The sequence below is a fragment of the Pan paniscus genome, chromosome 15 (genome assembly GCF_029289425.2).
Source record: "Pan paniscus chromosome 15, NHGRI_mPanPan1-v2.0_pri, whole genome shotgun sequence".
NCBI classification, from domain to species: Eukaryota; Metazoa; Chordata; class Mammalia; order Primates; family Hominidae; genus Pan; species Pan paniscus.
Window position 1 is genome coordinate 92,898,149 of NC_073264.2, and position 104,801 is coordinate 93,002,949.

The 104,801-nt window shown below is 38.1% G+C and overlaps 1 protein-coding gene across 4 annotated transcripts; it reads right to left on the bottom strand.

The window, feature by feature from the left end:
• Positions 1-29,593: 29,593 nt before the first annotated feature.
• Positions 29,594-96,985, bottom strand: TC2N (tandem C2 domains, nuclear). Of its 4 annotated transcripts, XR_008620957.1 has the most exons (13): positions 96,696-96,813; positions 67,887-68,009; positions 66,363-66,596; positions 56,334-56,501; positions 54,363-54,454; positions 53,072-53,147; positions 52,382-52,482; positions 51,868-51,984; positions 43,211-43,402; positions 38,306-38,420; positions 35,955-36,154; positions 31,589-34,005; positions 29,594-31,502 (listed from the first exon to the last, which is right to left on the bottom strand). XR_008620957.1 is itself a non-coding variant. In XM_003832771.4 (12 exons), the coding sequence occupies exons 2-12, from the start codon at positions 67,951-67,953 to the stop codon at positions 33,895-33,897; spliced, it is 1,473 nt and encodes a 490-aa protein (XP_003832819.1). In that variant the 5' UTR covers positions 67,954-68,009; positions 96,696-96,985; the 3' UTR covers positions 29,594-33,894. The 4 variants fall into 4 exon arrangements, 3 of the variants coding, with proteins under 3 accessions (XP_003832819.1, XP_054953927.1, XP_054953928.1); XM_003832771.4 differs by having other exon boundaries at positions 29,594-34,005; positions 96,696-96,985; XM_055097952.1 differs by lacking the exon at positions 96,696-96,813 and adding an exon at positions 96,591-96,679 and having other exon boundaries at positions 29,594-34,005.
• Between the last annotated feature and the right edge of the window lie 7,816 nt (positions 96,986-104,801).

Sequence of the window (104,801 nt, forward strand, 5' to 3'; positions counted from 1 at the left end):
ATAATTAAATCACCAAAAGCAATTGCAACAAAAGCCAAAATTGACAAATGGGGTCTAATTAAACTAAAGAGCTTCTGCACAGCAAAAGAACTAGCATCACAGCAAACAGGCAATCTATGAAATGGGAGAAAATGTTTGCAATATACCCATCTGACAAAGGTCTAATATCCAAAATTTACAAGAAACTTAAACGAATTTACAAGGAAAAAACTCCATCAAAAAGTGGGCAAAGGATATGAACAGCCACTTTTCAAAAGAAGACATTTATGCAGTCAACAAACATGAAAAAAAGCTCAACATCACCGACCATTAGAGAAATGCAAATCAAACCCACAATGAGATACCATCTCAGGCCAGTCAGAATGGTGATCATTAAAAAGTCAAGAAACAACAGATGCTGGCAAGACCGTGGAGAAATAGGAGCGCTTTTACACTGTTGGTGGGGATGTAAATTAGTTCAACCACTGTGGAGGACAGTGTAGTGATTCCTCAAGGATCTAGAACTAGCAATACCATTTGACCCAGTAATCCCATTACTGGGCATATACCCAAAGGAATATAAATCATTCAATTATAAAGATACACGCATGCATATGTTCCCTGCAGCACTATTTGCAATAGCAAAGACTTGGAATTAACCCAAATGCACATCAATGATAGACTGGATTTTAAAAATATGGTACATATACACCATGAAATACTGTGCAGCTATAAAAAGGAACAAGATCATGTCCTTTGCAGGGACATGGATGGAGCTGGAAGCCATTATCCTCAGCAAACTAACACAGGAACAGAAAACCAAACACTGCATGTTCTCACTTATAAGTGGGAGCTGAACAACGAGAACACATGGACATGGAATGGGGGACAACATACACTGGGGCTGGTTGGGGGGCTGGGGAAAGGGAGAGCATCAGGATAAATAGCTAATGCATGCTGGGCTTAATACCTAGGTGATGGCTGATAGGTGCAGCAAACAACCATGGCAGACATTTACCTATGTAACAAATCTGCACGTCCTGCACATGTATCCCAGAACTTAAAATTAAATTAAATTAAATTTTAAAAAATCATTCAAAAATTACATTGGTAAGATATTAACATTTGTATAAGAAAGGGGAAAAAAGAATTCTATGTCACTGCTTAATTTTAAATTTTAAAAATAATCTTCATTCATTCAAAAATATTTATTAAATGTGCGCATACCTCATTAGGGTCTTGGAATAAAATACCGACGTGTCCTTGCATTCATAGAATTTATAGTCTAGTGAGGGAAAATGACAAAAATAAGTAAAAATTTGAGTAAATAAATAAGAGATCATGAATAGTATTGTGCAATAACCAAGAATAATGGTGTTAAGAGGTATGTGCTACTGGGGGAATGCATTTGAGCATTGAGAGGTATGCATGATTGAGGGAATGGCTCTTTGAGATGACACCTAGACTAAAAGATGAGAAGGAGACCTTCTGGTGAAGAGTTGTGTACTTAAGGGGTGGCACTAGAGGGAGTGGTTGTGGAGGGCAGAGAGAATAGCACATGAACTTCTAATGACTTTTCCTCATCACGTGATTCAATATTTCAAGGTAGGATAAGGATGTGTGTAATGAGAGTACATAAAGTATAAAAATGATCTTGTTGGGATAGGGAAGGCTTCCTAGAATTCTTAAAGTTTGTGCCTTCATTTCTATGAAAATCTTTAAAAACAGAAACATTTTCTGCACCATTTGGATTATTCCATATAACTAAGAACTACCATATAATTCTATTGCCCAAGTATGTGTTCATAATTTTTGTGTTTAACTTTATTGTTCCAAGCTTGAATAGAAAGAACAATTCACAGTATTCCTTTCTCTTCCCAACTCTCAATTTTGACTTTTGTTACACTGACCAAAAGCATGGGAAATAGCCCATCATCTGAATGTCCTTTTCTGGTTTCTCCTCATATCTTTAAGCTCTTTGTTTTAGAGAACCCCGGGGCTGAGACCTTGGTATTCCTCTCTATCTAGACTCATTCCCTAAGCAAGTCTGTCCAGGCTCTTGGCTTTGATTATCATGTGTATACAAATGGCTCCAAAATTTATATTTCCAGCACAAATCTGGTCTCTGAACTAAATCCTATATATCCAGTTGCCCTCTTGAATCTTTGGATGTCTCACACTTAAAGTTCAATATGATCAAAATGGAAGTTTTCATCCTGTCCTCCTACCACAATAAACCTTCTCCTTCTCCACAGTTCCTTCATCTCATCACCTACCCAGTAGCAAAAGTAAAAAAACTTGGGAGTCATTCTTGATTCTTTCCTTTCTCTCATCCCTCCATCCTGTGCTTCCAAAATTTATATCACCTCTCTTCCTTTCTTTCCACTTATGATGCCACCACCCTAGCCAAAGCAATCAGCATCGGTGTTAGTCCATTGTTGCATCACCATAAACAAATACTTGAGGCTGAGTAACTTATAAAGAAAAGAGGTTTAATTGGCTTGCCATTTTGCAGACTGTACAAGCATGGTGCTCGCATCTGCTCAGTTTCTGATGAGGTCTCAGGGCACTTTTACTCATGGCAGAAGGTGACACAGAAGCAGACATGTCACATGGTGAGAGGAGGCAAGAGAGAGGTGGGAGGTGCCATACCTTTAAACGACCAGATCTCACATGAACTACCAGAGCAAGAACTCACTAATCACCAAGAGGATGGCGCTAAGCCACTCATACAGGATCCACTCCAATGATCCAAACACCTCCCACCAGACCCTGCCTCCAACAGGGGAATTACATTTCAACATGAGATTTGGAGGGGACAAACATCCAAACCATATTACCATCTATCAAACTACTACACTGCTTTCTTGATTTCTCTGCTCCCATTCTAAACATTGTCCATATGGGAATGACAATTATCTTTTAAAGACCTAAATCAGAGCGAGTATTTTGAAGTTTGCTTCAATGGCTTCCCAATGCAGTTAGGATAAAATAAGAACTCATCACGGCCAGCGAGGCCATTTATTATGATCTGGCTCCATACTGTATTTTGAAGTTCTCCAACTTCATCTCATGCTGCTTTCATTCTCCCTTCCCTCTATCTCTATGCTTCCGCCACCCAAACTAGTCTTCTTTCAATTCCTTAAACATATCAAGTTCTCTACCTGAGGGATTTTCCATATTCTTCCTCTGCCTAGAAGGCTCTTGTTCTAGATCTTCACGTGATTTGCTTTCTCAGAGCTCAGGTCTCAGCTCAAATGTCACTTTCTCAAACAAGCTTTTTTGATCACTTGAATAATCCGAAGTACCTGGCACATCCTTTAAATCTGCTTTTTTTCTTTGTAGCACTTATGTAGGTTTAAAGACAAACTCCACATTACATAGCATGGGTTAAAGATATACTTTATTGGGGAAAGAGAAAACTTACAAGTAAAATGCCACGGTTAGTGAGAGAACAAAAGATATGGGTATCTCATTCTCCTCCTACAAGAACCAGTACTATGGGGATTTGCTTCTAGTTAGAGAGACAATGGCCTCTCTGCTATTCTCCCTGTTTATACAGCCTTAACATTGGAGGAATACACTTGGTGCCAGGCAGTCTGACTTTGACAGCCCAGCAGGCTGCTTACTGGAGTTGTTTAAGAATGCCAGCTTTCCTGCAAAGTTGAAATCACCTCTGCTGGGAAGACAAAGCCACCAGTCTCATAAGATTTGAGCACAGCCCCTCCCATGACATAGAAGAGAACTCCCCCATTCTCACAGTCCAGGAAACCTAGAGTGAGAATTCAAGGCTATTTTCAGACAATCCTGCTTCTTGAACTGTAACTAATTTCTTGTCTTTCTCCCTTACTAGACTGGAAGTTCTATTAATACAGCAACCATCTCTCTTTTGTCTCCTATTGTATTCCTATTACCAAGCAAAGCGCTGGGCACATATTAGGCACTCAGTAAACACTTTTTGAATGAATGAATGGTAAATTGGGCGCAGCAGGTACAACAAAAATAGATTCAAGATTAGAAAAACACAGCCAAAACACATTGATTTTCTGTCATTAGAGTGAAACAAAAATCAGTAAGTCTAGTCTAGCAGGAATGGTTCCAACTTATGAAATTCTTTCTTGATTCAGGTTTCTGATCAAACTAATTCCACAGAGCTTAAAATTAGCCTCAGTGGAGAGGTATTTATGGTGTATAATGGCAACAGTAGGATGAGTCAGATACTGCTCTAGTGGCACTGACTATAACATGTGGCACACTGGGTTGACTCAGTCCACCAAAAGCCCTTCAAAGAAAACTGTGCCTTTATATCAAATATGCTCACATGGCTGAAAAGGAGAAATTTAATAAGTCAATATACAGGTAGCACATGATATCAGCACTCCAACCATAGCTACTGGAATTCATTAACCTTTTCACGCACATGGCTCCTGGTGTGCTTTCACCCCCACAGCCAATGCCAGTGTCAGTTAGAGGGCTGCTCTTAAGCTGCCAAAGACCATTTTGCCTGAGTAAATTTCCTGGAAATTTACATCTCCCCAGGGACACTTAAACCAGTGGTTCTGAATGAGGACGTGACTTTGAGCTCCAGGAGTCAAAGTGTCTAGAGATACTTTTGGTTGTCATAACCGGGCCGGGAAAGGTGGCTGGGAGGCTACTGGCATCTAACACATAGAAGCCAGAGATTGTAGCCAGACAGCCTACAATGTGCAGGACAGACTCCCAAGACAAAAACAAAAACAAAAACAAAAACAAAAACAAAAACAAAAACAAAACAAAGAATTACCCCCAAAATGTCAATAGTATCAAGGCTAAGAAACTCCACCTCAAACAATGACTGATGGGCAGGGAAGTATGCACACTGTAGTTTTTTTCTCTTGTACCTGATCGGAACAGTTCTGAGATATGATCTACACTGTCTCCAGGGCTCTCCAGGGGGACTGAGCTAAAATTACTTGCTTGGAAGTTTGCCTGACATTGTACCATTGTTTTGTTTCCTTCTCTTCCCTGGCCACTTCCCCACTCCTCTACCAATTTTTCCTGAGAACACCTCCTAATAAGCCGCTTTTACACAAATTCCCATTTCAGGATTGCTTCTGGGAGAAACAAGCCAAAACAATATGTACAAGTGGATATTAAGGAGAACTACAGATTTTATGTGCATAATGTGGAGTAGGTTACTAAATGGTTAGCTATACTGTAACAGAACTCATAGCTGGACAAGCCCATAAGTAGGGTATCAGAGCATCTTAAACCAAGAAAGCATGGTGTGTTAGGAAAAAAACTAACAGTGAAGTTAGGAAACCCAGGTTCCAGTCTCACCTCTTAAGTGAGATCTCAAGTAAATCACAGCCAAGTGGAAAAGAGAAAATAAAAACTGGACAGTTATCTAACATTCTATGCTGTCTTAGAGCAGTGGTTCTCAAACAGGGGCAATTTTGACCCCTATGGAACATGTGACAATGTTTGGAGACATTTTTGGCAATCATAACCGGGAGCAGGGTGCTACTGGCATCTAGTGAGTAGAGCCCAGGCATGCTGCCAAACATCTATCTCATAATGCACAGGCAAGTCCCCCCTGCTCCCCACCAGCAAAGGATTATCCAGCCCAGAATGTCAATAGTGCTAAGGATGAGAACTGCCTTACGGAGAAAATTAGATTAGATATTAACCTAAGAAATTTCTGAGGCTTAAAGTTATTAAAAATAGGTAATGTATTATTGAAGGAGACTACAACATAGTCTCTATATCCTTAGAAACAGCATATGGATGCTTTTCTGCATAAGATTGGGAGGGGTTATTCTAAACAGATCTTGAAATGTTATGTGGGAGAACTAAGCACCTATCCAAGTAGCTAGAGACAGAGGAGAGAGCAGGGGCCTGAATCTTAGCAGGTTTGCCATAGTGCTGAAGACTTGACTCTCACCCATGTACTGGGATTTAAACATATTAAGAGCATATCTCCAGATCCATCCATCTCCCCTGCAATCACTGAAGACAACCTCCCTCACATGTTTAATAACTTTTGTATACAACTTTGGGGACCAATTTTTCTCCACTAACATTTTCCTGGAGGGAAAAAGATAGTTTCTCCAAATTATATACAGGTAAAGATAAAACTATTTTATAGTTAGCTTATCTGAGTTAATAAAAACACTTAAATGTATAACATATTTGCTTATGAATCCGGGTTTATTCATGTGACAGGTGGTAAGATGATGCCATACTTAACTTTGACTTCACATTCCTGTTGGTCAAAGCCTCTCACACCCTTTTTAAACAAAGCTGGCAGTAAAATCCAACATATTGCGTAACTAACCAACGTTACATATTGCTCAGAAAACTCTACACTCCCAACAGGAAATTCCAGGAATGAAAGGATTTCTGTTTCATTATCAGAAAGGTGCCTTGTACTAGTAACCACAATAGGTAGGGTAAATTAAAAGATTTATTCCTGGATTGTTAATTTCTCTGAAAGTGACTTAAGAACAAACTTAAAACTTTTGAGGTAGGTCTGACATAATGAATTCTCTTTCATCTGTGATAATACTTTTAAATGTGTATCAGAAACTCTTCAAAGGTGCTTAGAACTTTGAAAGGCTAGCTGCTGTCACTTGAAAGTTAGGGTGACAGCTGAGACAGAGCCCAATGTTTTCATTTGGGTAACTTGCCTGTCATGGATAGACCTAGCAGAGGCCTGTTTTCTGCACTTCACTGAAGTCTTATTCATCAGGAGTCAGGCAATAAGAGGCACATTTTCCTCTCCGTGGTCTTTGGTAGACTCACTCATTAGAGGAGGACGTAGATATCATCTATTACAACTTTCACCATAAGGCACTTTGACAACCTGCTGTCAACTGCCAAATCAATACATGTTTAACAGAAATGCAGAGTTTTAGCTTTTTAGATCCAAGGTCTCAAAGCTGAGTGTTTGCTCTTGATGATACAATTGTCAGTGTTATAGTCAGTAGCAAAGCATACATTTTAAGTTGATTTGTACTGTTCAAAGTTACTAAATGCAAAATTTAAAAAACTAAATAACAGTGATTTTTTGTTACTCCCATTATCATGTTTTAATCTTGCAGGGACATTGTATATCATCAAAGACATGAAATTAACATTAATTAAGATTCTACTCCAAATTTTCCAATATGTTTAAGTAAAATGCATTTAACTATTGAAGTGGTTGGGGGTGGTGGGCAACTGAAGGTACCAATTTAAATGAAGGCAACTTTACTGTCATTTGTGGTATTTAAAAAATAGTAAACCTAAAAATGAGGTCTACTTTTATTCTTTACAGATTTGACATGTCAATCTTTATTTAAGACAACAAAAGTTTGTACACCCTCATATTAAGATATATTTCCTTTCTAGTCATATTAAAATAATCTCATTTTGTTACTCAAAAAGAATACATAGGGAAGAGAATGAACATAATTCAAGTAGATAGATTTCTAATTGGTTAAAACAGGGTTAAACAAATGATGTTCAAAATATACTTATTAAAGGGAACAGCACCTAGAAATAGGCAGTAGGGCAATGTTCACTTTAAGAATTTTATCAATAACTAGGGCAAAGAACAAAATCATTATCAAATTTTGAATTACACAAAAGCAATGGCCTATTACCTTGTTAACATTTGATATTTCTATATATCTTCTTCTCTAGTTGAAATGGGTAATGACTTGTATTACAAGGATGTTACACATTCTAAAATGATTTAAGCCACAAGATTATCTTTAATACATTACTTCTAGATATAATATGTACTTGATGTCTGTTGCATCAAAGACTACTAAACTAGGCATCAAGAAACATGAATCCTTGACTCAGCTCTGTCATTAATTACCTTGTAAATCTATGTAAGTCATTTATTTTGGACCCGGTTTTTTATTATAAAATGTTCATTTTAGCTCTGAGGTTCTGTGGTTCTAAGTTAAATCATATGGGTTAAGTAACTAATAACATTTTAAAATAGCAATTGTTATGTGAAAATCCATGTTAGGTTAAATGCCATCAACTACTGAAAAACAGGATTGCAAGAGGAAGAAGAAAACTGGCCTAACAATAGCTCATTTAGAGAAAAAGACCTAGTGATAAACCGTAAAGTTCAAAGAGTGGTAAGTCCAGAGGTAAAATGAATGAAATCTTGAGTCACATTATTAGAAATATAGCAACCAGACTACAGAAGAGAATAATCTTGTTGCAAGTGCTATGAGCTGGTCACGTCATATCTGGAATACTCAGTATAACTGCAAACCAGAAACACAGTATTTTTTTTTTCTTTTTGAGATAAAGTCTCGCTCTGTCACCCATGCTGGAGTGCCATGGTATAATCACAGCTCACTGCAGCCTTGAACTCCTGGGCTCAAGGGATCCTCCTACCTCAGCCTTCTGAGTATCTGAGACTACAAGCACATGCCACCATGCCTAGCTACAGTTTTTTTTTTGTTTGTTTGTTTTTTTGGTAGAGACAGGATCTCCTTATGTTGCCCAGGCTAGACTTGAACTCCTGGGCTCAAGGGATCCTCCTGCCTTGGCCTCCAAAAGTGCTGGGATTATAGGTGTAAACCAGTGTGCCTAGCCTACAGTTTTTTAATTTTATAAAATGTTATTTCTAATTTTTCTCCAAAAGTAAAAGTGGCATTCCAATGGCAATATTAATTCAGGTATCCAGAACTCTTAACCTAAATTTGGGTGAGATGAGGAAAAGTGTATTGTTAATTTTATGTGTCAACTTGGAAGGTGTTTCTGGATGGGATTAACATTGACACTGATGTCCTCTGAGTAAAGAAGATTGCCCTCCATGATGTATGTGCACTTTATCCAATCAATAGAAGACCTGAGTAGAATGAAAAGACCACCTTCTCCAAGCCAGAGGAAATTCTCCAGCAGACTTCTGTGAGACTGGAACTGCACCATCAGCTCTCTTGGGTCTTGAGCCTGCCAGACCACACTGCAGATTCTTGGACTTCCCAGTTGCCATAATCACATATGCCAATTCCTTATAATAAATGTGTGTGTGTGTGTGTGTGTGTGCATGCACATGTGTGTGTTTGTGTATTCACATATTAATAGCTTTTATTTTTTGGTTTTGATCCCACCAAGACCAAAGCTAATGATTTCAGGTATTGAGGTTTGTATCTGAGTCTGTCTCTTCTTCTGTATCCCAAGAAAAGGAGAAATAAGCATTCCCAAAGAACATGGATTTACATATCATCGAATTCTCTTTTTCTCAGGACAGACTATTTCAAAAGACTGGTGGCAGGTAATTAATCTCTTTTGATTAATGTTAACTATTTCTACTTGAGTCAGATTCAGTTGGGAAGATTGCCAAGCATTAATGGTCATTCAGTTGCACAAAAATCAGCTGAGAGCTTTCTCCTACCACTTTCTCATAGACATGCATGTAAGGCTGTATATCAATGTATGTTGAATAATGAAAAACTAAAAATTTTAAATGACTGGCACAACTTGGTATGGTCATAAGGCTGATAATAGGTTTCAAATGAATCATAGTACTATAAAACAAAAAAAATACAAAGAAACAGTCTTCTCTGGATTCCATATATAATAGACACTCAATATACATTAGTTCATTGAAAACTACATCTAGCTTAGATTAATTTTAAAGCATGTATCTATTAAGACAACCATTTCTGTTTTTTTCCCCAACATAGCAGAATAGTGGCTTTGCCAGCTTGCCTCATGCATTTGGAAAAGGCAAAATAATGTGTAGAGATTCATACTGTGAAATTTTATCCAAGAAAGAACACGGGAGTTCAACATAAAAGTGAAAGAAACTCTGGATACTCTGAAAAATAAGGCAAGCAGCAGCCTGCGGGGTGGATCTGGTGGGAAACTGTGAGTGAATCCCCAGTGTGTGAGACGGGGAGAAACTGTCTCTGTGATACACATTCCCACTGGACAGCCAGGCAATCCAGGCCATGGAGGAGCTTCTTGACTTTACCAAGCCCTGATCTGACTCAGGGAGCAGTCAGGAGACCGTGAGAAGGAACGGCACTGGGAAGTACCCCACACACACTCCCAAACATGGGTGCTGATAGGAGAAAGCCATTTTTGATGCTAACTCATAGTGGGTTGTGTAAGAACCTGCCAACAAGCATGGGTTGCAGTCACTGATTTGGAGAGTCTCTGGATGGGAATTTGCAATCTAGTTTTGAGTAGGAGAGGTGAGTGGCATGGGCTCCAGCCACAGGTGTGGGAGTTAGACGCCTGATATGGATTGGATCTGTGTCCCCACCCAAATCTCATGTTGAATTGTAATCTCTAATGTTGGAGGTGGGGCCTGGTGGGAGGTGATTGGATCATGGAGGTGTTTCTCATGAATAGTTTAGCACCATCCCTTTGGTCCTATTCTTGTGATAGTGAGTGAGTTCTCATGAGATCTGGTTGTTTAAAAGTGTGTAGCACCTCCCCACTGGATCTCTCTTGCTCCAGACACGCCTACTTCTGTTTTGCCTTCTGCCATAATTGTAAGCTTTCTGAGGGCTCCTGGAAGCTGGGCAGATGCCAGCATCATGCTTCCTGTATAGCCTGCAGAACCATGAGCCAATTAAACCTTTTTTCTTTATAAATTACAAGTCTCAGGTATTTCTTTATAGCAATGTGAGAACAGACTAATACAATACCCTCCCTTTGTGGTACTGAACTGGGAGGGTTTTAGTCTGATAGCCACAGTTTTGACCTGGGCAGGAAGCTTTACAGCTTGAGGCAGTTTCATGGTCTGAAGACAAACTTCTTGTGACTTGCTGCCGGTGTTGGACTGCAGGAGAGAGCCTCACTGGGTCAGGAGCACAAGAACAAAGTGGGTCCCACTACCACATCCCACCCCTCCTGTTTCAGAGGCAGATCATGGGACCGGGACTACTGAGAGTTCCATGGCCCTACCCATCATCTGAAATGCCCAAGAACTTCTCCCGATTAACAAAGGTCAAGCATAAACTCTATTGCCACCATCACAGCTGGTTCTCACTTTTAGGTGCTACCTCCTGTCCTAAAGGTTGATCTACACAGTCCCTTACAACATCTGCTGACTCAAGAGCACAGAGCTCAAGAAGGAGACAAGCTTTGCATTTCCTCTGTTACCATCATTGCCCATGCCACCCAGGCTACTCAGGAGGCCTTGAGCCCACTCACCCACCCAGTACATCACTACTACACTTGGCATTTGAGAAAGCTACCACACAGGTTACTTATAACCAAGGAAATCATACAAAATCTATGCCACTGAATGTACCCAGAAACAAAGCCAAATGACCCTACTTAACAAACACCATAGTCGCATCCTCAAGAAAAAAAAGTCCCACCCTAATGAAGGTAAAATTAAAAATAAGAAGCAGCAACTGGGCTGAGCACAGTGGCTCATGCCTGTAATCCCAGCACTTTGGGAGACTGAAGTGGGAAGACTGCTTGAGGTCAGGAGTTTGAGACCAGCCTGGCCAACATGGTGAAACCCCAACTCTACTAAAAATATTAAAAAATTAGTCAGGCATGGTGGCACACACCTGTAATCTCAGCTACTCAGTAGGCTGAGGCACAAGAATCATTTGAAGCTGGGAGGTGGAGGTTGCAGTGAGCCAAGATTGTGCCACTGCACTCCAGCCTGGGCAACAGAGCAAGACTCTGTCTCAAACAAACAAACAAAAATTCTGGAAATGAAAAATTCATTGAAAGAATTACAAAATACAGTTGAAATATTCAATAATAGACTAGACCAAACAGAAGAAAGAATCTTAGAATGCAATGACTGGGCTTTTTTTCTCACTGAATTAATCCAGTGAGAAGAAAATAGAGAAAAAAGAATTTAAAAGAATAAGCAAAGCCTTAAAGAAGTATGGGACTACATAAAACAAGCAAACTGATAAATCACAGGCATTCCCAAGGGAGAAGAAAAAGCAAAAAGTTTAGAAACACTATTTGACTCACACCTGTAATCCCAGAACTTTGGGAGGCTGAGGTGGGCGGCTGGCGGATCACGAGGTCAGGAGATGGAGACCATCCTGGTTAACATGGTGAAACCCCGTCTCTACTAAAAAAGTACAAAAAATTAGCCGGGCGTGGTGGTGGGCACCTATAGTCCCAGCTACTCAGGAGGCTGAGGCAGGAGAATGGCGTGAACCCAGGAGGCGGAGCTTGCAGTGAGCCGAGATCGCACCACTGTACTCCAGCCCAGGCGACAGAGCGAGACTCCGTCTCAAAAAAAAAAAAAAAAGTATTCGAGAAAATAATTGAGGAAAACTTCTCTAGTCTACCAAGAGATTTAGACATTCAGATATAAGAGGCCCAGTGAACTCTAGGAAAACATGTTGCCTCATGACAACATATAGTCATCAGATCATCTAAAGTTAACATGAAGGAAAAAAATCCTAAATTCTGCAAGAGAAAAGCAGCTAGTCGCCTGATACAGTTTGGATGTTTTCTCACTCCAAATCTCATGTTGAAATATAATTCTCATTGTTGGAGGTGGAGCCTAGTGGGAGGTGTTTGGCTCACGGGGGCAGATTCCCCATGAATAGCTTTGTGCTCTCCCTGAGATAATTAGTGGTGATGGATTCATATGAGATCCGGTTGTTTAAAAGAGTGTAGCACCTCCCCCATCTCTTTCTTGCTCCTGCTCTTGCCATGTGACACAATAGTTCTCATTCACCTTCCTCCATGATTGTAAGTTTCCTGAGGCCTCACCAGAAGCCAAGCAGATTCTGGTAACATGCTTATACAGACTGCTGAACCATGAGCTAAATACTTTATAAAATACTCAGCCTTGGGTATTTATTTATAGCAATGCAAAAATGGCCTAACACATCACCTATTAAGGAAACTCCATCATACTAACAGCAGACTTCTCAGCAGAAACTTCAGAAGCCAGAAGAGATTGGGATTCTATTTTCAAAGTGCTTAAAGAAAAAACTGCCAACCACTAATCTTGTATCCTGCTGGAATAAGCTTTATAAATGAAGGCGAAATGAAGTCTTTCCCAGAGAAGCAAATACCCAGGGAATTTGTTACCACTAGACCAGTCCTACCATAAATGTTAAAGGAGTTTTAAACATGGAAGTGAAAGATCAATATTTGCCATCATAAAAACATATGAAAGTATTGTCAATGAAAAGAGTTAAACTCTGTAAAATATTTGAAGAAACTTATTCTGAGCCAAATATGAGTGACCATGGCCCATGACACAGCCCTCAGGAGGTCCTGAGAACATGTGCCCAAGGTGGTTAGGATGCAGCTTGGTTTTATATATTTTAGGGAGACATGAGAATTCAATAAAAAAAATTTAAGAAATACATTGGTTTGGTCCAGAAATGCAGGACAACTTGAAGTGGGGGCTTCCTGCTTATAGGTAGATTTAAAAACTTTCTGATTGACAATTGGTTGGGTTTGTCTAAAGACCTGGGATCAATAGAAAGGAACGTCTGGGTTAAGATAAAGGATTGTGGAGACCCAAGTTCTTATTTGCAGAGGAAGTCTTCAGGTACTAGGCTTCAGAGATCATAGGTTGTAAAATGTTTCTTATCAGACTTAAAGTCTGTGTTGATGTTAATGCCAGAGAGGTATAATGAGGCATAACGAACCCTCATTTCCCATCATGGCCTGAAACAGTCTCTCAGGTTAAATATTAAAAGAGCCTTGGTTGAGGAGGAAGTCCATTCAGATGGTGGAGGGGGGGCTTAGTATTTTATTTTTGGTTTACAGTATAAAACTCATAGGTCTTATAAAACAATCACACAGAGAGGACAGGGGAAGAAATCAAATGACAAAACAACAAATGACCAAATCACAAAGACAGATGGACAGAAAAAAAAACCAAAGAATCTACAAAGAAACTAGATAACAATTAATAACATACTAGAAACAAAACCTCACATATCAATATTAACCTTGAACGTAAATGTATTAAACACTACACTTAAAATATATAGATTCATGGAATGGATTAAAAAAAACATGAACAAACTATATGCTGCTTACAAGAAACTCACCTTACTGATAAAGACACTTACAGTAAGGAGGTAAAGTGGTAGAAAAAGATATTCCATGCAAATGGAAACCAAAAGTGAGCAGGAATAGCTATACTTATATCAGATAAAACAGACTTTAAATCAACAACAGTAAAAAAAAAACTACCAAAAAAAGTTATTATACAATGCTAAAGGGATCAATTCAACGAGAGGATATAACAATCCTAAATATATATGCACCCAATGCTATAGCACCCAGATTCATAAAAACAAATATTACTAGACCTAAAGAGGGTAATAGACAGCAATACAATAATAGTAGGGAATGTCAACACCTAACTCAGCACTAGAGAGATCATCAAGACAGAAAATTAACAAACACTGGACTTTAATTGGACTTTAGACCAAATGAACTTGACAGACATTTACAGAAGATTCTACCCAAAAACAGCAGAATGTATATTGTTCTCATCAGCACATGGAGCATTCTCCAAGACAGATCAAAGAAGAACTGGTACTGAACCTCCTCAAAATGTTCCCCAAAATTGAGGAATCCTTCCTGACTCATTCTGCAAAGCCTGTATCACCCTGATATCAAAGCCAGACAAGGACATAATAACAACAACAACAAAAAAAACTATAGATTAATATCCCTGATGAACACAGATGCAAAAACCCTCAACAAAATACTAGCAAACTGAATCTAACAGCACATCAAAAAGATAATATACCACAATCAAGTAGGTTTTATTCCAGGGATGCAAGGAGAGTTCAACAAACGCAAGTCAATAAATGTGATTCACCACATCAACAGAATTAAAACAAAAACCATACGATCATCTCAATAGATGCAGAAAAAGCATTTGATGAAATTCAGCATCCCTTCATGATAAAAGTCCTAAAAAAAAGAGGTATAAAAGATCATTATACAAAATAATAAAAAACATATATGACAAACCCACAGCCAACATCATACAGAATGAGGAAAAGTTAAAGGTATTCCCCCTAAAAACTGGTACAAGACAAGGATACCCACTTTCACCACTCCTATTCAACATACTACTGGAATTCCTAGCCAGAGCACTCAGGCAAGAGGAAGAAATAAAAGGTATCCAAATTGGAAACAAGAAAGTTAAATTATCTGTTTGCTGACAATATGAGCTTATACCTAGAAAAGCCCTAAAGATGCCTCTAAAAGGCTTCTAGATTTGATAGATGGATTCGGTAAAGTTTCAGAATACAAAACCAATGTATAAAAATCAGTAGCATTTCTATATATCAAGAATGATTAAGTTGAGAACCAAATCAAGAACTCAATCCCATTTACACTAGATCAAAACATATATCTAGGAATATATTATTTAATGAAGGAGGTGAAGATCTCTATAAGAAACACTATAAAACACTAATTTTTAAAAAGTATTAATAGATGACATAAACAAATGGAAAAATATTTCAGGCTCATGGAATAGAAGAAACAATATCATTAAAATGATCATACTGCTCAAAGAAATCTACAGATTCAATGCAATTCCTATCAAAATATCAATATCATTTTTCACAGAATTAGAAAAACCAGTCCTAAAATCCATATGGAACCAAAAAAGAGTCCAAATTACCAAAGCAATCCTAAGCAAAAAGAACAAAGCTAGAGGCATCACATTATCAACTTCAAATTAGAAGAAAACCTGTTAGGGAAAACTCTTCTGGACATTGACCTAGGCAAAGAATTCATGACTAAGACCTCAAAAACAATTGCAAAAAAAAAAAAAAAAAAAACACAAAAAATAGAAAAATGGGACTTCAATAAACTAAAAAGTTTCTCCACAGCAACAGAAATAATCAATGGAGTAATTACTTGAAAAATCAGATAAAATATCTGCAAACTATGCATCTGACAAAGAATTACTATCCAGAATCTACAAGGAACTCAAATAAGTCAACAACAAAAATACAAATAACCCCATTTAATAGTGGGCAAAGGATGTGAAAAGACATTTTTCCAAATAAGACACGGAAATGGCCAGCAAGCATATGAAAAAATGATTAACATAATCATAGGAGAAATGGCAAATTAAAAGCACCATGACATATCATCTCACACCAGTTTAAAAGGCTACTTTTTAAAAGTCAAAAAAAGGCCCGGTGCAGGTGGCTCACGCCTGTAATCCCAGTACTTTGGGAGGCTGCAGCAGGCAGATCACCAGGTCAGGAGTTCAAGACCAACCTGGCCAACATATTGAAATCCTGTCTCTACTAAAGATACAAAAATTAGCCAGGTGTAGGGGTGTACGCCTGTAATCCCAGCTACTTGGGAGGCTGAGGCAGAAGAATAACGTGAACCCGGGACGCGGTGATCACACCATTGCACTCCAACCCCAGGTGACAGTGCAAGACTCCATCTCAAAAAAAAAAAAAATTGATGTTAATGAGAATGTGGAAAAAAAGGGAATGCTTATATACTATCAATAGGAATATAAATTAGTATAACCTCTATGAAAAATATGCAGATTCCTCAAAGAACTAAAAATAGAACTACTATTCAATCTAGCAATCTCATTATTGTTTAATTTATCCAAAGGAAGTCATATTAAAAAGTCATATAAAAAAGATACCTGCACTCATAACTTTATGGCAGCACTATTCACAATAGCAAAGATACAGACTCAACGTAAGTGGTGTCCATCAGCAGATGATTTGATAAAGGAAATATGGCATATATATACCACATCTATATACATATATATAATTATACATATAATTATATAAATGTGCTGAAATGTGTCCATATATACACATATTAATATACTTACATATATAATTACATAAAGACACATATATCTATTTATATATATAATTATATATATAAAAAGACACAAGGAAATTGTTATAGTAAAATACCTGTTTCTTTCTTTCCTTCTTTTTTTTGAATTTTTATTGGTAGGGATGGAGCTTCACTATGTGGCCCAGGCTGGTCTCAAACTCCTGGCCTCAAGTGATCCTCCCACCTCAGTTCTCTTAAAGTGTTAGGATTACAGGTGTGAACCACCACATCTGTCAAAATACCTGTTCTGTCTTTATATGCTCCTCACATTCTCTAGGAAGTTTTCCATTTTTATTACAGGGTCACTGGAAAGTGTTATAAATGCACTTTTGATACTATCTGGCATCAGATAAAGTGACAATTTATATATACATATGTACATATTATAAATATGTTATATATTATATTGTATATTATATATTATAAATACATAATCTATATAAAAATGTATATGTACACATATAAATTGTTGTTATAAAATACCTGTGGACAGCCGGGCATGGTGGCTAACACCTGTAATCCCAGCACTTTGGGAGGCTGAGGTGGGCAGATAACTTGAGGCCAGTGTTTGAGACAAGCCTGGCCAACATGGTAAAACCCTGTCTCTACTAAAAATTCTAAAATTATCTTGGCATGGTGGAACATGCCTGTAGTCTCAGCTACTTGGGAGGCTGAGGCAGGAGAATTGCTTGAACCTAGGAGGTGGAGGTTGCAGTGAGCCGAGATTGTACCGCTGCACTCCAGCCTGGGTAACAGAGTGAAACTCTGTCTCAAAATAAAATAAAATACCTGGGGTATATTACACACACACACACACACACACACACACATATATATACACATATACACACACCACATATGTATATATACATATATATACATATATATAAATATAATATACATAATGGAAAAACTACTCAGCCACAAAAAGTATTATCATATCTTTTTCAGCAACATGGGTGGAACTAGAGGCCATCATCTTATGAGAAATAACTTAGAAATAGAAAGTCAAATATCACATATTCTCACTTATAAGTGGGAGCTAAATAATGTGTACACATGGACATAGAGTGTGGAATAATAAACATTTGAAACTCAGAAGGGTAGGAAGGTAAGAAGAGGTGAAAGATGAGAAATTAACAAATACAATACTCATTATTTGAGTTATGATTACACTCAAAGCCCAGACTTCACAACTGCATATTATATCCATGTAACAAAACTGCATTTGTACCCCTTACATTTATACAAAAAATATAAACTATTTCTCATGTGCTTATTATTTTCTTTGGGTATGGACATTAAATTAACCTCTTCAAATGGACATGATTTTACTTATGACCAATTGGCTTCATAATGGTACCTGATGTTTCACTCTTACTTTTCTCTATTCCTAAAAACTTGAACTTTGTCTATATTTGTTTTCTCATTATTACTGCCATGACAAAGTTATTTGGAATCTTAACAGATAAAGCCTTTTCCATGAGTGTAAATTTTCAGATGTTTTTTATAGGTATACTTTGGTAAACTCCCCTCCAAAAAAACATTCTGGAAGGTTTCTATAATTGTGACTATATCCTAGATATAGTAAGAAGAAAAGATAAACTCAGATTAAGTAAATTCTTGAGTAGCTTTAGCTCTAAGAACTTGTAACTTTCTCTAGCAAATACTACTGTAATATGCTAAATTGATGGCAACCATTCTGCCACTGTGGTTAAAAATGCAAATAAGTTACTTTTACATGACTTGTTAGCACCACCAACCCCCTACAAAAAGGGGAAAGACATGACTGAATGAAAGAATCTTAAATTTTAGATTACATTGTGAACATTATGAATCTCATAATGAAGAAACCCTACTTCTGAAACTTGTAAAACATATTGTGACCTTACAGAGAATCAGCAAGTCTTTAAAATATAATACTGTTATAAGATTGTATTTCTTTCAAATAACAGTACACCACACTTGACATGAAAAATCTACTTCTTACCATTTTCTTCCTAAGGCAAAAAAAAAAAAGAGAAAACGTTGTCACTTTTGGATAAATACAGTGATGTCAGATATAATAGTATCAAAAGTATATTTATAACACTTTCCAGTGACCCTGCAATAAAAATGGAAAACTTGCTAAAGAATTTGAGGATCATATAAAGACAAAAACAGGTATTTTAACAGATGTAATCCTTGTAATCCCAAAACTTTAAGAGGCTGAGGTGGGAGGATCACCTGAGGCCCGGAGTTTGAGACCAGCCTGGGCCACATAACAAGGCTCCATCTCTACCAAAAAAAAAAAAAAAAAAGTAAAGAAAGAAACAGTTATTTTATGACAACAATTTCCTCCTGTCTTTAGAAAACACATCACCGGTTAGAATCTCTCAGTTCCAGGCATCCAAATTCCAAACTGACATACTCTTGGGATGCAGATTCACATAACTATGATGAGGACCTGAAACAGTCTTTGACAAGCCAGAGAGGAATTCTACGCTAATAATTTTCTCTTACTTTCCTTGTGGTCCGAAGCTTACCAATCAACTACAATATAAACCCTGTTTAGCTTCCTTACCCTTTGAATGATAATGCCATATTTGCCATGCAGCTAATACAGTAATAAAGGAACCCCCACACCCCAAAAACAGTTTCTCAAAAGTGAAGAAATGTGTTAAGGAAGGAATAATCGAGTATGTTAAATACTTCAAATGCTATTGATAGACGAGATTTTGCAAACCTAGAGGCTTCAGACATACATTTATTTATTACCAAAGAGTGGAGAAAGTTCCTAAAACTGCACTTCAGATGACCCGGGTATAATGTCTGGGAGACATCGTAAAATGGGATTTTAACTTAGCAAGCTGAAATCTCATCAATTAAATGATAACTTGTCTGGCCAAAGATTCTGTAAACAGGTGGGGATGGTCAGAATGAAATATAGCAAATGGGATGGTCAAAGAAACGGTATAAACAGTGTAAGTCCTGTGCTCTCCAGGAGAAAGACACTAAATCTGGGCATTTGACAGTAAGGATCTTCAGCAGACTCCCGCTTGAGGCAGGATGTTACACTGGCCGCACCGTGGCCTGGATTATACCTCTGTCTACAATCCACTTCCCTTTGCTTTGATTGCAAGCTCCCCAAACAATTACCTGGCTTCTAAAATTCAACTTAATGCATGCCCTGACACAATACAGAGATGCTGTAAAGGCAGACATAAATATTTATATCATTGGAAGGGACTATCTTCCATTTATAAATTAGTAAACTGGTATACAGTTTGCACATCAGACTTTGGAAAGTTTTATTAGCTGAACTAATTCCCCTAATTTATTAGCATCCTGATGAAATTAAAATTCAAGCCTGGTAAAACTGAGGGCCTAGACTTAAGGAATGTGAAGCCATCCTGAGCTGTTTTGGTCTTCCCAAGTTATTCTCACCTCCCTTCTCAAACAACAACCAAATTTACGTAAATTTTTATGTCTGCCTTTACAGCATCTCTGTATTGTGTCAGGGCATGCATTAAGTTGAATTTTAGAAGCCAGGTAATTGTTTGGGGAGCTTGCAATCAAAGCAAAGGGAAGTGGATTGTAGACAGAGGTATAATCCAGGCCACGGTGCGGCCAGTGTAACATCCTGCCTCAAGCGGGAGTCTGCTGAAGATCCTTACTGTCAAATGCCCAGATTTAGTGTCTTTCTCCTGGAGAGCACAGGACTTACACTGTTTATACCGTTTCTTTGACCATCCCATTTGCTATATTTCATTCTGACCATCCCCACCTGTTTACAGAATCTTTGGCCAGACAAGTTATCATTTAATTGATGAGATTTCAGCTTGCTAAGTTAAAAACCAAAAGATTAATATCTTCCAACATCCTGATTTAAAAAAATGAAATAAGTATATCTTGTTCATTTTCCTTACTCCTAGGGCACAGAAATTATCTAGGCAATAAGATTAATATGGAAAAAGTGATTAAGAAATTCAAAAGAACAGATTACATTTTCATGTGTGAACTGCCTCAAGATAAAACTACATAGACTAGGTATGTGTTTGCATTTCACTATGTTCTACCTCCTTCAATAATTGGGGGCTTTTTTTAAGATTCACAAGTTAGGTGCAAATTATTGCTAGTGTGACTCACTATTAGTGATGGAAATGTGTCATACCCTTCAGATATGCTGGGAAAGAAAAAAGGTCAAGAACTATTTTCTTTCATATACCCAGGTAAACCATAAGGGAAAAAATTTTTTTAACCTTATCAGCTTTCAAGAAGGAAGCAGGGATAGAAACTCCTTGAGAATTCATCATTTATTACCACATAGCTGAGACAGAATGTGAGACACAATGAGCAGATCCGGCTCTGTACAACCATATATAACCTAAGCCAAAGACTCCATGGCATTATCCCAAACACTTTACTGTTCTGTTGTGTCTACAACTTAGTTTATTCTGGACTAGGAAAGGGAAAACTTCCTTATTTGTCAAGCTTAGATTTTTTCTGGACTGGGAAAAGAAATACACTTGACTGTGATCAAATCTGTTACAATATTTCCACCACTCTTCCTACCCCGTTGATCATTTATTTCCCTCATTTTCAGGAAAACATGTCATTTTTCTAATTCTACAAGATAAATGGCATGTGTATTGTGAGCTTGGGTATATGCACATACACACACATTATCATAAGCCAAATCCTACCACTTACAGTAATTTTCTCGACCCTCGATGTGGCCATTCCCCTGTAAAAGCCCAGTATCTTGGGGCTGGGCATGGTGGCTCACGCCTGTAACCCCAGCATTTTGGGAGGCCGAGATGGGCAGATCACAAGGTCAGGAGATTGAGACCATCCTGGCTAACACGGTGAAACCCTGTCTCTACTAAAAATACAAAAAAATTAGCCAGGCATGGTGGCAGGCGCCTGTAGTCCCAGCTACTCTGGAGGCTAAGGCAGGAGAATGGTGTGAACCCGGGAGGCGGAGGTTGCAGTAAGCCAAGGTCGTGCCACTGCACTACAGCCCGGGCAACAGAGAGAGACTCCATCTCAAAAAAAAAAAAAAAAAAAGAGCCAGGCATGGTGGCACGTGCCTGTAGTCCAGCTACTTGGATGGCTGAGGTAGAAGGATTGCTTGAACTCAGGAGGTTAAGGCTGCACGTGAGCTATGATCACACCACTGCACTCCAGACTGAGTGACAGAGTGAGACCCTGTCTCAAGAGAAAAAAAGTAGCTCAAGGAAAATAATATCTTTAAATATTCCTCTTTAGGTGAGGCAAAGGACATGAACAGACACTATTCAAAAGAAGACATACATTTGGCCAACAAGCCTATGAAAAAATGCTGAACATCACTAATCATTAGAGAAATACAAATCAAAACCACAATGATATACCATTTCACACCAGTCAGAATGGCTAGTATTAAAAAGTTAAAAAACAACAGATGCTGGCAAGGTTGTAGAGAAAAAGGAATGCTTATATACTTCTGGTGGCAATGTAAATTAGTTCAGCCGCTGTGGAAAGCAGTTTGGTTATTTCTCAAAGAACTTAAAACAGAACTACCATTCAACTCAGCAATCCCATTATTGGGTCTATACCCAAAGGAATATAAATTGTTCTACCATAAAGACATGTGCACACTTAATGTTCATCACAGCACTATTCACAATAGCAAAGGCATGGGATCAACCTAGATTCCCATCAACGGCAGACTGGATAAAGAACATGTGGTACATACACACCACGGAATACAATACAGCCATAGCAAAGAACAAGATCATGTCTTTTGCAGCAACATAGATGGAGCTGGAGGCCATTATCCTAGGCAAACTAATGCAGGAACAGAAAATCAAATACCATATGTTCTCACTTATAAGTAGGAGCTAAACATCGAGCACACACGGCCACAAAGAAGAGAACAACAGAAACCAGAGCCTACTTGAGGGTGGAGGGTGGGAGCAGGGCAAGGATCAAAAAACTACCTATCAGGTACCATGCTTATTACCTGGGTGAGGAAATAATCTGTACATCAAACACCTGCAACAAATAATTTACTATATTAAAAAACTGCACATGTACCCCTGAAACTAAAAGTTTTTAAAAAAATAGATGTATCTTTTTTTGGGGAAAAAAACCTGGATAATAATGCATTAGTACATTATTAACATGAGCATTTGAAGACAGAGAGAGATTCAGTGACGAAGATTGGCATATAGAACAGTCATATAGAAGGAAAGACCAGGAACAGACTTTCTGATTTTCTATTTGTTCATTCATTGCATGAAACCCATCAAATTTTAGTTGAAAATATTCAGTATATTCTGATGTATTCACTAAAATACAAGCTCTATGAGGGCGGTGTTTTTTGGTCTATTTTGCTTAGTGTTGTATTCCTAGCACCTGAAATGAGCGGCACAAAGTAGCTGCCCAATAAATATTTGTTGAAAATAAATATTGCTATGTTCTAGTTAGCTGAGCATTTACAGTAGAGAACTCTTAGGGTCTTTTCCAGGCAGGAGAACCAGTGATTTTTATTACCATAGACCAAACTAGTTTTCAGATTTTCAATCAGGAAAGCAAAACATAGAGCAGGAGTTTTGGCAAATAGCAGGGATTGGAGAGAGAGGGAAGAAGGAGGGCAGGAGGAAAGGATGCAGGAAAGGAGAAGAGGAAGGGGCAATATAAGAATTTTGTATATATTCCTCTGAAGGAAATCTGAATTACAACAAGACAACTTACGTAAAACGAAAATGCATATAGTATTAGGAAGCATATAGGGTCACTATACAACTGCACCCTTACCTTCTTACTTTTCCATCCTTAACTATTCTCCATAAACTTCCCTTACTCTTAAAGGCCTCTATCTGGTTGTCCATCTGTCCTTCCCAGGGTTCTTTTTCATTATGACTTAAGAAAACGTTACTCAGCAATCCTTTTCACCTTCTTTATCTGCAGACCTATTATCTGTCCTTCCTAGATAAGGAGAGGTAGAAGAAACTGTCCCTAGTACTGAGATGTACATGGGATGAGGCCTGCTTCTCTTACAGCCTCTTCCCTGAATCCATTTCCTAAATTGTATCAGGAAGGGTCTCCAAAATTCTCATTCTCTCCCTCCAGGAGTAGAACTATCATCTAACCAATTTTCTACGCTCATCTTCTTTCCTACAGAAGTCTTATAAATCCTGTTTAGGCCAGTAGACAACAACTACAGTACTTGTTTATGTAGGGTCACTTAAACATGTTAGTTACATCTTATAAGAAAATTTCAAAGCTGGACACAATCTAAGTATTGTTCCTACTTTATATAGAAATCAAATTTAACTCATTCCCTGCAAAAAATAAATGTTTTAAATAAATAAATATAATTTTTGTTCTTAGTAATGATATACATTAAGCTGCTAACATGTAATGATAAGGCAAAATCGGATAAAGATCTCAGCAATCTACTAAATTTAGCATTATGTGTTATAAACACTTTAAAATTTCAGAAGTTTTTTGTAAGCTTGATAGTATGAGTTAGATATGAAGCTTTTATATTTCTCTTTTCTCTGATTAAGAAATGTACTAATGAATTTTAAAGTAAATATGGTAATAATGTATTATACAGCATTATCTCTTTCAATAAGAAGATATTGGCCTTAACTACCACTTTACTGAGCCATAAAACCTAACTCTATGTGTTCATTCATTTTTTTGTTGGTTCACTGTTAAATCCCTAACACTCAAAACATTGCCTATTGGTTAAATGTGTAAATGAACAAACATTGACTATGTACCTCTTATAGGCCAGATACTGTACTAGGTTCAGGAATGCAGCAATAAACAAGACCCTGCTTTCATGGAAATTACAGTCTAGGAGAGACAACTATGTAAGTTAACTATTTAACCATAATTCTGATAAAAGCTATAAAGAAAAAGTATAAAGTATATGAAAATAAGACCTAATATTGCTTGAAAAATCAAAAGAGACTTTTCTGAGGAACAGATATTTAAGCTGGCACCTTCAAAAAAAGAATAGGATTTAGTAAAGGGAAGAGTAAAGAGAGAAACTATTCCACATAGGTGAAACAGGATGTGTGAAGATCCAGAGGAAGCTAGGTGTGTATTGTCTGTCTTCCAAGAACTGAAAACAGATCAGTGAGATTAAAGAGGAGAATTGTTAAAAATAAGGCTGGAGTGGAAGGCAGAGCTCAGATTATACAGGGATATTGTAAATTTTTAAAACTTCCTATTTTCTTGATGCCTCAACATTCCCACAAACAGGCTATGAACACTACGTCTGGGCAATCAGGTGTACCAGTGTGAGAAGGCTGGTTCCTGCCACAAGTTCCCCTTTTTGTTATTCTGACTGTGATCTAGTGACATTCAAACACTCCAATGAAACACTCTCATGCTTTTTGCTTATATACTGTACCCTGACCACCAACAAAGGCCCTTGTCCATAGGTCCTTCCCCCGACCCTCTCTCTCTCTCCTCCCCACCTGCTTGGGTGAGCTCACTCCCTGGGAGTTCCTCCCACATGCCCCCTGCATGGCATGCCATACCTCCCTCTTCTAGGACCTGCCAATATAATAAATCTCCTTCATTTTCATATGCCTCTCCATGGTGTTATTATTACATGTCCACATCTGACCGATCATCAAAAAAACAAACAAACAAACAAAACCCAACCCATTTTAAGTAACATAATTATTCCTTACAACACAACAGGAGAAAGGGGATCAGGATATGTCACCTCAAAGTATGCCACTTTGGCATAAAGATTTTGAGCTGAAAGCAACTGAGAGTCAACAGATGTAAGAAGAGTTCTTTGCCATCCACTTAACTGCCTAAAAGCAGGGCATAAATTATGCTTTGTGAAGGTGTTCTCCATACTCTGTGGACCAGGAAGAGGAGTGACTTATCACCGGAGATGGAGAGTCAACACTGAGATGAGTTTGCACAAACAGACCTAACTAAAATAACGCTTATCCTCCATTAGTTCCCCCATGTATTTCCTAGTCACTTCCCCACAATTTATCTCTTAAAGTTCAAACCTCCTTTCCTTTATTAAAAGGGTATATAAACTCCTAATCTAATTACCTCTTTGAGTTTCACTTTTCTGTGAATACTTACGCATGTAAACATTAATAAAAATGGTGTCTTTTCTCCTGTTAATGTCATTTGTTAGTTTGATTCACAGACCCCCACTCATTGAATATAAGAGGGTAGAGGAAAAGTGGGTCATCCCCTGCAAGGGCCTTGTAGGCTGTGTTAAGGATTTTGGACTTCATACTAAGAGCACCAAGAACCAAGGTGTGACAATCAGATTATAAGGAAAGTATAATACTACAGGTGGGATATGATTTTGCCTTTGATTAGAGAAGTTGAAGTGGAGATGGAGAAGTGGGTGCATTCAAGATCTATTTAGGATATATATATTTCTGAACAGGGTGACTTGAGTATGGGAGATAAGAGAAGAGTTCCAAGGTGTGATATTGATATAACATAGATTTGGTCTTTGTCGTTGACTCCTGGCACAGAGCTCCTAAAACCCTTAGAAGGCAGCTATGCTCACCACTGTGCCATCAACACACCTAAGACCCTTGGAATTTCCTAAGCAATAAGTGTGATGAGGCATCTTTTCTTATATTTGGTTTTTGTCCCTGGCTCCTGAAATAGCTCCAGAGCGATGAAGGTGAAAGTAGCATCTTGTGTCATTCCTAACAAGCCCCTTTCAAACACACCCCAGTTTATGTTAATGAGGTGACTTTTGGAAAGCCGTCAAGAATGAGGGTCTTGTTGCCAGGAAAACAAAAATATAGTTAAGAGGGTTGGAATTTTCAGGTCCATCTCCCAAGCCCCCTCAACCTCTGGGGAGGAGAGAGTGGGTACAGACTGAGTTCAACCACCAATGGCTAATGACTTAATCAACCATGCCTATGTAATGACATCTTCATAAAAATCCTAACTGAAGTCCAGAGGGCTTATTGTTGGTAAGCACATCGAAGAGCCTGCAAGGTGGCACTCCCCGAGTGGGCAGGGAACTTCCACATCCCTCCCCACTGGCTTGCCCTGTGCATCTCTTCCATTTGGCTGTTCCTGATTTGAATCCTTTATAAAAAACTGACATATGTACATAAACTGTCTCCCTGAGTTCTGTGAACAATTTTAGCAAATTATCAAACCTGAGGTGTCATGAGAAGCTCCAATTTGTAGTCAAGTAAGACCAAAGTTGTGGGCAGCCTGGAGACCTGCCACTTATGATTGGCATAGGAAGTGGGGGGCAGTCTGTGGAACTGGGCCCTTAATTTGTGGGGTCTGTGCTAACTCTGGGTAGTGTTGGAATTAAGGTAAATTATACAACACCCAGTTGGTGTCCACAGGGAATTAAAGAATTGCTTGGTGGGAAAAGCCCACACATTTGGTGTCAGAAGTATTTTAAGAATAAAGAAACAGCTTTTCTTGTTTTAATTTTCCCCCCCAGCACAACCAGAATACAGAAAGAGAAATAGTTTTTCCATTTACATGTGTTAGTAACTGGTAGAAAATGATTCCAACAAATTTCTAAATAATTATTAGAATTATTAGTTAAGTGTAATTAACTCAATGAATAGGTTTCTGGGATGACCAACTAGGTGGATGACAGTGCCTTTTACTCAGATGGGGAAAAGTGAAGATCACCCTTGTGGTAGGAATGGGAAATCAAAAGTTTGATTTAGAACACGTTTAAGAAAAGATGTCCACATTAGCTATATGACAATGGAACTCATAGCAAGATTTGGGTAGAGATGTAAATTAGACAGTAGATAGCATTTCAAGCCATGGAAATAGATGACGTTGCCCAGGAAAACAGTGTGGAATGACAAGAAAAGATGGCCTAGGACTGATTCCTAAAGAACTTCTACTTTTTAAAGTCAGGTGCATGAAGATGAGCCAAACAGAGAAGAACAGACTAGGAAGGTTGTTAAAAAAATAAGCAGAGCATAATGACATGAAAGCCAAAGGAAGAGATGGTTTCAAGGAGAGAGGCAGAGAGAGACAGAGAGAGAAAGAGAGAGAGAGAAAGCTATTGTTAAGAAAGTTGATGAGAATAAAGGAAAAAAAAATAGCTGAAAAGCATTTATTAAGACTTTAACATGAACTTTGGTGGAGTGGTGAGGATGGAAGATTGAAGAGAATGGACTAAGGACAGAGCGGTTAGAAATTATCTATAAAGAGGAGAACAAATAAGGCAGAATCTAGAACAGGAGAGGAAGTCTAGGAATATTTTTTTAAGAAAGAAACCACAGAGAAAGGTGACCTAACGGATGCTATGCTGAGAAACCAACCTTCCTATTCATTGAGTTAGTTACACTTAAATTCTAATAATTACTCAAGAATTTGTTGGGATTGTAGACTACCAATTACTAACACTTGTTGAGCAAGCAGACATGAAGGCTATGCTTGGGAACAGTCGGGTGGAAGAAGGAAAGTGAGGAAAGAAACTCCTGTGAGAATGAAAAAGAGCTTCTGGTGCTGAGAATCTTCACTGGCTATGCGTAGACTCACCCGTAGCAGTCCAACCCAGGGAAACCTTTGAGGACCTCGGAAGACACACCTCTATGGGGAGCATGCTGCATTGGCTCCTGCTTTATGTAACGTTTCTTAGTCCATTCAGGCTGATATAACAAAATACCATAAACTAGGTAGCTTACAATGAACATTTATTCCTCACAGTTCTGGAGGTTGGGAAGTCTAATATCAAGATGCCGGCAGATTTGGTTTTGGGTAAAGGCTTGCTTCCTCATAGAAAGTCATCTGTTCACTGTAACCTTAGCTGGTAGAAGGGGCAAGGGATTTCTTTGGGTCTTTTTTATAAAGGCACTAATCCCTTAACAGCCTAATTACCAATGCCTTAACGACCTAATCTTTTCCCAAAGGTCCCACCTCCTAATACTACCATCTTTGGGGTTAGCATTTCAACATATGAATTTTGGGGGAACATAAACATTCAGTCCATCAGTGTTTACACGGGTTCCTTCATCAATACAAAAACCTAACCCCCAAAACTGTATCCGTAGGGTTCTTTGCATCAAACACATCACCAACCAATTTTGATACAGCCACACACCAGAGGTTTCAAAGATGAAACAAAGAATCCAGTAGAGTGAGTGGGAATGGTTCAAAAATAGGAGAAAATGGGCATAATAAATGGAACGAAATCCCAGAGAATGCAGAGAGGACTGGGTTCAGAAGTCATGAGGAAGGACTGGCTTTCCAACATAATGGGGGAAAGGATGTATATGGGTAAAAACAAGTTTGTGGATATGGTGGTAGGAAGTTGGAGGAAAACCTGACATTATTTTCTTTGCGAATCATGACATAAGATCTTCTACTAAGAGCAAAGAAAGCAGCAGGCAGGCTAAAGGTTAGAAAAGAGTGAAAGAATGTATAAACTGTTTTTCACAGCGAGTCAGCTGACAACACAAATGAAGTAGGATGGCTAGGGAGGCAGAGTCAGTGATCATGAACAGCAGTGCTTGGTTTTGTGTGTTTCAGGTCAGGGACCTACCAAACCTTTCCTAATTCCTTCCGCTGCATTAAATTCTTTCTTTATTTGAGCCTCTAAAGCATTTTGTTCATACCTTAAAACCTGCTTTCTACTAGAATCTTGCTTTATATTGTTTCATTTACCTACCTAAATATAAAATCTCAGTGTAAACAATGGCTTATTCATTCTTGTATCCCTGAAAGCACTAAGCATGGTTCTTTATGTGAAGTACTAGATTTTTTTTGCATTTAGTTATTAAATATATCATATAAAATGGCTCATTTAAAAATGTGGTTTCGAGATTGACTTCATACATTATATAATCAAGAAAGATGAAAGACTCAGAAATTAAAAGACAATTTTAAACCACAGTTAACCAAATTTATTTCTGCTAAAATAAGTATCCTATCCTGAAGGGCAGACATTTTTATCATCCTACTGCCTCAGAAACTAAAGGCAGCGCAGTGGCTTGCACCTGTAATCCAAGCACTTTGGGAGGTCGAGGCAGGTGGATCACCTGAGGTCAGGAGTTCAAGGCCAACCTGGCAAACATGGCAAAATCCTGTCTCTACTTAAAAAAAAAATACAAAAAAATTAGCCGGGCATGGTGGTGGGTGCCTGTAATCCCAGCTACTCAGGAGGCTGAGGCATGAGAATCACTTTAACCTGGGAGAGGGAGGTTGCAGTGAGACAACATCGTGCCACCGCACTCCAGCCTGGGCGACAGAGTGAGACTCCATCTCACAAAAAAAAAAAAAGGATGACCCAGAAACAAATCCCACAGCATAGAATATGAAGATCAATATTGAATAAACATCATCACCATTTAAAAGTCATATTCTCATTTGGTGATTTAGTTTAACATAGAATCAGATAGCTTTCTATTGTTTCAGAAGACATACAAAACTTTTTTTTTTTTTTTTTTTTTTTTGAGACAAGAGTCTTGCTCTGTCACCCAGGCTGGAGTGCAGTGGCGCGATCTCGACTCACTGCAAGCTCCTCCTCCTGGGTTCATACCATTCTCCTGCATCAGCCTCCCGAGTAGCTGGGACTACAGGCGCCCACCACCACGCCTGGCTAATTTTTTGTATTTTTAGTAGAGAACGGGGTTTCACTGTGTTAGCCAGGATGGTCTCCATCTCCTGACCTTGTGATCCGCCCGCCTCGGCCTCCCAAAGTGCTGGGATTACAGGCATGAGCCACCGTACCCCAGCCCAGAACTTTCTTTCTAGACATCTACTGCCATTATCAGAGTCCTACAGTTTAATATAATTATTTATTGTAATCATTGTTTATAGAAATCATATTTTTTATAGATTAAAAAACTTAAAAATAAAAAAGTACTAAGTTAAAAAAAACTCCACTAGGAGATTACTAAAACTGTAGGCCACATTCATCTTCCTACAATTCTTCACCCACAAAATAAAATCCAATTTAGGAGGCTCCATTAACTCTTTTAATATATTTCTAAATCTTAAATCTATATTTCAAAATGAACATGGTACTTCATATGGGCCCACTTTTCATAATTCTTTCAACTCAATGTTTTAGCCAAAACTGCAAACATTTGAAATTTAATTTTGAATAAAAATTATAGCTTATGCACCAAGACAACATTAGAAAGTGTCTTCAGACATTTTATCAGGTATTTTCCTCATTACACCCAACCAAACACAGAAAGAAATATGTATTTTTGAAATGTCAATTACTGCTATGCTATCAAAAGCTGACATTTATTACAAATTTCTGAAATCCTTCATAAGCAAGTATTTGATTAAACAAAAATGGAAAATGTTACTAGGAGATATAGTTTACACCTGGCTGTTGAGTACATTAGTATCAGAGAAATTCATGTAACTATATTTAAACAGAACTTCAGTTTAGGTTCTTTTCAGACCACAATTATATAACTTGTTCAAAATCCCACTAGTTTCTTCTTAACAGTCTTGGTAAGAGATGAAACTGATATACTTCAGAGGCCATTTCCCTAGGAGTACTGCTTTTAAAAATCATGCAAAACAAAAGCCAAATAGTGATGTTATATTTTAACCCAGGCTGCAGCTATTTGTGTTGATCTGAAAGCTTACAAGTAAATCCACTGTTAGGAATGAGCACTGTGCAAGCTATCAGCTATCAGCATGAACCCTTCCATGGTTTCCTTTGATCACGTGACATCATTATGATTTCCTTCTCCTTGCGTAAGTGGGTAAAGGTCAAGAAATGCCTAGGCAAATATGAAGAGAAGTTATTTTGGCATAGAATCTCATTTTTTACTCCCAGCTCCTAACGTTTTTCTCACAATATGCATACCTATTAACAGGAGATTGGATTTTTATTTATAGGTCCACATAAAGCTTCAAGGAAATAACCAGCATTAGTACCTCCTCACCTGAAAAAGGCTTAAGTAAACACTAATTAAAACATTTAGGATCTTAGTTGTATCAATACTTCTGTACCTGAAAGCTCTTTTAAATGTAAGGGTTTTCTTTTTATTGTTTTATTTACCTAGGATTCTAAGAAACCGAGAAGTCATAGCTTTCCCTTAAATTATACATCATACATACATTGTAAGAATATAGAAAATTAAATAAATCAAATAATTAAATATTAAGTTAAATGCATGACTACATATATTAAATTTGGAAATTCAAAGCATTAATAGAACAGAGAAACCAGCTAAAACAAATTGTAGCTTTTAAAATAAACAATAAAGCCCGTTATTTATTATCTAAAAGCCAGTAAATACATTTACTTCTTTGGTACCCATTAAAATAGTTGCATTTGCAGAGGATGTTTAGGGCAGCGAAACTATACTATATTATAATGATGCATACATATCATCATATATTTGTCAAAACCTATAGAATGTATAACACCAAGAGGGAACTCTAATGTAAACCATGAACTTTGGATGATAATGATGCTTCAGAGTAGGTTCATTGATTGTAACAAATGTACCATTGTGGTGCAGGATACTGATAGCCTGGGAGGCTGTTGAGGGCTCTGTCAGGGGAGAAAGGAAATCTCTATCTTCCTCTCAATTTTTCTGTTAACCTACAACTGCTCTAAAAAAAAAAGTCTATTTTTAAAAACAATTTTTAAAAGTTGTATTTGTCTCAGATTTAAAATATTATCACACAGGTGATTTATCTTAAAAATCCATGTGAGTACTGACCTATATGTCATTTTTTGCAAATCTAAAACAAAAATATTTCAAAATGTTCAGTGGCAGAGAGTACTGGTACCACAAAATCAGAGCAGTAGAAGCAAAGGGGATATAAGATGTGGACATTTTGTAGCTTGAGGAGATGGCACCTAGGGAAAAGAGAATTAAGTGTTTATTTGGGAAAATGTTAATGATATACACAGAACATAGGAGCTGGAATAAAGAAGGCATGCTTAGGTTATAGCAAGGTATACTCCTGGCCTAAAATATCACCATCTTCCTCTGCATGCATGGGACAAAGTAAGAATGGGGGCAGAAAAAAAGGGAAGACTGAGAACACAGAGCACTTAGTCTACTTATTAGCAAAAATAAAGTGAGATTTTCTAAAATCAGGTATAATGTCATCTATCTCTCCAAAAAACTGTTCTTTTTGGCCACAGTTCTTATGGTCAATTAAGCTGAAATTATTTCCAAATACTGAGTTCTAATAAGTACTGGAAAGAAAACTGCAATAGAAAATATTTGTTACACAGTATAATCAGGTATGGTTATGAAAAAAATGAGAAAATACTCAAACACGGTAAATTATAGAATAATCTAAAATTTAAAAACTAAAAACGAAGTGATTATCATAAAATACTGAATTTTCTATTTAAGCTCATTTAATTCTGTGAATTAGGATGGACCATATGGATGATACTCTTATTTTAACTCCAAATAAAACAAATAGTAAAATATTTGAGGGAAGAAAACAGCAAAGTATGTATATTCTGGGTTTCCAATTAAACTTCAACCTTCTGGTGTTTTCAATTATTCCTGCCAAAATGTAGTTTTCTATTTCTGAAGTTTTTTGGAGATAAGTAGCTTACAAAGGGATAATGTGATGTCTTATGGGTAAAAAAATTATAAAACACAGGGCACAAACTTTCTCCAAATATAGAAAATAGTTGAAATGGTTCAATTCATTTTTACCGGGAGAAAATACATAGCAAGAGGTAAACAGTGGAGCCAAGACCTAATCAATAATGCCTAGCACTGAAATAATGGTAAAGTCTTCTAAATGCCAATAGTACTAACAGAGACTTGATATACCAGGTTTTGAATATCTAAGTAAAGCTTAAAATACAAAAGCAAAAACATAATATAGAAAGAACTATCTATGGTTGATATTCTCACAGACTTTATAATTTATTTAGTCATCCTAATAATACTTTGATTTTACTGTCTGTGTCTCTTGTTGCAGTTTTAAAACATTTCCTTTACTTTGGATATCTGATAAAATTCATTACATTTTCTTATCAAATTTTCTATCAGATACATTATATACCGTAATTATAGCCCCCATAAATTGACAAATTTGTTGATTTGCCTCTTCTCATTGGTAGCAAATTGAAATCATAAGTCTTCTAAAAGAATGTCAAGTTCTTCACCAAATTAATGTGTGAAGTCTTCAAGATGGATTTAATTTGTGCCACCTGATAACAACCTTTTCTGGATTTATTACTGTCTCTTTCCACTGGTTCACTGCTTCAATGTTATTACTGTCTTCACTTATCCAAATCTGTAAAGGAAAGTATGTACAATCATTTAACTTGACACAATAATAATAACTACATTCAGACAGTTAGTTACTCTTACTGATGGAAGAAATTTGGAAGTTTGCTTTACATATTTTAAATTAAACATCTTTCTTTTTTCCAAAAGTCAGATTGATTTCTCTATTTGACATTTAAATGCTAAAACATTTAACCTGCTTAGTCATTCTGAAGACTAGTTTATAAGGTTCAGTTCAAAAATTCAAGGTGAAATATTACAAAATCATTTCCCCTAGAACAGTTATTAGTATCCTTTCCTATTCAACAAATCTAGGAGCTCAACTTAAAACTGATCCCAACCACTCAAAAACATTTTTGTAAGGATAATTAAACTGAGGCTAATCATGGTTCAAATTAGATTGGTAAGGAATGTGCATTTTATATCACCTTTTACAAGAAATAAAGTGTAATCTTAATTAAAATCTAATAGTCATTCTTGATCAATAGTAATTTCATAGTACCCATCACTTATGTAACTTAAATACTACATGTGAATGTATACATAGTATTATGCAAATTGTACAAAAGACATCACAATAATTATATTATTATGAAGACAAGGAATAAAAAAACTTGAATTTTCATCTCACCTCTAGCACTAACAAATGCTTTTACCTTGAAGTTAACTTCTCTGAGATTCAGTTTCTAAGAGACTGGAGCAGGTCATTGGTTTAAACCTTTTTCCTTTTCTTTCTTGGTCTAAAGAACCTTCCTTTCAAATGAAATCTTACAAATAATCCCAGTATGTAAAACAGACATTAGAGTACTTTCGTTGATACAGGGGTGGAAGACCTTGAGTTCCCCTTTGGCTACCCCGTCACAGTTCCTCCTAAGGCTATACCAGATAAGCCATACGGAGCAGATGACCAGCAAGAACCTTTCCAGAATTATTATTCTAACTAGAATCTTAACCAAGAGAATGGAATCACCACAAATGTTATCATGAAAATCATCTCAAGTAAATTTCCTATTCCATTCATATCGTTAAGTTGAGGCTCGATGATATACGAAAACTTTAACTGAATTGACTTCATAAAGGCTTAATGGCCTTCAAAATTATGCTGGTTATATGAATTCTTAAATTCAAGCTCTTTTCCAAATAATAAATGATAAAACAACATTTTAATTAGTATTTTACGTAAAAATATATATTAAAAAAATCAAGGAGCTGATATCAATGTTTGAAAATTCATATATAATTTGAGGATTTCATGTAGACTGTTAATAATATCTTGTCAAGTTGAAGCTTTTAAACCAATAATATAGATTTTGGAATTTAAATGTGGTTCAAACAATCGTAATTAAGGTAAAAGATAATGGACAGCTACCACTAGTCTATTCAGAGTAAGGAAAGGAAACAAGTTCCTAGAGGACTGGCAAGTTAGCAAGTGTTATGTTGTTTTATACAAATTGTACCAAGATTTTAAAATAATCCAGACAGTAGTATTAACTAAATAATATCACAACCACTGTTAAAATGGACATGTTCTAGGAATTCAAAACTAACTCAGGTAAGAGAATATAAAAAGTGCCCATGTTAAACATTAAATCAAAGATTAAACAAAAGAAATTTGATACTCGAAGACTTAAGAAATTGATTTAAATACTTAATGTTCCCTCCTTCCACAAGGAACAAGTCAGTAGTACTGAAAAATTGATAATTCTCATCGTTTTTGAAGTTAAAAAGCTCAGAAAAAAAACATATTTAAAGATAAACCTGATTGCTCAGAAATTCCAACTATTTGTATTAAAGCAAAAAGTCTGACAAGTTTTGATTTTTGTAGCAACTGAATTTTGATTTATGATGCTGAAGAACTGTACTCTATTTGACTTTAATATTATCCTGTATTCCCTTTGTTAACTGACTGTTTAAATGCATAGAAAAATACAAGGAAGGATAAAAACTCCTACTAACCTGGCCCACAAAGTGTTTTCTTCTTACAGAGCTTCGACTGTAAAGCTTAATGAGAAAAACAATTTCTTTTTCACTCTGTATAAGTGGAAAAATCATAGTCTCTCCCCACTTGACTCTTCCATTGGAGGCCTTCAGTAAGCGTGTCTTTTTCTTATAAATCAACTCTCCCGAGCTAAACATTCCCACCTTCACGAAAAAACCTAAAAAATTAGAAATATTGGTTTATAAAATGTTATTCAAAATACCATATAAAGATGTGTATATACACATCCAAGTTGGAATATATATATATAACATTTATTGTAAAAAATATAGATAAGTCACTTTTAAATGTTTGATGAGCTACGACCATAACAGAAAACAGTTCTAATCAACTTTATAACTTTGGCCATACTTTACTACTGTAACTTTAAATGAACTTAATCTTTCTGTGGCTGAATGCCATTAAAGACTGGAAATGGAGGCATAAACAACAATCACAGTAAAAGAGTGCACACTGAAAAGGATCACACTAAAGAGAGGTGCCAATTTTTTGGACAGCTGGAGGTATTTATTTCACAATTATATAGGTAAAATATAAAAGACTCCAGGAGTTAAGTATATGCCCACTAGATAAAATCTGTACTTTAAATTTGAGATGTATAGAGCTTCCAGTAATGGCAGAATAGCTTGTATAAACTAACCTTCCCATAAACAACTATTATAAACTTTGGAAAAAAATTTTAAAACGCTAAAAGCAGAAAGAAACTGGAGGGAAGTCAACTGGTAAAAGACGGGAACTTCACTGGGTAAAATTCAGGTTGATATAGCTTTTCACCTAAGCATACTCCCCTACCTGACTGACACACAGTGCCTACAGCTCAAGCAGAAAGTACAGTCTGACTAATTGGAGGTGACAGAGCTGGGGTGCCAGGGAAGCAAGAAAGTGAGAACTCCCAGAAAGGTGGGAGCCACAGTGAGGGCTGAGATCCGACCGTCAGATTGATAGAATGAAGAGTTGTGGTCATCCTGATAAGCTGTTTTAAGGGAAGCCCGTCATAAACAGCATCTGTTGTCCTTGTTTCCTAGAATTAATTATATATAGTTCTGATGATTTATTCCAAGTTAGGTTTTATTTGCTTATTTTTATTTTAGGATTCTCCATCTATCTACACAGGTGACATAAGTCTATAATTACTTTTTGTGTGTGCTATCCATTCTGTTTTAGTATCGAGAATATGCTGACCTCACAAAATTACTTTTTCCATCTTCTTTTCATGCTTTGGAACAGCTTATATACAACAGAAATTACATGTTCCTTGAAAATTTGGTAGAATCTCCCAGTACAATTACCTTGGTCTAGTGCTTTTATTAGAGGCAGTTGTTTAACTACCTTTTCATGCTTATTCTTTTATTCGGATTTTCTTCCTCTTCTTAAGATTCTACTTTCAACCTCTGAATTTCTCAGAAAGTCATTTATTTTACATAGATACCCAAATAAATTGGTATAGCTATATATGGTATTGCTTTATACATGATAGAATCTCTTCTGAATTTGAAATTATATCCTCTTCATTGCTCAGAATATCATTCATGTTTTGTCTATTTTTTCACTTGATCTCACCTTCTATAGATGTGTCTATTTTAATGATTCTTTCAAAGAAGCAGCTTTTAGTTTTATTGATTATGCCTTTTGTGGTTGTCTCCATATCTGTCACCTTCAACTTTAGCTTTAATACCTTACTCTAATTTCTTTGGGTTTGTTGTTTTTCTAGCTTCTTGAATTGAATGCTCAGTTTCATTTATTTTTAGTCTTTCTAGTTACGGTGAACATGCATTGCTTTTGCCTGCCCCCATACAGTTCCCTTCTTTTAGTAGGGAAAAGGGGCACTTCTGCCCACTCAAATCTCTGGGACTAGACAACCAAAGTATCACAACTCCTGGTTGTACACAAAACACAGGGAGAGAAAAGTGTTTCTAGGTTTGTTTTTGATATATATATTTTTTACAATTAAGTTTCTAGTTAGCAGGGCATTCCACAAAGGGCACAGACCTAGAGAGAGGATAAATCATTTCAGGTGGTAAAATATAACTGAAAATCCTCTAGACATTCAACCTGTATGAACTGATGAGCTAAATAAAAAACAGTATCAAAGGCAGACAGGTCATAACTGGATAACACTCAAGAGACCACTGTATTAAGGTAGACACAATGGCTAAAATTTGAAATCTTATAATTTTCAATTTAAAGTAAATAAGTTAAATAATAAAAGTTACTAAGATTTTAATCTCCATTGTAAGGAATGTAAAAAAAATACTTTATATTACTAATACTTTCTGAAGATTCTACTTTGAACCACTGATATACTTACTCAAAGTCAGAGGTGTTGATGAGCTTGGAAGGTACCGTGCCTCAAGAATTTGTAACTGAATTCTGCTATTTACTGCTTGAAAACAAGTCCCCAATTCAAGTTCTGCATGGCAAACCTGCATATCAAAAAAGTGTCATTTGGTAGTTAAGAATAAAGTTTTTGAGACAATTCAAAAATTAAAAGATAAAAAGCTAAGGTGAGAAATTTTGAAAGTATTCCTTTCAAATGATATTCAAAACTATAAGTTACAAGACAAAGTTATGAAGATAAATATCATGAATTCTTTAAAGTACTCATTTGCATGGATTCTGAAAATACAGGTTATATCTATGTACTGAAACTTCAAAATCTGTGACACCTAGAGCCAATTCAAATTAAAAGCAAATTAAATTAATAAGCAGTATCACTGAAGAAAATGCCAATGAAATTAACACAAAAGGAATACACTTTCAAAACAACTAAATGTAGTCAAATTATTTTTAGAGAACACTGAAATATGATTAAAAAGTTACATATGAAAATCATCATTTTTTTCTAATTATGGAGATCAGAGTAGGTGCTACCACAATCAGAAGACAGCAATAAACAGATCTGTGGATTAAGAGTTGAATTACTATGCTGAATGGAAGCAAGTTAAAGAAAGCTGGCAAGAAGGAAGCTAGTCAAAGTGATGAGGCAGTAAATAATAAGGAAAAGGTCAAAGAAAACCTGAGGCAAACAGCAAAATGAAGGAGACTTAGAGAAGAGGAAAAATTAAAATGTGTTCTTCAGTACTGCTGACCAACAGCAGAAGAAAGTTGGTTATTTGTCTGTGAAATACAACACAAGCCAGACTACTTAGGTGGATTCCAAGGTCCTTGGACTGAAAAATAAAAGGGAGAATGGTTGTCCAAACACAAAAACACTATTGTTTACATGTTGAAAAGAGTAAGAATAGGAATAAAGTAGGAACATAATGTTCACAGATCACACTAGGGCTCAGCATAGACAGACACAAAAGTCTTTGTTAGTACTGATTCCAATAAAGTTACAGAACAACTGAATGACACTTGATGAAGACATTTATATTTGATATTGCTCAGTATTCCCCAATAACTGGCTCATAGCTCATTGGGAAAAACAACAACAACAAAAAAAAACAACAAAAACTCCAACCTCTCCATATACATAACATTGACAGAAACTTGGTGTTTTCTTAAAATATGATTCTGTATTTCAAACCAGTCATGCCATAAGAAATGAAGAGATAGAAAAGGAAAAGTGAATTGCTTAACAAGTACAAACTCAACTGTTGGAATTTAATTTCCCCTTGAAAAGGTCTAAATTGATGATAAAACTTGTTATTTGGCAACAAATGCTGACTTCTAATAAATAAGTTAATTTATTGCTTTTGACTGTAATCAGAATGAGAATGAACTAACAACTTTTCACATGAACTAATTTGGTAGCCATAAAAAAAAAAAAACCTTTGCTGATTGAAAAAAAATTGCTGTCCTTGGCATTTAAAAAATATATTTTAAAAGATAGAGTCACACTGTTTATAAAACACAAGGGAAATCATGGTTATTTTATTATTTTTATTACAGTTTTGTACCCACAATGTAATAACACTTATGAAAACACGTAAAGGTGGCAAAACGTCTCTTATTGTTACACAATTATAGAGTTCACTCTCATAAAACAGAGCAGCATTTGGCAATAGGCTTACCATTTCCCACTTGCCAAGGTTATTTCACAAATTCAATTCATGTTCCAGGACATTAATTCAGATCATGAAAAACTGTTCAAAGATTTAAACTATTGGCCAGGTGCGGTGGCTCACGCATGTAATCCCAGCACTTTGGGAGGCCGAGGCGGGCGGATCACGAGGTCAGATCGAGACCACCCTGGCTAACACAGTGAAACCCCGTCTCTACTAAAAAAAAAAAAAAAAAGAAGAAAAAGAAAAAATTAGCCGGGCGTGGTGGCTGGTACCTGTAGTCCCAGCTACTTAGGAGGCTGAGGCAGGAGAATGGAGTGAACCCAGGAGGCGGAGCTTTCAGTGAGCCGAGATTGCACCACTGCACTCCAGCCTGGGCGACAGAAAGAGACTCCATCTCAAAAACAAAAAAAAAAACAAAAAAAAAAACACAGAGCAGCATTTGGCAATAGGCTTACCATTTCCTACTTGCCAAGGTTATTTCACAAATTCAATTAATGTTCCAGGACATTAATTCAGATCATGAAAAACTATTCAAAGATTTAAACTATTTAAATCTCATAATAACCAAAAAATTAAAATTCCAATCAATTAGCAGTTATGTATTGACTGCATTTAATAAGCACAAAACTGCTCTTGAATAATGTATCCTTTTATTCAGAAAAGAAAACATTGTTAGCCTTCCTGGAAGGGTTGAAATGAAATGCTGAGCATCATTAGAGAACATCACGATCTGGTGATGTTTGAGAATATCTTCTTAGCAGGGCAATACATGGTAGAGTTAAAAGAGCTGGGTTTGGAATCAGACTGCCTCCATTCAAATCCTGACTCCCCAACTACTGGCTGTATAACCTCAGGCAAGTGTTCCCCTGATCTCCACAAAAGGGATAAAGAACAACACGGTGATAATTAGATCATTAGATCACGTAGCATTGAGGCAGCCGTAAGATAAATCTCTGTAAATGCCAGCTATTTCTTCAGGAAAACGTATTTCTTCCACATTATTCAATACCGAAATTTGAGATGTGAAGTAATTATTTACATTATTATTTGTCAAGGTCAAGGACTCTTTATTGAGTAAAAACCCGAAAGTTGTGCTGTTCATGGTGAAACAGTTGTCAGTGTGGATGGGAAAGTACAGCTCTTTAGACATCACTATTAGAATATTTATTTTCCTCTTCAACACATTAAAACAAAGCATACTATTATTGCTTTAGCCAATAATATGAAACATTCACACTTATTAACATAAACTCACTGGTCCAGCATAGCCCAAACACTCTTCTTTCAGGGTATCAATCTATAACCCTAGCACCTGGCATTCAGAAAATACACAAATATTTATAAAATCTCTGATACATGAAATATGATTTAGTAGAAATTTAGCCATAATTATTCATTCATATTTTCCAACGCAGATAATAATATCTTAATTCCCCAGAAAATTCCTGAGTTCTCTTCTTATATACTCTGTTTTTAAAGTTTTAATATATGAATTATCTATTTGAATAGTCTATTTGTGCCTTCTGTAAACTATGGCTGCAGATTACTACCTACTAAGCTAGTGTCAAAAATGCCAGTGACAAACTCCTGTCATAGTTACAGAACAGCACATTGGGGGTTGAGATAAAGAATAATAGGCAAGGCTGGGCACAGTGGCTCATGCCTGCAATCCCAGCAAATTTGGGAGGCCGAGGCAGGAGGACTGTTTGAACTCAGGAGTTTGATACCAGAAAGGGCAATATAGCAAGACCCCTCATCTCTACTAAAAATTTAAAAAATTAGCTGGGCATGGTGGTGTGCCTGTAGTCCTAGCTACTCAGGAGGCTGACGTGGGAGGATTGCTTGGGCGGGGAGATGGAGGAGGCGGTGAGCTATGATTGCGTACCACACTCCATGCTGGGCTACAGGGCTTTCTGTCTTCCTCAAAAAAAAGGGGAAGGGAAGGGAAGGGAAGGGAAGGGAAGGGAAGGGAAGGGAGGGGAGGGGAGGGGAGGGGAGAAGAGGGGAGAAGAGGGGAGAAGAGGGGAGGGGAGGGGAGGGAAGGGAAGGGAAGGGTAGATACATGTTTCTGCCCCATATCCCCCAAAATTCTAATTTTTTTTAGTTTATGTATGGGCATTTTTTTAAAGCTCCCAGATGATTCTAATGTATACCCAGAGTTAAGAAGCACTTCCAGTCACCTTAAATATTTTTGGAAACAGGTAAAATATAAATCCCATACAAATTTAAAACCGCATATAGGTTTGACCTTACAAAAGCTTAAGACTGATTTTTATAAACATTATCCTAATATTCAATCTATACAATTTAATTAGAAATTCCTAAACAATTTAAAAACAGTGTTCAGTTGGCTGAGAGAAGCAAATAGCAGGTCCCAATCAGCACCATTAGGTAATAAAGCTTTTTACAGAAAAAAAAAAAAATCAGCTGTAAAAACTTCTAATCAATTTATGAGCTGCTGTATAGCTTACTCATGGTTAAAACAACTTTCCTAATCTATTTCAGGGCAATCTCTGATTGAGTGTGGAATTTATGATTCTTTCTTGTTTTTCCTAAGTTATCAGCTACCTAAAAAAACTTTAAAAAAAAAAAGGTTATTCATACTTCAGAGTTATTTCTCCTGAAGTATGAAACATTAATAAGAAATGTGCTAGGAGAGGCCGGGCGCAGTGGCTCACGCCTGTAATCCCAGCACTTTGGGAGGCCGAGGCGGGCAGATCACGAGGTCAGGAGATCGAGACCATCCTGGCTAACACAGTGAAACCCCGTCTCTACTAAAAATACAAAAAAAAAATTAGCCAGGCATGGTGGTGGGCACCTGTAGTCCCAGCTACTCGGGAGGCTGAGGCGGGAGAATGGCGTGAACCCAGGAGGCGGAGCTTGCAGTGAGCCGAGATCGCACCACCACACTCCAGCCTGGGCGACAGAGCGAGACTCCATCTCAAAAAAAAAAAAAGAAGAAAAAGAAAAAAGAAATGTGCTAGGAGAAGGTAACCCTGAGGTTATTTTCCAATGGAGAAAGAAAACAGTTCTGTTAACATTTTATCAATAATTTCTAAAATATTTGAAAATAATATTATTGCTACTTGAGAGCCTTCCAGATCCTCTAATATTCTATTCAGGTTATTCTCTAACAAACAAAAGCCCATCCACCAAATAATTCTAAAAGTATGAAATACTCTTAACATATTATTATCGCTTACAGAAATTTTTGAAGGTGGTGTTATATCCAAAGAGTAATCCATTTCCTGTGTGCTAAGGGTTCTCAGTGACAGTGAGCATTCTCCAATGGTTTTCTTCCTGGGAGTCTGGGTTTGAATCTTAAATACAAGTCTTACAGTTTGTAGACTTTGAAGTTTAATAGCAAATACAAACGTTTCCATAAATTCAATAGCCTTAAAAAAAAAAAAAACAAGAAAACATAAAATGTATAAATAAAAGGCTTATATGCCAATACAAAATAATATTTTATTTTATATTGAGGAAAGGTATATTTAATTCTTTTTACAACAAAACATCTTTTTAATGTGAATGAAAATAAGAATGACAATGACTTGTTTTTCTAGAATTTATCCTGGGTTCTACCTTTCTTAATTTCACAAATCATCCTTTAAATTATTTAGGAATTCAGGTCATATCAACACCATGCTCACCACAATACAGCTTTTTCCCTTTTTAAAAATTAATTGTTTTTCCATCTTTGGTTCTGGCATCTTTCCTGTTATCAATACCATTCTTCAACAGTTCAGGAGAGTGGTGCAAGAATCTCATATGCAAGCACTCTCTTGTTCATAGTATCTAACTTGTTCACATAAAGAGACTTGAATTGTTTCTTTAAAGGAGTTATTTTTTGTCTAAAGAATCTTCCCATCTATCTCAGGCTTCAATTTCTCTTTTGGTGACATTTATTCCACCCTTTCCGATCTGAAAATCTAACTCCTTGATAGAGAAGACAAAGGAAAATATGAGTTTAAAATTATACCTTCTCTCCTAAGCACCCATCTCAGTCAGCAAGTCACTGTTTTCTAGCCTCAGAACATTTTTAAATGCTCTTGTTACTTTTAATATTTTTAAATCGTTGGCTTACTATGGGCTAACATATTCTTGACACTAGACGGTTCTTTGCCATACACTTCCTTCTTTCCATCTTTAATGCATCCATTTAGAAAGGAGCTTTTATTCCTTTTGAAAAGGCAAGATATCTGGGCAACTAGCATAAATATTTTGACTACAGGCATACCTCATTTTACTGTACTTTGCTTTAATGTGCTTCATAGACATTACATTTTTTAAAAATTGAAGGTTCGTGGCAACACTGTGTTGAATAAGTCTATCAGTGTCGTTTTTCCACCAGCGTGTGCTCACTTCATGTCTCTGTCACATTTTGGTAATTCTCATAATAGTTCAAACTTTTTCATTATTATTACATCTGTTATGGTGACCTGTGATCAGTGATCTTTGATATTACTATTGTAATTGTTTTGGAGTGCCACGAACCACACCTATATAAGATGGGCAACTTAATCGATAAATGTGTGTGTTCTGACGGCTCCGGCAACCAGCTGTTCCATCTCTCTCCCTCTCCTCAGGCCTCCCTGTTTCCTAAGACACAACAATATTGAAATTAGGCCAATTAATAACCCTAAAATGCCCTCTAAGTGTTCAAGAGAAAGGAACAAACGTACATCTCTGACTTTAAATCAAAAGCTAGAAATGACTAAGCTTAGTGAGGAAGCTATGCTGAAAGCCGAGATAGACCAAAAGCTAGGCCTTTTATACCACTTAGTCAAGTTGTGAATGCAAAGGAAAAATTATTGAAGGAAATTAAACATGCTACTCCGGTGAATATACAAATAAGAAAGTGAAACAGCCTTATTGCTGATGTGGAGAGAGTTTTATTTGTCTGGAGAGAAAATCAAATCAGCCACAACATTCCCTTAAGCCAAAACCTAATCCAGAGCAAGGTCCTAACTCTCTTCAATTCTATGAAGGCTGAGAGAAGTGAAGAAGCTGAAGAAGAAAAACTAAAAGCTAGTAGAGGTTGGTTCACGAGGTTTAAGGAAAGAAACAGTCTCCAAAACATAAAAGTGCAAGGTGAAGCAGCAAGTGCTAATGTAGAAGTTGCAGCAAGTTATCCAGAAGATCTAGTTAAGAAGGTGGCTACATTCAACAACAGATTTTCAATGTAGACAAAAGAGCCTTCTGTTGGAAGAAGATGCCATCTAGGACTTTCACAGTTACGGAGGAGAAGTCAATGCCTGACTTCAAGGCTTCAAAGGACTAGGCTGACTCTCTTGTTAGGGGCTAATGCAATCAGTCACTCTGAGTTGAAGCCAACACTCACTTACTGTTTTGAAAATCCTAGGGCCCTTAAGTATTATACTAAATTAACTATGCCTGTGCTCTATAAAGGGAACAACAAAGCCTGGATAACAGCATATCTGTTTACAGCATGGTTTACTAAATATTTTAAGTCTACTATTGAGATCTACTGCTCAAAAAAAAAAGATTCCTTTCAAAACATTATTTCTCATTGACAATGCACCTCGTCACCCAAGAGCCCTGACAGAGATGTATACAGAGATGAATGTTATTTTCATGTCTGCAAACACATCCATTCTGCATCCCATGGATCAGGGAGTAATTTCAACTTTCAAGTGTTATTACTTAAAAACTAAATTTTGTAAGGCTATCACTGCCATAGTGATTCCTCTGATGGACCTGGGCAAAAGCAATTGAAAACTTTTTAGAAAGGATTCAGGATTTTAGATGCCATTAAGAAAATTCATGATGCACGAAAGGTCAAAAAAAGGACATTAGCAGGAATCTGGAAGAAGTTTATTCTAATCCTCATGGCTGACTTTGAGGGATTCAAAATTTCGGCAGAGGAAGTAATTGCAGATGTGGTGGAAACAGCAAGAGAACTAGAATTAGAAGCGGATCCTGAAGATGCAATTGAATGGCTGCCATCTCATGATACAATATGAACAGATAAGGAGTTGATTCTCACACATGTGCAAAGAAAGTAGTTTCTGGAGATGGAATCTACTCCTGGTGAAGATGCTGTGAACGTTGTTGAAATGAATTCAGAGGATTCAGAATATTACATAAACTAGCTGAAAAGCAATAGCAGGGTTTGAGAGGATGGAATCCAATTTTGAAAGAAGTTCTACTGTGGATAAAATGCTATCAAACAGCATCACATACTACAGGGAACTTTTTTGTGAAAGGAAGAGTCAATAGATGTGGCCAACTTCACTGTTGTCTTATTTTAAGAAATTGCCACAGCCACTTCAACCTTCACTAACCACCACCCTGATCATTCAGCAACCATCAACATCAAGGCAAAACCTTCCACCAGCAAAAAAATTACAACTTGCTGAAGACTCAGATGATCACTAACATTTTTTAGAAATAAAGTATTTTAAATTAAAGTATGTAAATTACTTTTTTTAGACATAATGCTATTGCACACTTAATGGACTACAGTATAAAGATAACTTTTGTATGCACTGGGAAACCAAAAATCTCATGTGACCTGCTTTATTGCAATGTTCATTTTAGTGTGGCAGTCTGGAACTGAACCTACAGTATCTCCGAAGTATGCCTATACTGTGCCCAAACTGTTACTCTTGTTGTAATAGCTTATGTCTGTCTGTACAGCCAGAACTGTCTTTCTGAGGGTCTCACAACTACTGAGCTATCTTTTTCTTTTAGAGTCTCAAGTCATAGAATCACACCAATTATATATTACACACAAAATGTTTAATGACCTTACAAATTATGCAAGTGTGATGCTTCATTTCACACTTTCCATATTTTGCCAAATAGGAGTCTCCCAAACAACTTTATATATAATAATAAAATTGTAAAATGAAAGATTCCATACAAGTTTTAATATGGGAACATTTTTCCTAACTTTTCCTAAGTTAAATTAGCTTTATTTGAAAATCAAAAAGTAAAATTGTTTAATTCAGAAAGTATTCATCTATGAGTGTCAAGGTTATAATGAGTTAAGGTTTATTTCTAGCTAGACTTTCAATGATACATATTTTCATAAAGTAAGATCCCAATATATATATACATATATACATATACACATACATACATATATACACGTTCATACACATATACACATACACACACAACCCAATTTTGATCATTGTCTTTTTCATTTATTAAAAATGTTTTTCCAGCTCCTTAAAAACTCTTCCTAAACATTAGTTTTCATAGTTACCTAGTTTTCTATCACATGGTGTTATGGGATGAATTACACCCCCCTAAAAAAGATATGTTGAAGTCCTGAGCCCCAGCATCTCAGAATGTGAACTCATTTGGAAACAGGGTCACTGTAGATGTGATCAGTGAAGTTAAGAAAAGGTAATACTGACGTAGGGTGGACCCCTAATGACTGGTATCCTTTTAAGAAGATGGCCATGTGAACACACAGAACACAGGTATAATGCCATGTGAAGACAGAAGCAGAGACTGGAGTGATCTACAAGCCAGGGAATGTCAAGGATTGCTGGCCATCACAGTAGCTGGAAGAGAGGCATGGAACAGATTCTCCCTCAGAGAAGGAATCAACACTGCTGACATTTTAATTTTGGACTTTCTCCAAAGCTGCAAGAGAGAAAATTCTGTTGCTGTAAGTCACCCAGTTTGTGGTACAGTACTGTTATGGTAGCCCTAGGAAACTAATACACATAGGTACACCATTAGGTTTTTCAACCATTCCTCTGTATGACACATTTGAAGTTTTTTCCATTTTTCTTCAAACAAAACTTCCAAGAGTATTTTATATATTTTTGTTTGTATTTTAGATTATTTCCACAGAAATAATTTCCAGTTTCAAAGTAGAATTACTGTTTAAAAGTATAAATATTTTAAGGTTTTGACATGTAGTGTCAAGATAATTTCTAAGAAGTTGTATGTTCTAGAATACCTGTAAAAGTTTTCCCTCTCCCTCTCCCTCTCCCTTTCCCTCTCCCTCTCCCCTCTTTCCACGGTCTCCCTCTCCCTCTCTTTCCACGGTCTCCCTCTGATGCCGAGCCGAAGCTGGACAGTGCTGCTGCCATCTCGGCTCACTGCAACCTCCCTGCCTGATTCTCCTGCCTCAGCCTGCCGAGTGCCTGCGATTGCAGGCGCGCACCGCCACGCCTGACTGGTTTTCGTATTTTTTTGGTGGAGACGGGGTTTCGCTGTGTTGGCCGGGCTGGTCTCCAGCTCCTGACCGCGAGTGATCCGCCAGCCTTGGCCTCCCGAGGTGCCAGGATTGCAGACGGAGTCTCGTTCACTCAGTGCTCAATGGTGCCCAGGCTGGAGTGCAGTGGCGTGATCTCGGCTCGCTACAACATCCACCTCCCAGCAGCCTGCCTTGGCCTCCCAAAGTGCCGAGATTGCAGCCTCTGCCCAGCCGCCACCCCGTCTGGGAATTGAGGAGCGTCTCTGCCCGGCCGCCCATCGTCTGGGATGTGAGGAGCCCCTCTGCCTGGCTGCCCAGTCTGGAAAGTGAGGAGAGTCTCTGCCCGGCCGCCATCTCATCTAGGAAGTGAGGAGCGCCTCTTCCCGGCCGCCATCCCATCTGGGAAGTGAGGAGCGTCTCTGCCCGGCCGCCCATCGTCTGAGATGTGGGGAGCACCTCTGCCCTGCCACCCCGTCCGGGATGTGAGGAGCATCTCTGCCCGGCCGCCCCGTCTGAGAAGTGAGGAGACCCTCTGCCTGGCAACCGCCCCGTCTGAGAAGTGAGGAGCCCCTCCGCCCGGCAGCCGCCCCGTCTGAGAAGTGAGGAGCCCCTCCGCCCAGCAGCCACCCCGTCTGGGAAGTGAGGAGCATCTCCGCCCGGCAACCACCTCGTCCGGGAGGGAGGTGGGGGGATCAGCCCCCCGCCCGGCCAGCCACCCCGTCCGGGAGGGAGGTGGGGGGGTCAGCCCCCCGCCCGGCCAGTCGCCCCATCCAGGAGGTGAGGGGCGCCTCTGCCCGGCCGCCCCTACTGGGAAGTGAGGTGCCCCTCTGCCCGGCCAGCCGCCCCGTCCGGGAGGGAGGTGGGGGGGTCAGCCCGCCGCGCGGCCAGCTGCCCCGTCCGGGAGGGAGGTGGGGGGGTCAGCCCCCCGCCCGGCCAGCCGCGCCGTCTGGGAGGGAGGTGGGGGGGTCAGCCCCTTGCCGGGCCAGCCGTGCCGTCCGGGAGGTAGGTGGGGGGGTCAGCCCCCCGCCTGGCCAGCCACCCTGTCCGGGAGGGAGGTGGGGGGGTCAGCCCCCCGCCTGGTCAGCCGCCCCGTCCGGGAGGTGAGGGGCGCCTCTGCCCGGCCACCCCTACTGGGAAGTGAGGAGCCCCTCTGCCCGGCCAGCCGCCCCGTCCGGGAGGGAAGTGGGGGGGGTCAGCCCCCCGCCTGGCCAGCCGCCCCGTCCGGGAGGGAGGTGGGGGGTCAGCCCCCCGCCCGGCTAGCCGCCCCATCCGGGAGGTGAGGGGCGCCTCTGCCCGGCTGCCCCTACTGGGAAATGAGGAGCCCCTCTGCCCGGCCAGCCGCCCTGTCCGGGAGGGAGGTGGGGGGGTCAGCCCCCCGCCGGGCCAGCCGCGCCGTCCGGGAGGGAGGTGGGGGGGTCAGCCCCCCACCCGGCCAGCCGCCCCGTCCGGGAGGTAAGGGGCGCCTCAGCCCGGCCGCCCCTACTGGGAAGTGAGGAGCCCCTCTGCCCGGCCAGCCGCCCCATCCGGGAGGGAGGTGGGGGGGTCAGCCCCCCGCCTGGCCAGCCGCGCCGTCCGGGAGGGAGGTGGGGGGGTCAGCCCCCCGCCCGGCCAGCCGCCCCGTCCGGGAGGTGAGGGGCGCCTCTGCCCGGCCGCCCCTACTGGGAAGTGAGGAGCCCCTCTGCCCGGCCAGCCGCCCCGTCCGGGAGGGAAGTGGGGGGGTCAGCCCCCCGCCTGGCCAGCCGCCCCGTCCGGGAGGGAGGTGGGGGGTCAGCCCCCCGCCCGGCTAGCCGCCCCATCCAGGAGGTGAGGGGCGCCTCTGCCCGGCCGCCCCTACTGGGAAATGAGGAGCCCCTCTGCCCGGCCAGCCACCCCGTCCGGGAGGGAGGTGGGGGGGTCAGCCCCCCGCCGGGCCAGCCGCGCCGTCCGGGATGGAGGTGGGGGGGTCAGCCCCCCGCCCGGCCAGCCGCCCCGTCTGGGAGGGAGGTGGGGGGGGTCAGCCCCCCACCCGGCCAGCCGCCCCGTCCGGGAGGTAAGGGGCGCCTCAGCCTGGCCGCCCCTACTGGGAAGTGAGGCGCCCCTCTGCCCGGCCAGCCGCCCCATCCGGGAGGGAGGTGGGGGGGGTCAGCCCCCCGCCTGGCCAGCCACACCGTCCGGGAGGGAGGTGGGGGGGTCAGCCCCCCGCCTGGCCAGCCGCACCGTCCGGGAGGGAGGTGGGGGGGTCAGCCCCCCGCCCGGCCAGCCGCCCCGTCCGGGAGGTGAGGGGCGCCTCTGCCTGGCCGCCCCTACTGGGAAGTGAGGAGCCCCTCTGCCCGGTGAGCCGCCCCGTCCAGGAGGGAGGTGGGGGGGTCAGCCCCCCACCCGGCCAGCTGCCCCATCCGGGAGGTGAGGGGCGCCTCTGCCCGGCCGCCCCTACTGGGAAGTGAGGAGCCCCTCTGCCCGGCCACCACCCCGTCTGGGAGGTGTACCCAACAGCTCATTGAGAACGGGCCATGATGACAATTGCGGTTTTGTGGAATAGAAAGGGGGGAAGGGTGGGGAAAAGATTGAGAAATCGGATGGTTGCCGTGTCTGTGTAGAAAGAGGTAGACATGGGAGACTTTTCATTTTGTTCTGTACTAAGAAAAATTCTTCTGCCTTGGGATCCTGTTGATCTGTGACCTTACCCCCAACCCTGTGCTCTCTGAAACATGTGCTGTATCCACTCAGGGTTGAATGGATTAAGGGCGGTGCAAGATGTGCTTTGTTAAACAGATGCTTGAAGGCAGCATGCTCCTTAAGAGTCATCACCACTCCCTAATCTCAAGCACCCAGGGACACAAACACTGCGGAAGGCCGCAGGGTCCTCTGCCTAGGAAAACCAGAGACCTTTGTTCACTTGTTTATCTGCTGACCTTCCCTCCACTATTGTCCTGTGACCCTGCCAAATCCCCCTCTGCGAGAAACACCCAAGAATGATCAATAAAAAAAATAAATTAATTAAAAAAAATAAAAAATAAAATAAAATAAAAGTTTTCCTAATTCTAAGAAGAAAGAAAGAAAGAGGAAGAAAGAAACAGAAAGCAATACACGCAATTTAAATTTGTATTTCTATGATTAATAGTGAGAAGAAACTTTTTATATGTTTATTAGTCATTTGAATGATATTATTTTAAAATGATGTCTTTTAGAAGATATCTTTTCATTTGCATAGAAAAACAATAATCTTTTAACCTGTAACAAGTGACAGAAATGAAGATGTATTTAAATTAATGTAAAATCTAGGATCTACAAAACCAAACTCAGGATCGTAAGTCTTTCTGTTATACTAATTGGAAATATTTAAAAGAAATTCATTGCAATCATGAATTTATTTTTCAAAGCCAAAGTGGGTTGGGGAAAAGAGAAGCCAAGATTTATTTCCTTTCACACAAGAAAAGTAAACAGGTTTCTTAGATATTGTTCATCTTCTATATATTTTAGTGAATAAGATATTCTTTTTAAATGCATCTTAATACTAGACAATGAAATATCAAATATTTTTCAGACTCAAAGTTGCCTTGAAAAAGCAATAATACATAGTTGTAGTTTCCCTAAGATAAAAGACTTTCTTATTCTGACTTGTTTACATGGGTAAAAGTGACAAATGTAAAAAAAAAAAAAAACAGAAAAGAAATTCAAATACAAACAGCCACTTACGTTGGAACCTTCCTTGGCTGTAGATTTGAAATGCACTGGTTTGGGCAATGTAAGTATTCCTTTTACAGAAACAGTAGGAGTGTCTCCATAACTAGAGGGCCAACTTAAATCTCTGCACTAAAAAAATTAAAAATACAGTTTGAATTTTACAAAGGATCCAACAATACAAACATTTGATGTATTTCTTGAGGTACTGACTTTAGATAAAAACTACAAAAAATAAACTTGTCTACTGAGACCTCATGTTGCATCCACATTAAGCAAATTTTGACATATAATATTCTAGATGTTATGTCAATTTCCCTCTTGAGCTTAAAAACACACATACTTCCATCATACTACAGATTTTTTTCTTAGATGCTTTATTAAATACTATTTTCTGTAAAAATATTGAAGAATTCCAAATGTCAAAGGTGGCATTGGCCCATTCCCCAGAAAAGGGCAATAGTCAGTGTTTACAATGTCTAAATATTCAATTTTGTAATAAAAGCTGGTATTAACTATACTAATTTACCTGTAAAACTGTGATCCAGATCTGTTCTACTGAAGAATTATAAAACAATTTCACATTCAGTCTCCCAAAGTCCCTTTCATCTCCTGATAGAGTAATTGTATCTGAATTATAAAAGGACAAAGATGTTTCAAATGCCATGCAATCCTTCTAACCCAATTAAGCTTTGATACAATCCAATTTTAAGAGCACAATTTTAAAATGCTACAATTATTTTTTAAAGTTCACAATCTAAGAAGACAAAAATCACACTTTAATATATTTATTGAAGCACTAGAGGGAAGATATATACTATAAAAAGGTCTCATGGTTTTAAAAACTTAACCTAATTGCAGTGAGGGATTTAAATTAAAACTAAGAGAAATCTTTCCAAATAACATTTATATGGTCTTAATACTGTATTCTTCTGGAGGCTCCTTCACTAGTACACTTTAATACAAACAAAAGATATTCAACTGCTTCATCACCTTTTAAAAAGCCACACTTGTACCTGAACACTGAGAAATGGACCATGTGATCTGAGTATCCATATGCTGATAACACTACCAACATAGTTTTATTTAGACTTAATTTATTATATCAACATAGTAGATACAATCATCTAGAGTTTTTCACCTTATATACACTTTCAAGTTACTATTGAGTAGAAATAATTATCTTAAGAGTATAAAAGTAGGATACTTTATTCCTTACCCAGGCTTCTGTTACTCCCCTGAGAATTTTTCCTTGAAGAAGAACTACTGGGTACACTGGACAATGAATCATGTCTCTATAAATAAAATTACTCTTGAGTCAGAAATTGCATATGAAACCTTAAGGATTCTGATACATATGCCTCAATATCCATCCTAGTAACAAACTGCATGCTATTTTGACAGAGTTACAGGTCAGAATTTCCCACTTACAGGTAGTGGAAAAAAAAAAAAAAAGCTTTTGGCATTTGTTAGGAATATCTTAAATATCTTATAAGATGAGATACTGGAAAGCCTTTGCTGTTTTTGGTTTGGTTTTGTAATAAGGAGAAAGATATTACTGCTTAAGTTTCATACCTGAGAGTATTAATGAAAATGAGAATTTATTTAGAAATAGCCTGCTATGGAAAAACTTGTAAAGCAGCAATTATCAAAGCATAGTCAACCTGGACCTGCAGAAACAGTATCATTTGGAACTTGGTAGGAATACAAACTCAGGCCCTACTGCAGAGCTACTACTGAATTAAGAACTCTGAGGATGAAGCCTGCCATCCTGTGTTTTAACAAGCTCTCCAAACAATTCTGATGCGTGTTAAACAACTGCTGCTATAAAAAAATTAAATCTATAAAAAGTTAACTCACTTGAGGATTAAGGATTATCTAGAATATATTTCCATTTTTAAAATATATGTACATATATTCACATGGAAACAAGACCATGAGTACATATAACAATATTTTCACATTGCACTTACTCTGAGTTATAGGAAATATGGGAATTTGTCTTTCTACTTTGCTTACTTCTATTTCCTAATTTTAAATAATTACAGTTTACTTGTAATAAAAAAGAAACATTTTTAAAAACATCAAAATAATTCTCAATTCCTTTTCAAAACCAGGAGGATGCAGTGTTAATATCAGTGAATAAAGTCCTACATCTCAAAAGAAATATAATTTTTAAAACTAGCTGGTTATATTCAGTAAGAAAAGCTAAATTAATAAGCACTTTTAATTACACCATTTTAAACACCAACTGTTTCAAGGTTCCCTGAGAGCATACCAACTGAGATATAAAATTTATTGAAAAAAGAAAAACTACTGCCTTTTAGCAATCAAATAACAGCTTTCTAAAATAATATACATGGGAAATATCAATTATTTATTCTTCAGATATCAGAACAGATACATCTACAAAAAATATACAGCATATTCCTAATGTAATTCATACATTTCTGAATTTTTAATTTGAAAGGAAATTATCACATATAATTAAATTTATGTAGATAATTCACCTGGATGAATCGCTGAGATGAGTTTGTAAGATCAAACATAGATTTGCTTAGCCCAGGGGAACCGGGAAGTTTGTTGGTCCTTAAATCACAAACTACAAAGGGATATGAGAAAAGTATATATTTTTAAGAAACACTGGAATTCTACTTAATTACCATGAACTAAATCTCTGTAGCAATACATCATGAATATTTTGTGCAAATCTACAGAAGAGATAAAGCCTTCTAATAAAAATTTTTTAAACTTAAAAAAATTTTTTTCAATTATTTTATTTTTGTTTGAAACAGAAATCAACATAAATCAAACAACACATTTTCACATCCACATCAATTATCAAACAGGGAAAATTACTTTTTTCTTTACATTCCCCATTCCTTGATCCAATAAATATAATCTAAGAGTAAACACTCTGTATTAAATGTAGTGCAACTATTTATTATTAATAAGCATGTATTACTTTTAAAAATCAATACTCAATCCCATGTGCTCCTATATTTCTAGTCTGTATTTTTAGTTTCCCTCCTACACTGTAAGATCTGTGAAGAAAGGAACTTTGTATGCCAATTGTATATTCTAGCACAGTAGTGAACGCAAGGCAGGCCCTTAAATAAGTATTTCTTCTTTATTTTCAGTACCTCACCCTAAATTCACTGGTTGAGAGAGAGATATATATATACACACACACATATGTATACATATATACATATATATACACACACACGTATATATACATATATACACACATATGTATACATATATACATATATATACACATACATATATATGTGTGTGTATATATATATATCCTGAAAAACTGAGAATTTTGTGAATCACAGACGAACATGATAGACTATAATTCACACAGTCTCAAATATGAAACTACAAAAGCTCTATAATCACTTAAGCAGTTTGTTTATATTTCCCATCACACCATGAGTTTCTAAATTCATCATTTTCACTGAATACAGAAAAAAATGAAAAAAAATTACTGTATTTAGTACAACATATCTATGTACAAATAGCTGTTGAAGAGTTTATGAATATACAGGTGACAAGTGAAATGCATACAAAATAATCTGGGCTGGTGTAGTGGCTCATGCCTGTAATCCCAGCAATTTGGGAGGCCAAGGCAGGAGGATTGCTTCAGCCCAGGATTTTGAGCCTAACCTGGGCAACATGGCAAAACCCCATCTCTACAAAAAAATACAAAAAAATTCAAAAAAATTAGTCAGGTGTGGTGGCACGCGTCTGTAGCCCCAGCTTCTGCGGTGGGGCAGGGGTGATGGGGAGCTGAGGTGTGAGAATCACTTGAGCCTGGGAGGTTGATGCTGCAGTGAGCTGAGATTGCACCACTGCACTCCGGCCTGGGCAACAAAGTGAGACTCTGTCTCAAAACAACAACAACAACAACAAAAAGACAAAATAATCTGAAAACAAAACTTCTTTCTTCTTTATGTTTTTTCCCTTGTACCTGGTATGTAGCTAACTTCTTTCTCTTTTGTTATATGTATTTATCATGAACAACATAATGTTTTAAAGTATATATACATTGCAGAATGATTAAATCTAGCTAATTTACAAATGTATTACCTCACAGTTATCACTTTTGAATGATAACAAAAAGTGTTTTGAGAACACCTAATATCCACTCTCTTAGCACTTTTCAAGAATATATCATAATTAACTATAGTCTCCATGTTGTATAAAAGATCTCTTGAACCAAAGCTTCTTTCAAAGAAGGGAAATTAAATGGAATTTAGAACTACCAACAGATATAACTCATTAATCTTTCAATTCTTATATTAGATATAATACTACAGAGATGTCATAACGTTTATCACATTTATGAAGCTTGTTTCCTTATTTTTAAAATGCTTTTAATAGTAAACATCATTTATTCCCATATCTTACATTTGATTTCTAAATTTCTTAAAGAGAAACACAGAGAGGAAAAGCACAAAAGATGTTCATACCCGATCCATACAGTCTTGTCACTTCTGAACGGGGAGGAAAGCGTCGACTCAAATCAGGTGAAATGTGCTGATACATATAGAATGGGTTATACACATCATAGCTAGGTCCATGCTGGGATGAACTGGAAAGTTCTACCTTTCGATCTCCAAAAGATGCTCTGGCAGATCCTGAAAGCAAATGTTTCTAAAAGTTTATAACATCCTTTTCTTGGAGTTATTAGCCAACAGCTGGTACACCCAGGGTAAAAGAAAAAATATTTTGTCTCAAGTAATACTAAATCACATGTCTTTGATAGCTAAAAATATCAGCACATATTTAGGGAGTTCTGTGTGAAGTATTATGCCAAGGATCAGCCATTAAGCCTGCACTTAAGACAGTCTGGTATATTTCTGGCATTTTTCTTTGCCCCATAGACAATTCTGTATTGTGTGATCTGAGTTTCCTCTTATTTTTCTACTTATATATAGAACATCTTTTAAATTACAAGATTGCGGGGGGGAGATACATCCTTTTCAAGAAGATGTAGAACATTTATTAAAATTGACTACATGCTGAGATACACCGAGAAACTCTCAAATTTGGAAGGACTGAAATCATACAAAGTACGTTTTCTTACAACAATGCAATTAAGTTGGAAATCAATAGCAAAAATAAAAATAAAAACTATTTATATGGAAACACTAAAGACCAAGAATAACCAAAAACTTAATCTTTAAGAAGAAAAACAAGACTGAAAGATTCGCTCTACTGGGAATTAGGAATATAATATTGGTAAGTGATAGAAAAAGAGATCAATAGCAAAGAAAAGGAGGCCTAGAAGTAGACACCCATTTCATGAACACTTACTTTATAATTAAGGTGGCACTGCACAAGAAAGAATGATCTTTTCACTAAAAGGTGATAAGACAACTGGATATCAACAGGGAAAAAATAAGCCTGCATTCAACTAAAGATATTCACAAAAAAATTAGTTCCATGGGGATTGTAGATCTAAATTAAATATTACAGGCAAACCAATAAAGCTTCTATATTCAGGTTAACTGATAAGAAAGTTTTCATGACCTTAGGACAGGGAAGCACTTCTTAAATGAAACATAAAGAGCATTAATCATATACATACATATATATACACACACACACACGTACATACATACATATATATATATATAATTTTATTTATTTATTTATTATTATTTTTGAAGTTGATTCTCACTCTGTTGCCCAGGCTGGAATGCAGTGGCATGATCTCGGCTCACTGAAACCTCCGCCTTCTGGGTTCAAGCTATTCTCCTGCCTCAGCCTCCCAAGTAGCTGGGATTACAGGCATACGCCACCATGCCAGCTAAGTTTTTGTATTTTTAGTAGAGATGGGGTTTCACTCACCATGTTGGCCAGGCTGGTCTTGAACTCCTGGGTTCAAGTGATCCACCGCCTCAGCCTCCCAAAGTGCTGGGATTACAGGCATGAACCACCACGACCAGCCTAATCATAGACATATTTTAATAAACTAAACTACACTAAAATTTAAAATTCCCATTTGTCAAAGACTAAGGTAACTCACAGAGTGAAAGAAGATATGTGCAACAAGTATAACTGACAAAGGGCTCATATGCATCCAAGTACTAACCAGGCCCGACCCTGCTTAGCTTCTGAGATCAGATGAGATCAGGAGCATTCAGGGTGGTATGGCCATAAAGGGCTCATATCCAGAATACATGAGGAACACCTACAAATCAATAAGAAAAAGACAGACGAGACTATATATAAATTGGCTTAAGACACTGATAGGCACTTCAGAAGACAATCAATCTCATTAGTCATGAGGAAAAAATAAGTTGAAAACCCAAGGAAATACCAGTGCACACTCACCAGAATGGTTAAAAGCAAAAAGACGGACAATAGTATGTGTTGGCAAGAAAGTAGAGGAATGTAAACGATCATACTCTGCTAGTGGAAATGTAAACTGATATAATCACTATGGAAAAAGAGTTTGGCAATTTCTACTAAAGCCGAAGATATTTATATTCTATGACCCAACAAGCCATTCTGAACATATACACAACTGAAGTGCTTGTACATGTGCACCAAGAGATAGGTATAAGAATGTTCGTAAGTATTATTACCCATAATAGCCAAAAAATTGGAAAACTCAAAATTCCATCAACAGTAAAATAGATATAGTATATACTTACTACATACAAATTCCTTATAATATGCTACACAGAAACACTACTGTACACTATGCCATTTAGAATACAGAACGAATTATAATATACACTTACTGTACAGATACAAAAACAAACTAAAACTACTGACAATTACTTGAATTAATCTAAAAAACATAATGTTGAATGAGAAAACCATAAACAAAAGAATACAGACTGAATAAATTATATTAAGTTCAGAAAACAGAAAAAATTAAACTACAATATTCAGGGATATGAGCTTAGGTGGTAAGAAGAAAGGCAAGAGAGTCATGATTGTAACAATGGTGACACTGAACACTCTAGGGTGACTGAAAGGCAAAAAAATGGAGAGAAGCTATGGGGTTACTAGTACTACTCTATGTCTTTACCTAGGCTGTACCTACATGGGTATTCTGCTTTGTAATAAATCACTGAGCTGTATGTTTCTGTTTTGTGCATTTTTCTATGTGTATAATATTTCATAATTTAAAAAAGAAAATATAGGTCAAATTCCTTTCAAGGTTAATAATCATGTTGGGAATAATATGTAGACATAAAGCTAAATTCTTCAAAGGTTTAAATTATTATAATTCTCCGTATAACAACATTGTGGTCAACTATGGACCACATATACGACAGTGGTTCCGTAAGATTATAATGAAGCCGAAAAGTTCCTATGGTCTAGTGACATGGCAATGATTGTCATCAAGATACGTAGGCCTAGGCTAATGTGGATATTTGTGTCTAAGTTTTTAACAAAAAAGTTTAAGAAGTAAAAAAAAAAGCTTTTAATAGAAAAAAGCTTATAGAGTAAGGATATAAATATTTTTGTATAGCTGCACACTGTGTTTATATTTAAGCCAAGTATTATTACAAAAAAGTCAAAAGTTTTAAAATATTTAAAAGTTTAGGCCAGGCATGGCAGCTTACGCCTGTAATCCCAGCACTTTGAAAGGGCGAGGTGGGCAGATCACGAGGTTAAGAGATCGAGACCATCCTGGCCAACATAGTGAAATCCAGTCTCTACTAAAAATACAAATTAGCTGTGTGTGGTGGCCCGCGCCTGTAGTCCCAGCTACTTGGGAGGCTGAGGCAGGAGAATCGCTTGAACCTGGGAGGCAGAGGTTGCAGTGAGCCAGGATCGTGCCACTGCACTCCAGCTTGGTGACAGACTGAGACTCCGTTTAAAAAAAAAAAAAAAGTTTATACAGTAAAAAAGTTACAGTAAGCTAAGGGTGATTTATTGTTGAAGAAACAAAAATATATTTAATAAATTTCGTATATCCTAAGGGTACAGCATTTATAAAATCCACAGTAGTATACAGTAATGTCCTAGTTTTCACATTCACTCACTACTCACTCACTGACTCACCCAAAACAACTTACAGCCCTGCAAGCTCCATTCATGATAAATGCCCTATACAGGTGTGATATGGCTTGGCTGTGTCCCCATCCAAATCTCATCTTTAATTGTAGCTCCTATAATTCTCATGTGTTGTGGGAGAGACCTGGTGGGAGATAACTGAATCATGGGGACAGTTTCCCCCAGACTGTACTTGTGGTAGTGAATAAGTCTCAAGAGATCTGATGGTTTTTTTTAAAGGGGTTTCCCCTTTTGCTTGGCTCTCATTCTCTCTTGCCTGCTACCATGTAAGATGTGTCTTTCTCCTTCCACCATGATTGTAAGGCCTCCCCAGCCACGTGGATCTGTGAGTCCATTAAACCTCTTTTTCTTTATAAATTACCTAAACTCAGGTATGTCTTTATCAGCAGCATGAAAATGGACTAATATAGTAAACTGGTACCAGGAGTGGGGTGCTGCTGTAAAGATACCCAAAAATGTGGAAGCAACTTTGGAACTGAGTAACAGGCAGAGGTTGGAACAGTTTGGAGGGCTCAGAAGAAGACAGGAAGATGTGGGAAAGTTAGGAACTGCCTAGAGACTTGTTGAGTGGCTTTGACCAAAATGCTGATAATGACATAGACAATGAAATCCAGGCCAAGGTGGTCTCAGATAGAGATGAGGAACTTGTTGGGAACTGCAGTAAAAGTGGCTCTTGCTATGTTTTAGCAAAGACACTGGTGTCATTTTGCCCCTGCTGTAGAGATTTCCGAAACTTTGAACTTGAGGGAGATGATTTAGGGTATCTGGTGGAAGAAATTTCTAAGCAGCAAAGCATTCAAGAGGTGACCTGGCTGCTGTTAAAAGCATTCAGTTTTAAAAGAGAGCATAAAAGTTTGAAAAATTTGCAGACTGTCAATGCAATAGAAAAAAAAACACATTTTCTGAGGAGAAATTCAAGCCACCTGCAGAAATTTGCATAGGTGACAAGGAGCCAAATGTTAATCATCAAGACAATGGGAAAATGTCTTCAGGCTATGTCAGAGACCTTTGCAGCAAGCCCTCCCATCACAGGCCCAGAGGTCCAGGAGGAAAAAGTGGTTTCATGGGCCAGGCCCAGGGCCCACCTGCTGTGTGCAGCCTAGGGACTTGGTGCCCTGCATCCCAGTTGCTCTAGCAATGGCTAAAGGGGCCAAGGTACAGCTTGGGCCATGGCTTCAGAGGGTGGAAGCCCCAAGTCTTGGCAGCTTCCACATGGTTGAGCCTGCAGGTGCACAGAAGTCACAAGAATTGAGGTTTGGGAACCTCCACCTAGATTACAGAGGATGTAAGGAAATGCCTGGATGTCCAGGCAAACGTTTGCTGCAGGGGTGGGGCCCTCATGGAGAACCTCTGCTAGGGCAGTATGGAAGGGAAATGTGGAGTTGAAGCCCCCACAGAGTCTCCACTGGGGCACTGCCTAGTAGAGCTGTGAGAAGAAGGCCACCATCCTCCAGACCCCAGAATGGTAGATCCACCAACAGCTTGCATTGTGCACCTGGAAAAGCCACAGATACTCAACACCAGCCCGTGAAAGCAGCTAGGAGGGAAGCTGTACCTTGCAAAGCCACAGGGGTGGAGCTGCCCAAGACCATGGTACCCCACCTCTTGCATTAGCATGACCTGGATGCGAGACATGGAGTCAAAGGTTATCATTCTGGAGCTTTAAGATTTGACTGCCCTGCTGGATTGTGGCCTTGCATGGGGCCCTTAGCCCCTTCATTTCAGCCAATTTCTCCCATTTGGAATGGGTGTATTTATCCAATGTCTATACTCCTATTGTATCTAGAAGTAATTAACTTTTGATTTTGCAGGCTCATAGGCGGAAGGGACTTGCTTTGTCTCAGATGAGACTTTGAACTGTGGACTTTTGAGTTCATGCTGAAATGAGTTAAGACTTTGGGAGACTGTTGGGAAGGCATAATTGGTTTTGAAATGTGAGGATGTGAGACTTGGGAGGGGCCAGGGGCAGAATGGTATGGTTTGGCTGTGTCCCCACCCAAATCTCATCTTGAATTGTAGCTCCCCTAATTCCCACATGTTGTGGGAGACACCTGGTAGGAGATAATTGACTCATAGGGGCAGTTTCTCCCATACTGTTCTTGTGATAGTGAATAAGTCTCAGATCTGATGGTTTTATAAGGGGTTTCCCCTTTTGCTTGGCTCTCATTGTCTCTTACCTGCTGCCATGTAAGACATGCCTTTCACCTTCTGCCATGATTGTCAGGCCTTCCCAGCCACATGGAACTGTGATTCCATTAAACCTCTTTTTCATCATAAATTACCCAGTCTCAGGTATGTATTCATCAGCAGCGTGAGAACAGACTAATACAAGGTGTATCATCTTTTAACTTTTATACCATATTTTTACTGTACTGAATACTGTATTTAGTATAGTATACAGCATAGTAACATATTGTATAGGTTTGTAGCCTAGGAGAAATATGGTATCCATATAGCCTAAGTGTTTAGTAGGCTACACCATCTAGGTTTGTGTAAGTGCCTCTACACTGTCCATGCAATTATAAGATAGCTTAACAACAACATTTCTCAGAACATATCGCCACTGTTAAATGATTCATGACTGTGCTTGCAACACAATTTTAGTCATTATTGATAGCAGTCTGCTCTATTCACTCAAAATCTTCTCTTTTCTCAACCCATCATTCACATGTGCATACATACATACACATATTTAACTTCTATAATTAGGTACCACCTTACTTTCTTGACTCTAATAAAAGTACTTTTCTCTTTAATACATACAAATCAGATGGTTTTGCCACTTCTTCAGTGAACCTATAATTTAGGAGTTAACCAATTTCTTCCTCATTCAACTCAAAAAGCAATGTTTTCTAGTGAGCACAATGTCAAGAACATAAGAAAAACTATCACATATTTCCAGGTGGATATTTCTTACCTTTTTTCTGATTATGAAAATAATAGAGTAAAAACTCAAAATTATTTAAGAAAAGAAAATTCATTTAAAAAATTACAGTATGTCCATATGAAGAAATACTATGTATTCATCAAAAAGCAACAAATATGAAATGTTCACAACATATTATGTGGATGAAACAACTTACAAGACTGCATGGTTTAATCCCAATGTTGTTAACAAGTATGAAAAAAAAAGAGAAAGATCAATTGATTGGGTATTCTGTAAGCCAGAACTTTTTAAAACTATTTTTGAGAAACACTATTGATATGCGCAAAGTAAGATGATAGGCCAGGCACTAGGTTCATCTTTTCTTTTCTCTAAAAAATTAAAATTGGGCCAGGCATGGTAGCTCACGTCTGTAATCCCAGCAATTTGGGAGCCCAAGGTGGGTGGAATGCTTGAGAATAGGAGTTCAAGACCAGCCTGGCCAACATGATGAAACCCCATCTCTATAAATACAAAAACTAGCTGGGTGTGGTGGTGTGCACCTGTAGTCCTAGTTACTCAGGAGGCTGAGGCATGAGAATTGTTTGAACACAGGAGATGGAGGCTGCAGTAAGCCAAAACCATGCCACTGCACTCCAGCCTGGGCAACAGAGTGAGACTCTGTCTCAAAAAAACAAATTTTAATTTAAAATTTAAAAAATCACTCCTACCAGACCCAACTCTCTTGTAGGTAACAATAAACTCTAGACCAAAACTAAAACAAAGCAAGAAAATAAAAACCCTGAAGGCAATGAAGAGTAAAGAAAAGTAATACAGATCTGGACAGGAGTTGATTCTGGGGAAAAAGGTAATGGCACAAAGTGAGTTATCTGTTTTTAATGACTTTTAGCCTGAGTACACATCAAAGTTGGCAACACGCAGGGTATATAAAACCCCAATAGAAAACTCACAGTCTTTCTAGCCTGAAGAACCACAGGGTACAGTTCAAGAAAATCAGAGCTGCAGGAAAGTAAGGTGGGAATCCTGGAAAGGAGAGATTCCCAAATTCTGTAAATAAAGCCTTTTCAAATATCTGTCTCTTCTCTGAACTACCACCCAAGAGCTGCCACCCAAGACAAAATTTGTAGTTTAAGTCCAACCAGTTTACTTGTCTGGTAGGAGGGAGGAAGAAAGAAAGGAAGGAAGGGAAGGAAGGTGTGTTAGTCTGTTTGTGCCACTATAAAGGAATATCTGAGGATGGGTAATTTATAAAGAAAAACAGTTTCATTTGCTTGCTGTTTTGTAGTGTGTACAGGAAGCATGGTGCCAGCATCTGCTTCTAATCAGGGACTCAGGAAGCTTACAATCATGGCAGAAGGCAAAAAGAGAACAGGCACATCACACGGCAACAGCAGGAGCAAGAGATGGGCAGTGGAGGTGCCAGGCTCTTTTAAACAACCAGATCTCACAGGAACTCAGAGCTAGAACTCACTTATCACCAAGGAGATGGTGCTAAGCCATACATGAGGGATCTGCCCCCATGATCCAAACACCTCCCACCAGGCCCCACCTCCAACATTGGGAATCACATGAATTTGGCGGGGCCAAACATCCAAACCATATCAGGAGGGAAAGGAGAAAGGGAAGGAGGAAGGGAGGGATGAAAGAAGAGAAGTAGGAAGGGAGGATGGGAGAAAGGGAGGAAAGAAGGAACCTTTTCAGAAGAATGTAACTGAATCTAGAGTCTCCACAACATAACATTCAATATTTTTGATATTGATATCAAGAATACAACCCCAAATTACTCCATATACAAAGAAACAGGAAAATGTGATCTATTTTCAAGAAAAAAGACAATCCACAGAATCCAAACCTAGATGACCAAGATGCTGAAATCACCAGATAAAGATTTTAAAGCTTAAAAACATAAAAGAAAATAGGTTTGCAATACTGTAAAAATAAGAAATTGCAGTAGAGGAAAACTATAACAAAGAACCAAATGTAAACTCTAGAACTAAAAAATGCAATGTCTGAAATAAAAAATTCATGAATAGGCTTAACAGCAGGCTAAAGATAACAGACGAGACAGTGAACTTGAAAAAAAAGATCAATATTATTGAATCTAAAGAACAGAGAAAAAAAAGATACTTGAAAAAAAAAAGTCTCAGAGACCCATAGAACAATATCAAAAGGTTCAACATAGGTATAATTGGAATCCCAGACGAAGAAAAGAGAGGGGATAAGACAAAAAATATTTGGACAAATATTGTAGATCTTGATAGAGATTTGGATTACACTGACATATACTTTTGTCAATATTCAACAAATATACACTTAAAATTCAACAAATACACACAAAATTCTACAAATACTCACTTGGGCAGCTCACTGTGTGTAAAATTTATGCCAAAAGAAGAAAACTGTAAAGAGATCATTGAACCCAGTAAATGATATATATGTTTAAGTGTTTGCAAGGAAATATATTGGTGTCTTCAATTTACTCTGAAATTCATTCCTCTCCAAAAAGTGGATTAATAATGGATAGAAGAATGGATAGGTAGACAGATATTTGCTAAAGCAAGTATAGTAAGTAATGGTAATGGCAGAATTTATGTGGTGGACATACAGGTCTTCACTATTAAGTTTTTTTTTTATTTTCCTGTATGTTTGAAATTTTTCTAATAAAATTTTGAGAGTAAAAAAGCTATTGTGACTTACAGTGTTTCAATGGACTAACACAAATTGTTTTTTAAAAAAACAAGACAAGAGCTACATGTTGTTTCATCTTCTCTCTAATAATTTGGCTTCTACATCAGCCAAATTCTGCCAATGGATCTACCTCATTCAAGTAACTATTTAGACTGGGAAGTATAGCCTGGTAGAAGAAAGAAGAGAAGGAAAAGTGACTATTAACCAAATATTAGAAATTAATAAATAAGAAACATGTTTTCTACGTTTACTAACTCCTTTACTTTTTCATTCTAGACATGTGACAGATAACTGAGGTATTCTAATTACAGTTATCCCTCAGTATATGTGGGGGATTGGTTCCAGCCCTCTATGGATACCAAAATCCACGGATGCTCAAGTCCCTTATATAAATGGTGTAGTATTTGCACATAACCTATGCACATCCTCCCATATGCTTTAAATCATCTCATGATTACTTATAATACCTAACGCAATGTAAATGCTACTGAGATAGTTGTCATACTGTATTGTTCAGGGAAAAAATGACAAGAAAAAAGTCTGCACATGTTCAGTACAGATGCAATCATTCTTTTTTTTTTTTCTGAATATTTTTGAGGTGCAGTTGGTTAAATCCACAGATGTGGAACCCAAAAATATGGAGGGCCAATTACATATTATTTCTTGAAAAAAGGCCAATTCTACATACAAATTATTGTATTATGATCAGATTTCAAAATGGGACCTTTCAAAACTACTGTACATTAAGTTCTTCTACAGAAAGAGCAAAATATAAAAAGTAAAATAAAAAAATTTTATATGAATTTTGTATTAAAAATATAAAAGTAAAATAATAGCACTTAAATGCTACATATCGATTTTTAAATACTGCTATTTTATTGTTTACCTTCAAGTTCTTCCAGATGTGAAGGAGTTTCTTGTGTCCTGGGTTGAATGTAAGATAACTTAAACTTGGGCACCACAAATGGTACTTCTTTGCCATCAGATGGTAATTTGGAAAGCAAATAATCCTCAGTACAGCCAAGCTGAGGCTTTACAGAAACAGAAGTCAATGGAGGTACAGAGATAGTAGCATTTTGACTATTTGGGACTGTTGCTTTAAAATCTCTTTCCACAGAAACTGCACATAAAAGAAAAAAGAAAAAAAAGTCACAAATATGAATATAGGTTACATATAATAATCTAAACCTAGCATACTTTGATATTTATTTAACCATTTTAGAAGAAATTCCTGACACATAAACTACTCTTGGGTCTTACCAAACACTTCTGGAATCTACATTAATTTTGTCCAGACAATATTTGAGCAATTAATACACTACTGTTAAAGTGCACTAACTTATCATAATGGTAAAAGCAGCTTTAAAGAGTCTTATTCCCAAAAGAATTCATAGATGGAAAACAATTTTATTTTGTAGTCAGTTATAGAGTGCTTTCAAGTAAAAATCTAGTCATTTAAAACTACTGTCAACAAAAGCAATTCTTGTCTGTACTAATGGTTAACATTAGTCTTAATTACATAGAGCAACACTACAAGGAAGCTAAAGGTCTCCAAGTCTATAAAAATCACAACCAAATCACAAAATAAAATGCACTCTGACCCTAGATATACTTCATAATGGCAGCTACCCCAGTCGTAGCTTCTATGACCCATTTTATTCATTCTTTAGAATCATATGTGATTCCTAAGCTACATGATTTAAGATGGGAGGTAAGTTATTCTTTATATATATATAATGCTATCTGTAGACTGAAAGTACAAGTACTATTCTGTAGAAATTTATGAAATGTTTTAATGTAAAAAAGAAGGCTTCATACTCAAATATACTATGAAGCTCTGCTGTAGATTAGGAAATAAAAGTGCCAGAGAAGAGATAAGGGAGCCATGCAATAGAAAAAGAACTCTCCAGGGGTCCTTAATAAATGTGAGTCTTCATAGTTATGAGTCTCTTCCCCATTGGTCATTCATTCATTCAAGGCATTTTTAATGTTATACACATATTGTAGGTTGTCTTTATTTAAATCAAAACATTGGTCAGAATATGTTGTCTCCCAAACATACTTCTCTTCCCTCCCTGTCTTTGCCTGTACTATTTCATCCACCTGTAATGCCCATGTCCAATTTTCAGTTTCTCTTCCTTCTTCCCACCCAGCTTGCTAAAATCCTATTCAGATTTCCATAGCAAATGCAATTTTCTTTATGGTAATATCTTACGAATCCCCTGGGTTGAATTACTCTCTCTCTCCCCTATGCTCCAGACTCCTTGAAGTTATGGAATATTTACTTAGTGTGCCTTATGTTTCTGCCTCCCCCAAGAAGTTGGAAAACATGCCTAATTCTTTATATTACAAAATGCCACAAATGAAGAAGATGCTACATAAATGTTACTGAAGTCAAAATAAAACTCACAGTTGTGTTTTTCTGTTTCACCATAGAAACATCCTCCACAGCAACTCTTTATAAATTCTGTTGCCATTACATTCAATTTCCAATATCCAGCAAAAGACACAAACTTCCAATCTTAATATTAATCTGTTGGTAGAATAGAAAACAAGTTAACGGGCTTGTCATGCTTAATACCATTAGATATTACTAAATAAACCACATTATCTGTCTTTCTAAGACATAATGAGGATTCTGAAGCAAAAATACTTAAGATAGATTTTTGTAACCATATGAAATTCTGTATAACTTATTTGTAAGTTATTAAAATTATGTTTAAAAATTACTAAATGAACAATCTCAATGTTAAAATCTGGAGAAAAAAATTCCATTCTTAATTTTCTTTCACGAAAAATAAGATGGAAGATTGAGTGAAGAGATATAGAGTAACAAGAGGGGTGTGTTTATGAGAGAGAGAGAGAGAAGGGACAGTGTGGAAAAAGAAGAGCAACATGGAAGAAATACAGAAAAACAAAGAAAAAAAGAGAGAAAGAAGAAAAAAGAAAGAGGTAAACTAGGACATGTGCTGATAAAACAGCAAGAAACCTAAGACAAGAGCACATAGAATTAGGAAGAAATGTTTGGGAAGGGAGATAAAAAGGGAAAGGTCAAAAAAAAAAAAGTCAAGGGCAAACCTAGAAATAGAGAGTGGAGACTAGACAGCAGGAGAGACAGAGTGAGCTGAGGCACAGAGAGAGAAAAGAAATAAAGAGGAGAAGAGTAGAATGAAGCGGAGAGAGAGGGAAGGAGAAATGAAGATGACAGCAAGATGAGAGGTATAAAAGGGCAGACAAATCAAAGAAGAAAAAGAAGGATGGAGAAAGAGGTAAGAAAAGGAGAGGGGAAAACACAAAATGTAAAAGAAAAGAGATGAAAAGAAAAAACATTCAAAGAAACCGTGAAAGTTAGAAACTGAAAAAAGGAGGAAAGATGAGAAAAGGGGAAAAAGATTGAGATAGAGAAGCAGAGTGAATTTAGGAACACTGGTCAAAGAATACAAAATTAGTTTTGATAAGAGAAATAGGTTGAATAGCATTACTCCATGTGAATATAGCTAATGAAGATCTGCAGTACTCTTGAGAGATGCTAAGACTGGATGTTTACTTTTCTCTCCACAAAAATAACTACGTCAGGTAATGCAGATGTAAGCTAGATTTAATCATTTCACAATGTATAGGCACTTCAAAACATCACATTGTATACAATAAATACATGCAATTTGTTCAATTTGAAAAGTAAAGAAAAAGCATATTAAAAAAAAGTAAAGAGTGGTAAAGGAGACAGGGTTAGAGAGGTAGGAGAAAACGGGGATAAATAAAAACAGACTAGGAGAAATGGAGATGAAATTAAAAAGCTGATACAGAAAGAAACTAAGTATCTTAAAGGAAAGTTTATTCATTATTATACTCTAATAAATACACATATAGTATAACTAAAACAATTTTTCTCTTTCACCTGATCTATCTAAATCTATGTTCAAGCAAAAGTTAAAAGAAAACATGGCATTCCATAAAAAGCGTGAGAAAACATTCACTTCCTCCAGATCAATTATTCTGGTAATTCAAAGGCCCTATAATGGGCACCAATAAACACATAAACTGCATACTTCATGAATTATTTTAATCTTTAGAGTTATACTAATAGAAAAGTATACCTTAAGCACTACATCACATACACACAAAAAGACACCACAAATAAGATATAGAGCAAATAAAGGAAGTCTATTTTACATTTACCAGGAAATTAAATTGTATAAGAACTTCATGTCCAATTTCCTATTGTCCTTGGTCTCAGTGCCTTTGTTCTAAATGCACTGCCTTCATTTATGCCTACTTAAACTCCATACGTTTTTCACAGGAGGTTTTAAACATATGCGAAGAAGTATAGCAAAACCCTAATCACTCAGATTAAAATAATTATCAACTCATGGCAAATCTTATTTCATCTCTGCCTCCCCATATACCCTGTCCTTTGGATTATTTTGAAATAAATTCTAATCATATAATTTCATCCATAAACACATAAATAATATCTCCAAAAGATGTGGCAAAGGACTTAGGAGTTAACTTCAAGCGGCTCTCACTGGCTGAAGGTGAATCATTTCAAGTATTAATACAAACAGTATCTGTAATGAATGGTAACATATCAAATATTTCTAAAATGTTGCTCTTTTTAAACATAACCATAATAGTATTATCATGTGTAAAATAATTAATGTCATCAACTACTTGTTCGCTGTTCAAATTTCCCCTATGGTCTCAATTTGTATAGTTGTTTTGTTGAAATTCAGATCAAATTTTAAATTGTTTCATCTTTTGTTATTAGAAGTAGCGCCACAGTAGCTTTGTGCACACATATTTCTCAGATATTTCTCAGTATATATCTGTAAGATAGATTCCTAGAGATAAGACTATGGGGCCAAAAGGTGTATATGTGTAATTTTGCTTGTATTGCCAAAATTCTCTCTGAAGCACACCATTTTGCATTCCCAATAGCAATATATAAGAGTACCTTTTTCTGTTACCAACAAAATACACTGTCAAACTGATGCTTAATACCATGGACTTTTGCCAGTGTGATAGGAAAGAAATGATATACTGTGTTGTTTTAATTTACATCTCTCTTATTATAAGTGATGTTGAGCTTCTTGTCATATAAGATTAATCTGTAATTGTTTATATGAATTCTATTCACTGTCTCCTGCCGACATTTTCATAAAGCTGTTGGTCTTTTTCTTCTCCAGTTTTTGAAGCTCTTTAGATATTTCAGAGATTAACACTTTGTCCATTATACAAGTGGCAAACATCCTTCTGGTTTGTCATTTGTCTTTTTACTTTGATTATGGTGTTTCTGCTATGCCAAAGTGTGTGTGTTATACAAATCATAAAATAATTTACCCATGTTTTCTTCCAGTACTTAGTACAGTATTATTTTCTATACTGACATCCTGTTATACAGTATGAGAAATGGATTCAAACTTACCTCTTCCCAATTCACTATCTCATTAGCACAAACACCACATATTAAAAATTCCATATTTTCTCCACTTACAGGATGCTCCCTTTAGTACACATTAAATTTCCATATGCAATTGGGTTTATTGTGTATTTTCTATTCTCTTCAATTGTTCTGTCTATTCCTGTACCAATGGTATATCATTTTAATCTTAAATTCTTATATCATGTTATAACATGTAGCAAGACAAGTCATCTTTACCCCTCTTCACTTTCTGCATTGTCTTAGCTATTCTTGCTTGTCTGTTCTCGAAAATGAACTTTATAATCTGTCTAGCCCTAGGAGGAAAAATCCGATGGTACTTTCATCAGGATCCTATTAAACTTCTAAATTATTTTTTTAAAACTGACATCTCTAAGAATATTGAGTCTTCCTACACAGAACATAGTATATCTTTATATTTGCTCAAGTTTATGCTTATGCCTTTAGGAGTTTTTAGAGTTCTCATAAAAATTCTGAAGATTTCTCATTAAGTGTATGCCTGTATAATTTGCTTGGCTATCATAAATGGTATCTTCTCTTCCATTACATCTTGTGACTATTTCCGTTTTTAAAATGTATGCGTTTTCAAAGGCCCTGTTCAGCCCCGGCATATCAGAGTAAAATACTCCGTAACCACCCAAATCAAACGAATAGTCTCTCATCTCTAAATGTCTAGTGTCTTTAAAAAAAAAGTTTAACATTTGTCTTAACATTTTATGAGATCTTGTTCTGTCTCCCCTGTTAGAACATAAACTGCTCAAAAACAATATTGTACTCACTTTCTGCTTAGCACTCAGCACACTACATGATGCTGGGAATATAATTGGAACTCAGCAAATACCTAGTTGATGGATAAGGAAACAAAGTACAACTATCTCCCATAAAAACTAAGAATATATTCATCAAACCACATCTCTGACCCCAATCAGTTTGCAAATACTTAACATTAACCATGACAGGAATGTAGTAGAATTGGTTAAAAATGACTCCTACTTCAGGGGGAAAAGTCCTCAACATTGATGGCCTTGAGTCATCCAAAATGAGTTGGGGAAGATGGAGGAAGGTAGTAGAAAGAGAGAAAAGTTTATATGAATGAAATGTGAAATCTGATTAAAATGAACACCCAGTAATACACTACAGGAAAGACAGTTAAAAAACACATGGATATTTTACTTTTGTACAAAATAGAGTAACAGAGACAGATTTATCCTACCACCTGAAAAGCAAATAAAATATATGGAACAGCAATTTTCAAGACACTGGCTATCAGACAGCAAAGAACTGAGAAATAGGAACTAAATGAGGTAAGCCTTCCACCTTACTCCCTTGAGGGAGTTTCCAGGCCATGGGAACTTACCCAAGCAAAGCCGAGAAGATTTTCTGAAATGAAGAGACAAAGCTGAAAGTATGTGGGGAATAAGGCAGCGAGAGTTTGCATAACAGACTACTGTAGAATAAAGAGGTACATACAGAGAACAATGGAGATCAGCAGAGGGTCCCACTCAAGTATTCAACAGAGTACTGATCAGCACACACACAAAAAAAGGAAGCTACACAAGACTGCGGGAAAAAAACACCAGAAAAATTTACAAAAACTATACATAACTGGTATTCACCAAGGTCAGGAGTGATGCTTGTCCCCACAAATCAGACTGGAAAAGGGATCAAATTGTTTACACAAAACTTAACTGTGTCCCAAAGCAAATTTACAGAAATCCAAAAAAAAAACAGCATACAAGGTAAAACTCACAATGTCTGGTATCCAATTAAAAAAAGTACCAGGTATACAAGGAAGCAAAAAAATATATAGAACCCATAATGAAGAGGAAAAAAAAATCAATCAATTAGAAGCAACCTAAAATTGAGACAAGGCAGTTGAGGACACTAAAATAGTTATAGCTGGACTCAATATGTTCAAAAGGTTAAGTAGAGATATGGACGATATTAAAAAGACCCAAATCCAATTTCTAGAGATGAAAACTATAATGTCTGAGATGGAAAATATACTAGATGGGATTAATACCAGATTGGATATTGCAAAAGAAAATATTAATGAACTTGAAGGCATAGTAAGATAAACTAACTAAAATGAGACACAGAGAAAAGACTAACATCAAAATGATAAAAAGCATCTGTGACTCATGGGACAATTTCAAGTGACCCAAAATACATGTATTTGGAGTCCACAAAGAAGACTGGGGATAGGGGGGAGGGCATATTTGAAGAAATAATGGCCAAAATTTTCCAAACTTGATAACTACAAACCACAGATCTAAGAACCTCCACGAACACTAAGGTCAGGAAACATGAAGAAAACTACACCAATGCACACCACGCCATAATAACATCATTCAAAAACAGTGATGAGAAAATCTTAAAAGCACCCAGAGAAAAAAGACATGTTATGTACATCAAAGCAAAGATTAAGAATAGCAGCATATAGTTGAGCACGGTGGTGTGTGCTTGTAATCCCAGCTACTCGGGAGGCTGAGGCATAAGAATCACTTGAATCTGGGAGGCAGAGGTTGCAATAAGCTGAGATCATGCCACTGCACTCCAGCCTGGGTGACAGAGAGAGACTCTGTCTCAAAAAATTAATTAATTAATTAAAAAGGATAGTAGCATAGCTCTCAATGGAAACAAAACAAAAACAGTAGAGCAAGATCTTTAATGTACTGAAAGAAAAAAACCCATCAACCTAGAATTTGACACTCAGAGAAAATCTTTCAAAAATGTAGGTGACATAAAGACTTCTTCAGACATACAAAAGTTGAAAGAACATATTACCAACAGAGCTACACCACAAGAAGTGTTAAATTATGTCCTTCAGGCCAAAGGATAATATCTGATAGAAATATGAATCTACACAAAGGAATAAAGTGCACCATAAGTATAAATACATGATTTATTATTATTGGGATTTCTTTACAAGTTTATTAAAGCTTAGACAAAAAAATTATACTGAGACAAAAGGTTTGTAACATATGTAAAACTAAAATGTATTACATCAATAGCACAAAGGCCGGGGGAGAAATAAAAGTAAAAATGTAAATAATTATAATATATGTGATGTGGTATCATATCATTTGAGGACTGACTGTAGAAAGTTAAAGATATATACTATAAACCCTAACGCAACCACTAAAATAAGAAAACAGAGTTACAGCTTATAAGCCAACAAAGGAGATAAAATGGAATAATTTTAAAATACTCAATTAATAAAAGAAAGCAGGAAAAGAAAGGGGGAACAAAGAACAGATAGGATGAGTAGAAAACAAATAGCAAGATGATAGATTTGAACTTAATTATATCAAGAATCACAAGTGTGAATACTTTAAAATATGCCAATTAAAAGGCAGAAATTGCCAGACTGGATAAAGAAGTATGATACAAGTATATGCTGCCTACAAGAAACATTTTAAATACAAATAAGTTAAAAATAAAAGGATGGATATCCCTTGAGAACATACACCCAAAATCCTCAACGAAATACTGGCAAGCCAAATCCAGAAACGTATAAAAGATTTATGTATCATAACCAAGCAAGATTTATCCCAGGATTGCAAGATTAGTTTAACATCTGATAATCAATTCATGTAATGCATCATATTAACAGAATAAAGGACAAAAACTATAAGATAATCTCAATAGATACAAAAATTTGACAAAATCCAATATTCGTGATAAAAATACTGAGAATAGAAGAGAATCTTTCAACATAATAAACAGCATCTATGAAAAAATCTATAGTTAACATCACAGGAACTGCTGAAAGATTGAAAGTCTCCCTCTAGGCGGAGCTGGCAGTGAGCCGAGATCGCGCCACTGCACTCCAGCCTGGGTGACAGAGCGAGACTCCGTCTCAAAAAAAAAAAAAAAAGAAAGAAAGTCTCCCTCTAAAGCCAGGAAAAAAAAAAAAAGATTTCTACTCTCTCTACCTTTATTCAACACTATATTTGAGATTCTAGCTAAGGCAATTAGGTTAAAAATATTTTGTAAAAGGCATTCATCTTGGAAATCAAAAAGTAAAACACTCTTCATCCACAGACAACAAGATCTTGTAAATAAAAAAAAAAAATCTAAGAAATTCACTAACAAACTTACCAGAAGTTCACTAAGGTTGCAAGATATAAGAGAAATATACAAAAGTTAATTGCATTTCTATATACTAACCATGAACACTCCAAAAATGAAATTAAGAAAACAATTCCATTCATAATAACATTTTTAAAAACTTAAAATACAAATACTTTAAGAAATGAAGTACAAGACTTATACACTGCAAACCACAAGACATTACTGAAAGATATTAAAGAAGAGCTCAATACTTGTGAAGATATCCCATGTTCATGGATTGGAAGATGTAATATCATTAAAATGGTAATATTATTAATATTGCTAAGGTGGCAATACTCCCCAAATTGATCTACAGATTCAATACAATCTCTACCAAAATCCCTTCCAGCTTTTTTACAGAAATTGACAAGCTGATCCTAAAACTCATATGGGAACGTAAAGGGTGCAGAATAGCCAAAACAATCTTGGGGAAAAAAAAAGAACAAAGTGGAAAGACTAACTTCAAAATTTACTACAAAACTAGTCATCAGGACAATATAATATTAGTATAAGGACAGACAAATAAATCAATAGAATTAAATTCGGAGCCCAGAAATACACCCTTACATTTATAGTCAATTGATGTTTAACAAAGCTGCCAAGAAATTTTAAAGGGAAAGAAATAGTGTTTTCAACAAATGGTGCTAGGACACTGAATATCAATATTTATATCCACATTATATCCACATGCCCTTCCCACAAAAAAAAAAAAATTGGATCCCTGCCTCCCACCATATACAAAAACTAACTCAAAACTGATTACGCACCTATATGTAAGAGTTAAAACTTCAAAACTCTTAGAAGAAAACATAGGAGTAAATCTTTGTAAACTTGGGTTAGGCAGTAATTTCTTAGACACAACACCAAAAGCACACATGATCAAAGAAAAATTTGATGTACTAGATTTAATTGAAATTAAAAACTTTGTGCTTTAAAAGACACCATTAACAAAGTGAAAAGACCACTCGGAGACTGAGAGAAGATATTTGCATATCACACATCCAATAAAATATGGATTATATCCAGCATATATAAAAAACTATTACAACTTAATAATAAAAAGAAAAATAACCCAATTAAAAAATAGGCAAAAGATTTGAAAAGACACTTCTCCAAAAAAATCTACAAGTGGCCAAAAAGCACATGAAAACATGCTCAACACCGTTAGTGATTAGGAAAATGCAAATTAAAACTATAAAAAGACAACAATACACATTGATTAAAAAGGATAAAATTACAAAGATTGACTATTCCAAATGTTTATGATATGTGACAAGTAGTACTCTCCTATTCTACTGGTGGGACTGTAAAATGGCATGACCACTTTAGAAAACAGTTTGACAAGTTTCTAAAGTTGAACATATACCTGCTACATGATCCAGACATGCCATTACTACATATTTACTTAAGAAAAAAGCAATCACATGTTTACACAAAGACTTGTACACTGGTGTTCATAGCAAATCTATTCAAAATAGCCAAAAATTGAAAACTATCAAGTATCTATCAACAGATTAATCCATTTAGAAAACAAACTGTGGCTCAATGGAACACTACTCAGAAATAAAGAAGTAAGCTGGTTAAACATGCAACAACATGGATGAATCTCAAAATAATTATGCTGGGCAAAAGAATGCCAACAAAAAGAGTATGTGCCATACAGATATGTGCCATATTCTCTTGCATTTGCTTTATTAATAACAAAGCCATATTTCAGTTCTTCTTATTTTGTCTTTAATTTGGCTTTTCTAGCTATCTTATTAATACTGATTTGTAGCTGAACTCCACTGCATGATTCAATTTATATAAAATTGTAGAAAATGGAAATTAATCAATAGTAACAAAAAGTAGATCAGAGGCTGCCTCGGGACAGTGAGGAGTGGGGAGATGAAGCACAGAGAGGGACAGAAAGGAAGGACTTGGTGGGGCAGGAGGAAACTTTGGAGGGGGGGTAATATACTCATTATCTTTTTTTTTTTTTTTTGAGACAGTGTCTCACTCTGTCGCCCAGGCTGGAGTGCAGTGGCGTGATCTCTGCTCACTGTAAGCTCTGCCTTCTGGGTTCACGCCATTCTCCTGCCTTAGCTCCCAAGTAGCTGGGACTACAGGTGCCCACCACCACGCATGGCTAATTTTTTGTATTTTTTAGTAGAGACGGGGTTTCACCGTGTTAGCCAGGATGGTCTCGATCTCCTGACCTCGTGATCCGCCTGCTTCAGCCTCCCAAAGTGCTGGGATTACAGGCATGAGCCACCGTGCCGAGCCTATACTCATTATCTTGATTGTGGTGATGGTTTCATAGGTACATACATACATGAAAACATGAAAACATCAAATTATAAATTTCAAGTATATGTAACTTACTACATATCAATTAGACCTCAATAAACCTGAAAAAATAATACATAAGTAGAATTACGGAACATTAACAGAAAAAGAGGCCTCAAAAACATTAGCAGAGCCGAAGGCTTAGAAATCATTTTATCAGGGGCCAGGCATGGTGGCTCATGCCTGTAGTCCCAGCACTTTGGGAGGCCAAGGCGGGTGGATCACCTAAGGTCGGGAGTTCGAGACCAGCCTGACCAACATGGAGAAACCCCATCTCTACTAAAAATAAAAAATTAGTTGGGCATGGTGGCACATGCCTGTAATCCCAGCTACTCAGGAGGCTGAGGCAGGAGAACCACTTGAACCCGGGAGGCGGAGGTTGCAGTGAGCCGAGATCACGCCATTGCACTCCAGACTGGGCAACAAGAGCAAAATTCCATCTCAAAAAAAGAAAAAAAGAAATCGTTTTATCAAAGTCCTTCTAATTTTACCCAAAGAAAATAATGAGTCAAGCAACTAGATAATGTTAGGTTTAGAACCAAACCCTAAGCTTCACAACTTTTTCTAACACACCACATTGCTTTAGGTAGGGTATGGGTAGAAGGGTAGGACCAGTCAGGTTAACAGACTATGTGCTGGCTATCTACATAGCCACATGTTTGCTTTTTTAGCAACAAGGAGAAACAAATATAAATGGTTAAAAGTATACTGCCTATGTTCCAATCCTGTAACTTTCACTTATTAGCTATATGACCTTAAATCTGTTACTTAACCTTTTTAACCTTCAACTTCTTCATCAATTAAAAAACAAAAACAACAACAACAACAAAACACTTCTTAGGGCTATTGTGATGATCAACCAAAGTAATGCACATAAAGTATAAAACTAGTGGTAGGGCTGTTTTAAGAATAAATGTTTGCTGTCATCAGCAGCATCATTATTATATTTATTATCATCAGATCCCACTTACAACCGATCTGATTCATGCTAGGCACTTTACCCAATGCCAGGAATGATATGGGGACATTTAGCTAGAACATTCTAGTATGAGGACAGATTGTAAAAAGACTTAAATACTTCCATATCAATAGATAAAAGCTATAAACACCCTAGTCACTTTAACTCCTCCCTAGGCACCCCTGAGGTAAATGTCTGAAAAAGCAGGGGCCTCCATGACTTTGCTCCAATATTACAGTCAGTGCTCACGCACGACAAGTTGTTAAAATACTTTTAATATCACTCCCTTTTGAGGTTCCCAAAGGGCTTATTTGCCTCTGCTGGTCTGACATAGTCTAGGAACAGCCTGCCTATGGTATTCTCACAAATAAAGGACAGTACATCATCACGACTTTCCCCTGCAAACCTGCTTTTCCTCTGGTATTTCCTACTACAGTGCCACTATCCAGCTAATTAACTAAGTCAGAAATACAAGTGCCATTCTTGAGTCCTTCTGCTCCCAAAATCCACACATCCAATTCATCCATTCACTTACAAGCATTTATTGAGCATCTACTATGTACTAGGCAATTTGCTAGGCACTGAAGACAAAATAGTGAACAAGACAGACAAGCTTTTGGAGCGCTTACAACAGAGGAGGGAGATAAACAGAAAAATAAACAAACACATGATACATTCAATCCAATGAGGAAAATTAACCAGGATTCAAAAGGAATGAATGTTAACTTTGTATAATCAGAAAAGACTTCTCTGAGGAGGTAACAATCCAGCTGGAACATAAACACAAGAAAGGATCAGCTAGCAAAGTTCTTGATGGTGGAGCATTCCAGAAATTGCAAAAATCTTGAGTTGTACCCACTTTGCATTATTTTGCAAGGTACTAAGCAACAGAAAGAGTAGTTAGTAGGTGAACTGTGAAATAGGCAAGGGCTAGAATTCTGTTGAGTAGAGCCCCTTAATCCTTGTAATTTTCTTTTTCTTTTTCTTTTCTTTTCTTTTTTTTTTTTTTGAGATGGAGTCTCGCTCTGTCATCCAGGCTGGAGTGCAGTGGTGCGATCTTGGCTCACTGCAACCTCCGCCTCCGGATTCAAGCAATTCCCTGCCTCAGCCTCCCGAGTAGCTGGGATTACAGGCACCCGCTACCATGCCCGGCTAATTTTTGTATTTTTAGTAGAGATGGGGTTTCACCATCTTGGCCAGGTTGGTCTTGAACTCCTAACCTCGTGATCCACCCGCCTCGGCCTCCCAAAGTGCTGGGATTACAGGTGTGAGCCACCGCGCCTGGCCATCCTTGTAATTTTCACACCTTCCTTTCTATTCTCAATTTGACTATTTTGATTCAGATGTTATGATACCCCAAATTACAGAGAGCCAGCTAATAGGTTTGCCTTTCAAATTCTTTTTATCCCCCCACTGTGCTGCTAAGGTCCTTCGTCTGCTTTAAGTAATGCTATATCTCTCTATCACTTTCAGGATAAAATTTATTCTGCTAAATACAATATGTGACCCTTCTCTTGCTCATCTTCCACTACTTCCTTCTGCAAACACCAAGCTTCAAAATATAACTACCTGATGTGCTAGAAACACACCATTCTCTTTTTTACTTTTGCACGTTGGAACTACGTTAGGGTAGGAATGCTTCTTGCTGTCTCTAGTTTCTTTGAGAAAGATTTGTCTGTATTAGAAAACCTACTTGCCTGCAGATACATGCCATATCTATATTAGCTTTATTAATAACAAAGCCCTATTTCAGTTCTCCATCTGTCTTATTCTTTTGTTTTTCTTTAATTTAGATTTCCTGGCTATCTTATTGATATTGATTTGTAGCTGAATTCCACTGTGATCAGAGAAATTGTATATGATCAATGATATTCATAGTATATCATCAATTTTAATAAATGTTCCATGTACATTTGCAACTTTGAGGTGCAATGTTCCATGTACATCACTAAATCAAATTCGTTGGTCATGTTAAAATCTTCTGTATCTTGGCAGGGCATAGTGCCTCATGCCTGTAAATCCCAGTATTTTGTGGGGGCCGAGGCAGGAGGATCATTTGAGTCCAGGAGTTCAAGACCAGCCTGTACAATATAGGGAGACCCCTATCTCTACAAAAAATTAAAAAATTAGCCAGGCATAGTAGTGCATACCTGTAGTTCCAGTTACACGGGAAGCTGAGGTAGGAGGATCACTTCAGCTCAAGAAGTGGCGGCTGTGGGAAGCCGTGATCGCATCACTGCACTACAGCCTGGGTGACAGGATGAGACCCTGTCTGGAAAAAAAAAAAAAAAAAAAAGCAGGAAAAAAATATGTATCTCTATTGATTTTTTTTTCTGCTTGTTTTATTTAGTACTAAAAGAGATGCATCTAAAAAGAAAACTCCAACTATGACTGTGGATATATCTATTTCTCCTTTTAGTTCTATCAGATTTGTTTCACATATTTTTATTCTAATTTATGAGGTACATATAAATTTATTAATCTCCCTTTCAATCTTTAGTAATACTTCTAGAAGCCTTAATGTTGGCTTGTCTGATATAACTAGAATTTTTCAGTTAATATTTGCATGTTATATCTTCTTTCCATTATTTTCTTTTCAACCTTTCTGTGTTATGCTCAAGGTGTCTTTTATAAGTAGTATGTAGTTAGATTGTGTTCTACTATCCACTCTGACAATCTTTGTATTTATTTGTATTTTAACTGTATTTAGTCCAGTCATAAAGATTTAAAACTGTTTTAACATATTGGTGATTTAAATCTCTTATCATTATGGTAACTTTTTAATTTCTAGAAATGCTTTTACCCTGAAAACAATTTTGTCTGATAGTTATGGCTATGCAGCTTTCTTTTAGAAAGCATTCGTATGGAATATCTTTTTCTGTTTACTGTTTCCATTTGTTTACCAACCTTTCTGTCTCCTCATGTTTTAGATATGTCTCTTATAAATAGCATTGAGTTAAAGTGTTTTAGTCCAGATAAACAATCCTTGTCTTTTGACTGTAATATTTATTCCACTTATATTTAAGATAACTGGCTAATATATATATGAATTTAAACCTATATTTTATCCTGGGCTTTCTATTTGTCCTACTTGTTCTCTGTTTCTTTTTCTTTCCTTTCATCCTTCCTTGGATTGACTGAGTGTTTATGATCTTCATTTTTTTCCCTCCAATAGCTTGGATATTGTATTACTTTCCTATTGCTGTTGTAACAAATTACCACAAATTTAATGGCTTTAAATAAACTTACTATCTTACAGTTCTGGAAGTTTGAAGTCTGAAATGGGTTTCACTGAGCTAAAATCAAGGTGTTGGCAGGGCTGCATTACTCCTGGAGGCTCTATGGGAAATTCCATTCCTTTGCCTTTTCCAGTTTCTAGAAGAAACCTGCATTCCTTGGCTCATGGCCCCTTCCTCCACTTCAAAGCCAACAAGACAGCATCTTCCAGTCTCTCTGACCCCTGCTACCATTGTTACTAACTCCGAATCTCCTACAATCTCTCTTTCATTTATGAAGACTCTTGCAATTACATTAGGCCAACCTGGATACTCCATAATCCAAGATAATCTCCCCATCTCAAAATCCTAAATCACATCTGTAAAGTCACTTTTTCCATGTGAGGTAACATTCACAGGTTCTGGGAATTAGGACATGGTAATCTTTGTGAGGCCATTATTCTGTATACTATAAATTTTATAAACTCAATTTCCTTTTCTTTAAATAGTCACTCTGGTTGTTTTAATACGCACACTTAACATGTCAAAGTCTAAAGTTAGTCCTTTTATATTCTCCTGTTGCATAGTAAAAGGACTATTAAAAGACTTTTAGTTCCTTTACATGCCAGTCAATCCATGTGTGACTTAGGCATGATGTCATCATTGCACATATTTTGATTCTATCTTGTTAAAACCCCACAAAACATTATTATTCTTTTGTAAAATTAGTGTTCATTTGTATTTACAAACATATTTCACCAATTACTTCCCACTTCATTCCTTCTTACATTCCTTCCATTTCATTCTTTCTTGCATCGCCAACTGTTCATGTATAATCACATTCTTCTTGCTAATATCCTTTATGATTTACTTTAGTGAAGGTATGTTGGTAGAAAACCCTCTGTTGTTGCTGATCTGAAAATGTCCCTGATTTTTATATTTTTTTGTGAAAAGTATCAATAATATACAAAAGTATAGCAAATATAAAATAAATCCACATGGACACATTATCTAGCTTTAATTATTATCAACTCATAGTCAAACTTTTTTTCCACAATATCCTCCCACTTCCAGAAATTTTGAAAACAAAAATCAAGATATAATTTTATCTGTAAATATTTCAGTATGCATCTCTAATATTTCAGTATGTATCTCTAAAAGACAATATTGAAGGACATCTAATACCAAATATAACTTTACATTTATATGTTTATATTTATATTGTATATCTCTTTTTTAATGCAACTACAGTACCATCACACTTTCAGAAAAATCTATAATTTCCTCATATTAGTATTCACATTTCCCCAATTTTCCTATAATTTTGTATAGCTTATTTGAGTGAAATAGGTTTAAATATTTCTTAAATCTCCTTTAATCTACAAGTTTCCTTGAACGTATTCTGATGCTGAAACCAGGTCTCTTACCCAATAGAGTTTATCATAATAGGATTTTGCTGATTGCATTCCCATGGTGTCATTCAGCAAATCTCTGCCTATTTTTCTGTAAAATTATAGTTCAATCTATAACTTAATACAGATTTTTAGGTTTGACTTTTTATTTTTAGTAAGACTACTCCATAGGTTGTAGGTACATAATGTTCAGCTTTTATTTTTTAACAGTGTTAGCAACCATTGATCATCACCCTGTGTTACTCTCATTCTTAAAGATATTTCCTCTGGTTATGAATTCTAAATTATAAGCTATTTTCTTTAAGACAAAAATATCTTATTCCATTGTCTTCTGTCCCACCATTGTTATAAAGAAGTCAGCTGCTAGCATAACCACTGTTCTTTTAAAAAAAAAAAAAATCTTTTGTCTAGGCCCTAAAGTAATGTTAAGATTTTTCTCTTTGCCTTTGGTTTTCTTCATTTCACTGTGATGTTTCTAAGTATGTACTTTTTCTTGCTGGAAATTCATTGAGATTCTTGAATATATGGATTGGTGTCTTTCCTCAGTACTGAAAAATTCTCATTCATTATCTCTTTAAATATTGTTTTTGCCCATTTCTTTTCTCTTTCTTTTCTTGCAGAAATTCTAGTTTATTAGACTTTCTCACTATAATTCCTCACTCTGATCACTCTAATTTCCATGTCTCTTCACCTCTTTTATATTTTCCATTTCTGTCTCTTTGAGTTATATTCTGAATAATTTATTCTATCTTCCAGTTCATTCAATCTCTTTGTGGAGTACATCTAATTTCCTAATTAGTAGTTAAGCTGAAAGATGAGTTTTATTACTGCATTTTTCATTAGTAGAAATTACATTTAGTTCTTTTTTCAACCTGCTGTGTAGCTCTGTCACTTTTTAGACTCCTGATCTCTGAACATATCTTTAAATCTGTCTTTTATTTACTTAAACTCAGCCGAGTATAGTTATCTTAATGATCTATGACTGGTTTTTCAAGCTTTTGTAGGTTTATTTCGAGGTTCTATCATTCTGCCAATTCTTGCTCAGGATGTCCTACTTCCTTGTACAGCTGGTTATCTTTGACAATGAATTATTCATTGACCATGAAACTTTACTGGTAGAACTTTTTAAGCTAAAAATGAAAGTATACTCCAGAGAATATCTGCATTTGTTTACCAGACCAATTTTAAATTCATGCGTTGACAAATAACCCAATTCTAAAATGGACAAAGGAATTAGACATTCCTGCAAAGAAGACAGACAAATGGCCAATAAACACATTAAGAAGCGCTCAATGCCACTGATCATTAGGAAAATGCAAATCAAAACCATAATGAGATACCACTTCACACACACTAATCAAAAAGACAGACAAAAAATAAGTGTTGGTGTGGCTGTAGAGAAACTGGAACCCTCATAAATTGCTTATGAGAATGTAAAATGGTGCAGCTGTTTTGGAAAACACTTTGGCAATTCCTCAAACACTTCACACAGAGCTACCATATGACCCAGGAATTCCAATCCTAAGTAAATATACCTATGAGCATAGAAAACATATTTCCACACAAAAACGTTTTACACAGATGTTCACAGCAGCAGTATTCATGATGGCCAAAAAGTAGAAACAAATCCAAATGTCCATCAATTGATAAATAAGAAAACAAAATGTGGTATACAGCCATATGATGGAATACTATTCAACCATAAAAACAAATGAAGTACTGATTCACACTACAACACAGATAAATCTTGAAAACATTATGCTAAGAAAGAAGTGAGACATAAAAGACCACATATTGTGTGATTCCATTTACATGAAATGGCCAGAATAGGCAAATCCACAGAAATGGAAAACAGATTAGTGGTTGCCAGTGACTGAGAAGGAAGAGGCAAATGGGGAATGGCTGCTAATGGGTACAAGTTTTTAGGAGGGTGACAAGAGTGTTCTAGAATTATATAGTGACAGTTGCACAGCTAAATGAATATACAAAAAAAAAAAACCCCACTGAATTGTACATTTTAAAGGGGTGAATTTTATGGTATGTTAGTATCTCAAAAAAGAAATGATTTTTTAAATTTACATCTTGAAATATTTTTGACCACCAAGGTAATATAAAACTTCTCCCCATGGTCTGTTTGGTGGTCACAACTTCCCAAGGACTGGATTTTTTTCCTTTCTTGTTTTACCTGGCATCAAGACAACTTTCCTTGCACTCCCTTCAAGGAGGTAGAGTGAGTTTTTCGCCTTTCTCGTGACATCACAGCCCTTTGTGGTCCCAGAATTAGCCTCTTAGCCTACATTGAATGAGCCCTGGGCTGACTTCCAACTATCCTTGGTGACATGCAAATATACCAAGTTCCTATTCAAATGCATCAAGTTTCCCCTGTTTAGCTAATGCTCTCAAGGCAAGTAAGACTTAAAGGCTCCTTTAGTCTCTCATACGTTCAGCTTTCTCTTAGATTTTGGCATGTTAATTCCTATCTTTTGAATTGTTTTTTTAAATACAGCATTCTTAGCTGTTCTCAGCTAAGGTTGTCCAATACCTCACAACTTACACTGTTCCCAAAATGCAAATCCTATATTTATTTTTCAAGTTAAAATTAATTCTAGTAAGTTAGGAAAGGATTTGCAGCCTGATATAGTCTACATTAGAGTAGCTTCAGTATTATTTATGACTTCAGGTGATTACAGTAGATATTTAAGAATTAAATAACACATTTTATTACTTTTTAAAAAGAAAAAATTAAACATTAATTTGAGGAGCAGTCTAATTTAAAAGAAGCATGGGTGGATAACTTGTTCTCTCAAGTATCAAGGTTCTTTAAACAGCTAAAGTAAATAAGACTGTGGTAAGATACATAAACAGATCTGTTTTAGAAAGAGTAGCTTGGAAACGACCACACATGTATGGAAACTTGATCTATGATACTTGTAGATCACTGAAATGAAAAACAGAATATTCAGTTCTATAATGCTGGGAAAAACTGATTAGCCATATGGGAAAAAAAGAAACTGGACCCCCACTTCACACCATACAAAAATCAGTTCTACATGGATTAAGGACACAAATATGAAAGGCAACTTTTTAAATAGATTTTCTTTTTTAGAGTAGTTTTAGAATCACAGTAAAATTGAGAAGGTACAGAGATTTCCCATATACCCCCCTGCTTTTAGTAGAAAATATCAGACTATATTTTTATAATCTCAGGGAAGGTAAAGATTTGTTAAACAAGATGCCAAAAGCACAAACCATAAAAGAAAAAGTTGACAGAGTCAACTATATTCAACTATATATAAAATGTGTTAATCAAAAGACACTATAAAGAAAGTAAAAGACAGGCTGCTCACTTGGAGAAAAAGAAATGTGCCACGTGCATAACTGACAAGGGATTCACATCCAGAATATATAAAGAGCTTCTATTACAGAAATCCATTTTTAGACCGAGTGCAATGGCTCATGCCTGTTAATCCCAGCACTTTGGGAGACTGAGGCAGGTGGATCACCTGAGGTCAGGAGTTCAAGACCAGCCTGGCCAACATGGTAAAAACCCGTCTCTACTAAAAATACAAAAAATTAGCCAGGCATGGCGGCATGCGCCTATACTCCCAGCTACTCAGGAGGCTGAGACAGGAGAATCGCTTGAACCCGGGAGGCGAAGTTGCAGTGAGCCAGGATCATGCCATTGCACTCCAGCATGGGCAATAAGAGCAAAACTCCGTCTCAAAAAAAAAAAAAAAAAAAAAACTATGTTTTAAAGTGAAACAACAACAACAACAAAATGGCCAAAGACATAAACACCCACAAAACATAAACAATGAAAGGTTCAACATCATCAGTAATTAAGGAAATTTAAATTAAACCCCCAATGGGATACCATTTCTCACCCAATTGTCTAAAAGAAAAAAAATTCAGGTAATTACGAATGTAGAAATGTCTTACATGTTGCTGAAAAAGGGAACAAAATGAACACTTACATCCCGCTTGTGAGGCTATAAACTGGTACAGCCACTTTATAAAACAATCCGGTGTTTTCCAGCAAAACTGAAGGTTTTTAAAACCATGAACACAAAGAGACATGAGTTAGAAGGGTCACTTAAAAACAGATTTTAATGGAAAAAAGTAAAAATTAAATTTAAAAGCAAAAAAATAAAAAAAAAGACTGAAAACATCCTAAATATCCATCCGCAGGATAATGGATAAAGAATGGTAAAGTCACACAATGAAATTATGCGTGGCAATAAAAAGTGAACAAACTATAACACATCAGCATGAAGGAATCTCACAGAATGTGCAAAAGCAAAGCCATAGGATTCACATAGTAGAATATCATTTATACAGAGTTCCAAAGTAGACTAAACAACACGTGTTTGGAATGCATAGACATGTGGTAAAACCATATAGAGAATCAAGGAGAGTGGAAAGAAAAAGATATAATCAGGGAGAATACACAGGTTGGCTTCAAAAAATGTTGGTTATGTATTATTTCTTTCTTTTTTTTTTTTTTTTATACTTTAAGTTTTAGGGTACATGTGCACATTGTGCAGGTTAGTTACATATGTATACATGTGCCATGCTGGTGCGCTGCACCCACTAACTCGTCATCTAGCATTAGGTATATCTCCCAATGCTATCCCTCCCCCCTCCCCCCTCCCCACCACAGTCCCCAGAGTATGATATTCCCCTTCCTGTGTCCATGTGATCTCATTGTTCAATTCCCACCTATGAGTGAGAATATGCGGTGTTTGGTTTTTTGTTCTTGCGATAGTTTACTGAGAATGATGGTTTCCAATTTCATCCATGTCCCTACAAAGGACATGAACTCATCATTTTTTATGGCTGCATAGTATTCCATGGTGTATATGTGCCACATTTTCTTAATCCAGTCTATCATTGTTGGACATTTGGGTTGGTTCCAAGTCTTTGCTATTGTGAATAATGCCGCAATAAACATACGTGTGCATGTGTCTTTATAGCAGCATGATTTATAGTCATTTGGGTATATACCCAGTAATGGGATGGCTGGGTCAAATGGTACTTCTAGTTCTAGATCCCTGAGGAATCGCCACACTGACTTCCACAATGGTTGAACTAGTTTACAGTCCCACCAACAGTGTAAAAGTGTTCCTATTTCTCCACATCCTCTCCAGCACCTGTTGTTTCCTGACTTTTTAATGATTGCCATTCTAACTGGTGTGAGATGATATCTCATAGTGGTTTTGATTTGCATTTCTCTGATGGCCAGTGATGATGAGCATTTTTTCATGTGTTTTTTGGCTGCATAAATGTCTTCTTTTGAGAAGTGCCTGTTCATGTCCTTCGCCCACTTTTTGATGGGGTTGTTTGTTTTTTTCTTGTAAATTTGTTTGAGTTCACTGTAGATTCTGGATATTAGCCCTTTGTCAGATGAGTAGGTTGCAAAAATTTTCTCCCATGTTGTAGGTTGCCTATTCACTCTGATGGTAGTTTCTTTTGATGTGCAGAAGCTCTTCAGTTTAATTAGATCCCATTTGTCAATTTTGGCTTTTGTTGCCATTGCTTTTGGTGTTTTGGACATGAAGTCCTTGCCCACGCCTATGTCCTGAATGGTAATGCCCAGGTTTTCTTCTAGGGTTTTTATGGTTTTAGGTCTAACGTTTAAATCTTTAATCCATCTTGAATTGATTTTTGTATAAGGTGTAAGGAAGGGATCCAGTTTCAGCTTTCTACATATGGCTAGCCAGTTTTCCCAGCACCATTTATTAAATAGGGAATCCTTTCCCCATTGCTTGTTTTTCTCAGGTTTGTCAAAGATCAGATAGTTGTAGGTAAGCGGCGTTATTTCTGAGGGCTCTGTTCTGTTCCATTGATCTATATTTCTGTTTTGGTACCAGTACCATGCTGCTTTGGTTACTGTAGCCTTGTAGTATAGTTTGAAGTCAGGTAGTGTGATGCCTCCAGCTTTGTTCTTTTGGCTTAGGATTGCCTTGGCGATGCGGGCTCTCTTTTGGTTCCATATGAACTTTAAAGTAGTTTTTTCCAATTCTGTGAAGAAAGTCATTGGAAGCTTGATGGGGATGGCATTGAATTTGTAAATTACCTTGGGCAGTATGGCCATTTTCACGATATTGATTCTTCCTACCCATGAGCAAGGAATGTTCTTCCATTTGTTTGTATCCTCTTTTATTTCCTTGAGCAGTGGTTTGTAGTTCTCCTTGAAGAGGTGCTTCACATCCCTTGTAAGTTGGATTCCTAGGTATTTTATTCTCTTTGAAGCAATTGTGAATGGGAGTTCACTCATGATTTGGCTCTCTGTTTGTCTGTTGTTGGTGTATAAGAATGCTTGTGATTTTTGTACATTGATTTTGTATCCTGAGACTTTGCTGAAGTTGCTTATCAGCTTAAGGAGATTTTGGGCTGAGACGATGGGGTTTTCTAGATAAACAATCATGTCGTCTGCAAACAGGGACAATTTGACTTCCTCTTTTCCTAATTGAATACCCTTTATTTCCTTCTCCTGCCTGATTGCCCTGGCCAGAACTTCCAACACTATGTTGAATAGGAGCGGTGAGAGAGGGCATCCCTGTCTTGTGCCAGTTTTCAAAGGGACTGCTTCCAGTTTTTGCCCATTCAGTATGATATTGGCTGTGGGTTTGTCATAGATAGCTCTTATTATTTTGAAATATGTCCCATCAATACCTAATTTATTGAGAGTTTTTAGCATGAAGGGTTGTTGAATTTTGTCAAAGGCTTTTTCTGCATCTATTGAGATAATCATGTGGTTTTTGTCTTTGGCTCTGTTTATATGCTGGATTACATTTATTGATTTGCGTATGTTGAACCAGCCTTGCATCTCAGGGATGAAGCCCACTTGATCATGGTGGATAAGCTTTTTGATGTGCTGCTGGATTCGGTTTGCCAGTATTTTATTGAGGATTTTTGCATCAATGTTCATCAAGGATATTGGTCTAAAATTCTCTTTTTTGGTTGTGTCTCTGCCAGGCTTTGGTATCAGAATGATGCTGGCCTCATAAAATGAGTTAGGGAGGATTCCCTCTTTTTCTATTGATTGGAATAGTTTCAGAAGGAATGGTACCAGTTCCTCCTTGTACCTCTGGTAGAATTCGGCTGTGAATCCATCTGGTCCTGGACTCTTTTTGGTTGGTAAACTATTGATTATTGCCACAATTTCAGCTCCTGTTATTGGTCTATTCAGAGATTCAACTTCTTCCTGGTTTAGTCTTGGGAGAGTGTAGGTGTCGAGGAATGTATCCATTTCTTCTAGATTTTCTAGTTTATTTGCGTAGAGGTGTTTGTAGTATTCTCTGATGGTAGTTTGTATTTCTGTGGGATCGGTGGTGATATCCCCTTTATCATTTTTTATTGCGTCTATTTGATTCTTCTCTCTTTTTTTCTTTATTAGTCTTGCTAGCGGTCTATCAATTTTGTTGATCCTTTCAAAAAACCAGCTCCTGGATTCATTAATTTTTTGAAGGGTTTTTTGTGTCTCTATTTCCTTCAGTTCTGCTCTGATTTTAGTTATTTCTTGCCTTCTGCTAACTTTTGAATGTGTTTGCTCTTGCTTTTCTAGTTCTTTTAATTGTGATGTTAGGGTGTCAATTTTAGATCTTTCCTGCTTTCTCTTGTGGGCATTTAGTGCTATAAATTTCCCTCTGTACACTGCTTTGAATGCGTCCCAGAGATTCTGGTATGTTGTGTCTTTGTTCTCGTTGGTTTCAAAGAACATCTTTATTTCTGCCTTCATTTCGTTATGTACCCAGCAGTCATTCAGGAGCAGGTTGTTCAGTTTCCATGTAGTTGAGCGGCTTTGAGTGAGATTCTTAATCCTGAGTTCTAGTTTGATTGCACTGTGGTCTGAGAGATAGTTTGTTATAATTTCTGTTCTTTTACATTTGCTGAGGAGAGCTTTACTTCCAACTATGTGGTCAATTTTGGAATAGGTGTGGTGTGGTGCTGAAAAAAATGTATATTCTGTTGATTTGGGGTGGAGAGTTCTGTAGATGTCTATTAGGTCCGCTTGGTGCAGAGCTGAGTTCAATTCCTGGGTATCCTTGTTGACTTTCTGTCTCATTGATCTGTCTAATGTTGACAGTGGGGTGTTAAAGTCTCCCATTATTAATGTGTGGGAGTCTAAGTCTCTTTGTAGGTCACTCAGGACTTGCTTTATGAATCTGGGTGCTCCTGTATTGGGTGCATAAATATTTAGGATAGTTAGCTCCTCTTGTTGAATTGATCCCTTTACCATTATGTAATGGCCTTCTTTGTCTCTTTTGATCTTTGTTGGTTTAAAGTCTGTTTTATCAGAGACTAGGATTGCAACCCCTGCCTTTTTTTGTTTTCCATTTGCTTGGTAGATCTTCCTCCATCCTTTTATTTTGAGCCTATGTGTGTCTCTGCACGTGAGATGGGTTTCCTGAATACAGCACACTGATGGGTCTTGACTCTTTATCCAACTTGCCAGTCTGTGTCTTTTAATTGGAGAATTTAGTCCATTTACATTTAAAGTTAATATTGTTATGTGTGAATTTGATCCTGTCATTATGATGTTAGCTGGTGATTTTGCTCGTTAGTTGATGCAGTTTCTTCCTAGTCTTGATGGTCTTTACATTTTGGCAGGATTTTGCAGCGGCTGGTACCGGTTGTTCCTTTCCATATTTAGCGCTTCCTTCAGGAGCTCTTTTAGGGCAGGCCTGGTGGTGACAAAATCGGTCAGCATTTGCTTGTCTGTAAAGTATTTTATTTCTCCTTCACTTATGAAGCTTAGTTTGGCTGGATATGAAATTCTGGGTTGAAAATTCTTTTCTTTAAGAATGTTGAATATTGGCCCCCACTCTCTTCTGGCTTGTAGGGTTTCTGCCGAGAGATCCGCTGTTAGTCTTATGGGCTTCCCTTTGAGGGTAACCCGACCTTTCTGTCTGGCTGCCCTTAACATTTTTTCCTTCATTTCAACTTTGGTGAATCTGACAATTATGTGTCTTGGAGTTGCTCTTCTCGAGGAGTATCTTTGTGGCGTTCTCTGTATTTCCTGAATCTGAACGTTGGCCTGCCTTGCTAGATTGGGGAAGTTCTCCTGGATAATATCCTGCAGAGTGTTTTCCAACTTGGTTTCATTCTCCGCATCACTTTCAGGTACACCAATCAGACGTAGATTTGGTCTTTTCACATAGTCCCATATTTCTTGGAGGCTTTGCTCATTTCTTTTTATTCTTTTTTCTCTAGACTTCCCTTCTCGCTTCGTTTCATTCATTTCATCTTCCATTGCTGATACCCTTTCTTCCAGTTGATCGCATCGGCTCCTGAGGCTTCTGCATTCTTCACGTAGTTCTCAAGCCTTGGTTTTCAGCTCCATCAGCTCCTTTAAGCACTTCTCTGTATTGGTTATTCTAGTTATACATTCTTCTAAATTTTTTTCAAAGTTTTCAACTTCTTTGCCTTTGGTTTGAATGTCCTCCCGTAGCTCAGAGTAATTTGATCGTCTGAAGCCTTCTTCTCTCAGCTCGTCAAAATCATTCTCCATCCAGCTTTGTTCCGTTGCTGGTGAGGAACTGCGTTCCTTTGGAGGAGGAGAGGCGCTCTGCATTTTAGAGTTTCCTGTTTTTCTGTTCTGTTTTCTCCCCATCTTTGTGGTTTTATCTACTTTTGGTCTTTGATGATGGTGATGTACAGATGGGTTTTCGGTGTGGATGTCCTTTCTGTTTGTTAGTTTTCCTTCTAACAGACAGGACCCTCAGCTGCAGGTCTGTTGGAATACCCTGCCGTGTGAGGTGTCAGTGTGCCCCTGCTGGGGGGTGCCTCCCAGTTAGGCTGCTCGGGGGTCAGGGGTTAGGGACCCACTTGAGGAGGCAGTCTGCCCGTTCTCAGATCTCCAGCTGCGTGCTGGGAGAACCACTGCTCTCTTCAAAGCTGTCAGACAGGGACATTTAAGTCTGCAGAGGTTACTGCTGTCTTTTTGTTTGTCTGTGCCCTGACCCCAGAGGTGGAGCCTACAGAGGCAGGCAGGCCTCCTTGAGCTGTGGTGGGCTCCACCCAGTTCGAGCTTCCTGGCTGCTTTGTTTACCTAAGCAAGCCTGGGCAATGGCGGGCGCCCCTCCCCCAGCCTCGCTGCCGCCTTGCAGTTTGATCTCAGACTGCTGTGCTAGCAATCAGCGAGATTCCAAGGGCGTAGGACCCTCCGAGCCAGGTGTGGGATATAGTCTCGTGGTGCGCCGTTTTTTAAGCCGGTCTGAAACGCGCAATATTCGGGTGGGAGTGACCCGAGTTTTCCAGGTGCGTCCGTCACCCCTTTCTTTGACTCAGAAAGGGAACTCCCTGACCCCTTGCGCTTCCCAGGTGAGGCAATGCCTCGCCCTGCTTCGGCTCGCGCACAGTGCACACACCCACTGGCCTGCGCCCACTGTCTGGCACTCCCTAGTGAGATGAACCCGGTACCTCAGATGGAAATGCAGAAATCACCCGTCTTCTGCATCGCTCACGCTGGGAGCTGTAGACCGGAGCTGTTCCTATTCGGCCATCTTGGCTCCTCCCTTGGTTATGTATTATTTCTTAAGCAATACATAGGCACGAGGCTATTTATTTTATTTGTATTCTCTGAATCTGTAGATGTGTCAAAAGTACTATTTTGCACATATGAAATAATTTCTCATTTAAGAAGTAAATAAATACATGGTTGTGGTACAAAACATTAAAAATTCAGAAAACTATATGAATAAAATAAAAATTATCCATAATTATATTACCCTGAAATAACTATAGTATTTGAAGGAGGTAAATATACTTAAATGATGTGCCTTTCTTCTATTCTTTATTTTTATTTAATCTGTTTTAAAGCTTTACTGAGGTATAATTTACCTACAGTAAATTTCACGTATTTAAAATGTATAATTAAATGAGTGACATACATACATATAAATACATACACACACATTGGTAGAAGCATCATCTCATCAAGAAAATGAATATATCCATCATCCCCTAAAGTTTCCTCATACCCCTTTTGGATCCATCCCTCCTTACTTTCTCTTTCCCCTACCCCCAAGTAACCACTGATGTGTTTTTCCATCACATTAGTTTGCATTTTCTAGAATTTTATTGGGTATATGTTTGGGCATAGCTTATGCATATGTTTTACTTTCGCAGACAATGCCAAAAAGTTTTCCAAAATGACTACACCAATTTACACTTCCATCAGCAGATTATGAGACTTCCAGTTGCTCCACATCCTCATCAACACTTGGTTGCCAGCCTTTTCCATTTTAACTATTCTTTTCATATTCCTAAGGAAAATACTCATAAAATGATTTGTCTGAACTCTTGAGCAACAAAAAAAATCAAACTTTCAACGAAGACTGAAGTGAAACTCATTATACAGAAATTTTAATCTAAGAGCTTTTTCCCCTGAATGCATAATAATAATTGAAGCAAAGGCCCTAAATGATGTATGCCTCACAGATTCTGATTTAGTCCCAACACCTGATTTCTACATAAGATTTTTAGAAGAACCATTGGGACATACATAAAAGAACCGCATAACTTAAAAGCAAGTTGAGAACATCAACATATTGGAACTCAGGTAAAATAGAGTCCAACACAGTTTATATGCGTGACTTAAACACTATAACACCTGAACTCAATACACCAAACAAAACACCACTAAAATTGTGTTCATAATTTGGATGGGGCAGGGCGTAACTACTTTACCACGAATAGTTCTTTTCAATATGCTCAGCTTCTTGCTCTCAGCTTCTGCTACTTAACCATGAGAGAGGAACAATGTTATGAAATGATGCACTTCGTTTTTAAAATTTGTAATTATTATGGATAACACAAAGGTAGTCTATCATCCTTATTTCTCTTTTTTCTTTCCTTTTCTTTTTTTAATCATCTCCCTAATCAATGGATTGCCTCTCCTTCTAACCTTTGTTTCTCAAAATACGGATTCTAAACTCACATTTACTTGTGAGTGCAGAATCACTATTGTCTCCTCAGATTCATTCAAACTTGGCTTCTACCCTTACACTGTACTTAAATTACGTCTGCTGAGGTTAAAGCCCCCATCCTAACTTCCAAAGACAACAGGCACGTAATCAGTTCTTGACTCCCAGATAGAATTCTCTCCTTGTTAAAACTCTCCTCTCCTGGCTTCTATGAGACCACTGCCTCCTAGATTTCCTCCTTTCCTGATGCTCTTCCTCAGACTCCTTGGCTGTCTCTACCCATCGCTTAATGCTGGTGTTCCCCATCCTTGGTCTTGCCCTCTTCTTACACTATACTTACTTGAATGATTTCTTACACCCTTACAGGATTAACCACCACAAATCCACTGCTGCTTCCAACATTTGTAAGTCTGATCTTGGCTTCAGAAAACCTGATACCAACATATCTATTGGTATATATCCACTAGACAGCTATGCCAGATGTCCCGCCAGAATCTCAAACTCATTTTCTCTCCACCTGAATTAATCTCTCAATATTAGTTTTATTCGTAAATGCACAATTATAATTCAAATGAAGTCAATAAAATACAAGATATACTTAAATTTTTCATGAAGGGTTAAACAAAGAATAAATTTGTATTATGGCCTCTTCCTCAGTTATGAAGGTAACTCATATTCATTAGCAAAAATTACAAAATACAAAAGATGATAAAAAGCAAATATCCCAGCTCTCAAAGGCAAGCAACATTATCCCCTCCTTCCAGAAAAAGCAATTTTTAACCATGCTGAAGTTACACATCAAAATATGAAACTGGTAAATGGATTTTGTTGTTGTTGCTAATTCTCAATATTTTCCAGGCTATGTTTTACAATATTAATCAGGGAAAACAAATTTCTATTAACTGCCTACCTAAAGGGAGAACTAGAATAATAGTTCAATTACAAAGGCAATCCTTTTATATGCTGTATTTTAAATGTTCTAAAGAAATCAATGGTTTTGGCTTGGCATCTGTCTTGTCTATACCCAGATGTCTATCGGTGTGCACTATAGCCCACAGTTCATCCACAGTATCTTCCTCTAAAGAAAACCATAGCAAAGGAAAACCTGGAAGAAATAGAAGTCAAATCTAAAACCTAGCTGGGTAGATTGTGGTTTGCAAACACCACAGTAAAGGGACACTTTTAACACCCTTTCGCCACTTCACAAAGTTTCAGAAACATCACAGGTAAAAACCCTCTGCGAAGTTCTTCTCATCAGACCCCGCCAGGGAAAGGAAATTCGCTTCTCTTTCCCCAGAGCCCAGAAACCACCTGGACGCGCCGTCGGAAGCCCGAGCACGGAGCAGGGAGCCGGGCGCCCGGCGCGCGGCCGTCCCCGCCTGGGCTGGGGTCTCCACCGTCCCCGGTCACGGGTCCCCCTAGGCAGAGCCGCCCACCTGGACAGCGGGGACCCAGCCTCGCCCCGTCGCCCACCCCCGGTGCCCTCCAGACCACCGCGCTTCCAGCTGTCGCGGGGCCTAAAGCTCTCTCAGGCCCCCGCGACACAGGCGTCGCTGAGGAGACATGGGAACAGCCCCTGGGGCCCACCACGGCCCCATTTTAAAGAAAGTTAAAGACAAAAGAGACAGAACTGACACCGCCAGCCTGCAAGGCGGGGCCGCCCTCACAGGCGCCCCCCGCAGCCCTGAGCGAGCTGCCAGCTGGGAGAAGCGCACCTGAGCCACGCCGCGCCTTTCCCCGCCCGGGTCCCGCCGCCCTCCTCCGGGTCTCCACGTCCCACGCCCGCGCTGAGGCGGCGCCGCGCGGCCGCGGCCGGTTACCTGCTGGAGGCAGTGGGCGCTCTGCTGTCGCCGCCTGCGGGAACTGTGACTCCGGTCACCTCGCGCGGCCGCGCCTCGAGGTCCCGCCTTTCCCAGGGCCTCCCCTACCCTATCACTTACCCCCTCCCCTCCACTTCCCTCCCCGTACCCACTCCCACACCACCCACCAGGGCCGCCCCGCCCCTCGGGACGGGCGCTAAGGGGCGAGGCGAGGCAAGGCGGGGCGGGGCGAGGCAGGGCGGGGCAGGGCGGGGAGTGGAGTGGCGCAGAAGGGCTGGGCGCGGAGGGGCGGGGCCTCCCGCGTACCTGAGCCGCGCTGCGCCTGCGTCCTCCGCGACTCCGCGCTTGGCAGCCCCTTCCTGGGAAGGTGTAAAATGCCGCCAGGTGTGGGGTGTGTTTTGGGAGAAGAAGGGAGACAAGCGGTAGGAGGGGGAGAGAGGGGAAGCTATTGGCCTGAGGAAACTTCTCTGACTTGGGGAGGCAGGGGCAGTCTTTCTGGCGGGAGATGTTTATGCACACTTTACTTAGAAGCGGAGTAGTCATGTTGTTACTTGACTTTAAGAGTTTTTATAAAAAGTCTAATTTATAAAGTTTTTGAGGATCAGCCCTGCTCTCCGCTTTTGTTGCTTTCTATCTGCTACTGCCTTGCCATCAATGGGTGTCTTGGAAAGAATATTAAATGTATCCACCACAGCACCTCACACCCCCGATTCTATGAGGGATCCCTTCTAACCCTGGTAAAGCGGGGGGCCTGGCCCTTTTCTCTGGGCTTCCTTGGTGGAAATCTCAACACTGCTTGGAAATGAGTTTCCTAGACTGTCTGATGAAGAATGGCTTAGCATTTTTTGTTTGTTTTGTTTTGACAGAGGTTCTGTCGCCCAGGCTGGAGTGCAGTGGTGCGCCCGTGGCTCAGTGCAGCCTCGACCTTCGGGGCTGAAGTGATCCTCCCACCTCAGCCCCTCCCCCAAGTAGCTGGCGCGAGCCAGCATGCCAGGCTAATTTTTTAATTTTTTGTAGAGATGAAGTCTTATTATATGGCCCAGGCTAGTCTTGAACTCCTGGACTCACGTGATCCTCCCACCTCTGCCTCCCAAAGTGCTCCACCTCCCAAAGTGCTGGGATTACAAGCATTGAGCCACGGTGCCAGCCTGGGTGGTGGGACTGTAAAATTGAAAGAAAGGTTCATACTTTTCTTTCTGGAGAGCAGCCTTTCCCAGAGTGAGTTCTGTCCATCTCAAGGTCCTAGAGATGCTGCAGTGGGAGTAGGGGTAGATCACCAGATCACATTAATGTGGGGGAGAGAGACACAAAATATTTGTTTTCCTTGAGATTCACAATGCATACTAGCATTTTACAGGCATAAGAACCATGTTTTACTTTCTTTGATCCTGCATCTCCCAAATGTGTTTGACCATAGAACTCTTTTCTTGAGAAAGGCCTGTTTCCAATCTTGGGCATTAGTGTTTCAACAAACACTTTGAAAACCACTGCTTTCAACTCCTAGTACGTTCACATTTAATAATGTATCACAAATGTTTGCAAAGTTGTGCACTGTTCACACAAAACTTTCATGAGTCATCTCATTTAATCCTGGAAATTGCAATGTAGCTGTTATTATCTTCATTTTGCAGTTGAAAATATTTAAAGGTCAGACAACCAGTTAGTGGTTGCCCAAACATACAGTTAAGATTTGAATCTGAACTTTGAACTCCAAGGCGTTTTAGACTAATATTCATTCTGTCTCATTTGTTCCTTTTTTTTTTTTTTTTTTTTTTTTTTTTTTGGGCAGGCTCTCACTGTTGCCCAGACTGGATTGCAGTGGCACAATCATAGCTCACTGCTGTCTCAAACTCCTGGGCTCCAGCCATCCTCCCACCTCAGCCTCCCAAGTGTGCTGGGACTACAGGCACATACCACCACGCCTGGCTAAATTTTTAAATTTTTTTATAGAGACAGGGTCATGCTTTGCTGTCCAGGCTGGTCTGAAACTCCTGGCTTCAAGCAATCCTCATGCCTCAGCCTCCCAAAGTGCTGGAATTACAGGCATGAGCCACAGTGCCCAGCTTCCCTTGATACCTAAGGAGAGCACATCCTTGGTTAGAAATCACTAGATTCATGTGTTAGTTGAATCTTCTCAAGGGCAAGACCATAACTTTTACTTCCTTGCAGCACCTGACTTAGTGCAGGGCACAAAAGTGTCATTGAAATGTGCTGAATGAATGAAGGAGGAATGAATGCTCAATAACTACTAATTGAAGTGAGCTGATGCTTGGTTCCTTAAATGAACAACTTTAACAAACTCTTCACTGATGCAGAAGTACCAAAAGCAGGAGCTCCCCTAATTGTTCCTAGTTTTCTTCCCTAGTCCATCTTAAAACATTTTCCTAGAAGAATCCTCTCTATTGACAGATACAGTTCTTGTAAAATCATGAAGCCAATTCCTTTGTTTTCCTTGAAATGGGCCTCCTTCCTGTTCTATCTGAGGCAAGGCTACATGAATGGAGGATATTGTACACCTTTCTTTGTGCTCTTATTTCTAATCTCTTCCCACAAAAGGATCGTCCTCAAAATACTATGAACGGGTTTTTGTTTGTTTTTTAATTTAGCAATTTTATATTATTTGAGGCCAATCTAAGGAGAAAAATAGACTGGTCAATATGGATAACGTGGCTGCTTAGATATTACTGTGTGTATCAATTCTTTCATTTGATAGAGACAAATCACATAATTCCTACTCTAAACCCCTATTCATTCTTTATTTAATGCAGTTTAGAAGTGCTTTGTGACTCAGCCCAAGCCTACCTCTCCAGCCTTATCTCCCAGTATTTCCATCACACCTTTTTGACCTACTGAAGGAATTGCAGTTCCATAAACTGTCGAATTTGCACACACCATTCCCTCTACCCTTCTCTTACAGGTATCAACTAGCAAACTCATGTTCATCCAACCAAGATACCACCTCTTCTAGACAATGAAACCCCACAACACCCATTCCTGACTCAATTAGGTGCCATTTCCCAGCATAACCACCACAATCCATCTGTATCTCTATCATGGTGCCTACATCATAGCTGTGATTACTGGCTTCTTTTCCCACTTCCCTCTAGATGCATTCCAAGTGAGTTACCAATGGGCAGGAATGATGACTTCCACCTCTATTTCCTGAGCACACAGCATAGCACTTGATATAGAAGGCACTCAACAGTTTGTTGAATAAATGAAAACAGCTTTCAAAGAGTATAAATTCCTAGAGTGCTTGTGAAATAATTTTACAAATAAATGGTCATGAATAATACATTGGGGGTACCAGACAGATTTTTGCTTCTCTCAAAATTATTTCCTTCCCATTTTCTGCCTTAGAACATAACAGCAGAAGCCTATACATATTCATTCATTTCATGTATTTGTTCAAAAAATATTTCTGAGTGCCTACCATGTAACAGGTGCAGTACTAGGCACTTGCTTCAGAGACGAAGTGACATTTCAAAAGTGTCATGGATGCTCACCAAACCTCAATTCCTCTCCCTGGGCATGAAGCTAAACTGCTTTGCCTAGCCACTCCCCTTGCATCTAGGTAAGGTCATGTGGCCAGTTCTGACCAATGGAATTTGAGCAGAAATAGAGTTTCACTTCTGCATCTAGGCAACTAAGAACAGGTGAGCCTTCACCCCACTCTCTCCCTCTTTCCATTCCATGACAACCTTGGACTAAACCATGCTAACCATTGCTAAAGCTCACAATACGACAAGATGGGAGAAATGTCTGTGTCCTTGATTGGCTTCATAGAACAAAGCTCTCTCCACTGCCCACTAACTTTGATTGGATGGTGATGTGAGTGAAAAATATATTTTATTGTGTTAAACCACTAATATTTGGGGTTTTTTTCTAACACCTGGATTTACTTACTCTGATAGGCACTGTCATGAATGATGACATATAGATTACATTAAACATACCAAAAAAATGTTTCTCATGCTGTAGGCATTCTATGGGAGACATAGAACATGAAAATTTATCAAAGAGCTTATTAAGGTCATAGAAACTTTAAGTTTGTCCCAAGTAGATAAAGAAAAATCTTTATGGATACATAGCTTTCTGTCTCTCAGATGGCCACCTTATCAGAATGCTGACATCTTGACCTGAAAACAAGCACAGAGTCACCATCATGCCTTCTTCATCATCTTTATCTGCACTTCTCTGTCTCTTTCATGCACTTTGAAGGGTTTCCCTGAGTGGGCTTCAGGAGATCCAGTGTTACTCAAAGTCTAGTATATATTCAGGAAAAGAGAAAAATAAAAAGGCTAGGCTCCAAAAGGTCTTGAATAGCTTACTAAGGAATTTGCCCATTAATCCACAGGATACATAGTTGAATAAGCTAGGAACTATTTGTAGTGAGAAGAGTTGCTTTTTTCTTTTTTCTTTTTTCTTTCCCTCCCTCATCATCTTACCTGGATAACTGTTACCCACTAAACTAAGGTAACAATGGGATAATGGGTGGTCACAGATGCTCCACCAGGAGAACTAATCATGAGAGTCTCATTTCTCAGTGCCCTCCCACAAAGCCCTTCCTCAAAACACCCATCTGCCTCCTCCAAACCCCACTAATCAATGAAACTTCATAGCACTAAAAGGCTGACATAGTTGTATTAGAGGTGTAAATGAAAAATATTCAGCACCTAGAGCAGGAGGCAATAGCACCAGTGGGGTCAAAGGAAATCTGTGAAGGAGGAAACAAAGAGAGAATCCAAAAACAAAAGAAGGTTTTCCACCAACCACATGATCAACTCACCCAGGCTGAGTAGCTGGTCCAAAGAGGATGAGAGCACATGAAACTTCTCAGGATTCAAGAACAAAGGCTCCCAGACTCACTGAGAAGAGCAGAGAAACATCTAAACCCCTATTTCTGTGACCTCTGTATGGACTGGAAGAAATGACTCAAACCTGAAGCAAATGACCCTGCATTCTTCTGGACCCACATCAGCTTGCTTAAGTTGGAACTCCATTTCCCCAAATTTATTTCCCTATATGGTTCCAAGTTAGGTTGGCCAAGAAGAAGAATTGAGGCAAGATTTGGAAGGTGAAAGTGGAGCAGAGCCACTCCCTCTGAAGATCCTCATGACTACACGTGGTGACAGACACACACACAGATTCTGGGAGGTTCTTGCTCATCCTCCTCCTCATGTCTAGCTCTTCTTCCCAACTCTAGTCCCTGCTGGCCAGAGGACCCAAGATGACTCGAGAGCTTGGTGGGAGACCTCCAGAAGTGGCAGCTATGTATGGACTTTTCCACAGCCCCCCTCCTGGGTACCACTCCAGCAGTTAGACATGTGCGGCTTCCTAGAATCACTGCAAGTTCTGGCCTTACAAGTCCACCTGTACAGGGCTTCAGGATGGCTGGCTAGCGACTTTTCTCTAACCCTTCAATTCCACTTTCAGACCTTTACTTCACCAGTTTCTCACATAATTCTTCAAGAGATTAGTCCCATTATCAGTAAGACTCTAGTGGTTCTGCTTCCCTGATTAAACCCCTCCAATACATCATTCATGTTCTTGGCTACCTAGCAATAAGATTATGCAGATTGTACCATCCATCCTTCCCTTCCACCTTTTTTTTTTTTTTTTTGAGACAGGGTCTGGAGTGCAGTGGCACGATCATGGCTCACTCCAGCCTCCACCTCCCAGGCTCAGCTGGTCCTCCCATCCCAGCCTCCTGAGTAGCTGCGAGTATAGGCATGCCAACACACCCAGCTAATTTTTTGTATTTTTTTGTAGAGACAGGTTTTTACCACGTTGCCCAGAGACAACGTTTCACCATGTTGCCCAGGCTGGTCTCAAACTCCTGGGTTCAAGCCATCTGCCCACCTCGGCCTCTCAAAGTGCTGAGATTACAGGCATGAGCCTCCACGCCTGACCTCCTTCCCCTACACTATTAAAGGCCAAGTGCTGAAGTTATTTATCTATAGGAACTACAGAAATTTGGGTAAAAATTATGCCCTGGTAGTGGTCTCCCCATGAGAGGGTGACTGGTTGCCCACTGCCTTCACACTGAATTTACATAATAGAACAACTGACTTTCAGCTTTTCGAGCTTAGAAACTTGCTCCTTTTCTCTTTTAGCATACTGAGTAAATCTCTCTTGAAGAAGGAAGTTTGGTCAGGCTCACCAGAAGTAGACAATAGTATGTCTGTCTATTAATATAGAATGAGAAATAGGATTGTTGCAAGGCCCAAACATGTATCTTACTGCCAAAACACTATGCCCTGAAGAAATAGCTATCCAGGAAGCTAAATGATAACCAAACGGTTGCCTGATCAGGGAAATGGAATGAAAATTAGGAGAGTTGGGAGGAATATTGAGCGTTAGCGTTGAGTTATGATAGCTACCATCAATACCACAGAAGGGACTAACCTGTCACAGTTGCAGATAAGCTATGTGGTTCCACTTACTGGAGCCACAGTCCTAGTCATATTCCTTCTTTTTAGTAGGTTACAGTATTGGCCCCAGGACTTCATCGTGCACTGTATCCATGCCCTTTGCTACGACTTTGAAGTTCCTTCCACTGAAGGAGTGGAGTATATTTCCCTACCCGTTGATTTTGGGTTCAGCCACGTGATTTGCTTTGGTCAACAGAATGAAATGGAAGTAATCGTGTTCAGTTCTGCACTTAGGCCTTAAGAGACTTCATGTGTTTCTGCTTGCCTTCTTGTACTTCTACCAATGCTAGAAGACTTCCCTGGGCCAGCCAGCTGCTCCAAGGAGGGTAAGACACCCTAAAGCAGAGTCATGCCAGGTAAACTCAGCTTAGAACAGCTAATCCCCAGCTGCCCAGCAAGCATGAGAAATAAAAGATGATTTTTTTTTTTTTTGTACCATGGCATTTTGGGAATATTTATTACATAGAAATAGTTACCTGACATGTCCTCCCACCATGACTTTCTGGAATGGAGAATATCTAACCCCATCATGACCCCAGAGTTCCAGACCAATGTGCCCAGGACTCCCCTCTCAAGTCACTGGGCAGCACCAATTTAGCCAATAGTAAGTTAGAGGATTCAGTTTCTCACCCTCAATACAATTCACTTGAAATTTTCTGTCCTTTGGGTTAGATATAAAATCTAAATATTTTTTAATAGCAGAGATGAGAAAGATTTAACAACTTTTCAGAAAGTTACTTCTGAATATTAGTGATTGTACATGCCACTCAAAATCACTGTGTGAAATAACATTCGAAGCCTATCATTTGTAACTTCTGCTTTCATCAGAGTTTTAGGAAAACACCTACGCCCAGCAAAATCCCCAGGCAGTTTTAGGACGCCAAAGCTTTCCTCATCTGTTTTTAAACCCACTCCACATCCATAAAGATAATTCATGAATAAATGTGGTTGGCAGATGAACGCAATATTCAAGGACATATTTTTTAAGCCTTTAGTTAAGACCTTTGGTTTGTTAGTTTACACGTTAGTCTCTCTATGAATTAGAAGTGGAGGGAGGGGCTCAAAATGCTTTATAATCCTATTTTTTTCAGACATTCCCTCTTTCTCCACCACTCCCAGCCTTTCACTGTCTTCCTCCACCCTTCTAGCTTATGAAGGGACTAATGATGTTGGGATAGTTTTTGAGGAAATGTGGGAGCTCTGTAATCCATTTCCTACTTGACGTGGGTTACATTTTTACCAGAAGAAAGGAAAAAAAAAAAAATGCAAATATATTTCCAGCACAGTTGGGTGGCAGCTCCATAAAGTGGCTTTTAAAAGAGTTATCCCATTGCCCTGAGAGTTGACAGCACTCCAGGGAGGGGACAGGGTCTGTGAGGGCCAGAGAGGCATACCCTTCCATTCCTAAGTAACATCCCCCCAGGAAACAATTTGGCGTTTCCTACAAAACATGAACTTGTTTGGCAGCCTGAGCAACTCATCACTCCTGTTCATCTCATATTGCTTGCCTGATTAATAACAATGACATAGTGAATACAACTTCAATAGGAAACGGGGGAGGAAGAGCCAAACAACATCCTTGCCAAACAAACGCGCATGCCCACAGACTCACACACCCCAATATATAAAGTCACTCTTAAAATGTTGGGAAATATAAAAATGTTTCCATCAA

Excerpts from the sequence above, each read along its gene's own strand:
- TC2N (XM_003832771.4), bottom strand. The coding sequence starts at position 67,953 with ATGGCAACAGAATTTATAAAGAGTTGCTGTGGAGGATGTTTCTATGGT. Across the intron at positions 56,502-66,362 it reads ACATCTGGAAGAACTTGAAG|GATCTGCCAGAGCATCTTTT; the intron begins GTAAACAATAAA and ends ATTTGCTTTCAG. Across the intron at positions 51,985-52,381 it reads TCTGGATCACAGTTTTACAG|TGCAGAGATTTAAGTTGGCC; the intron begins GTAAATTAGTAT and ends TAATTTTTTTAG.